The sequence below is a fragment of the Cyanistes caeruleus genome, chromosome 8, assembly GCF_971803275.1.
Source record: "Cyanistes caeruleus chromosome 8, bCyaCae1.hap1.1, whole genome shotgun sequence".
Classification (NCBI taxonomy): domain Eukaryota; kingdom Metazoa; phylum Chordata; class Aves; order Passeriformes; family Paridae; genus Cyanistes; species Cyanistes caeruleus.
Window position 1 is genome coordinate 921445 of NC_141708.1, and position 142685 is coordinate 1064129.

Genomic DNA, 142685 nt, shown 5'->3' on the forward strand with positions numbered 1-142685 from the left:
CCTCCTCCAAAATAAAAAGTCTAATAAACTGTGGAAAAAGCAATTTTAAGGGAAATGTTTATCGCAGTGAGATGATTTATTCCCTGGGAACCACTCTCAGCTTGACTTTTCTGAATCTCTCAGTACAAAACAATAAATTGCTGCTTCAAGCCATGAAAAATTTTGATGTAGACAAAGCCACAGTGACAGTGGCTGACTTTAATCTGCCATTTAAGGCAAATTAAAAGCTCTCCTCTTTGTAGGTGTAGGTTTGGGAGCTGCTGGCGTGTGTGGTTCTGGGAATGCCTCCAGGATTGCTGGGACTGTCCCCTTTGCTGGGTGGGGAAGGACAGAGTGTCCACGGGGGGAAGGAAATGCTCTGGGATTTGTTGATCCCGGGATGGAGAGAGGTTTTCCTCGGTGAGCACGGGGAGGAGGGTGCTGGGTCAGCACATCCCTCCTCTCCCAGCGCTGCCTGGGATTTCCAGGCAGTGTCAGAGCCTGGCTCTGCTCCCCTCACACCTGGAGAGTCGATACTGAGGAGGGCTCATCAAACCCAGCCTGCTGAACACCTCGCACTAATTAGGAGGCAGCTGTACAGTGGCCATAAATCCATTTCCTCTGGGAAACGAGGTGAGACACGAATCTCTCGGCTCCCAAACCGTGAGTGCTGAAGGAATTCAGTTATTTATAAAAATATGCAAGCTGTACGGAGGGAGATAAGCCTTGCTTATGAATAACATTACCCTGAAGTGCTCAGCTGAGCTCTCCTCCCTTTCCCAGCGCTGCTCCGCAGATTGGAGAGGAGATAATGGCCATTTGTGAGGGCTGCTAGAAGTTGTTCCAACATTTCAGCTTGGATTTTCTTTCCCCACTTTGTGTCAATTCGGATGTGACTCTTCCCATCGCTCTTGGGGAGTGCCCAGGAGCCCTGAGATGTCCAGTGGGCTCTGGGGAGGCACCCTGGAGAATTTGGGCATGAACAGCAGGTCTGGGGTCAATCCCCCTTTCCAGAGGAACTTTATCCTCGTTGTGCCTCCCTGGCAGGGTGGGCAGGGGCTGGGATGGAATTCCCAGAGCAGCTGGGGCTGCCCCTGGATCCCTGGCAGTGCCCAAGGCCAGGCTGGACATTGGGGCTGGAGCAGCTGGGACAGGGGAAGGTGTCCCTGCCATGGCAGGGTGGGATGGGGGGGATTTGGGGTCCCTTCCCCCAAAGCATTCCAAGATTGGCCTTGGATGATGCTGGTGCTGGGCCTGAAGAAAGAACAGGTCCCAGTTCCACAAACTCTGCACAAACTCAGCCCCTGGAGCCCAGCTCTGGCCGTCTGTCCTGTCCTGGGGTGTCTGTCCCTCCTCCCTGGCACAGCCATGATGATATTGGGAATCAGAAATCGCAGAGTTGCTTTGTGGAGGTGATTTTTCAACTTTGTTCTCTTGCAGAAAATTAATTAGGCCATTATCAGGGCTCAGCAGCAGCAGGTTGCCATGTGGCTCTCGGGTGTGTGGGTGTAGTCCTGGAGGTTTTCTGAGTCTTTTAATTACCAGTCATGAGTGTAGCAGAGCCTGGAGGAGATTTGTGCCCATGGAGGGAAATATTAACGCTGTCTGGATGGGGGGCTGTGGGAATGTCTCAGTGCCTGCAGCCAAAGCTGCTCCAAACAGGCTTGGGGAGAAATAAACCCAGAAAGAACAATTCCAGGGCTTTGAATCATCATTACAGAAGCAGTGGGGATATGTACATTCTGCTTTTAATTTTAACAACCCTATCAAATCTGCCTTCCACACAGGGGGGTTCACGGGGCCTTTAGCATTGCCAATATTTTTTCTCCACTAAAAGCAAACTTTTATGTGTTCCCTCCTGAAAAGAAAACAACAAATCCTTCCTCTTTTCACTTGGCTCATCTGATTTCTTATACAGACTTTAAGGGTTATTGCTTAAAAACAGACACCCCTCAGCCACACACAAGCTGGGTGTCATTCCTCAACTGTCCCTGGCAAAGGAAAACCTCTTCAATTCCTGTTTCCATGGGAAGATGCTGAACCCATCACCCAGGACAGGCTGGGAGAGTCCTCAGCAGCTGGGAGTGAGGTGCTGCTGGGGGCTGCTACAGGGTGAGAAATGACGGCTCTGGTCCACAATTTATTTATTTATTTATTTATTTATTTATTTATTTATTTAATATATATATAAATATTTATATGTAATTTATAACTATTTAATAGTATTTAAAACACAATGTTTCTATGTTAATATATTTAAATGAAAAATATAATATAGTATAATATAATATAATATAATATAATATAATGTAATGTAATATAACATAACATAATATAATATAATATAATATAATATAATATAATATAATATAATATAATATAATATAATATAATATAATATAATATAATATAATATAATATAATATAATATAAAATATCTATTTCATCTATATTATATATATTATATATAATACATGATATATTATCTATATTGTATATTTATATATTATAATATTATACAATTATTATATATAAATATATAATATATAAAATGATATAAAATATATCTAATTATCTCTATATTTCTATATTTCTATATACAATAAACCCCCCACACCCAAGCAGACCTCATGGGTGGCTTTCTGAGGCACAGATCCATTGGATGGGCAAATCTCCTGGAGCTTGGGACACCAAATTTCCTTAGAACAATAAAGCACATAAAGACTTGGTGTTTCCTTTTCCTGCTGCTCGCAGATCTGAGCTCTGGGATGCTGGAGGAGCCCCAGCCGGGATTTCAGGCTGAGCCTGCCCGAAAGCAGCAGGGCAAGGAGAGGGGAAATGGCACAGAGGGGTTCAGCCACTCCCCATGGGCTGTAAAAGGGGGATAATGGGAACCCCCCTGCACAGAAATGCATGGATTTGGGATTTTGGACCTTTCTTCAGCTGCAGAAAATTCCAGCACGTAATTCTGCCTGAGGTGGAGAAACACCAACGTGTTGAGTGTTTGGGCTGTAGCTTTGAAGAACAGCAAGGTTTCTGAGGGATTGTGGATTCCCCTGGATCCCTGGCAGTGCCCAAGGCCAGGCTGGAGCAGCTGGGACAGGGGAAGGTGTCCCTGTCAGGGCTGGGATTGATGGGATTTGGGGTCCCTCCATCCCAAACCCCTCTGGGATTCCATGATTATCCCCTGTGGTGGTGTGCAGTCTGGCAAATGTGAAACACCACAAAGATTGTTGGAGCTGGAGATTTGAGCAGCCCTGAAAATCCCACCAGCTCTTTTTGTTTCATGGCAATCCCTAGATCATCCCCCTGCAGTTGTGGGGAGATACTGCTGCATATAATTTTGATTCTGAGGACAGGCATTAGTTAACAAAAGAAACAAAAAAACCCCCATCTAATAGCCTGTAATAACTCATAATGTCAAGCCCTAAATTGTGTTTCTGTGGCATTGAGATTGGCATTGAGATTACACAAAGGTTTTCCTCCAACAGAGGCTCTGGGAGACCTTGAATATTGCATTGTGTTGATGAAGACAAATCCTCCCCGTGCTCAGTTGCGTTAGGTTAATGTCTGAGTGAGTTTCCTCTGGAATATGATGATAAATGAAATGGGCTGGTGCTGGGCAGGCGTGTGCAGCTGCTCAGGGCGAGGTTTGGGCTCTCACAGACCCATCCTCTGTAAATAAATGCTGTGGTTAACGTGCTGCTGCCACCACCTCTGCTGCTGCTCCTCCCTCTCCTTCAGCTGGGCTGTGCAGCTTTTCCAGACCTGCCTTTGCCCAGGAGCTGGGCTCCATCCTGTGGGTCCCTTCAAACCCAGCTATTCTGTGAGTCTGATTCGCCTCTCCTGTGCAGAGCTTCGGCTGGCACGGAAAATTCCTCTGGAACTTTCCACCTCTGTCCAGCCTGGCCTCCCTCATGTAAGAAATGTTCTTTTGTGAGATGGTTTAAAACGTGTTCTTCTTTTTACTGAGTTTCCTTGCTCTCTTTGTTTCATTATTTTCCTTCCATCACCTCTTCTCACATGTTCTGTACACCAATCTGTCTCCCCCTGTTTTATTTACCCTTTTTTGTTTCTCACCCCTCTTGATGACAGGACAGGACACAGGAGGAATTGCTGGAAGTGAAAGAGGCTGGGACAAGATTGGATTTTAGGAGGAAATCCATCCCTGGCAGGGTGGGCAGAGCCTGGCACAGGTGCCCAGAGCAGCTGGGGCTGCCCCTGGATCCCTGGCAGTGCCCAAGGCCAGGCTGGACATTGGGGCTGGAGCAGCTGGGACAGGGGAAGGTGTCCCTGCCATGGCTGGGGTGGGATGGGTGGGATTTTGGGTCCCTCCCCACCCAGACCAGTCTGGGATCTTCCATCAGCCTCTGCCTTTTCCCATCATTGCTCTCTTTGCATTTCCTTTTGACACCTTTCTCCAGCACTCCTCCCTGGACACAATTTGGGAAGCTGGGAGGGTGCCAGGGTGGAGGGAAGGCCTTGGAACGAGGTTTCATCCACTCCCTCTTTTCCATCCAAGCCAAAAGCTGATTTTGGCTGCCAGCCTTGGTCCAGCTGTGCCTCCCACAGCTGGGCTGGGATTCAGAGGTGAGCCCTGGTGGCACTGAGGTGACTTTCCTCCACCAGAGCCCTGTGGGGTTGGGAGCAGGGAAGGGTCCTGGTGCTGCTCCTCTGCACCAGTCGAGTGCAGGTCAGATGCCAATGGAATCATTTCTCCTAATGTCATCTCCTGCTTCTGTAGTGCCATCAAAAGGAGGGAGAGAGGGAGAAAAAAGTGATTCAGAATGGGTTTGACTCAAGAGAATGCTGCTCCTGCCTCAAACACAGCTTGACCATCTATGGAAGAATTATGATCTATTTAGTTTAATATTTCAGCCTTCTTCACTTCCAGCGAGTGCAGCAGTAATGAGTCACTGACCCTGGAAAAATATCACTGATTTGATTAATTAGCACTTAAAAAGGACTCCTCAGAAAGGCAACTTTCAAAGGTTGGCAATAATGCTGGTATTTTATTTGTCCTTTCATTAGCTGGAGCACTAAGAAATTCTGACAGGAGCTTTATGTGATTACTTTCCCATTGGTGCAGTGCAACCCCTGAAATTTCCTACACAGAGATCAGAAGGAAAATTCAAAGGGAAGAAGGTTGAATTTCTCTTTAGACTCAAGTTTTTAAATGAGGAAGCAGGGGGTTATTCAGAATTTTACGCTTTCCTGCTCTGCTGCCCCACCAGAGCTGGGGTTTGTGGGGTTGTGTGGGTTGGGGTGGGAAGGGACCTCAAAGCCCATCCAGTTGGAAGGGAAGGGACACCTTCCCCTGTGCCAGCTGCTCCCAGCCCCAAAGTGTCCCTGGGCACTGCCAGGACCCACACAGCCCCAGGTCCTGCCCAGGACACTTCCCTAGGAGCTCCTGGCCTCATCAGGGCATCCAGCTGATGAATGAGGTACCAGGAGCTCCCCTGGGGCAGCACAAGTGCTCCAGGAAAGCCCAGGAGTGGGAAAGAGCTGGAATGCTGGAGTGTGGCAGGAATGGTGGCCGGTGCTGGGATCTGGTCACTCTGTAGGACTCGGATCAGCTCCGGTCACTCGTGTGGGGTGGATGGGGCAGGGATGTAACCAGGCCTGGGGAGGATTCTCATGTCCCATCCCAAGCACTGGTATCAGCACTCAGTGATTCGAGAAGCCCACAGTTCTGGGATTAATCAACACCTCTGGATTTCACAAAATCCATGGATTCACCTGATGCATTCCGATTTCCCTGCTCGGAAGGAGAGGGAGCAGAGCAGCTTTCCCTGTGATTCCATCCCGGGGTGCCTGTGCTGGGCAGTGATTTGGGATTCAATCTGAAAGTGCGTGACAGCGTCCTCATGGCGTGATGTAATGCTATTGCCCGCTAATTAAATTAATTGGGCCGCTCTCCCCGCTGATTAGCCAGGCGCTCTAATGACACAGCCGGGGTGGGGGCACAGGGGCTGGGGGCTGCAGAGCCCACCCTGCCTGGCTGTGAGCAGGAGCAGCCCTGGCATTTGCTGCTCTGAACTTTACCCGAGCGCTGCCGTGCCTCTGGGGCCTCCTTTGATCCGTGCTGTTTGTGTTTGATTGGATTAAAAGCGCTTTAATCACTGCACAAAGCCGTGTTTGGATTAGGGAGCGGAGTTAATGCCGTGAGGAGGGAGATGAGGCCGCGTGTGGCCCTGCCTGGCAGAGCGCGCGGTGCCAGCCGGGCCTTGGAGGGCACCAGGCCTGTGCCGTGCCCTTGGAGGGCTCCTGGCTGCTGGGCACACACCAGCAGGGCACCAGGAGCTGCTTGGGGACTTTCCTGACCCCTTGTCTTCGGGGCAGGAGTCAGGGCACGGCCTCTGCCCGTCCTGGGCCCTCGGCCGGCCTCGCTCGGCGTTTGGGGACGCGTTTTCCACAGGGCCCAGCAGATCCAGCTCTGTCCTGCTGGAGAGTGGAGCTTGGTCTGCGGAGGAGAAACTCCAGGGAGAGCTCAGAGCCCTGCCAGGGCCTGGAGGGGCTCAAGGAGAGCTGGAGAGGGACTGGGGACAAGGGATGGAGGGACAGGACACAGGGAATGGCTCCCAGTGCCAGAGGGCAGGGCTGGATGGGATTTTTTGGAAGGAATTGTTCCTGGCAGGGTGGGCAGGCCCTGGCACAGGTGCCCAGAGCAGCTGGGGCTGCCCCTGGATCCCTGGCAGTGCCCAAGGCCAGGCTGGACATTGGGGCTGGAGCAGCTGGGCCAGGGGAAGGTGTCCCTGCCATGGCTGGGGTGGGATGGGGGGATTTGGGGTCCCTCCAACCCAAACCATTCCATACTGGAAGTCTGGAGGAACAGTGAACTGGTGTGGAGCCCAAGGCTGATCTGGGATGCTCCACCACAGGATCCAGGGACAGACTGGCCCCTGCAGGACCAGCAGTGGAGCACTGGGGGCTCAGGTGTGAAATCCTGCTGCTCATCCCCATTCCATGGGCAAGGAAAAATCCCCCATGTCCCTGTGTTGGCCCATCATGGCACATCTTCTGCTGCAGCAGGCAGTGACAAGTGGGTTTTTTAAAGCTTTTATTGGTATTCAACAAACAATAATAATGTAATCAGAGCGATCAAATCCTCAAGTACTGTCAAATTATTTCTGGGAGATGAAAGCATGAAATGTTCTGTGCTCCTGGCAGTTTGTGCTACACAACCTGAGCAAACTGGAGAGCTTGATAATGCACTAATGGCACTGGTTTTAAGAGGAGCTGCCTGAAATGCCACATTTCCCTGTCACAGGAGCACTGGAGGTGATTTTCTGTCGTTTGATGTGTTGGGAGTTTGTTCTCCTCTCTCAGCCTGGCACAAAGCCCTGCACGTTCCCAGTGGGGCAGCAGCACCTCCTGCTTGGGGCAGGGACAGAACTGCCCCTCAGGGTGACACCTGAGACACCTCAGGGACAGAACTGCCCCTCATGGTGACACCTGAGTCACCTCAGTGACAGAACTGCCCCTCAGGGTGACACCTGAGGGACCTCAGTGATGGAACTGCCCCTCAGGGTGACACCTGAGACACTTCAGGGACAGAACTGCTCCTCAGGGTGACATCTGAGTCACCTCAGTGATGGAACTGCCCCTCAGGGTGATGGAACTGCCCCTCAGGGTGACACCTGAGACACCTCAGTGACGGAACTGTCCCTCAGGGTGACACCTGAGAGATCTGAGGAGCCAAATCTCACTATGGTTAAATGTGTGGGTATTTTTTATATTGAGTTTTCTCTGAACAAACCCATGAAAAACCTGAAAGCAACCAAGAAAAAAGCCCACAAGAGCCCACAAAAGGCTGTGATACCTCAGGGACCTTCCCCCACTTTCTCGAGGGTCACAAGAAGAGACACAGAACTTCATTACCAAGGAGAATTCCTGTGGCAGATGGAATTGTCATCTGCCAGCAGGACCCACTGGAATTGATTCCCTTTTCCCTTCAGGACTTTGCCTGTTGATTGAGCTCTGCCTGCATTGAAACATTTCTTTTTTCTTTCAATTTTCATCTGCTCAAAAATATCCTAAAAAGAAACGGAGTTGTTCTTTTTTCCTCTCTAGTAGAACAGCACTACCAGCAGTTGCTGAGGGTATTTTTAAATTAAACAGAGCAGAGGAATTTTCTAATAGGAAGGGAGGATTTCAGTCATTATTAGTGTTCCTTCAAGCCCAGGTCCAAAGCAGGCAGCTTTCCCCATCCCCAGCTGCTGCCTTGGAGAGGGAAGGAACAAGTCTGCCCTGCCAGGTGTGGGGTTGGGTTGGGGTTTGTTTTTTGTTATAAAGCTTCTGTCTTAAATTTGCAGTGTTCAGGTCTGGAGAATCCAATGCTGGAGGTCAATCAGGAGCCTTTGCTGAGCAGTAACAGTGACTTTTTTAGTGGCTTTAAGGGTATTTGCTAAAAAAAACCCCAAAAAACCCCAAAATAAAACAAAAAACAACAACAAAAAATTGTTTGTTTTTTTTTAAATCACAGAATCAGAGAATGGTTTGGGGTTGGAAAGGACCTTAAGCATCATCTCATTCCTGCCCTGCCATGGGGCTTGGGCACTGCCAGGGATCCAGGGGCAGCCCCAGCTGCTCTGGGCACCTGTGCCAGGGCCTGCCCACCCTGCCAGGAACAATTCCTGCCCAAAATCCCATCCATCCCTGCCCTCTGGCACTGGCAGCCACTCCCTGTGTCCCTGTGTCCCTGTGTGTCCCCGTGTGTCCCTGTGGTGTCCCTGGATGTCCCTGGTGTGTCCCTGGTGTGTCCCTGGTGTGTCCCTGGTGTGTCCCTGTGTGTCCCTGGATGTCCCTGGATGTCCCCGTGGTGTCCCCGTGGTGTCCCTGGATGTCCCTGGTGTGTCCCTGTGTGTCCCTGTGTGTCCCTGGTGTGTCCCCGTGGTGTCCCTGGTGTGTCCCTGTGTGTCCCCGTGGTGTCCCTGGTGTGTCCCTGGATGTCCCTGGTGTGTCCCTGTGTGTCCCTGGATGTCCCTGGATGTCCCCGTGGTGTCCCCGTGGTGTCCCTGTGTGTCCCTGTTGTGTCCCTGTGTGTCCCCGTGTGTCCCCGTGGTGTCCCTGGTGTGTCCCTGGTGTGCCCCTGTGTGTCCCTGTGTGTCCCTGTGTGTCCCTGGTGTGCCCCTGTATGTCCCTGTGTGTCCCCGTGGTGTCCCTGGTGTGTCCCCGTGGTGTCCCTGGTGTGTCCCTGTGTGTCCCCGTGTGTCCCCGTGGTGTCCCTGGTGTGTCTCTGTATGTCCCTGGTGTGTCCCCGTGTGTCCCCGTGGTGTCCCATGTCCTGCAGCTCACCCTGGAGCTCCCCAGCCCCTGCAGGACCAGGCCAGCTCGGGATCCAGGCAGTCCAAAGGCAGATTCCTGCTGCAGGGCTGGAGAAATGGGCTAAGCCAGAGCCAAGTGCCAGGAACAGCATCCCTGCAGTGGGCAATTAGGCAGGAGGAAATGTGGCTGCAGTGAGGGAAGCTCCATCCCGGGAATTCTCCCAGGGGAAGGGAGCAGAGCCCATTTCAGCTGAGTGCCTGCACAGCCATTCCCGGTGTTTAGTGCCAGGGAAATGGAATGGGAAGGGCTCCAGATGGAATCGTTGGTTCTTGGTGCCTTTTTTTGTGCCACTGCCACTCTCGGTGCTGCCGTGGTTGTGGTGTGTGATTTGGGGCCTGTCTCCAGCCCTGAACCCGGAATAATGCTGATCTTACTTAAGAGCAATAATCTGGGAAGGGAAATAATTAGGAAACAAAAGTGTATTAAAGTTACTGCAAAGAGGATAAAGCCCATAAAACTGTAATTGCTCAGCTGATAAAGTGAAGTTTAAAACTTGCAATCAGCTTTGACATAATTGCGTTAATGTGGGGAGGTAAAAACACCTAATTAAGGAGCTAAAGCCTTGTGTTTTACCTTGGGATAATGGATGAAATGCAGAGCTGGGGACGATTTCCCCCTTGTGAGACACCAGTGAATCCTCTCCCTGCACTCATGGATTGAACTCCTGAGGCTGGGACTGGGGTCTGGAGAGCCCTGGAGGGGCTGGAGCGTGTCCAGAGCAGGGAATGGAGCTGGGAAAGAGCTGGAGAATTCCTGAGGGAGCTGGGAAGGGGCTGGAGAATTCCTGAGGAGCTGGGAAGGGGCTGGAGAATTCCTGAGGAGCTGGGAAGGGGCTGGAGAATTGCTGAGGAGCTGGGAAGGGGCTGGAGAATTGCTGAGGGAGCTGGGAAGGGGCTGGAGAATTCCTGAGGGAGCTGGGAAGGGGCTCAGGCTGGAGCAAAGGAGGCTCAGGGGGAATTTCTGGCTCTGCACAAGTCCCTGGCAGGAGGGGACAGCCGGGGGGATTTGGGATCTGCTGCCAGGAACAGGGACAGGAGGAGAGGGAACAGCTCAGGATGGCCAGGGCAGGCTCAGGGGGGACAGCAGCAGGAATTTCCCCATGGAAAGGGAGCTCAGGCCTTGGCAGTGCCCAGGGAGGGTTGCAGTGCCCATCCCTGGAGGGGTCCCAGGAATTGCTGGAGGTGGCACTCAGGGCTCGGGCTGGGGACACGGTGGGGATGGGGCAGGGCTGGCACTGCCTGGATGGGAGGGATTTTCCAGCCCCAGGGATTCCAGAATTGTGACATGACCATCCCTGGAGGACCAGCAGTCCCTGTCCATACTGGGAACAGCAGGATGTCTGGAGCTTCTCACACAAATATTCTGCTGAAATTCATGGAAGAGTTAATTTCCAGACGAGTTATTTGGAGTGAACTCATTGATCTGACTCCACAGAGAAGCTGCAATGCTCAGAATTTCTCCCTTAGCTCCCCGAGGTTCCTGGAATGCTTATGAGAGGAGTGGTGGTGCAGAGGACCAGCTCTCCAGGCTGCCAGCGATGGCTGAGGAATGAGAATGAGGGAAGCACCCCTGGGAACAGCCGGGGCTGCAGGACCTGCAGAGCATCTCCTCGGAGCCCTGATGCCACCCTCGTGTCCTGCTGGCTGGGAGGGCTGGAGGTCTGAGAACGCCGTGTTTCTGCAGTGTCTCCTTGGAGATCCACAGAGTCCTCCAGACAATCTGCTGGCTCTGGGAAGATGGGAGGGAAGGAGGAAATTTGTCTCTTGCTGTGGCCAGCAGCTCCTGCCAGGAGCGTCTCCCATGGGAAGGAGAAGTGTCCTGTCCTGGGAGCCCTTCTGGAGCACTGGAGCAGCCCCAGGGCAGCAGGTCCATGGAATGAGGGAGCCCCAGCCTGCTTTGGGTTGGGAGGGACCTCAAATCCCACCCATCCCACCCCATCCATGGCAGGGACACCTTCCCCTGTCCCAGCTGCTCCAGCCCCAATGTCCAGCCTGGCCTTGGGCACTGCCAGGGATGCAGGGGCAGCCCCAGCTGCTCTGGGCACCTGTGCCAGGGCTGCTGGCATCAGCAATGCCAGTGTCTGACAGGGCCCCACCTCCCTGAGGAGTATTTTGTGAATTCCAGGTGGGTTGGAATTCCACTGAAGGTGGCTTTAGCCATCCTCCCCCTTTTTCTGGACCTAGAGGGAGCTGAGTTTCTGCACCTACTGATTGCTCAGCCCCCAGTTGAGCATGGAAACTTTTCTGGAGTCTTTTAAATGGATGCCTGGATCCAAGAGAGCTGTGTGTGCTCTCAGGAGAGCTCTGGCACAAAGGGGGGCAAGGCAGATATCCTTATCCTGCTTTTCTTTCATCCTTCTGCTGCTGTGCAGTGGCAGTGGGGCTGACTCCCCAGAAGGGCTGGATCCCTGCACTGGAGGTGTATTCCAGGGAGTGGGTACAAAGGGATTACTGTGCTCTTTATTCTCCAATTCACAAAGAGAATGTTTCCAGCCTCTCTGTCTCTCTCTCATGCACACACAAAAGATGTATTTTTTTATTTTTTTATTTTTTTTGTATTTCTCTTGGTTTGAATGTTTTCTGTTTCTTCTCGCAGCTACCTGACGTGATCTTTCTGTGTGCAAACCCTGCCGAGCCCTACCCTGCATCTGGGCTGCTTTTAAAGAAGAAAAATGTCTTTGGCTTCTGCATCCAACGGGATTCTGAAGAAATTCAGGATCTGAGTGAATGAATTCCGATGTTACCCAAAGAGGCTGGGGCTGCCCTGGATCCCAGGCTGGACATTGGGGCTGGGAACAACCTGGGACAGGGGAAGGCGTCCCTGCCATGGCTGGGTGGGATGGGTGGGATTTGGGGTCCTTCCCAACCCATCCCAATCTGGGGTTCTGGATTTGCCTTGTTCTGCTTTCAGCCCAGGAACTGGAGGGCAGGAAGCCCTCGTTTGTTCTGCCTCCCTAAATTACCAGAGTTTGAAGTTTTGGTATCAATAACTCCAACTTTGGATAAAACCAGCTTGTGAATATTGCATAAATACCAGAAAACGAATCGATTGAGTCCAGGAGAAAGGAGAGTGATATTCTACAGAGGGAATTTTACAGGAGGAATGCGGCTCCCTCCTTTTCCCCACCCAGTCTGCCGGGGGTCATCTCCTGCCAGAGAGCTGGGAGAGCCTCCCGAGGAGCCCAAGGCAACTCCCGCCATCCCAGAGGTGAAAAAGGGTGAAATCCCACATCACACAGGGATTCCTGCCCGAGTTCTTATTGCACTGAAGCTTCTCTTCATTTATCTCCTCCTTTTTTGATATCTCTTAATGGGGTTGTAACAAGGCTCATGGAAATCAATGGAATTCAGCAGGAATCACATCAAAGACTGGGAATTTCAGATGGCAGGAGCCAAAACAAGGGGTCATTTTATGTCAGTCTTTGATTTGATGTGTTTGCCTGGGGCTCTGCTCGGTGGAGGCTTGACTTGTGCTTGGAGGAGCAGTGGGAGCTGCTCCAGCACCCACCACAGGCACCCTCAGCAGCCCCGGGATCCCAGGGGAGCCCCAAAATCCCAGGGGAGCCCCAAAATCCCAGGGGAAGCCCAAAATCCCAGGGGAGCCCCAAAATCCCAGGGGAAGCCCAAATTCCCAGGGGAGCCCCAAAATCCCAGGGGAGCCTGCTGTGGTTTGGGATTTGGGGGTTAATCCCAAAAGCAAAAAGAAGGGATTTATCAGGAATTGGAATAGCTACACAGGAGAATCAGAGCAGCTGCTGTGCTGGAGTGGAATTCCAGGGCATTCCCGGCTCCGGAGCCATCCCGGCAGGCTCAGAGCTCCTTTCCCTGGATACCAGCACACAGCCCAGGGCACTGAGGCTTCGTTTGATCCACTCTGGAATCTCGGTGCTGCTGGGAACAGCCAAGTGAGGCAGAGCTCAGGATTAGCCCAGGAGAGCCCCTCGGGATGGGATCCATGGGATGGGATGGGATGGGATCCATGGGATGGGATGGGATGGGATGGGATGGGATGGGATGGGATGGGATGGGATGGGATCCATGGGATGGGATGGGATGGGATCCATGGGATGGGATGGGATGGGATCCATGGGATGGGATCCATGGGATGGGATGGGATGGGATGGGATGGGATGGGATGGGATGGGATGGGATGGGATGGGATCCTTGGGATGGGATGGGATCCATGGGATGGGATGGGATGGGATGGGATGGGATGGGATGGGATGGGATGGGATGGGATGGGATCCATGGGATGGGATGGGATGGGATGGGATGGGATGGGATGGGATGGGATCCATGGGATGGGATCCATGGGATGGGATCCATGGGATGGGATGGGATGGGATGGGATGGGATGGGATGGGATGGGATGGGATGGGATGGGATCCATGGGATGGGATGGGATGGGATGGGATGGGATGGGATGGGATAGGATGGGATCCATGGGATGGGATGGGATGGGATGGGATCCATGGGATGGGATCCATGGGATGGGATCCATGGGATGGGATCCATGGGATGGGATGGAATGGGATGGGATGGGATGGGATGGGATGGGATGGGGTGGGGTGGGGTGGGATGGGATGCTGCCTCTGGGGGGAATCTGGATGTGGTCACCCTTCCTCTCCCCAGCAGCACCAGCAGAGGAGATTCCCAGTCCCTGCTGCTGCCCTGGGACTCTGAGCTCGGAGCACGCAGACACGGATTTATTCCCTGGGAATTGGCCGAGCATGGAGTTGTGCCGGGATTCTGGGCGGTGTTGGCACCTCCAGAGGCTCAAAGGTGCCAGCTGCACTCAGGGCATTGCCTGGGATGCCTTTGGAGCGAGCTGAGGGGTCTGGGCTCTCTGAGGTCACCGTCCCAAACCCAGTGATCCCTGTGGATGGCTGCAGCACCCCTGCCTTGAATCATTCCGTGCAGGAACACCAGAGAGTTTGGTCATTACCTGAGATTGTCTCACCAGACAGCCCTGGTGTGAGGAAAAGTGGTTAAGAATGTCCTCAGGGAGAGAAATCCATAATGTAGATATTAACAAAAGTGATGTCTCTTCGGTGTGCTCAGACTCATTTTTCAGACTTAAAAATGAAGATGATGGGTCTAAACCTTTTATTTCCGTGCTAAATTGGCTTTTTGGCTGCCCAAAGAGCTCTCTGCAGTATTCAAGGGCCAAGGTGTGCAGCAGAGGTGACGCTGATGAACTGCCTCAGGTGCCCTTTTCCCACCATTACTTTCAAACCCAGCTCCTCCAGCAGCCTGCATTTCATAGGAAACAGCCCTTTTCCTGATTGTTGCTTTTTTTGCCGTTGATTTTGTCATTGTGTTTCTGTTCCTCCGCTCAGCCCCAGTTACCAGGATGTGGTTTGGAGTTTTACAAACAGCCACACACTAAAACATTTAGCAGTGATCCTCTGTTCATCTGATTTCTGTCACTTCGTGCATTACTCCCATCCCCATTTCCCAGTGTCTCTCAGGGTAATTATAAACAATGTATTTCCCTGATCTCGTGTTTAGCCACAGATCATCACCATTTGATTCCAAAACTTCTTGGGTATTACCTTTACTAAGGTTATTGGCTGCCATGGGAATCGAACTCCTCTGCAACGATTTTAAACTGTGAAGCTGAAACATTTGTGTGCTCTGTGAATTCAGGCCTGGCCCATTTTGCTGTTATTCATTCCTTTAATTTTTTTGCTGGAGCTGCTGGAAGCTGTGATGCCGTCAGCAGAGGCTTGCTCAGCTCCTTCATTTCACAGTGGGGAGGAGACAGGAGGAGAAACAAACCCATGGGGCTGAGGGAAAAACCCATGGGATGTGAGGGACAAACCCATGGAATGTGAGGGACAAACCCATGGGATGTGAGGGACAAACCCATGGGGCTGAGGGACAAACCCATGGGATGTGAGGGACAAACCCATGGGGTGTGAGGGACAAACCCATGGGGTGTGAGGGACAAACCCATGGGGCTGAGGGACAAACCCACAAGGTGTGAGGGACAAACCCAGGGGATGTGAGGGAACTTTGATGGCCCTGCGTGCAGGTGGCTCAGCCCAGAATCACCTGGGCTGGGCTGGGCTGGGCTGGGCTGGGCTGGACACGGGAGCTGCTCTTGGGCAGCAGCAGCGACACCAGGCTCCTCTCCTCTTGTCTGCCAGGAAATTCACAGGATCCCGGACAGATTTGGGCTGGAAGGGACCCCAAATCCCACCCAGCCATGGCAGGGACACCTTCCCCTGTGCCAGCTGCTCCAGCCCCAATGTCCAGCCTGGCCTTGGGCACTGCCAGGGATCCAGGGGCTGCTCTGGGCGCCTGTGCCCCTGCTCGGAGGGAAGAATTTCCTGGCAATATCCCCCCTCAGCCCGTTTTTCTGGCAGTGGAAATCCCGTTTGTGTTCCCTGCTGGCGGAAGGGTCTCGGCCGAGGGCAGCCGTGGGGTACCTGAGCTCGCTGCTCCTCTGATCCGTGCCACGGCCCGGGAAGGGCGAGATTGGGGGGCTCGGGAAGGTTTGGGGGGCTGAGGCTTTCTGGGGATAGCGAGGAGGGTGGGAACCCCGGTGGGTCGGGGGTGTTGTGGGCTGTGGGGGATTTTAGAGGTGCGGGGGGCTCAAGGAACCCGGGGGTGCCGGCTCTGCCACCCCCCCCGGGCAGGGGCTGCCCCCCGCACCTGCGGCTCCGGGATGACGCCGAAAATCCCACCCGGTGATCCGAAAATCTCCCTCAGCGGAGCGGGGGCTGCACCGGGGGCTGCACCGGCTCCCCCTCCCTCCCTCTGTCCGTCCGTCCGTCCCTCCCGCATCCCTCCCGCATCCCTCCCGCATCCCTCCCCCTCCCGGGGCGGCCCCGCCGCGCCCCCGCCCCGCTCTCCCCGCGCCGGGCGGAGCCTGCCCGGGCTGCGGCGGGCTCGGAGTTGCGCCGGGCGGCGGAGGCGAGCGGAGCCGGGCGCTCCCGGGCCGGGCCATGCAGGATGCTCCCGGCCGCCGCCCCGCGCCCGCCGCCGCTGCTGTGGCCGCCGCCCGCCGAGCCCCCCGCTCCGCCCTGGGCCTGGGTGCTGCCCGCGGCCGCGGGGCTGCTCCGGGTGGGCGCTGCCGCCGCCGGGGCTCCCCATCCTCCTCCTCCTCCTCCTCCTCCTCCTCCTCCTCCGCCGCTGCTGCTGCCGCCCCCCGCGCTGGTGCGGCCCGGGCCGGGCTGGGCCGGCCCCGCCGAGCCCCCGCTGCTGCCGCTGCTGCCCGCGGCCGCCGAGCCGCTCCTGCACGGCCAGGTAAGGGCGGAGCCGCCGCGGGGACACAACTTTGCCGGAGCCGCTGCCCGGTGGCAGCCCCGGCAGCGAGACCCCCGCCCGCGGGATGGGGGCGGCCGAGGGACAGACCCCGCGGGGCGGCGGGGGCTCCCCGGGCTCTGCATCCTCCCTTTCCGAGCTCTGCATCCCCCTTCCCGGCTTCTACATCTGCCTTCCCTGGGCTCTGCACCACCCCCTTCCCAAGCTCTGCATCTCCTCTTCCCCGGGCTCTGCATCCCCCTTCCCCGGGCTCTCCATCTCCCCTTCCCCGGGCTCTCAATCCCCCCTTCCCCGGGCTCTCCATCTCCCCCGGGCTCTCCATCTCCCCTTCCCCGGTTTCTCCATCTCCCCTTCCCCGGTTTCTCCATCTCCCCTTCCCCGGTTTCTCCATCTCCCCTTCCCCGGTTTCTCCATCTCCCTTCCCCGGTTTCTCCATCTCCCCCGGTTTCTCCATCCCCCCCGGTTTCTCCATCTCCCTTCCCGATGCTCTGCGCCCCTCGGGCTCGGTTCCCGGTCGCGGCCCCGCGCGTGTGGGAGCGGCACTTCCAGCAGCTCTGGATTTCTCCGGGAGGAGAGGGGGAGAGGGGCTCCCAGAGGGTCTGGGGGTCCCTCCGGGGGGGCTGGGCTCCCCTCCGGCTGCGGGATGAGCTTTCCGCAGATGCAGCCGCAACGGGAGCGATGCTCCAGGCGCTCTCCGGCAGCCGGGGCAGCATCGCCGCTGAGCGTTCTGTGAATATTTATAAAGACCAAAGTTTTGAGCCGTGTCACTGGAACCAGCGTGTCGCGCCAGTGCTTTCCCTGATGAATATTTCAATTATTAATTGTGCCGCGGGGCTGCTCCAGCGGCGGCGCCTCCAGCCGGGCGCTCGCCCCTCAGCGCCGAGGGCTCGGAGCCCTGCGCGCAGTTTTGCCTCGGCTTTACGTGTTTTTGGGAGACAGAAGTAAAAATAAACGCGAGCCGTGAGCGCTGTGGCGCCCGCTCGGTTCCCTGGGATGATTTCCAGCCTTTTCGAGCTCGAGCGTCTCTTGCGGTTCGGGAGAAAACAGTCGGTGCTGCTCTAATGAAACGGGAACATCAATTATTCCCCAGCGGGAGACCTCTCCACGAACCCGCAGGGGTGGTTTGGCTGTGGGAACCCACTTGCCAGGGGAATTTACGTGGAGAAAAAATGCATTTCTGCCGCTCCTTTGGCTGTGCAGCCGCATCTGGAGCAGCTCCCGGTGCTGCGCTCGGGGCTCGCTGAGAGCCAGAAGCGCTCGCCAGGAGCCACAAGCGCTCGCCGGGAGCCACAAGCGCTCGCCAGGAGCCAGAAGCGCTCGCCAGGAGCCACAAGCGCTCGCCGGGAGCCACAAGCGCTCGCCAGGAGCCACAAGCGCTCGCCGGGAGCCACAAGCGCTCGCCAGGAGCCAGAAGCGCTCGCCGGGAGCCACAAGCGCTCGCCGGGAGCCAGAAGCGCTCGCCAGGAGCCACAAGCGCTCGCCGGGAGCCACAAGCGCTCGCCGGGAGCCACAAGCGCTCGCCGGGAGCCACAAGCGCTCGCCAGGAGCCACAAGCGCTCGCCAGGAGCCAGAAGCGCTCGCCGGGAGCCAGAAGCGCTCGCCAGGAGCCAGAAGCGCTCGCCAGGAGCCAGAAGCGCTCGCCGGGAGCCAGAAGCGCTCGCCAGGAGCCAGAAGCGCTCGCCAGGAGCCACAAGCGCTCGCCAGGAGCCAGAAGCGCTCGCTGAGAGCCACAAGCGCTCGCTGAGAGCCACAAGCGCTCGCCGGGAGCCAGAAGCGCTCGCCGGGAGCCACAAGCGCTCGCCAGGAGCCAGAAGCGCTCGCCGGGAGCCACAAGCGCTCGCCAGGAGCCACAAGCGCTCGCCAGGAGCCAGAAGCGCTCGCCGGGAGCCAGAAGCGCTCGCCAGGAGCCAGAAGCGCTCGCCGGGAGCCAGAAGCGCTCGCCGGGGATGCTCCCGGCCCTGAGGCTCTGCGTGCCCGAGCAAACACAAACCCTCGTCGGGCTGGAGGCTTCCTGCCATGTCCCGTGCTCATCTCTCACTCAATCAGGAAATTATCGGTTACTCAGGGTAAAATCCTTTCGTTAACTCCTCCTCTTGTGTTTGTTTGTTTGTTTTTTGGGTTTTCCTCCCCCCGAAGTGGATATTCGGAGCTCACTCGCCCGTGGTCGGGTTCTCCCCTTCTTCCAGCGTGGAGCTGGTGCCGGTGCTGCCGCCCGTGTTCGCAGCCTCGGTGCCACCGCACGGGAAGGGCTGGATGGACAAAAGGCTGCCCAGCTGCAAAGTGAGTGCCAGCCTGCCTGGGGGGTTGGAGGACGTGGAGAACATAAAGCTGAAGGCTGTTGTGGGTTTGGGGCTGTGGGAGGTCGGTGTTTGTCAGGAAAACCCTGCGGAGGGAGGGGCAGGTGACGGAGGAGCGGTTTCAGCTTCACTGTTCCCAAGTTTTAATAGGAATAAAATGTCTTTAATATTTATTGCTTTGAGTAGAACCGATTTTCCTATGAGATGTGATTATGGGGGTTCTCCCTCTCCCCCTTCTCCCCGGTTTTCCCACTGTTTGTCCCAAAGGAGTGCCAGAGTGACACACACAGAGCGGTGTCACCGTGGCTGCTGCCAGGGTGGCCCCTGGGGTCCCCATCCCACCTCTGTTCCCACATCTGGCCCTTTGCCAGCTGAGAGCTGAACACCTGGATTTGTGCTGCTGTCCCTCTGTCTGTCCCTGTGTCCGGCTGCTGTCCCCCTGTCCCTGTTTTGTCCCCCTGTCTGTCCATGTTTTGTCCCTGTGTCTGTCCCTGTTTTGTCCCTGTGTCTGTCCCTGTTTTGTCCCCCTGTCTGTCCCTGTTTTGTCCCTGTGTCTGTCCCTGTTGTGTCCCCGTCTGTCCCTGTTTTGTCCCCCTGTCTGTCCCTGTTGTGTCCCCATGTCTGTCCCTGTTTTGTCCCTGTGTCTGTCCCTGTTGTGTCCCCTGTCTGTCCCTGTTGTGTCCCCATGTCTGTCCCTGTTTTGTCCCTGTGTCTGTCCCTGTTGTGTCCCCTGTCTGTCCCTGTTTTGTCCCTGTGTCTGTCCCTGTTGTGTCCCCTGTCCGTCCCCGTGTCCGTCCCGGCGGTGGCCGCGGTGCCCTGGGGTGACAGGAGTGGCTGTGTCAGCGCTGCCCTCAGGGGTCCCTTGTCCCCTGTGCTGCCACAGCCACTCTGAGTCGTGTCACAGCCAATTCACTTTAAGTGGTCACTTCACTTCAGGCTCAGCGTGGAGGGAGCAGAAACCCTCCTGCTCCGGGAGGTTTGTCCCCAGCTCACATCCCGAGCTAAAGACGCTTTGTTCTCACCTGTGTTTCTGAATTCTGGATCTCAGACTGTGACATTCTGCTTTCTTTCTTTCTGTTGGACAGATCTACCTGAACAATGCCTTTGCCCTGGATCCGGCCTGGGTGCAGCCTGAGGAGTCCAGGCTGTTCCAGGGGGCTGAGAAGCCTCTGCTGCTGAGCAATCAAGTGGCCATGGCTGTGGCCAGGCCAGCTGCTGCCTCCAGACCGCTGCCCACGCTCGTCCTGGCCCCTCAGCTCATCCCAGGTCAGGAAATGAGTCCATCAATAATTAAGCACTTGCCTGTTTCTTGGTGGTTTTCCCTTAATGCATCCCCCAGAGAGGCAAAGCTGCTCTCTGAAGCGGAGGTTGGCTTCCATTCAGCTGCAGATCTCTGCTGGGGCAGAGCCTCGGTGGCCAAGTGCAGCTCAGTGACTCTGAGAGGAGGAGAAGGCCGTGTGTGATTGCAGCAGATGGTGCCAGGCTGTTCTGTAGCTGCTTGGTGGCCTCTGCAGGGAAGGGCCCGACCTCTCCCCACCCACTGGGTTTGTTTCCAAACGAGAAATCGCTGACATTGATCCTGTGATTCATTGATTCCATCCTTTCCACGCTGAGTGATTCCATGGCCCTGCCCGTGTAGGATTCTGCTGGCTGCTCATTTCCAGGCTTTGGTGGGGTGTGTGCAGACAGCCAGCAGCAGAGAGGAGCAGTGGATCCATCATCTCACGAAGGCTCAGTCATTTGTGAAATAAATGCCGTTAATCTGCATAACTCAACAGAAGAACTAAAAGCTATAAATATAAATATTAACTGTGTAAATATTCTGTGATGCTTTAGGTAACTTAGATTTATACCTGGAAAAGAACATTTATCCTTGGACAAGAGCAGACTGTGCTTTCCAGTAGGGCTGAATCTCTGTTTTGTCGCTGCAGGAGTAAATTAAAAGAGCAGCTCTATCCAGAACATTGAGGAGAAAAGTGCCACTGATACTTCAGCCCCTAAATACACCCTTAAAGTGGGAATGAGAATTCCTGGTTTGCTGCCAGCTGTTCCTGCTCTCCTCAGAGCAGAAGGTGCTGTCCCGGGGTGGGAGCAGAGCTGCCCTGTGCGTGGGCTGTCCCCAGGAGCAGCTGCAGCTGCAGAGCCCAGCACGCTGTGCTTGCCACCAGCGCTGAGGTTTGGCTGCTGCAGGAGATGCTGGCTCCTGGGCCAGCCTGATCCATCAGCAGGGAATGCCCTGGCACACGCTGGCTCTCCAGGCTGGGGCTGTGTTTGGGGCTGTGGCTCTGCCGTCCTCTCCTCCTGCCAGCCCTGCCCGGGCTCAGCTGGAGCAGTCACTGCTGTGGGGAAGCCCTGGGGTTAATTCATTTCTGTTTGTTAGAGGATTTATTGGTATTTCTTACACATAAAAGCAGCTGTGTGCCAGGGGAATGGCAGGATGGGTGTGCTGCAGGAGGGGTCTGGGCAGGGCAGCCACAGCCCCTCCTGTTTCTGCACCTTTAAAAGACTTCAATATTTTAAAATATTTCAGTATTTTAAACGTGCAGAAGCGTATTTTATCACATGCAGGATGGTAGAGACAAGGCAAGAGCGCTCCTGGGAGCAGCTGAGGGGCAGTGCCAGGCAGAGCAGGGACACTGCCAGCCTGGTGCCACCTCTGTGGGCTGCAGGGAGCCCGGGAGGGGAAGGGAAGGGATTTCCTCCCCCTGGACAGTGCCCGTGTCCATGGCTGCTTGCTCAGGAGCCCTGCAGCTGGACCCTGCTCCTCCTCCAGCAGCAGCTCCAGAGCTGGCTCCAGCTGAGCTCCCTCGGGCGGGAGAAGTGCAGGGAGGAGCTCAAATCCCCCCAGACACCTCTGGAAATGATGGGATCACAGAATCCCAGCCTGGTTTGGGTGGGAAGGACCCCAAATCCCACCCATCCCACCCCAGCCTGGCCTTGGGCACTGCCAGGGACCCAGGGGCTGCTCTGGGCACCTGTGCCAGGGCCAGTCACCAATTCCTTCCCATCCTTCTTGAGATGTTGCTGTGGTTGGTGCTGGTCCATCACATCCCAGGCTGCTTCTCCAGGTGTTCTGGCTGCACTGGAAGGATTTCCTATGGAATATCTGCACTTAATGTGAAGAGTAATAAAAATCCTGGGAGCAAATTGCTCAGTTAAGTGGGATAAAGGGGAAGTTAATCAGGTTTCTGCGCGGGATTCATTTCGGGAGCTGCTCCAACGGCAGCTCTGCCTTCCCCAGTTATCAGTAATGATATAATTGTTTTCTCAATGGAGCTGCAGCGTTCCTCAGATAAAGGAGTGAGCACGGAGCCTGGCGAAGGGTAATGTGCATAATTTAACAGCTGCAGCTCCAGCTACTCCGAGGTGTTATTTGCTGTGAGGAGCAGCAGTTCTTATTCTCTCACAGAGTGCAAACCAAGGATTGATGTGCTCTGTGCCGTGTGTTTGGAAGGAGCAGGGTGGCCTCTGTCCCCAGCAGTGACTCCTGGCTCATTCAGAGCTTTGGGGAGGAGGGCAGCATTTGGATGTTTCTGCAAAGAGAGCTCTGGTAATTCTGGAGGGGAAATCAGCTGGAATTTCTGGAGGGGAAATCAGCTGGAATTTCTGGAGTGGAAATCAGCTGGAATTTCTGGAGAGGAAATCAGCTGGAATTTCTGGAGTGGAAATCAGCTGGAATTTCTGGAGTGGAAATCAGCTGTAATTTCTGGAGAGGGAATCAGCTGGAATTTCTGGAGGGGAAATCAGCTGGAATTTCTGGAGGGGAAATCAGCTGGAATTTCTGGAGGGGAAATCAGCTGGAATTTCTGGAGGGGAAATCAGCTGGAATTTCTGGAGAGGGAATCAGCTGGAATTTCTGGAGGGGAAATCAGCTGGAATTTCTGGAGAGGGAATCAGCTGGAATTTCTGGAGAAGAAATCAATCAGCTGGAATTTCTGGAGAGGGAATCAGCTGGCATTTCTGGAGTGGAGGGCTCCTGTTGCCGTGCTCTGGGCTGCCTGGCAGGAGCCCTGTGCCAGCTGGGTGTGCTGCACACCCCTGGGAGCTCAGAGCCTGCTGGACGGGCCCTGCTGGCACCCCTGGGGTGGAAGCTGAGCCCTTGGCACAGGACACTGCTGGTGTCATTTGGAGCTGTGGAGGGGTGGTCTGGCACTCCTGGATCCCAGGAGCATCACCAGCAGCGCTGCCTGGCCAAGGGGGTGTTGTTATGCCTCTGTTAGGGAAGGTTTTCATGGAATTCTGCAGTGCTCGGGGTTGGAATGGACCCTAAAGCTCACCTGGTTCTGTGTGGCTCCTGCTTAGGGACAAGGGTGTGGTGTGGGACATCCCAAGGAGATTTTGGTCCTTCTCATTCATGTCTTTTCTTTCTCCTAATGCCAAATGAACCCTCCTAGTGCAGTGTCGCTGTTGGACACCACGTATCAGTGTCAGTTCACAGCACACACCACGAGTTGTTAGGAAAAGGGGTTTTTATTCTTTGAACTTGTCAGCTTTTATAGAATCCTACACTACAGGGTTAACAGGATTGGGTAAGGGAACATCACCTCTTGTCCCATTGGTGGCACAAGAGAAAGACACTCTACAGTTACACAGAACTGTTTTGAGAAAGAAAGATGATTTACAAATGTTCTCTTTGAGTTTGAGATTCCCCAAGAAACTTTCCCTTGGGAAGAGATCTGCTCCTGACAGCCTGCAATTCCCTCAGGCTCACAGAAAATCAGGTCCACAGTGTAGGGTTGATGTCCTGACCCTTTACAGAACGGAGTCAGTGCCATTGGCACCCCCAGACACGGAGGGTAACTCTGCCAGGTAACTCCAGATTACAGGTTAGGAGATAAATAGGGCTGCTCTCTGTGAAGTCTGGGTTCTATTTTCTCATGAAATACTCTGACCAGGGCCTCTGACCCTCTGTATTTCCTAAACACGTCTTTGAAGCACATCTCCATTTACAAGCACTCGGGTTTTGGCTTCCCAAATTGGATTATGTTGTACTGGAGTTGGTGCTGGGGCTCCCTGTTTGGGGCCAGAGAATGGCACAGCAGGACCCCACTGCTGTCCCTGAAAAGCCATCAAACCTCTCTTTATTCCTGGAGCATTCAAGCACTGCCAAGCCCAGTCTGGGAACGATTGCCTTTAACCACAGCCCTCACAAAGTTTTTGTTTTGCTCATTGAGTTTATGGTTTTTTGGCGCTTTTCCTTTTACCTCCCCAACTCAAGAGAAACTTTGAGTGAAGTTTGTTTTCTCACTTAAATTACAGAAATTAACCCAGGAGCAATCTCTTTATTGGTGAGGCTGGTGGTCCTGAGAGCTCCTGGTGAACACATCCAGCTCTCCCGGCACTCCCAGGGCAGGGGGGATCTGTGAGGAGCCAGGGATTTGGATTTATTGCACACGAGCAGGAAAATGTTCCTGGCAATCACAGCCAGGGGTTCCAGTGGCAGTGCCAGCAGCTGCTTTCACCCTTGGAAAGCAGGGATACCAGGAAAGCAGGCACATCCCTGTGTTTGTTTCCTTTTCCAGGGCTGTTGGTGTGTTGGCTTCCCTTTGCAGGGATGGATATTCCTGTATTTCCTTTTACACTGAGATATCCCTGTGTTTCCTTTTACACTGAGATATTCCTGTGTTTCCTTTTACACTGAGATATCCCTGTGTTTCCTTTTACACTGAGATATCCCTGTGTTTCCCTCTGAGGGATGGATATCCCTGTGTTTTCCTCTGCAGGGATGGATATCCCTGTGTTTTCCTCTGCAGGGATGGATATCCCTGTGTTTTCCTCTGCAGGGATGGATATCCCTGTTTCCCTTTGAGGGATGGATACCCCTGTGTTTGCAGGGATGGATATCCCTGTGTTTCCCTTTGAGGGATGGATATCCCTGTGTTTCCTTTTACACTGAGATATCCCTGTGTTTCCCTCTACAGGGAAGGATATCCCTGTGTTTGCTGGGATGGATATCCCTGTTTCCCTTTGAGGGATGGATATCCCTGTGTTTCCCTCTGCAGGGATGGATATCCCTGTGTTTCCCTCTGCAGGGATGGATACCCCTGTGTTTCCCTCTGCAGGGATGGATATCCCTGTGTTTCCCTCTGCAGGGATGGATATCCCTGTGTTTCCCTTTGAGGGATGGATATCCCTGTGTTTCCCTCTGCAGGGATGGATACCCCTGTGTTTCCCTCTGCAGGGGTTTTGGGGTGTTTAGGGTTTTTTAGGAACTCCAAACACAGGCAAAGGCTCAGGTTGAGAAAGGAGACTTTCATTCCCCTTTGTGAAAGTTCTGCACAAATCCAAATTTACCCACTGACATCTCCACACACCCTCCTGGCTCATCCACATTATCCCATCACCTCCTCCTGCAGAATTCTTTCACCTGGCACTGTCCCTGTGCCTCTCTGTGCCCCCGGGGGTCTCTGGTGCCCTCTGGGGAGGTGCCCCCACCCAGCTTTGGGCCAGGTTCAGCTCGGGCTGGCAGAAGCCCAGGAGGAGATGCCACATCCCCTCAGGCCACTGCTGTAAGGCAGGAAACCTTGAGCAGCAGCTGCCTGGCACAGCTGGGAACATCTGTCTGCATTCAGAAGGGGGTTGAGGGTCACAATGGCACCATCAGGCTCCATCTGCAGCTGAGGTCAAAGAGACAGAAAATTCTGCTTGAAGTCCTGGAGCTTAAAGATGCAGAGGATCCTACTTAAAAATAGTGAAAATCCTGCCTAAGGACTCTGAGCTTAAAGACAGAGTGAATCCGACTTAAAAATACTGAAAATTCTACTTAAAGGCATCAGAGCTTAAAGATGCAGAGATTCCTTCTTAAAAATAGAGAAAATTCTGCTTAAAGCCATCAGCAGGGCTGGGGGGCTGTGGGGCTGTGAGGGGCTGTGAGGGCAGGCACAGAGCTCCTTCCAAGAGAATTTGGGAGCTCCTGTTACAGCAGGACTGGTGCTGGGTGATGAGGATGGTTTTTGGAACAGGAACACTGGCAGTGCCCAGGGAGGGTTGCAGTGCCCATCCCTGGAGGGGTCCCAGGGATTCCTGGAGGTGGCACTCAGGGCTCTGGGCTGGGGACACGGTGGGGATGGGGCAGGGCTGGCACTGGAGGGATTTTCCAGCCTCAATAATCCTGGGATTCAGGGAAGTTTTCACCTCACTGCCAGGGTGTACCATGACCTGGCAAAACCAGATCTGGGGGAAGCACCACGGCCAGGAAAAACCCCTCATTTCCCCCTCACTGGAATGGCAGTGATGGCATTTCGCTCCTCTTTCCATGGCATTTGACTGTTGAAATTCCAGGTAACTCTAAAACCCTTCCAAGGCCTTTTTGCAAACACTTGGAGCAGACCTGGTTGGTTTGTGAGGAGATGGAAGCCCCCAGGTGTCTGGGCCAGGCTCCAGGGTGGGTGAGCAGTGGGTGATGCTGGGCTGGGGCAGAGCAGCTCCCGCTGCCCGCGCTCCCTCCAGCACCCAAAGCACAGCCTGGCCCTTCCTCCACGGAGATCTTCAGCAGGAGAGGAGAGAGAGCTCCATCAAAGGAGGGGAAACCACCCAAACTCCTCTTTCAACTGAGTGATGAAACTTTGATAAGGGGCCTGATGAAAGTTTAATAAGGAAGGCAGCTCCAGGAGCGCTGCTCAGCGCGGGCTCGGCTGGCCCCGGCTCGCATTATTTTCCTGTTCTCCTGCCCTCTTTGGGGAAATCACATCCTCCTCTCCAGAAGAAAGGAATCAAACGAGAAGTAAACAACCTTTCTGCTCATGTGCCCTGCAGGAAGGCACAGGAAGGCCGTGATTGCAGACAGCATTAGCTTTCACAGGAGCTGCAGGAGGTGTTTTGTGGGTTTTTCCCAGCAGCAGACAGCTGGAATTGGGAATGAGCACAGGCTCTGGGAGGGCAGGTGCTTCACCCCGCTGAAGGATTGTTCCACTCCCCACTCAATGAACAATGAGCTTGTATTTAACCCTTGGATTGGCTGGACACTGATGGTTTTATATTTTGTTTTTTAATTTCCACTGTCGGTCTGGCAGAAAAAACTGTTTTCATTTATCCATTGCTGAATGATCAAAACTTCAATATTTGTGGGTTTTTCTTGGCCTGTGTGCCGGTTGCTCAGTGCATCTGCAGGTGTTCCTTGGCACAGAGGAGTAATGACTGTAGAAATAATTGACATTTTGTGGTGACACTGAAAATATTAAACTTCTGTTTTGTTAATTCAGGGTTTATCTTGTTGGGAAATAATTGTTTGTAAAGGGCTGTGACAAAGCTGGGGGTGTTCACATGGAGAAGGCTCCAGGGAGAGCTCAGAGCCTGGAGGGGCTCCAGGAGAGCTGGAGAGGGACTGGGGACAAGGGATGGAGGGACAGGACACAGGGAATGGTTCCCAGTGGCAGAGGGCAGGGCTGGATGGGATTTTGGGCAGGAATTGTTCCTGGCAAGGTGGGCAGGGGCTGGGATGGAATTCCCAGAGCAGCTGGGGCTGCCCCTGGATCCCTGGCAGTGCCCAAGGCCAGGCTGGACATTGGGGCTGGAGCAGCTGGGACAGGGGAAGGTGTCCCTGCCATGGCTGGGGGACACTGGATGATTTTCCCTCCCAGCCCAAACCATTCCCTGATCCTGTGACCTTATCCCAGGTCCCTGCTGTGCTCTCCTACCTGCATCCCCCAGCCCAGCCGCCCTTCCCTGTTCTCCTTGCTGGGATGCAGAGGGAAGGAGAAGCCTGGGAGTGAGGAGTGGGATCAGATGGGATTTGTGGAGCCACAGCTGGCTCCTGCTGCCTGCAGGATTTGCACCGGGCTGAGAGCTTTGCTGGATGCCAAAATAAGCTGATGATTGCTTAATTTTTGAATCCCGAGCTCGGTGTGGAGGGAGGAACAGCTGCTGTTTGTCAGATTTGCTTTGCTCCTCAAGAGTTTTACGACTCCTGCTCTTGTTTATTTAACGTAATCAGCCACAATTGAGCTCTGAAGGTCTTCCCTGTCACTGCCAGGCTGGGGAGTGAATGGTGCAGGGGCCAAAGGGTGTTTGAGCTTGGATTTGGGACATTCCTGGGTTCCCTTGGCAGTGCCCAGGGAGGGTTGCAGTGCCCATCCCTGGAGGGGTCCCAGGAATTGCTGGAGGTGGCACTCAGGGCTCTGGGCTGGGGCAGGACTGGGACTCCCTGGGCTGGGAGGGATTTTCCAGCCCCAGAGGTTCCATGAAGTGTCCTGTTGAGTTTTTGGGATGAGGGAGATAAGGTGCAGAGCTTGTCAAACTCAGGGATTTGTGTGCAGGACACAGGAGAGCAGCCAGGCAGGTGAGGGAGCAGTGGGTGCCTAATGTAGCAATAAATTCAGATTTGACATCAGACTGTTACACTTAGGAAAGCTGAGAATAATTGTGTTCCGTGCTTTCAAATATTTGACTTTTTTATTAAGTTTTTTCATTTAAATTCAATAACTCTGTGCAGTTTGTGTGAGTCACTGCTGCCTTGTGCCTCTGGGTGATGGTGATGTGTTCACATCTGTGGGGTTTAATGGCTAAAAATGCTCCAGCCACAGGCTGGGGATGTGCAATCACCACTAGCAAAGGGGCTCTGGGAGTCCTGCAGGAATGTCTCAGTCAACAGCTGGGCTTGGAGGGGACTCTGGAGATCATTTCCAGGCTCCTGCCCAGGCGGTGTCACCTGCAGCAGGTGACACGGGAACGTGTCCAGGAGGGTTTGGAATGGCTCTGGAGAGGGAGACCCCAGCCCCTCCCTGGGCAGCTGTTCCTGGCTCTGGCCCCTCCACGCAAAGAAGTTTTCTCATGTTGGGCTGGAACTTGCTGTGCTTTAGCTTCTGGCCACTGCTCCTTGTCCTGTCTCTGGCACCGCTGAGCAGAGTCTGGCACCGTCCTCTGACAGCCCTTGGGGAGATTTGTATGGATTGATGGGATCCCCTCTCAGCCTTCCCTTCTCCAGACTGACCAGGCCCAGCTCCCGCAGTCTCTCCTCATCTCAGAGATGCTCCAGTCCCAAAATGAGCTCTGTGGCCTCCGCTGGACCCTCTCCAGCAGCTCCTTGGCATTCTTCCTTTGTCTCTGCTGCCAGGAACAGGGACAGGAGGAGAGGGAACGGCTCAGGATGGCCAGGGCAGGCTCAGGGGGGACAGCAGCAGGAATTTCCCCATGGAAAGGGAGCTCAGGCCTTGGCAGTGCCCAGGGAGGGTTGCAGTGCCCATCCCTGGAGGGGTCCCAGGAATTGCTGGAGGTGGCACTCAGGGCTCGGGGTGGGGACACGGTGGGGATGGTCAAGATTCAGACTTGATGACCCTGCAGATCTTTTCCCATGGAAGTGATTCTGTGGTTCAGCGATTCCTGAGCTCTGGAGACCAGAGCTGGGCACAATAAACAGATTTATTCCATAAACACCTGCTCAGGCTCTGGAGTCTCTCTCGCAGGGCTGGGTGGGGCGTGCTGCATCTTGTTCCACCTTGTGCCAAAACTCAGGGTGCTGAGCACCCACTTTCCCCGGTCCCACTGCTCTCCCCTCCAGCTCACACCCATTCTCTCTCTCTCTGTCCCACAGGTGGTTGCCAGAACAGCCTTAAAGCCGTGGGTGGCTCTCAGAGCCTGGCGCTGCTGGCCCTGGAGCCCGAGGCCCCCGCGGGGCCGAGCCTGCAGCCCTGCCAGCTCCTCACCCTCTCCCCCATCAAGGTCCCGCTCCTGGCCTCGCCCTTCCCAGGTAAGGTCCTGCTGTGGCCCCAGGAGCTGCTCTGGGCAGCACAGGGCTGGTGTGTGGCTGCTGGCGAGCGCTGGGGTCAATTTGGGTTAAATCCCCGGTTTCTGGAGCAGTTGGAGGCGTTCTCTGGGACTGTGTCAGGAGTGAGCCCAGAGCTCTGCGTGCCCACAGCCCTGGGACGTTCAGGGACAGCTGAGCTGGTTCCTCCCTCATCTCAGGAGGGTCTGTGGGGAAGGTGGGACAGCAGCCCTGGGGTCCTGAGCACATTCAGGAGCTCAGAGCTGGGACAGCACAGCCTGCACCTTCTCCCCGAGGGAGCCCGAGGTGTGCTCACTGCTGGAAGCTCACTCTCTTTTCTGCCTGTGGGCTGAGAACTGTCTGCAGGTGAAGCTGAGGAGGCACCGGGGCATCCCTGCCTGGCTGGCAGCTTCAGGGCAGGTTTGTACCTGGGCTTGGCGTGCTTGGGGCTATTTGCAGAACAGTTATCTGCCAATTAAGTTAAAAATGTAAATGAGGGTGCGTTTTTCCATCGTTTTGGTAATTGGAGTGTAGCACAGCAAGGCACAAGGAGATTGAATTCTGCAGAAGGTGCAGTTCTGGTTTGGCGTTGGTGGGAGAGCTTTAATGAGAAATGGATCCCAGGGATTCTGGTTCCTGGAGAACCTCAGTGCTGTGAGCTGTGGGACCAGGGCTGGGATGACAAAATGGACCCAGAGCAGGGAAGTGCAGGAAAAGGAGGCTCAGGGGGAATTTCTGGCTCTGCACAAGTCCCTGGCAGGAGGGGACAGCCGGGGGGATTTGGGATCTGCTGCCAGGAACAGGGACAGGAGGAGAGGGAACAGCTCAGGATGGCCAGGGCAGGCTCAGGGGGGACAGCAGCAGGAATTTCCCCATGGAAAGGGAGCTCAGGCCTTGGCAGTGCCCAGGGAGGGTTGCAGTGCCCATCCCTGGAGGGGTCCCAGGAATTGCTGGAGGTGGCACTCAGGGCTCGGGGTGGGGACACGGTGGGGATGGGGCAGGGCTGGCACTGCCTGGGCTGGGAGGGATTTTCCAGCCCCAGGGATTCTGTGGAATGACTGAAAATGTTTTTCCTGATCCTCCAGTGACCTACAAAGTCACTTTGGGGTTAACGACCTGCCCACGTTCCCCTGGTCTGGAGTTCATGAAAGGCACGCAGTAGCAATGAACTTAAAAACCCCCAAAATAAATTATTTCCAGCTTCAGTCTCGGTGTTTATTGGTGCCTGGAAGGCTGACCATTGTGTGTGATTACCCCAGTTAATTGATTGTTCCCTGTTAATTGATTCCATCAGAGATCAGTGGCCTATTCCTTCCTTGTGCAGTCCGGTGTCTCCAACCACAGGGATTTGCTCCATCAATGTTCTTAGGAGTGAATATTTATTTTTTTTAGACCTTTGACTATGGTTAGTTTTGCAGTCTTACAGGGAATTCCTGGCAGCCTAATCAGCACCTTTGGGAAGAGCAGGGTGGTAACACAAGGTGGGAGGTGTGGGGAGGGCACGGGGCAGGTGAGCATCCAGGCTCTGCTGCTTTTCCATCCTCACAGAGGAAATTCCTGGCAATTCCCTTGAAGCAAAGCACCAGGAGTTATGGGGAGCTGAGAGTGTGCACAGTGCAGCTGCCATTTTTTAAACTTCATTTTTAAAACTGATTTTAAAACTGATCCCAGCTGGATCCCTGGGAGTGGGGCTGAGCAGCCAGGCCTGGGAGCTTGCTGTGCCCTGGCTCTGCTCTCAGTGCTGCTCCTGGGGATTATTTTGTCACTGTGCTGAGCTTAGAAAAACTTGTAATGATGAAATAAACGCACGGGAGAGAAGCTGCATAAAAGCCCTGGGTTTAATAGCAACATAAAATAGTGTTTTATATGGAATAAAAGATAGAAGCTTGAGGAACCTGTCCATGCAGTGATGTGTGGCTGGAAAGGCTCCAGCTCAGGCTCTGAGCAGTGAGAGGAGCCTTGTCCCACATTTCTGTGCTCTCTGCTCCTGTGAGGTGAAGGGAGAAGGTTCCAGCAAGGCAATTTCAGCCCCATTTTGGGTTACTATTGCTTTTATTTCCTTTCCTCGTTTTGCATCCACTGGTGGTGCTGCTCGTGCATCTCCCAGGCAAATGTTCCCTTAAATATTTCATGGCAGCCACGCTGTGAGTGTGGATTTTGTGCCAGGTTTAACATAAAGACTAAACAGGAGCTTGTGGAGATGCAGCTCCTCACTGAGCTGCATCTTCCTGTGCTCTGCTGGGAGAGGAACCTGCATTTCTGAAATCTGTCCCAAGGAAACCCTAAATACATTAAACTTTGCAAACACCAGCACTTACCTGCAGTAATTAAGGAATGGGGTGTCTGCTAATCTCACATACCCCTCTGCAGCTACTGCAGAAAGAAGTGGGCATTTGTTTTCCTCACATGCAGGTTTTTAATGTTGGGAGTGAAGAAGGTAAGAGATGAGTTTGTGGTTATGGACTCTGTAAATTAGCAGCCAGCACAAATATTAAAAAAGGCACCATCTGCCATAATATCCATTTGCCACCTGTTCCCTGGCTCTCAGCATTATTTAAGGGTTTAAATGTGGTGGTTGAGGCTGCCACAGAACAGCTGGGAAGTGACTGAGCCTTTTTCCTCTCAGCACCTCAGTGCTGTGTGTCCAGCCCAGCTCTCGGTGCCAGGTTTGTGTCCGAGCTCTGTCCGGTGTCCGTCGGTCCCTCCTTGGCAGGGGCAGCTGACTGAGCCAGGCTTCAGAGCACAGTTACTGATGGTTTGGGGTGGGCTGGGGAGGAAACAGCTCCTCCTGCCAGCAGAGGGGCACAGACTGTCCAGAGTGAGCACAGACTGTCCAGAGTGGGCACAGACTGTCCAGAGTGGGCACAGACTGTCCAGAGTGGGCACAGACTGTCCAGAGTGGGCACAGACTGTCCCAGAGTGACCAGAGACTGTCCCAGAGTGGGCACAGACTGTCCAGAGTGGGCACAGACTGTCCCAGAGTGGGCACAGACTGTCCAGAGTGGGCACAGACTGTCCCAGAGTGACCAGAGACTGTCCCAGAGTGGGCACAGACTGTCCAGAGTGGGCACAGACTGTCCCAGAGTGGGCACAGACTGTCCAGAGTGGGCACAGACTGTCCAGAGTGACCAGAGACTGTCCAGAGTGAGCACAGACTGTCCAGAGTGAGCACAGACTGTCCAGAGTGGGCACAGACTGTCCCAGGGAGGGCACAGACTGTCCAGAGTGAGCACAGACTGTCCAGAGTGAGCACAGACTGTCCAGAGTGACCAGAGACTGTCCAGAGTGGGCACAGACTGTCCCAGAATGGGCACAGACTGCCCAGAGTGGGCACAGACTGTCCCAGAGTGGGCACAGACTGTCCAGAGTGGGCACAGACTGTCCAGAGTGGGCACAGACTGTCCCTGAGTGGGCACAGACTGTCCCTGAGTGGGCACAGACTGTCCAGAGTGACCAGAGACTGTCCAGAGTGGGCACAGACTGTCCCAGAGTGGGCACAGACTGTCCCAGGGAGGGCACAGACTATCCAGAGTGACCACAGACTGTCCCAGAGTGAGCACAGACTGTCCAGAGTGACCAGAGACTGTCCAGAGTGAGCACAGACTGTCCAGAGTGGGCACAGAACAGGGGAAGGGTCCCGTGCTGGGGAAGGGTCCCGTGCTGGGGGTGGGTAATGGGGCTCTGGAGTTACTCCCATTGAACCCTTGAGCTCAGCCTAAGGTCCCCAGGGAACCCCAGAACCCCAGGATGGGTTGGTTTGGAGGGACCCCAAACCCCCCATCCCACCCCAGCCATGGCAGGGACAGCTCCCCCTGTCCCAGTGTCCAGCCTGGCCTTGGTGTTCCAGCATTTTCCCAGAGGTTTCCCAGCTGCTTACTGGGAGAGCTGGGCTGAGACATTTGTCCAACCTCTGTGCAAACTCCAAACTCTCTTTCCTTCTCTTGATGAGATTAATTAACAGCTGCAGCCCAGTGAGTGAAAGCTTGGGAAGCTCTGGGCACTGGGGTGGCTCCTGCAGGCTCTGCCAGGCTGGGTGTCCCTGCTGGGCTCACTCCCATCCTTTAGGGATCCATCCCTGGGAATTCTTGGGCAGTTCTCACTTCAGATTAGTCCAGCCCTTCTCTGCACAGAGTTCCAAGGTCTGGGGTGAGCAGAAATGAACGTTCTGGGGAGGAATGTGATATTCCTGTCCCGAGGAGGCTTTGCCTGGCTGGGTGTGCCTCGAGTCTGGATGACACAGGCTCCCTGGGAATGCTGAGGAGCTCGAAGGAGCCCCTTGTAAATGATGTGCCCAGCTCTAATGCTGGGTAACGAAGCAAGGAAATGAATGTTTATAGTTATTAAAGTGATAACTTCCTACCCCTGCTAACATTCAGCACAGAATCACCCTCTGGCTCCCTGTGTGTGTCGGCACACGAGAGGGAAGGTGAGCTCACACAGGGGCTCAGAGAATGCCCAGAACCCACAGGAATGGCACCAATTCCCTTCTCCCTGCACAGGGAATTCCCTCACACAGGGAATCCCTGCTGGGAGCTGGAACTGGCCCCCTGAGACCCTGTAAGAAATGGGGTGATGGCTCTCAGAGCAGAGAAATTCAGCTTTTTTTGGAGGAGGAGGGCAGGGTGAGGTCAGGCCCAGCTCTGAGATCTTGCAGAGCTCTGCACCAGCCGTGCTGAAAGCCAGGGCAGCCCTGGGGGTTCATTGGTGCCAGCACTGGAGGGACCAGAGTGGATTTATGGATCACAGAGCACTTTGTGATGTACAAACAGGCCATGCCAAGGCTGTGGGGTGTCTGGGGAGCAGGGACAGGACCTGAGGACATCAGGACCTGAGGACATCAGGGCAGGGTCACAGTCCAGGCTCCCACGGTGAGCAGGAGAGGCTCTCAGTGCAATAGCAAGGTATTGACAAAAGGACAAATATCAATGCTCCAGTGGCAGCTCCAGAAGACAAACAGCCCAAATCCTCTCAGTCGTGCCCAGCTCTTGGTAAATGTCACGGAAGCCAGGGTTAATTTACTGTATCTGTAAGTGCTTGTTAAAACCCTGAGTGGGGTTTGGCTGCGAAGCTGGCGCTGAGCAGTGTTTAAATCAGCTCTCACCCTCAGGAGCAGCATCCTGTCCCTGCCAGGTGCCTTTCCCTGGCCAGGTGTGCAGGTGCTGCCCCTCCCAGGGGTCACACCAGGAGTTTGGCATTTCCCTGTGTCCCTGGGCTGCGCTGGCCAGGCTGGGCTCTTCTTTCTGCAGCACACTCACATTAATTGAGATTTGTGTAGCTTGGAAAGTCCTCACCAAACTGGATATATTTCTTATAAATGGAGCAGAAGTCCTAGAAGGAAAACCCAAATGGAGTGACACAAAGGAATAAGGCTTGGAAGGATGATGGGATCGTTCCAAGAGGAGTCCTCGCTTGTCCCTCTCCAGAAGATGGATGAGAATTCCTGTGGGAATTCTGTGAGTTTTACATCAGAGCTGAGGGAACACCTTGTTTCAGTGTCTGCTGCTGTGTCCTTAAATGTATTTATAATTAACCCATTAGGAGCTGTGCAATGTGGCCAAGGCTTAGTGGGATGTGCTGGGATGTAAAATAATTCTCAGTGGATGTTCAGCTCCTGTGAGCTGCTCCAGCACTGGGGGACCTGGAGAGGGGAACAAGGGAGCAAATCTTGCCGAGGTCCCTGTACAAGATGGGAGTGATGTTGCTTTGTGTGCTTTTGTCTTGCTTATTAGTGAGGAAAAAAGCACTTTTTAAAGATTATTTTCTGTGTGTTCAGCCAGGTTCATTATTCAGCTGTTGATGCTGGCAAATGAAGCCACAGAGGGGATTTCAACTGATAAATTCCCAATGTTTGCCCTGAATCTGGGCTGGATGTGGGGGAAACTCAGTGCAAAACTGAAGCTGATGGAGGAAGAAATTCCACAATCTCAGTGCATTAATCTCCACTTTTAGGATTTGCATCTGCAGGGTCCTGTAGCTGCTGGTGGAATTCTCAGCACGGTGTGTGAGGCACAGGGACAGCTCAGCATTCCCTGGGGTAAAGGGAACCCTGGAAGGACGAGGGGATTGAGAGCTGAGCAAACCCTGTGCCACAAAACATCCTTTGAATCATTCAAAAATACATTTATCTTGGAAACTCAAATTAATATCGAAATACCTGATTGGTTTATTATAAATATAATATAAAATACCTGGGGTTTATTATGGAGGAATAGAAATTCCAGGGCACCATGGCATGATGTGGGGGAGATCTGCAAGGCTGAGAGCTCACGGTTTGTGGTGGTGCTGTTGTTATTATTATTATTATTATTATTATTATTATTATTATTATTATTATTATCACTATTATCATTATTATCATTATTATCATTATTATTACTATTAATATTAATAGTAATAGTAATAGTAATAGTAATAGTAATATTATTAATATCAATAATATTAATATTAATGTTATTGGTATTGTTATTGTATTGTTATTATTATTTACTATTACTATTATTATTACTATTACTATTATTATAATTATCATTATTATCATTATTATTATTATTACTACTACTACTACTACTATTACTACTTACTATTACTATTATTATTACTATTACTATTTACTATTACTAGTATTATTATTATTAACATTATTATTCTCCCCCTGTTCTTCAGTCAGGCCCCACTAAAGTGCAGAGAAATGTAAGGAGGTAAAATGAATCTTCCTTCTTGGCCAGAATATAAATAAGTGGAATTAATTACATTTCCCCATTTTGAGTGTGCCATGGGAGCTTCCCCAGGGTAGCAAATGGAATTTCATGGATTTCACTGCACTTGCAGCTCTGTGGGCACGTGCAGGACGTGGTGATGGTGACAAGGGGAAAGGATTTGGGGTGGTGGTGGCTGCTCTGGATCCCTGGGGGTGCCCAGGGCCAGCTGGGAGCAGCCTGGGATATTTGGGGTAGTGGGATATTCCCTGCCCTGGAATGGGCTCCAAGGTCCTTCCAGCACAAAGCAGGCTGGGATTCTGTCATTCCCAGAAAACCCCTCCTGCCAGCCCCTGCTGCACACTGAGCTCCCTCTGGAGTGTCCAAACCCAGGCACCTTAACCTGGCTCAGAAACCTCCATAAAAATGGAGCCCAGGATTCACATTCCTGGTTTCTGGCTGGCTGGGTTCAAAACTCCAAACCCAATTTCTGACTCAGATCCTCCCAGAAATGAGAGTTTGAAGATCCCTCCCAGAAATGAGAGTTTGAAGATCCCTCCCAGAAATGAGAGTTTGAAGATCCCTCCCATAAATGAGTGTTTGAAGACCTCACTCCGAAACACAAAGCACTGCTTGGTGCAGGAATAATTTCTGTGCTAGGACGGGGAGAGAGGGGAGGTTCTGAGGGTTTGGTGTAGTAATTCGTAATTCAGTGTGTTCCCTCAGAACTGCCTCCCCTCCAGTGAGGAGATGGAGATTTGCTGCTGGAGTTTGTGTGGGGCTGGAAAAGGATCATGGAAGTTTGGGAAATGGGACTGGAGGGAGCAGTGAGAAGGGCTGTGAGGTGAGGGGTGTGGGGTGATCATCCTCATCCTCACCACCATGCCCTTTTCTCTCTCAGGTGCTCCCACCTCCCCTCCCTGGGCTCAGGAAAGCTCTGCTGGAGCCCAGCACAAACCCCTGCCCTGGCAGGGGGCACCTCCAGCCTTGTTTTCCAATCTGCTGTGATGGCCCCATGAATAATTCAAGAGGAGTCTTTTATCAGCTTCCCTGCTCAGGAGGTCCCCGGGGCAGGGAGGTCACCCGGGTCAGAGCTGCTGCTCTCAGAACCTGGCCACAATTCCAACTGGAGCTTGATTTCCCCTGCTTTGGCTGCAGAGAGGTGTTGATGCAGCAGGAGCCAGGGGCTGGGGGATCTGGGGGATCTCAGGGGGGTTTTACACACCCAGGCTGGAAAGGTCTGTGTCCTGCTTGGCATTTACTGGAGAGGGAATGGGATTTATCATTTAACTCCCTGCCTGGGATAATGGGAACTGAGAGGGATCCTCTCAGTGGGGTGCCAGAAAAATTCAGATTGTTGAGGCTTTAATGCCACTATTAATAATGATTTATATTGCTCTGCTCCCTGGGGCAGGGACCCAGGGAACACCTGGAGCTGTGCCAGGGGGTTCAGGTTGGATTTAGGGAAAGGTTCATCCCCAGGGGTGCTGGCACTGCCCAGGATCCCCAGGAAATGGGCACTGCCAGAGCTCCAGGAGTTTGGAGAACACTCCCAGGGATGCCCAGGGGGGGTTTTGGGGTGTCTGGGCAGGGCCAGGGGCTGGAATGGACAATCCTGAGGGTCCCAGGTGAGGATATTGCACGATCCCACAGCAATTAAAACAAAGCCCAGAGCAGGATCAGAGTTTTAGGCAGCAGGATAAACAATCCTGGGGATGTTTTCCCTTGGCTTGGCTCCAGCTGCTGCTCGTGGGGGTGGTAAATGCAGAGGCTGGTGGGGTTCCATGGGCTCTCTGAGCCCCACACTCACACTCCCCTGGCTCCAGGGAAGGCTCTCCCTGTCCCTGCAGGGTCCCAGATCCTGCTCTGTGTGTCCCTGCAGGGTCCCAGATCCTGCTCTGTGTGTCCCTGCAGGGTCCCAGATCCTGCTCTGTGTGTCCCTGCAGGGTCCCAGATCCTGCTCTGTGTGTCCCTGCAGGGTCCCAGATCCTGCTCTGTGTGTCCCTGCAGGGTCCCAGATCCTGCTCTGTGTGTCCCTGCAGGGTCCCAGATCCTGCTCTGTGTGTCCCTGCAGGGTCCCAGATCCTGCTCTGTGTGTCCCTGCAGGGTCCCAGATCCTGCTCTGTGTGTCCCTGCAGGGTCCCAAATCCAGCTCTGTGTGTCCCTGCAGGGTCCCAGATCCAGCTCTGTGTGTCCCTGCAGGGTCCCAAATCCTGCTCTGTGTGTCCCTGCAGGGTCCCAGATCCTGCTCTGTGTGTCCCTGCAGAGTCCCAAATCCTGCTCTGTGTGTCCCTGCCCAGCAGGAGCCTCTGTCTGTACAGGCAAAGGCTGGATCAGCAGATTTGGGTTATTTTCTCTGAATTCCCTCAGTGTTTGCTGCCCAGGGGATCAGCTCTGCTGGCCTTGGGGGGATCATGGTGAGTGTTTCCTCTGCAGGGGTCCCAGGGAGTTAATGAATTGTTTAATCAATTATTGCCTGGTGGTGATCTCATCCCGTTTGTGGAGAGAACTCGGGGAGTGAGGCAGAGCCCTCGGTTTGACCTGCAGATCCAGGAGATGTCCGGGCTCCTCCACTCCTGGTGCCACCTCGGGGACATGGTGGGCTGGCTTCTCCCTGCTGGAGACTTCCCATCATTTTCCCTCTCCCTTTCTGTCTTTTCTCGTGCCTCTGCCCTCTCCAGCCCAGCTCAGCCAGGGAAGGTTTCAGTGTTTTTTGTTCCAGTGCTGGTTCAGAGTGTGTGAAATGTCACTGTCATTGTCATTTGGGAACAGGACCCCCCCAGGTGCAGAGATTTGTCCCATTTTTGGGCACAGCTCTGCCAAGATTCCTTTTTAATGAGTAAAGGCAGCTTGATGCCTCATTCTCAGTGCAGAGTTTTGGGAAGCAGGGTTTGGCTGGATTCACTGGAGGGGTGTTGATGCCAGGGGAGCAGCAGCCCTGGGATGGGGGCTGTGCTGAGATGAGTGGCTGGTCTGTCCTGGGAAGCGATGGATCCCATGGAAGGAGTGCCAGAACAGCTCAGAAACTCAGAGGAATCATTCCAAATAATCCCACAAGTGTCCCTAAAGGAATGGTTTAAATCCTGGTGCCTTGTGCTGTCCAGTGTTTGTGCTCTGGCTCAAGGAGAACCCCCTGGGCTCTGCTTTCCCTGGCGCCCAGGAAGGGTCTCACAGCCTCACATGGTGATAAAGTGAGTTTATCTGGGATCTCAGAGCAGCCTGAGCTGGCAGGGACCCACAGGGCTCCTGGCCTGGCACAGGCAGCTCAGCAATGCCCCGAGAGCCTGGGCTGGCACCCCTGAGTGTCCATCCTCCAAAACAGCGGCAGGAGCTGCATTTCCAGCCTGGAGCTGGGGGAGCTGAGCCCAGCAGAGCCTGCAGCAGCCACCCAGGGACACGAGGGCCTGTGAGGATTTGCATCATTTGCTTTTCTAAGCAAGGCTTGAATGGGGTTTAATAATCCTGCTATTTCTGTTATTAAATGTGTCGGGTTCAATTCCGTCACGGTGGGTCCTGCTCTCGTGGCTCTTGTGATGAGAAATCTCATTAAAAGTTGGGAAATGCTTTCTGTTAGCTTCTGCTGCTCACAGGGTTCTTCCTTCAGCTTGAACTCTTCTTTTTTCCCATAAAGCCAAAGTTGGGATTTGGCACAAAGGGGGGAACTCCTGCCTGGGACCACAAGGGCAGCACCAGAGGAGGTCAGGGCTGGGCAAGGGGTTTGTTGGGGTGGCCACAGGGCCTTGAACAACCATTCCCCCAAAAGGGAAGAAATGGGGATGCTAAACCTCAGCTAAAATCACTCCTCTGAGGCTCCTTTTAAACTGGGGCTCTGCAAATGCTCCCAAAGCAGGGTTTTGAAGGGCACTCAGGGCTTCCCAGGATTGTCCCTGTCTGGTGGCAGAGAGCAGCAGCACCCAGCACAGGCTTTGGGGGGATATTTTATGTGCCAAATATATTTATTTGGGGTGTGGGGCTCTGCTGGTGCTGTCACTCTCATGGAATCACTGGATAATTTGCTTTTGAGGGGATTCTGCAGCGTCCCTGGCTCGTTTTAGCAGGTGAGCATCAGCAGCTCAGGACAGGGCTGTAAACCACGGCTTTTACAGGTGGCACTCCAGCTTTTCGAGGGGTTCATTACCTTTGATTTCACTTTGCTGTGGAAGCCGCTGTGCCTTCCCTCCTTTCCCTGCTCATTTGGTGGGAATTGCAGAACAGCAGCTCGTTAAAAGAGGAGAAAGCGGAGAGGGAAATTTTCCCCCTGCACAGCTCATTGCAGAAGGTGCTCATTGTCACTGAGCCCTGACTCTGCAGATTTTCAGGAATTCTTGCTGACTTCCCATCTCCCGTCTTCCCTCCCCGCTCCAATAAGCAATTTACTCCAGCATTCACCAGTTCCTGGAGTGGTTATGGCAATGCATATTGAAATGAAAGCTCCAAATGATCCTGCAGAAACAAAAGTGCAGCTCCTGCTGGTGCTGGGAGGGTGCGGGGTCGGGCTGGGAGCCAGCAGGAGCTGGGATCTGCTGGAGATCCCGAGCCATGGGATGGGTTGGGATGACCTTAAATCCCATCTCCCGCTGGCCCAGGCTGCTCCAGCCCTGCCCAGCCTGGCCTGGGGCACCAGAGGTGTCTTATGGAAGAGACTGGTGATGCCTCTCCGTGTTTCTGTTCTGCTGTACACTGATTTGTCTCTGCATAAATCTCTCTCCAGCTGGAGCTCTGTGCCTCGTGCTTTTATTTTTCATTTCGCCAAAGACACAAGACCCTTCACTAATTTCCTGACCTCCTTCCAGGGCAATTTATTCATCTGATGGGATCCAGTGGGGTGACTTGGCTTCTACACCATCAATTTTAAAGTGAAAAAACACAAAACATTTCTGTGCCAAAATCCAGAAGCAGCTCCTGCCTCTTCTGTGATGTCCTCGAGTCCCCCGTGGCAGGCAGTGCCATCCCTGAGATGAGATATCACCTCACCTGCTGAGAGCTCTGCCTTGCCAGGGACAAATCCTGCTGCTGTCACCCCTCCCCTCCCAGCTCCTCCTCACCCTCCTGTGCTCCAGCCTGGCTCATGGATGGTCTCTGTCGCTTCCCAGAGCAGCAGAAAAGGAGCTCTTCAGCAGAGATTTCAGTTTAGGAAAGGGAACACCCAAACAAACACAAAGCACAGCAGAGGCTGATGAAGGAGTGCAAAGCAGTTGGGGTAATTCTGCCAAAAGCTGCCGATGTTTCCAGGGCTGTGTCTCTTTGGGTAGGAGGCTAAAAAATGGTGATTTATAAATTTCTCCTCCTTTTTGCTCCACGTTGCCAGCAGTGTCCCGTGGGCTGTGTGGGGACTGGCAGTGCCCCAGGCCAGGCTGGGAACACCTGGGACAGGGGCAGGTGTCCCTGCCATGGCTGGGGTGGGATTTGAGGTCCCTCCCAGCCACACCAGTCTGGGACTCTGGGGTTCCCTGGTGTAAATGCTGTTTGTGTCTGCTCTGGCCTTGTCCCCAGGCATCCCAAGCCAAGCCTGTTCCCTTTGTTGGGGTGCAGTTCCCAGCTGGATTGAGGGGCTGGTGGCAGCTCCAGGTGGGACGGAGCTGTGCCCATCCATCCCCACTGCCCCTGAGCCCCTGGGCTGCATCCCAGAGGGAAGGGCAAGCAGGGATTGCCATTCCCAGCCCCTGGGGGTGGCTTTGGGAGCATCCCAAAGTGCTGCAGGGGGCTCAGCTGAGCTCCAGCCCACCCTGGGCTGAGCTTGGGCAGGCTGAGCCCTGTGCCAGCTGTGCCAGCTGTGCCAGCTGTGCCAGCTGTGCCCCTGCACAGCAGCCAAGGGCAGCTGCTGCTCAGGAAACACCACACGTTCCCAGCTCTGAGGCAGAGGGAAGGGCATCATCGCATTCAGAAAGTGCTGAATGTTTTTAATGAACGTGTCTGGGCCTTACCAAGGAACAGAGGAAGGAAGGGAAATTTCTCAGAGGTGGCCCCTGGGCAGCCTCGTGTTTACCCAGCAAGAATTGCCTTGAGGAGGAGCACGGTGTGTCCTTGAGGGAAGGGGGAGCAGAGCTGAGGGGCTGCCTGCTTGGTAAAAAGTCGATTTTTTCTTTTATTACAGCTCAATTCTTCCTTTTTTTTCAAGCAAAGAGGCTTCTCTCGTCCTTTGCAGATAGGCAGGACTGCCCCAAATTATCTCATCAGGATGGAGTGTGCTTCTAAATGAAGCAAGCCCCTGGGCCCTGATCTCCAGAACCTTCTGGGCTCAGGAGGTGACGGCAGCAATAAGAAAATGACTGGGTGCATTTCTGGGCTGCAATTACTGATTCCACACTCTCTGCCATGAGACTGCCTGTCTGTGTGCCAGAATGTCCCAAACTCCTCCTCCCCGTGCCTGGGCACACTCTGCCTGTACCAGGGTGAGCACCAGGAGCTCCTCTCAAGGGCAGGACACGACAGCAGGGCGGGTTTAGATCAGTTTTTGGGGAAGTTTGCTCCGTGGAAGGGGTTGTAAAGCATTGGAGCAGGGGATGGTGGAATCACCATCTCTGCAGGGATTTCAGAGTGGCACTTGGGGACGTGGTTTAATGGTGACCATGGTGGTGCTGCTGGTTGGGCTCCATGGTCTTAAAGGTCTTTTCCAACTTTTCCAACTCTGATTTCCTGCTCCCAGCTGGTGTCACCCACCTTGGGGCTGGGAATGGGCAAATTCCCCCAAAGTGCCGTTCCAGTAGTGAGAGGATGGGATGAGAAATGGGATTACTCTGGTTCCTCCTCCCCACAGCACCCTGCAGCCCGCTCTGCTCGGCCTGCAGCGTCCCTCAGCAGCACAAGGCTGGGTTTGGGTTCCTCTGCTGGCTTCCCTCGGGCAGCAGCTCTGTGCTGATGCTGCCCCAGCTGCCTCACCCTCATCACACAGCGCTCCAGGTTATTGTCTTCTCTGGCAACAGCTCTGAACTCCAGCCCTGCTTCTCTCTCTCTCTCAAGCCCGAGTCCCGCGGGAGCCGTGCAGGGGCAGCGGGAATGAGTTCAGTGGAAATGCTGGCACTGGCTTTTAGCAGAAGCTGAGGTTTCCCCGCAGCACCAGGCAGGGGATTCTCACTTCTGGTGCTGGCTCCAGCATTCCTCACATCCCTCAGGGCCTGGGGGAAGTGCCCAGGGCCAAACCTCAGACATTTTAATGCCTTGAACTCAGTGCCAGCGATGGCCAGGGAAAGCAGGGCAGACACCAGAGTGGTGAGGATAAATCTGTGTCTGATCCCCTCCTTCCTTCTCCTGGCTCTGCCCACCCCTGTCCCTCTCACCTTTCCCTGTCCCTGTCACCTTTCCCTGTCCCTCTCACCTTTCCCTGTCCCTCTCACCTTTCCTTGTCCCTCTCACCTTTCCCTGTCCCTGTCACCTTTCCCTGTTCCTGTCACCATGCAGCCATTCCCAGTTCAGCCATCCCCAGTTCCCAGTTCCCAGTTCAGCCATTCCCAGTTCAGCCATTCCCAGTTCAGCCATTCCCAGTTCAGCCGTTCCCAGTTCCCAGTTCAGCCATTCCCAGTTCCCAGTTCCCAGTTCAGCCATTCCCAGTTCAGCCATTCCCAGTTCCCAGTTCAGCCGTTCCCAGTTCCCAGTTCCCAGTTCCCAGTTCCCAGTTCCCAGTTCCCAGTTCAGCCATTCCCAGTTCCCAGTTCCCAGTTCCCAGTTCCCAGTTCAGCCATTCCCAGTTCCCAGTTCCCAGTTCCCAGTTCCCAGTTCCCAGTTCAGCCATTCCCAGTTCCCAGTTCAGCCATTCCCAGTTCCCAGTTCCCAGTTCAGCCATTCCCAGTTCCCAGTTCCCAGTTCCCAGTTCCCAGTTCCCAGTTCCCAGTTCCCAGTTCAGCCATTCCCAGTTCCCAGTTCCCAGTTCCCAGTTCCCAGTTCCCAGTTCAGCCATTCCCAGTTCCCAGTTCCCAGTTCCCAGTTCCCAGTTCCCAGTTCCCAGTTCCCAGTTCAGCCATTCCCAGTTCCCAGTTCCCAGTTCCCAGTTCCCAGTTCCCAGTTCCCAGTTCCCAGTTCAGCCATTCCCAGTTCCCAGTTCCCAGTTCCCAGTTCCCAGTTCCCAGTTCCCAGTTCAGCCATTCCCAGTTCCCAGTTCCCAGTTCCCAGTTCCCAGTTCCCAGTTCCCAGTTCAGCCATTCCCAGTTCCCAGTTCCCAGTTCCCAGTTCCCAGTTCCCAGTTCCCAGTTCCCAGTTCAGCCATTCCCAGTTCCCAGTTCCCAGTTCCCAGTTCCCAGTTCCCAGTTCAGCCTCAGCCCCCCCAGCCCCTCAGGTCTCCCCTCGGAGCTGTCACAGTCACTCAGGTTGGGGCTGTGGATTCTCTGCCCGAGGATTCTCAGGTTTCTCTCCCTTCCCCTCCCTCCCCTGGCCCCTCTGTCCCTGCTGCAGGTAAGGGCAGGGTGGGTGGATGTGTTTGGAAAACACTGGAAATGCTGAAATAATCTCAGAACGTGTTCTCCAAAGGCACCTTTGGCTCACCAGGCCTCCCTGGCTCTGCAATCACCCCAAACTTCACGGGGAAGAACGCTTTCCTCCTCCCTCCCCCTCCTCAGGGCTGTTTTGGAGTGAAATTGGCCTAAATGCAATGACGGGGTTCACATCCAGCTGTAATTCCAGCCCAGGTTATGCTCAGTTCACACCAGAGCTGATATTGCATCGTGACATTCAACCCCATCCAGGCTTTATTTGTATTCCAAAGCCATCCATTGCAAGGACTGCTCTTCATAAGCACAAAGAGCTCCAAAGCATAAATATTTATTTCTTAAAGGTTAAGATTGCCTTAAATCATTCCAGCTTATTTGGTGAGCAGCAGTTATAATTAAAGTAAGCAGTTGAACTCGATCTGCATGTATGAAATGCATAGATATGTGTATATAAATATATATTTATATATACTTGACTCTGGTGCGGATGGAAGCCGTGGGATAATTGCTCCCATCACATCAAAAGATGCACTGATATTGTTCCTGGATTGGATAATAAATCAGCAGAAAGAAGCAGCTGAAATTATATAATGGCAAGTCACGTTTGAGCAGGCGGCAGAAGCCGAGGTGGGGAATGAGCAGAGCTCGTCTCGAGTGCTGGCTGGAATTGCAGGGGATAATTATGCAAGTTATGGAAATCATTCCAGTTTTGGCTGTAGAGAATTGACAGAACCCGAGGATGGGGCTGGGAGCAGCCTGGGACAGGGGAAGTGTCTCTGCCATGGCAGGGGGGCACTGGGTGGGCTCTGAGACCCCTCCAGCCCAGCCCAGGCTGGGTTCTGTGCTCTGTGTTGGGATGTGGTGGGGACACGGGTCCCTGAGAGCGCTCAGGGTGTGTGCGTGGGCTTTTAGAACAGCTTGGAGCTTTCACACGAGTTATTCCGGAATGTGGAGAGGTTGGGGTGGGAACCACGAGTAGCTGGTGGAAGGAAGGGGCAGGAAATCCTGGAGTGTGCTTGGGAATTGTGTGGTTGCCAGTCTGCCCTGAGGCAGGGCTGTGTCTGTGCAGTTTGACATGGGGGCTGCTGCTGGCACAGCTGGATCCAGCCTGGCACAGCTGGATTCAGCCTGGCACAGCTGGATTTAGCTTGGCACAGCTGGATGCAGCCTGGCACACCTGGATTTAGCCTGGCACGGCTGGATTCAGCCTGGCACACCTGGATTTAGCCTGGCACACCTGGATTCAGTCTGGCACACCTGGATCCAGCCTGGCATAGCTGGATCCAGCCTGGCACACCTGGATTCAGCCTGGCACACCTGGATCCAGCCTGGCACAGCTGGATCCAGCCTGGCACAGCTGGATTCAGCCTGGCACAGCTGGATCCAGCCTGGCACACCTGGATCCAGCCTGGCACACCTGGATTCAGCCTGGCACAGCTGGATCCAGCCTGGCACAGCTGGATCCAGCCTGGCACAGCTGGATCCAGCCTGGCATGAGATGGGGCTGTGCCCTTTGGAAAATCCCGGGCCCAGTTAGTCGGGATCAGCGCTGCAGGTGTGAGCTCAGCTCTGGCAGCAGGCAGGAGCTGTGAGGGGCTGGGGAGCCTGGTGTGACAGACCTGCCCTAGCACCAGGCCTGCCTTACTGACTGCTCATGAATAATGCACGTCAGCAAGGCACAGAGATCTGCTTTGGGCCTGGGCCCAGCAGACTAATCCTGGACAAAGCTGCACTTTTAAAGAATTGGCAAAATTATTCCCCGTGGATAGAGTGGGACACAAAGAAGTTGTGATGAGTAACAGAGTAAAACAGAGGAGTGTCATTTAAAATGAGAACACTGGTCCTGCTGTGACCTGCTGGGAGGCCGTTGATCTATCCTGGAAAATTCTTACTTTGAGGGCCACATTTTCATTAATTTGAAATTTCTGGCGCTGTTTATTGGCTGAGAATCCGTGGGCATCGTGGCCAGGACATGAGCTGAGCACAAACCTCGTTTAACCCCGCAGTGGGGGCAGGAGATGGGTTCAGCAGATGAATTCACTGGATCACTGAGGCTGGAAAAGCTGCCCGAGACCCCCAGCTGCAGCTGCAGGTGCAGCACCGTGCTCACCACCGGCCTCGAGGGTGGGGAAAACAGCCAAGGCTTCTAAAGGGGGTAGGAGAGGCTTTCTGGGGACGGTCTGAGACACAGCAGAGACCTCTATAATCGAGTCAGGGGTCAGGAGTTTATTTCAGGGCTTGGGGGAGAGACAGAGCCTGCTCTGAGCCAGCAGATAGAGCTCAAAGCGGGCTCGGAGAGAACAATACAAAAGGGGGTAAAATATGAATACGTGAGCTCAAGACTGAAGATTGCTACGAAAGAGAGTGACAGAACAGAAGTGAGAGAGTCAGGGAAAAAGAGAGAGAGAGAGAGAGTAGCAAGAGAGCAGCAAGAGAGACCAAGAGTTAAGAGCTAAGAGAGACCAAGAAAACTAAGAGAGCCAAGAGAGACTAAAAGTGCTAAGAGGGCTAAGAGTTAAGAGTTAAGAGAGAGAGTTCTCTTTTACAATTACTTATATAATCTATACATTTGAATATTCTATTCCTTCACTAACTAATCTTTCTAAGTGTACTAATACAGTAACATTTGAGTGTGACCTATAGAAATCGCTGCTTTTGCATATTTTTAGTTATCTCAGGGTCCTTCAGACCTTTCCTTATGAGGCTGGGGAGAGGGGTCTCAGTTTTATTGGGGGACAGAATGTGTTCTGGCACACCAGCCTGGTTTCTTTGAATTATTCAAACCCTGCTTTCATTTGTATTTCTTCCTTAGCCTTTCTGGCTAAAGAGTCATATTTATAATTTCTTTCTAATTCTACCTTCCCAACAAAAGGGAATTTTTATTTCCTAGGGACAAATTCCATTCTTCCCTTATGGTTTGCTCGCAGGTTCTGCCTCCAGGCTGGACACGGCCGTGGGCCCCTTGGTGCCAGCACAGGTCACCCGTGTCACCGCCGTGGCCGCGCCCGCCGTCACCCTCATGGCCACCAACCTGATGGACCCTGCTCGGGCAGGTGGGTGCTGCTCCATGTGCCCATCCCAGGGCTGGATTGTGGCTGACACTCCTGCAGGGATGGGCTCCCTGAGGACCCCCAGGTTTTCCTTTGCCTGGCCTGGGGCCACTCAGGTGCTGCTCTCGTCACCTTGGAGGCACCACGGGGCCCTGAGGGCACATGCCCAGCGCTGTTCTGGGGGAAAAAAGGTGCTTTCCAGGAATTCCTAGGGATCAGCTCAGACATAACCTGGCTGACCTCCTCCCTGGGGGTTGCACTGTGTTACCAGGGGAGCTGGGGCTGCCCCAGCCCTGGAAGGGTCCGAGGCCGGGTTGGGTGGGACTCGGAGCAGCCTGGGACAGTGGAAGGGCTTTAAGGTCCCTCCCAACCCAAACCAGGCTGTGGTTCCAGCAGGGCAGTGGCAAACAGCACCTCTTGGGCAGTGCTGGCTGTGTGCCTGGAACAGCCAGCCATGGAATGGGTTTGTCCCTGAACTCCAAATTCCAACAGGGAATTTGTCCGTGTCATTCTCCTGTTCCCATTGCAAATCCCCTGCAGAATACCAGGGAGGATTGTGGCAGGAAGAAGAAAAGCTCAGCTCAAGGAGATCTGTTCTGAGAGGGGAAAGGAGCACGTGGAAGGCACAGCAAGAATGGTCAGAGCAGAAAACAACAGCACCCATGGGGAAACCAGGGTGGGAGGGCAGGAGCAGGAGTGGAGCTGTGTCCCTGGAGCAGTGCTGAGGGCAAGGTGGGATCCAGTGCCTGGAGCAGGGACCTGGCTGTGGAGCCAGAACTGAGATCCCAGTGCCTGGATTGGAGCAGGAACCTGGCTGTGGAGCCAGAACTGAGATCCCAGTGCCTGGAGAAGGAACCTGGCTGGTGGGACCAGAACTGAGATCCCAGTGCCTGGAGCAGGAACCTGGCTGTGGAGCCAGAACTGGGATCCCAGTGCCTGGAGAAGGAACCTGGCTGGTGGGACCAGAACTGAGATCCCAGTGCCTGGAGAAGGGACCTGGCTGGTGGGACCAGAACTGGGATCCCACACTTGGATTGAGTTAGACCCAGCAGAGGAGGAGCTGGGATCTGCCAGGGGAGGTTTCAGGCTGATCTCAAACACCAAAGCAGTGAGGTTGTAGGAAGAGGCAGAACTGACCTGTGGAGATTCTGGGGGAGGATAAACACCACAGTGTGGGATGTGTGTACTTAATAAATCCAGTTCTTGGGAGCTTTTAGGAGACAAAATGTTAAACTTTTTTGATATTAATGGAGGTTTGGCCTCTGCATATTTTTACAAAACAAATTTTTATGATGCCTTGTCCACAGCTCCTCATGGCATGAATCCATCTTCCCTCTTCCCCTCCCTCTCTAATTCTGCTTTTAATGAGATGTTTGTGATCACACCCAACATCCTCTGTGCTATACCCAAGGAGTTTTGCTGCTTCACCTTTCCTTGCCATGCTGTGAATTATTCATGTCCCTGTACCTGCCGTGGAGCCCTGGAGAAGCCTCTTTAATCAGGAGCATTTATCTCCATCTCCTGCTCATCCTCAGCAGCCGAGCTCACCAGTGCTGCTTGTGCTGCTGAGCTGGGGGTGAAAAGGAGGTGGATGTGCCACACAGAACCTCAGGATCCAGAGTGCTTTGGGCTGGGAGCTCATCCCCCCCTGCCATGGCAGGGACACCTGGGGACACCCCGAGGAGTCACACACACCTTGTCCTGCTGCAGGAGGGATGGGCCAGCTCAGCTCACACCCCAGATGAGGAGCACAAACACACAAAAACCCCCAAAACAAGAAAATCCTGTGTTCACTGACATCGTGCTGTGCTCGCTCCTGTGCTGGGCTGGCTCGGTCTCTGTCTCACCCCTGCTGTCCCCAGAGGCCTCGCTGCTGTCACACCTCTGCAGGCAGCAGACACTTCAGCATTTCAGGATGGAGACAGCTGTCTGTAAAGGAGAGGGAAATGTTCTTTCCCTGCTTCCCCTGGAAATCAATCCCTCATTCCCTGGGGATTCCTGCAGGGCTTAGCTGAGCACAGCAGGGTCTGCGGGCTGGGAGCAGGGGGTGCCCAGGGGGAAGGGGAGCAGAGGATCAGGGAATTAATTATGCTAAATTAATGCTTTGGGTTGGGAAAACCCTCTGAGATGGTGGAGGTCAGCCAGGAGCCCAGGCCTGCCCTGCCCGTGTCCCCAGGGTGTCCCCAGGGTGTCCCCAGGGTGTCCCCAGGGTGTCCCCAGGGAAGGCAGGACCCCACACTCGGTGCAATAAAGAGGTTCCATGTGTTCCACTGAAATGTGGTGTTTGGAGAGATGAATCCTGGGCACAAGGGGGGTGTGTGGATAACGGAGGAAGGGGTGGCAGGAGGAGGCTCAGAGCCACGGGGCAGCACTTTGGGTTTTCTTCAGCACTTTGGGCTCCTTGTGAGTTTATTTCAGGTTAAAAGAGCTCCTTTCCCCCCACAGATCGTGGCAAGGAATCGAGCAGAGCCTCCCGCCCGCCCACGCTGATCCTGCACACGGAGAGGAAGAGTGGCCCCACGGGCAGTGACAGTGACAAGGTCAGTCCTGGAGCCTCCTCCCGAGCCTTTGGGACCGCTGAGCTGCACAAACCCGGCCCAGGGGCAGGATGGGCCAGCCTGGAGCTGTGCAGGATCCTTCCCTGCAGTGCATTTAAAGAGCCTTGGGCTGAATTTATCTCAGGGCTGTGCAGGAGCTCTGGCATTGTCAGGGATGCTTTGGTCCCCATGGAATCCCAAAATGGTTTGGGTTGGAAAGAATCCCAAATCCCACCCATCCCACCCCAGCCATGGCAGGGACACCTTCCCCTGTCCCAGCTGCTCCAGCCCCAATGTCCAGCCTGGCCTTGGGCACTGCCAGGGATCCAGGGGCAGCCCCAGCTGCTCTGGGCACCTGTGCCAGGGCCTGCCCACCCTGCCAGGAACAATTCCTGCCCAAGATCCCACCCAGCCCTGCCCTCTGGCACTGGCAGCCATTCCCTGTGTCCTGTCCCTCCATCCCTTGTCCCCAGTCCCTCTCCAGCTCTCCTGGAGCCCCTCCAGGCCCTGGCAGGGCTCTGAGCTCTCCTGGAGCCTTTTCCAGGTGAACATTCCCAGCCTGGCTCCAGGGCAGAGGGGCTCCAGGGATCGTTTGGGTCCTCTGGGCTCTCTCCAGCAGCTCCAAACACTTTATTGCAGTGTGGTGGGCCCAGAGGGGCAGCAGGGGGACAGGACAGTCAGCCTGTCCCTGGGGCAGTGCTGCTGTCCCTGAGCAGCCCAGGGAGCTGCTGGAGGGAGCAGAGCTTTCCTGTCCTGCTCCATGCCACGCTCCGAGTTCTCCCTCATCCCTCCCTCCCCTGGGAGCTGCTGGCATGGACAGGACCTGCTGGCTGCCTTTGCATTGCTGCTGCTCTGAGTGGGGAGCCATTTCTGTAATTCCCATTTATCTGAGCTGTGGGGAGGCATTCCTGTAATTCCCATTTATTTGTGCTGTTCCAGAGACAGCTGGCTGGAATTGAAAAAAAATTTAAAAAACAAACATATAGATAGATAGATTAGATAGATAGATAGATATAGATATAGATATATAGATATATATATAGATATAAATATAGATATAGATATAGATATAGATATAGATATAGATATAAATATAAATATAAATATAGATATAAATATAGATATAAATATAAATATAGATATAGATATAAATATAGATATATATAGATATAGATATAGATATAGATATATAGATATAGATATAGATATAGATATAGATATAGATATAGATATAGATATAGATATAGATATAGATACAGATATAGATAGATACATAGGTATAGATAGATATAGATACAGATATAGATATATATATAGATATATAGATATAGATAGATATAGATAGATATAGATATATAGATAGATATAGATAGATTAATAAATAAAATAAATAAAATAATTAAAGCAAATAAAAAATAAAATAAAATAAAATAAAATAAAATAAAATAAAATAAAATAAAATAAAATAAAATAAAATAAAATAAAATAAAATAAAATAAAATAAAATAAAATAAAATAAAATAAAATAAAATAAAATAAAATAAATAAAGCCTCTCCTGGGGTTCTGGCCATGGGGTGACCCCCTCCAGGCTGAGGGGGGATCTGCAGCTGCTGGTTGTTAACCACCCCTCTGTGTCTCTCCAGGACCACTCCTTCAAGCTCGTGGCTGAGGCTGACAGCGCTTCCAACGGGAACAAGCCCGTGGCATCCACACCAGTGCCAGGATCCCCGTGGTGAGAGCCCTTTCCTGGGCTGGGAGCTGGGAAACGCTGCCAGGGGTCCCTCTGGCAGAGCTTTCCTGGGGAATGGCCCGAGGGAGGGTGCGGGAGGGAGCCCAGGGGGCTGGCAGGGAAGGGCAGGTCCTGGGGTGTCCCCGGGGTGTCCCTGGAGTGTCCCTGGGGTGTCCCTGGGGTGTCCCTGGAGTGTCCCTGGAGTGTCCCCGGGATGTCCCCAGGCTGTCCTGGGCTGTCCCAGGGTGTCCCAGGCTGTCCCAGGCTGTCCCCAGGCTGTCCCCAGGCTGTCCTGGGCTGCCCCAGGGGTGTCCCCAGGCTGTCCCAGGCTGTCCCCAGGCTGTCCCCAGGCTGTCCCCAGGCTGTCCCCAGGCTGTCTCAGGCTGTCCCCAGGCTGTCCTGGGCTGTCCCAGGGTGTCCCAGGCTGTCCCCAGGCTGTCCCCAGGCTGTCCTGGGCTGCCCCAGGGGTGTCCCCAGGCTGTCCCAGGCTGTCCCCAGGCTGTCCCAGGCTGTCCCAGGGTGTCCCAGGGTGTCCCAGGGTGTCCCAGGGTGTCCCAGGGTGTCCCAGGCTGTCTCAGGCTGTCCCCAGGCTGTCCTGGGCTGTCCCAGGGTGTCCCCAGGCTGTCCTGGGCTGTCCCCAGGGCTGCAGTGCCCCGCTGCGGGTGATTCCTGGTGCTGGCCAGGCTCTAAGGCTGCTTTATCCCTTGGAGCAGGTGTGTGGTGTGGACTGGAGATGACCGGGTGTTCTTCTTCAACCCCAGCATGCAGCTGTCGGTGTGGGAGCGGCCGCTGGACCTGAGGCACCGCGGGGACATCAAGCGGCTGCTCGAGGACCCCCCGCACAAGCGCAAGCTGGAGCCTGCAGCAAGTAACCCAACCCTGGCACTGCTGCCCTGTCCCTGGGATCCCCTGGAACCCCTGGGATCCCTTGGGATTCCCTGGGATCCTCTGGAATCCCCTGGAACCCCTGGGATCCTCTGGGATCCTCTGGAACCCCTGGGATACCCTGGGATTCCCTGGGATCCCCTGGAACCCCTGGGATACCCTGGGATCCCCTGGAACCCCTGGGATACCCTGGGATACCCTGGGATCCTCTGGAATCCTCTGGGATACCCTGGGATTCTCTGGAATCCCCTGGAATCCTCTGGGAACCCCTGGAATCCCCTGGGATCCCCTGGGATCCCCTGGAACCCCTGGGATCCCCTGGAATCCTCTGGGATCCCTTGGAACCCCTGGAATCCCCTGGGATCCCCTGGAACCCCTGGGATCCCTTGGGATTCCCTGGGATCCCCTGGAACCCCTGGGATCCTCTGGAATCCTCTGGGATCCTCTGGGATCCCCTGGGATCCCTTGGAACCCCTGGAATCCCCTGGAATCCCCTGGGAACCCCTAGGATCTCCTGGAACCCCTGGGATCCCTTGGAACCCCTGGGATCCTCTGGAACCCCTGGGATCCCTTGGAACCCCTGGAATCCTCTGGAACCCCTGGGATCCCCTGGGATACCCTGGAATCCTCTGGAATCCTCTGGAACCCCTGGGATACCCTGGGATCCCCTGGAATCCCCTGGGATCCCTTGGAACCACTGGGATCCCCTGGAATCCCCTGGGATCCCCTGGAATCCTCTGGAACCCCCTGGAAGCCCTGGGATCCCCTGGAATCCCCTGGAACCCCTGGAATGCCCTGGAACCCCCTGGAAGCCCTGGGATCCCCTGGGATCCGGAGCTGGCTGTGCTGAGGGCTGGAATTAGAGGGCCGCAGGGAGATTCCCGGTGCAGGGAAAGCTGAGGGTGATGCAGAACGTTGTTTTCAGCAGAACTGGGAGCCGGGGGCTGAGGCTGCTCCTGGCTGGCAGGAGGAAGCAGGAGATGGCTCTGAGATGGACACTGTCCCTCTCAGGAGGCTCAGGGTGTTTGATTGCCCGAGCTGGAGCTGGGCATTGGCAGCATCACTCAGCTGCTCCCGAGGCACACGCAGCTCCCTGCTGCTCCTCCAGCCTGGGCAGGAGGGAAAATCCCAGCAGGAATCTCTCCTGCCCGCTCAGAGGATTGCTCCAAAGGCTGCCCTGCTCCTGCCACAGCTCCTGAGGCTTCCTGCTGGCTTTACTGGGACGTGGGAACTGCTCCTGGCCCTGGCTGGCTGCTGCGAGTTCCAGAATATTCTGGTTTTGGTGGGGAAAGAGCAGCCACCACCCTGCAGCTGCTGCTCGTTCCTCAGTGGGAGGGGGAGGAAATGAGGCTCGTGGTTGTTTTATCACAGCTCGGGGTGGTGGCACTGCCAGGCTGCTGTGGGACCTGTCCTGTCCCCCCGGGCCAGCAGGGATGGGCACTGCCTCTGGTGCAGGGGGACAGCTGCCAGTGAACCCCTGCAAACCCCAAATGATCACTGCAAACCCCAAACAACCCCTGCAAACCCCAAATAAACCCTGAAAACCCCAAATGATCACTGCAAACCCCAAATGATCACTGCAAACCCCAAACAACCCCTGAAAACCCCAAATGATCACTGCAAACCCCAAATAAACCCTGAAAACACCAAATAAACCCTGAAAACCCCAAATAAACCCTGAAAACCCCAAATAATCACTGCAAACCCCAAATAAACCCTGAAAACACCAAATAACCCCTGAAAACACCAAATAAACCCTGAAAACCCCAAATAAACCCTGAAAACCCCAAATGATCACTGCAAACCCCAAATGATCACTGCAAACCCCAAACAACCCCTGCAAACCCCAAATGATCACTGCAAACCCCAAATGATCACTGCAAACCCCAAATGATCACTGCAAACCCCAAATAACCCCTGAAAACACCAAACAACCCCTGAAAACCCCAAATGATCACTGAAAACCCCAAATAACTCCTGCAAACCCCAAATGATCACTGCAAACCCCAAATGATCACTGCAAACCCCAAATAACTCCTGCAAACCCCAAATGATCACTGCAAACACCAAATAACCCCTGAAAACCCCAAATAATCACTGCAAACCCCAAACAACCCCTGAAAATCCCAAATAACCCCACAAACCCCCATCACCCAACAGCCCATGCCTGCAGGGACACAGGGGTGAGCCATTATCAGCTTTTCTCCCTCCCTGTCCTGTTGCCACAGCTGTAATTGCATTTTTCTCTGGGAGTTTCCTCAGCAGGAGCTTGTGTTCCGTGTTTCTGTGTGGTTGGAGGGATTGTAGCTGTGGATCTAATTCCTCCAAAGCCAATCTGCTGCAATTCATTCTTCAGGAGAGAAAAAGAGCTTTTAATTGCGGGATGTATGGAAAGCTCAGTGAATTCCTGCCAAGGGATGGCCAGGGACAAAGCTGAGGGTCATTGTTCATGGTCTCTACCATTGTTCCTGCTCTCTAATTAATTAACAGAAGAGTCTAAACTCAGGGCTGATAGGTGCCACTTCAAAAATCTATTTTTTGCTGTGTTCCATCCCTTTCATTTATTATCTCTACCACAAAGATTTGATTCATGCTCCTGTTTTTTTGGTTTTTTTTTAAGGCCATGACTTTCATTGTTGTTAAACAGTCTTAATCTTCCCTGCTGTAATTGGGCCTTGTGGTTGCTCAGTGTTGGAGCACTTTGTAATTAGTGTAGATTAGCTCTGAGGTGAGGGGGAATTATTTGTTACCTCTTCTCTTGGCTCGTAATCTCCAGTAAATAAATAACACAAACGAGCTGAGTGTTCCCAACCATGCTCCCCACATTTATTTTGCTGAGTGGCTGCTGCTGAGCTTTAATTAGAATTTTTAAATCAAACATCTTAAAAAAATAAAAGAAAAGTCAAGTGAAGTTATCCACGGGATGCTCTGGCTTGTCTCTGCTGAAGGATCAAGTGGGTTTTAAATTTGGGCATAAATGAAAAATTGCTCATTTCCCAATTACTCCTCCTCCACCAAGTGTTGGTTGCAGGAGATTGATGTGGCTCTTCCCTCCTGGGTTCCCAGCAGGGCTGGAGAGGAGGGGCAGCAATCCATCTGCTGGGATCTCCTCCTGCAGCTCAGGCTCAGGCTGAGGAGCTTCTCCTGGTCATCAACAGAGAATGGACATCATGGAGCCAGCAGATCCTGGAATGGCTGGGCTGGGAGAGCTCCGAGCCCTCAGTGCCGTGGCAGGGACACCTTCCCCTGTCCCAGGCTGCTCCAGCCCTGTCCAGCCTGGTCCAGCTGGGAGAATTCCTCCTGAAAACCTGGGGTTATGTAATTTACAGAATTCCCACAGAGATTTTGGGTCCTTTGGCACTCAGAGAAGAGAAACAGCCCCTGAGCATTTCCCAGTGCTGTGCTGGGGCCCTGCAGTGCAGGATGTGACCTCTGTGTCCTTTGGGGCTTGGTGACAACTGCAGCTGGCAGGGAGAAGGGAAAACACTGCAGAATTCAGGATTTGTTCCCCTTGTCTGTGACTGGAAACCCAAGCTCCGAGTGCCCAGGGAGCCGTGTCCAGGGCAGGGGCTGGCCGGGCCCTGGGGCTGCTCTGAGGCCTCAGGGCTGTGTGGAGATTGCTGGATCTCCCCAGCCCTGCCAGGAAATCCTGGAATTTCTGCTGGAATTCCTGGGAAAGCACCCTGAGGCTGGCTGGTCCCAGGAGGAGGGATGGGGAAGGAGGGAAGCTCTGCTGGGAGTCACCTCCCCTGAATCCTCCAGGCTGTCAGCACAGAAATGATTTTGCAGGAATGTCTTTGGCTGCGTTTTGAAGGGAAGGGAGGATCAGGTGAAACAATAATAAGATTTAAAGCAATCATGTCATGAATGAAAAATGAGGAATTTTGTTGACTGGAAGTGGTCACTTTGTTGCTGTTGCTCCCATTTGGATGAAGGCAGTTCTGAGGATTTTATAAAATACTTTTATTTTTAAAACCCTCTGTGGAGGGTGAAAGACAGGAAATACCTGAGCAGCAGAGACGAGGGAAGAGAAGTCAATTTGAGGAATTTGTATTCCCATTTCTCTCATTCAAATCTGATAATGACTTCTTTCTTTTCAGCAGACAAGTGCGTTAGCTCTTGTCCAGGGGATGAAAACGATGATCTGAGCATCAAAACTAAGAGAAATAAGTAAGTTCTGAAGTTTCCTTCTCTGTATTTGGTGGTGGGAAGGGCTGCTACAAAGCAGGGCGAGCTGAGTGCAGTTTTGTTCCCTGTGGGGAAATGATGGGAGCTGTTCTCCAGGTGTCCAGTCCTCACCAGAGCCAGGATTCTCTGCAGCTCTTCCCGTGGGCATCACCAGATTCCGTCTGGGGAACTCTTCCTTTAGGAAATGCTTACAAGCAAGGCTGTAATTTTGTAATTTATTTTGGGTTACTCCAAAGATTGGCTCAGAGCTTTCCCTGGCTGGAGTGCAGCAGTTTCTGCCCTGCTCTCAGAGCCAGCCCCGCTGCTCCTGCTGCTGACCTCAATTAATTACCACGTGTGCTTCACATCCTCCTGCATCACCCCTGACACAGCAGTTCTGAGGCTTCCCACACCCATCCCAGCTGTCCTGAGCGTGGGCAGGCACGGAGTTTGTGGTGGGTTATCACAGACCTGCTGAACTGAGCCCTTGATTGTAGCTTTTGGCATGACAAGGCCCCTTTAGGGTCACCCCTCCTTGGGGAGGGCTGCATGGAGCTGTCACTGTGCTGCACCCATGGAGCTGTCACTGTGCTGCACCCATGGAGCTGTCACTGTGCTGCACCCATGGAGCTGTCACTGTGCTGCACCCATGAAGCTGTCACTGTGCTGCACCCATGGAGCTGTCACTGTGCTGCACCCATGAAGCTGTCACTGTGCTGCACCCATGAAGCTGTCACTGTGCTGCACCCATGAAGCTGTCACTGTGCTGCACCCATGGAGCTGTCACTGTGCTGCACCCATGAAGCTGTCACTGTGCTGCACCCATGAAGCTGTCACTGTGCTGCACCCATGGAGCTGTCACTGTGCTGCACCCATGAAGCTGTCACTGTGCTGCACCCATGGAGCTGTCACTGTGCTGCACCCATGAAGCTGTCACTGTGCTGCACCTTGAATTTGGGTGTCAGAGTGACCATCCTGCCTCAGCAGCCCTGGGTTGGTACCCAGCTGCAGCTTTGGGTCAATTCCCCATCCCTGAGCGCCCAGGGCTCCAGGCGTGGCAGCTCCCAGCACCTCTGGGATGGATTCAAGGGATTAAAGGGATTAAAAGGATTAAAAGGATGGAATGGCCTGGCAGGGGAGCACTGCTGACCTCTTGTCTGTCTCGCCCTGTAAAGAACAGAGGAGTGCCAGGCTGCGGGGGCTGAGGAGGAGCAGGGAGGGGAGGAAGGCTCGGCCAGCCGGATCTCACCGCCCCTGGAGGAGAGGATCACCCACTTCAGGGACATGCTGCTGGAGAGGGGGGTAAGGAGCAGCCCTTCCCGGGACACAGCACGCTCCTGCAGCCTGGGCAGGGACCAGCGCTGGGCTCTCTGTCCCTCAGCCCGTGCCACTGGGGGCTTTCTGCCACGGGAGCCCTTTCCAGACAAACTCCCAGTTTGTATCCCAGGGATATCCAGAGGCTGCAGCTCTTCCAGCACGGTCAGTGGCTCAGCAGGACGTGGGGCTGTGGGCACAGCTGTCCTGGGCTGTCCTGGCCAGCACCTCACACCTCAGGAGCTGTCCTGTGAGCTCCTGAGTGCCCATCACCCCAAACTCCAGCACTGGGGAGCCAATTTCACTTACTGACCATCCAAAACCATGGAATTAAGAATGGTTTGGGTTGGGAGGGACCCCAAATCCCCCCCATCCCACCCCAGCCATGGCAGGGACACCTTCCCCTGTCCCAGCTGCTCCAGCCCCAATGTCCAGCCTGGCCTTGGGCACTGCCAGGGATCCAGGGGCAGCCCCAGCTGCTCTGGGAATTCCATCCCAGACCTTCCTCACCCTGCCAGGAACAATTCCTGCCCAAAATCCCATCCAAATCTCCCCTCTGGCACTGGGAGCCATTAATGCCCATCCAGACCCTTGGGAAGGGATGCTCTGGAGATGTTTGGAGCTGTGCTGAGCCCCAGGAGCAGGGAATGCTCCAGGGCTGGGCTCTGTGGGGACAGGGAGGTGTAAAATGAGCAGTGGGTGCAGATCTTCTGCCTCCCCCCACACTGCCACGTGCATCCCATAAAGGGAATGTCATTCCCACAGGAAATACAGCCCAAGGTGGCTGTTGTCAGGCACTAAAGCCTATAAAATTTATCCCAGTAATCAGCAGGCTTTAAAGGGGGATAATTAGAGCTTCAGCAGCTCAGCAGTGAATTATCCCCACGCCAGAGCTGCTTTATTAATACAGCTTGTTATTTATGCTGCAGAAATGCAGAAGGGCCATAAATGAGCTCTGCATGAAGACTTTGCTGGCAGATTGCAACTCAGGGGGCAATAAGTCAATGTTTGGAAGGTTTAGGGCTGTTCTAGAACAGGATTCTCAGGTGTTTCTATGTAAGATTTGCTCCTAAAATTAAGGAATTTGGGGAATTCACTGTTTGGATTTGCTAATGTTTAAAAATGGGGAGAGAAGAGGTTACTTTGCTTTTACTCTGAACGTTTTTTGAGCTGTCCAGCTCAGCAGCAGCTGCTTGGCATGGCTGAAGCACAGGGATGCCATTAATGCCATCAAAATCTAATTATTTAATGACCATCCCCTGCCCTCCTCAAGGAGTTGCTGGAAGGAATCACAAAGAGCTCGAAGCAGATGGAGTTTGCCAGAGGAGTTCTGCAGCTTCCTACAGAAATTATGTCAACAGAAGAATATTTATTGTAACATTTTAAAAATAGAGGGGGTTTGGGGCAGTTCCAAGACACGAGCACTCTTTATTCTGAAGTCTGGGGTGAGTTTTCCTGTGTCAGAAATCTGGATATTCCTCTGGAAGTTTCAAAGTTTCCACAAGAGGAAAAGGGAAACTGAAGGTTCTTCCTGGCTCCCTCTCCCACCCAGCATCAGAAAATCCACCTTCTGAGCCAGCATTTCCAGGAAAGTCTTCTCCCTGCTGGGCTGCTCTCCAGGCTTCTGAAAGGATTCCAGGGGTGTTTTGTCTCAAGGTTTTGCCTTCTTAATCCTGGGGAGAGAGGGGGATTTGTGTGTGAAGTGTAACTGGGATGAAATCAGAAATACCAGGTTGTTTTAGGAGACGTTTGCCTAATGTGCAAGGGAATGATTGCTGAGCACAAAATCCTCAGCTGGAATGATTACCTGATGAATTAGTCTGGGCTTAATTAGCCTCAGCTCAGAGCTGGCTTGGTGCTGGGAATGAAGCTGATGTCCAGGAGAATGTGAAAGACACCAGGAAAAGATTCCTGGTGCTGGAAACCCCCGAGCTCAGGACAAAGGGGACACGGGGAGAGGAGCTCAGGCTGTGGCAAGGGGATGTTGGGGAGACTTGGCCTCAGATCCCAAGGACAGCCTGAGCTTTGGGTTTCCCCATGGCCTCAGATCCCCAAAGCCTGAGTTTTGGGTTTCCCAATGGCCTCAGATCCCAAGGGCAGCCTGAGTTTTGGGTTTCCCAATGGCCTCAGATCCCCAAAGCCTGAGCTTTGGGTTTCCCCATGGCCTCAGATCCCCAAAGCCTGAGCTTTGGGTTTCCCCATGGCCTCAGATCCCCAAAGCCTGAGCTTTGGGTTTCCCAATGGCCTCAGATCCCCAAAGCCTGAGCTTTGGGTTTCCCCATGGCCTCAGATCCCCAAAGCCTGAGCTTTGGGTTTCCCAATGGCCTCAGATCCCCAAAGCCTGACCTTGGGTTTCCCCATGGCCTCAGATCCCCAAAGCCTGAGTTTTGGGTTTCCCCATGGCCTCAGATCCCGAGGGCAGCCTGAGCTTTGGGTTTCCCCATCTCAAACCACTCTGAGAGGAAAACGAGCCCACTTAAAGCCACTTTGCTTCATCAGAGCTTTCCTGCTGGAATGTTAATTACTGTTTAACTGCACTTCACATCCAAGGGTTTTTTTTAGCAAATTCACTCTTTTGTTGGAGTGATTAGAGTATTTTATCTCCTTCAGATTTTCCTGTAGCCAACAAATGACTGGGGATGTTCAGAAGGTTGTGAAATACTGGCAATTCCTGCTGCCCAGGCAGGGGATGGATCTGGGTGGTCTTTGAGGTCCCTTCCAACCCAAAGTGCTCCGTGGGGCTGGATGCAGCCCTGCAGGATGTGACATTCCCATCCCGTGCCGTGGGAACGTGGTGCTCTGAAGATGTTCAGTGCCAGCTTCCCCCGAGTGCCTCGGCTGGGTCACAGCCCCAGCTCTGCAGTTAGAATTGTCCCTTTTGTGGCAATTGGAACTGCACAAACAGTGCCACAATCCAGCATTTCCTGCCTGCTGCATCCCCTTCCACCACGGATGGGGAGCCAGCATCTCCCCCAGCCTCGCTGAGGAGCAGATCAGTCCTGGTGGTGTGGAGGCCACCAGAGCTCTGCCAGAGATCAGAATTCCCCTTCAGCCACCCCAGGAATCCTGCCCAGGGGTTCCTCAGCTCCCTGAGCTCCTGGGAACATCTGCTCCTTCCCCATGCTCATTAAATGCCGTGCCCCCAGGTGTCGGCGTTCTCCACGTGGGAGAAGGAGCTGCACAAGATGGTGTTTGACCCGCGCTACCTGCTGCTGAACCCCGAGGAGAGGAGGCAGGTGAGTGACTCTGCCCCCAGCCCGGGCCTGGCTGCAGCAAACACCTCCCAAAACCCAGCGTGTTACCGCTGAACAGATCACACGGACACAGATCAAGGTGTGGTGAAAGGGAGAGAAAGTTTATTTTTCCTCCCAGGATTTATAGGTTTGTGACCACAGCCAGGGTCAGGATAACACTTTCCCCCTGCACTGGCCATGAGAGATGCCCATCACAAGACGTGGAACAGAAAGAATGTTCACATATCTATGTTTACAGTTACTGTCCTGGAAAAGTCCTTAGAAAACCATGTCAGCAAGCTCAGAAGCTGAGTTTTCAGGGCGACACCAGCGGGATCCTGGAGCAGTTCCTTGGGCAGTGCCTGCAGATCAGGATTCCCCTCTGGAGGCCCACGGGGTGGTGCTCACCAGGGTTTGGGGGGCTGGCAGCTGGTCTCTTCCCACTCAGGGTATTCTGTGATTCCCAGTGCTGTCTCCTTGGAAAAGCAAGGTCTGATCACAGGACCAGCTCCCGTCCCTTGGGATGCAGGAACAGCTCCTGGGAAGGCTGGCTGCAGGGAGGGAAATGTGATGCTTCTACCCTGAATTGTTGGAATATTGTGGAGAAACTGCCGGATTTCCACTGTTGAGGAATTCCCCAGGAGTCTGGCAGGATCTGGACACAGCACTGGGGCTCTCTGCAAGGGTTGGGCTTTTCTGGGCAGCTCCAAAGGCATGTGGAGTTTTGCTGCCTTGATAATTTGGGCATTAATTATCACCAGGGGCCCCAAAGTCTGCAGATGAATCTGCAAAATGCAGGGGAGATGCAGGGATCCTGCAGAGAAGGTGGACGCTGCTGTTCTGTGGTTATTCCTCTCCCTTAAAAGCCTTTTGTCATCCTGCAGAAGGAATAATTTTGAATATGGAATTGTCCATTTTTTAAATAAACAGGATGAAAAATGAACTTATTCCATATTGGCCCATGGTTGTCCAGAGAGCTTCCTGTAGGTGTTTACCAGAGCACTGGGCACATACATCTTCATTTACTCCCTTTCCAATATTTCCTTTCCTAAGGAAAAGAAAAATGAAACAAAATAATAAGGAAATACAGGAATGAAAATGTATGAGGAGCTGCCAGGATGGAAAGTGCTGCTGGAGAGCCTGAGCAGGGAGTTTGGGATTTATTGCAGGGAAAGGGCAAGGACAACACCTGGACCATGATGAGTCAGTCAAGAGACATTCCTTGGAAGGAATCCTGAAATCATTTCACCAGCCTTGGAGCAACCTGGGCCATGGCAGGGCTGGGGCTGGGTGGGATTTAAGGTCCTTCCAGCCCAAACCAGTCTGGGGTTCTGGGATTAATGTAAACTCTTCCAGCCTTCGATGAAATGGCCAGCTAGAGCCAGGACAGGGGGCCAGTCCTTGGAGGTGATGGAATAAAAACTCCTGGGCACGTGGGGAGGGCAGATGAGGACTGCAGCCCCTACAAAGGCTCTGTCAATAACTCCTTGTCCTGTGCCCCCTCCTTGGCCAGATTTTCGAGCAGTTTGTCAAGACCCGGGTCAGGGAGGAGTACAAAGAGAGGAAGAACAAGTTGCTGTTGGCCAAGGAAGAGTTCAAGAAGCTTCTGGAAGAATCCAAGTTATCCCCAAGGTGAGCATTGCCTTAGGAAGGGTTGGGAAGCTCGGCTTTGTCATTTAGGCTGAGCTTTTTCAGCCCAGAATTCTTCACAGCAAGTGGAAGATCCCAATTCCAATGCTGGCATTTCTTCCCTGATATTTTCCAGTATTTTGTTGCATTCCTGGGAGAGGAAATATTCCATCCATCTCTCCCTCTCTCCATCCCTTCCCCTCTCCCTCTCCCTCTCCCTCTCTCAGAATGTGCAATCCTTTGCACAGCACATTTATTTCATATTCCTGTATGTGATTATAGAACACCCATTACTTATGTAAAATCAGTACCACAATGTTCAGTCTCATCCATATTGCACATGTAAGTGTAATTACTCAGAAATTGTATTTAGTCTCGGCGTTTGGTGGAAGGGAAATGTAATTTCACAAAGTTCCTGTTAATGCCACGCCATTAAATTAATGGAATGCATCCCTTGCCGTGGCAGGGGGTTGGAACAGGATGATCTGTGAGGTGTCTCCCAAACCAAACCCTCCTGTGACTCTACAGTTCTGTGATTAAATTAAAATACAGCGTGCAAGGCACAATTGATGCTTCACTTTGTTTTTCAAGTGATGGACCCAGACTCAACACGGTAGCAGTGCTTAGGGCAGTGGTTTCTCATTTGTAAATTACATGAAAACAAAGGGGTTTACATTATAAACATTGTTAAATTGCTGGAACAAAGAAATTACTGCTTTCTCTGATAAAATACGCAGATAATTATTCAGCACGACCTGTGTGGGCACACGGATACAAACAGCACGGGGGGCTGTAATAATAATTGTAATTACAAGAAACATTCTACAACAACATTAGGAATATTCTGGGCTGATGTCCCACCCAGACTCTGCATCCAGCACTGACATTCCCAGTCTCCGAGGGAAAAGCTGTGCTGGCCCAGAGGCCAGGAGCATTTCACCCCTGAAGGGCTCTGGGAGCTGACTGAGGAAGCTCCTTTCCCTGCCTTGATTTAGGCACACAGAGAGGGAAATAAATCCCGAATATTTCCAATAAAAAGCAAAGAGTCGCCTTGGGGAAAGGAGCTGGGCATGCAGCCTGGAAGGCAATGTAGGCAGCAAACCCTGCAAGGTGTGCTCGCCTTGGAAGCACAAAATATGCAGGAGTTGAAATAAAAACTCGGTGCCACTGGTCTGTGAGTGCTGTGTTAATGGCTCAGCAGGCTCCTGCCAGCCATTAATCCAGTTTCAAATCCCAGAGTTAATCCTTGCTCCTTGCAGGCTGCTCCAGGTGTCCAAAGCCCTAGGGTGGTCTCACCTTCCTTCATCCCGCATTTTCCATCCTGTTGGTGCCATCCATTCCCACTCCTCGTGTTTGGGGTGGGTGCAGGTCTGGGGGTGCCCTGGCACAGCCCCAGATTCATTCCCAAGCTCTCCTTTCCCACAGGACAACCTTCAAGGAATTCGCCGAGAAGTACGGCCGGGACCAGCGCTTCCGCCTCGTCCAGAAGAAGAAGGACCAGGAGCACTTTTTCAATCAGTTCATTCTTATTCTCAAGAAGAGGGACAAAGAAAACAGGATAAGGCTACGGAAAATGAGATAAAAGCAGCTGAAACTGGCAATAAAGACACGCCCAGGCCGCGGCTGCGGGAGGGGATTCCAAGGAAGGATGGGAAACGCTCGGGGTCCAAGAGCACCACCAGGAGTGGGAGATCCCGAGGGAAAACCGCCTCTGGACGGAGCCTGGGGAGCCTCCAGCGGATTTGGGAAGGCTGTTCGGCAGGAACGGGAAGGATGTTTTGTTCTCAAAGAATTAATGTTTCATATTGAAGCTCTCTTTTGTACAACATCCCGAGTTTGATGCATTTCTAATTGCCATGATATGTCGATCCCTTAATTGTTTTAATTATGCAAATTACTTGTAATATACACAAGTTATGACTCCGATGCAGATTTATAATTAAGCAGAAGCAGATGCCATCCAGAGCAATCTCAAGGCATTGCCATCATTTAGGGGAATTATCTCCAACAATCTTTTGGCCACTCGGCATTTCCACCAAGTGTGTGGGGTCTGGTGGTCTGCAGGATCCGCTCCCGCTGCTCATCCGTCTCTGTCCAGTCCTCTGAGTAGTAGTGATCAGCTATTAATTGTTAATCTTGGTGAAGAGTGTGAAAATCTTGGCACATGTTCCATAGGAGAGCTCTCCGACCCAGAACTTCCCGCGGGCGCCACGTCCCCCTCAGCCTTCCAACCCCAGTTCTGTGGTGAAGCCATCCCAGTCGGATTTGGGTTCTGTTCCTGTGTGTGAAGAGTCTGCATGAGATTTTTCTCATCATATTTGTATAAATAAATATTTAACTTTTGTAATTAAGAAGCATTTCAAGCCTGTTTTCAGGGGGATTTCAGGGGAGGAAGTATCTGAAGAGTTGATTTTTTTTTGCCAGAACTCAAGTGGAAAATGCTGTCAGGGATGGGGGGGTTGTTGGGGTGTCTGGACTGGATCCCCGTGGGTCCCTCCCAGCTCAGGATACTCTGAGATTCCATGAAATAATGGGGAATTCCATGATTCCATGGGGAAAATAACACAGGGCTGGTGGTTTTTACTGGAGAGATGGAAAACCAGAGGGGGTTTGTGTGCAGATTCCAGTGAGATCCATTGGAAATCTGAGGATATTGGGAACAAAAGAGTCACTCTGGCTACACAGGTAGGATGTTTTGCCTGGAGGAACATCAGGACATCTCTGCCTTCCTGCTGCTCCAAAAATGCTCGTATGATTATAATTTTTGTAATGATTGTAATTTTTTTTTTTCCTCAGGAGACCTAAATTTTTAAGTTCTTGCTCCTTAAATCCATAGATTTCTGTTTGCTTGGAGTGAAGGGGATACTTTAACTCCCAGTAATTTTTATTCAGGTGTGTGCTGGATATTTTTATAATCGGGAGATAAAGTAACTTTCTGCTCCTTGGGAAAATGAGCATTTCAGAGTGCCAGAACAAGGGAGAACGGCTTCCCAGTGCCAGAGGGCAGGGTCAGTGGGATATTGGGAAGGAATTCCTGGCTGTGGGGATGGGGAGGGAGAAGGGAAAGGCTGATCCAGGCCTTGCCACCTGTCTCAGGCCACATTCAGGTGCTGCTTTCCCTGTTCCCTGCTGGAATCTCCAGCTGCTCTGTGTTTCCCATCAGTTGCTCCATGATTTCACCTCTGGGGGAGCTCCTGGATGTGCTCCTGCTCAGGTGAGTGCCCTGGGGCTTCTGCATATCTGCATTTTCTTCAGTTTTCAGGGCAGAAAAACATTTCAAGGAGTGGAATGGTCTTAATGGTTTCTAATGGGTTTTAATGTTTCTTAATGTTTTTTAATGGTTTTCAATGGTTTTCAATGGTTTTCAGTTCAACCAAGAGCTCTGAGAGATGACCCTGGAACCTCCCCAGACCCAGGCCAGGACATGGAGAGCATTTGGATCACTGGGGAGGAGAAGGAAGCCAGGGTTTCTCCAGATGGAGCTCGGGGTTTGCCTCCCCGAGGACAAGACACTGAAAATTAGGCAAATTGTAATTAAAAGCTAAATCGAGGTGGAACAGGCTGCCAAGGACTCGAGCTCATTCATTTTGGCTTCATGTGCCAATAAAATGCTAATAATGGCATTGCTTGGATAATGTGAGGAGCAGTTTGTGTGCTCACATCCTTGGCTGGATTATGTTGGTCTGAACCCAAGATAAACAGGAGTCAAAAATCAAAGGTGATAATGTTATGTGGCTTTTCTGTATTTAGATAAAATGCAAAATCCTTAGGGAACAAATTGTGCACAGTGTGGGCAATGTGAAGAAGTGCAAAAGAGGATTTTGGGAGGTTCTGGTGAGTTTGGAGATTTTTTTTTTTCTCTGCTTTTCAGCCTCCCAGCAAGGCTACAGAGTTTTTAGTGGTTGAGCAAGAGTTAAAGGCATTTTGGTTCTCTTTTTTAAGTACTTTGTGACTGGCTTTTTTTAAACTTAATTCTTCATATTTTGATTTCTTCGCTCGGGTTTACTTTGGTAAATGTTGCTTTCATCCCATTCCCCTGGGAGCAGGTTTCCCTCTTGCTGTGCTCATTGTTGGGAGAGCTAATCCCGAGCAGAAATGAGGAGAAGTCAGAGAAATGAAAACAAATGATGGCAAAGTTCCCGAGAGACTCCGAATTTACTCTTCTGGATTCACAGCGAGATGCTTTGGGTCTGCTTCTGTGAGCAATTCCGCCTGATTTATGCTCCAAGTGTCAATGGAATATCCATGCATTGTGTTTCCCTGGCAGTGCTGGTGACACTGGGAACTGTTGTCTCTCCACTGAATGCACTGCTCCCCGAGCTCTCCTGCATCCAGGAGCTTCTCCACGGCTTTCTGCTGTTTGCTTGTCTTCAGCTGCTCGTGTTTAAAGCCTCCACACTGGGAGGGGAAACTGGGAGGAACTGGGAACGCAGGAATGATGGTTTTCCTTGGAAAGGGGATGGAGTTTTCCCTTTTCTGCAGGGAGAGACCTGGGGCTCGTCAGGAGTTTGTGAGAAGCTCCTCTCAGACAGTGAACTGGGCTCAGCCCTGCCTGGGTGCTCATATTTGTCCAAATTGCTCGAAATTGAGCTTTTCTTTCCCTCCTCCCCCGAGGGAGGAGCCTACAGCTGCTTTTTGACCCGTTGTGTTTCTTGTCCAGGTGCCCAGCAGGGTTTGGCTTTGGCGGAGAATCAAGGATTGGTTTTTTTGTTCTTTTTTCGGAGAGCTGATCCCGTCCTCTCCAGGTGGAGCTGATCCACCCCTCATCTTCCCTGCAGCCCTTTTCCTTCTCCTTCTTTAACACAGGTGAATAATTTGCCCATGTTTGACTCTGAGGATAATTTTCAGGGTAATTCATTGAGTGGTCTGGCTTGGAAGGGAGCTGACAGATCATCTCCTTCCCCACCAGTGCCTTCTGTAGCCGGTCATTTTGGAGTTAGCTGCTGATAAAAATGAAGGGTTTGATAAAAAAAAAAGGCAAAGAAATCTTTGCCAATTCACTGAACATTCTCTGAGCACTCCTTTCTCAGCTTGTTATTTATTTAGAGAGAGAAAAAAGACCTGTCCTTGTAAATTCTCCTGCTTGTTTGAGTGCACATCTCAGGCAGCTCTTCAAGGACACGGGAGCCTCCGCTTCTTCTGGGAAGTGTCTGAGCTGGAAGGACTCACTGAAATCCTTCCAAATGAGTTTTTCCACGTTTACCTGTTGGAATCAATTTGGCCATCATTGATTTTGAGCCGATGACATCAGGTGGGGATTAACCATCAAAATTCCCAGAGCAGCTGGGGCTGCCCTGCATCCCTGAGGTGTCCAAGGCCAGGTTGGAGCAGCTGGGACAGGGGAAGGTGTCCCTGCCATGGCTGGGGTGACACTGGATGGGCTTTGAGGTCCCTCCAAAGCAGTCACTTCTTAGATCTTAGATTCTTTACCCTGTGAAACAAAATATCTCTTTTTATGTATTTCTCCTTTTTCTCCTTTGAAGAGAAAAGCCTTTCCCTGGAATCACAGCAAAGATGTGTTTCTGCTTGGAACAGGCACTGCCTGCAAAACAAGAATATATTTAACTTTAAAGAGCATTTTTAATAAAGACCTTCTCCATCTGAGGGGCTGTGATTGTAGGCACGGTAGGCTGAGACTTTCGAGGCCCATCTTTTGTTTGTATTAAAAATAATTTTCCCCTCAGATGTGATGTTTTTCCTCCTAAAAGAATAAAACATTGATTTAATAATTCAGCTGCAGTCAGCTGGCGGTTGATGTGTCTGGATCCTCCACACAGATCCCCTCACAGATTGCAGCCGCGTGTTTTTACGGGTCCATCGTGAAACCAGAGCTGCTCCTGGGCTCTCCAAACCGGAGCTGAGGATTTACAGAGCTGCTCCTGGGCTCTCCAAACCAGAGCTGAGATGTTACAGAGCTGCTCCTGGGCTCTCCAAAGTGGAGCTGAGGTGTTACAGAGCTGCTCCTGAGCTCTCCAAAGTGGAGCTGAGGTGAATCCAGAGCTGCTCCTGGGCTCTCTAAAGTGGAGCTGAGCTGTTACAAACAGGGAAAATCCCGTTCCCGCGGAGCTGCGGGTGGTTCCCAGCGGGAGGAGAGCCGGGGCCCAGGCTGTGCCCAGGCTGTGCCCAGGTTGTGCCCTGGCTGTGCCCTGGCTGTGCCCAGGTTGTGCCCTGGCTGTGCCCAGGCTGTGCCCAGGTTGTGCCCAGGCTGTGCCCAGGCTGTGCCCAGGATGTTCCCACGCTGTGCCCGGGCTGTGCCCTGGCTGTGCCCAGGTTGTGCCCAGGTTGTGCCCAGGCTGTGCCCAGGATGTGCTCTGGCTGTCCCCAGGCTGTGCCCAGGCTGTGCCCAGGCTGTGCCCTGGCTGTGCCCAGGCTGTGCCCAGGCTGTGCCCAGGCTGTGCCCTGGCTGTCCCCAGGCTGTCCCCAGGCTGTCCCCAGGCTGTGCCCAGGCTGTGCCCAGGCTGAGCCCAGGCTGTGCCCAGGCTGCCCGCAGGGTGTGCCAGCGCCAGGGAGGGGGTGTTGGAGTCTGAGACACAGAGCGTGTGCCCTTGTCTCTGATTCCCGGCTCTGAGATCCAGGAGAACACTGAACTTTGGATAACATTCAATTCATGAGCGTGTTTTCATGGTGATACGTGAAAACAACTGTTAAAGTTGGATAGAAAAGCTCAAAGTGTGAGTGTGCAGATTAGAAAGTTTTCTCAAGTCATTGGGTGAAAAAGTTAGTTTAGAATTTAAACTAATTTAGAAAGCAAAAGCCAAAATGGAGGATTCAGAGATTTGTCTCTTCTTCCTTCATTTTCTTCTTCCAGAGGTTTGGGTAGTAATGAGTGATTGGTTAAAAAATGTCACAGTGCAGCACACAGGTGATGGGTCATTGGGTCATTGAGATAAATAATCTACGTGTCTCTTGTTAATTGGATAAGAATAAATATAAAGATAAAAAGGCTGCACAGTTCAGGGCCATTTTGTGCCATCAAACCCTGGAGCCTCTGGAGTGGGATCTGGGGCCAGGAGCAATCCCCATGGCCCAGGCTGGAGAACCCCACCTGCTGAAGGGGAGGTGACACTTGGAGTGCTGGCCCTGGGCTGCTGGGCTCTCACTGACCCTCGGGGCTGCTGCCCCGGGAATAAAGGGAATTTCTGGGAATAAAGGGAATTTCTGGGAATAAAGGGAATTTCTGGGTGCTGCAGCCCCTGGGTCTCAGTCAGTGATGAGTGTCTGTGGATGAAGAGCCAGGAAAGGTCTCAGCACAGCAGAATTGATGGGATCTCTTCTCTGGCACTGAGGAGAGAAGTCCAGGTGAGGCACTGCTGGATTTTTGCCTTCTCACTAATTAAAAATGAGTAAATCTTTCAGATCACTGCTTTTCTGTTGCTGAGGTCTCAGCAGTGAACAGAGAGAGTTTGCTCCATGTCAGCTTCTGAAACTGCTACACCAAGATCTCCATTGCCCTGGGATGCTTTGGGGAAAGCAGAGCAGCAAACTGCTTAAAAATTAAAACCTTTGCTTTGGGCAGATTTTGAAAAAAAAAAAAAAAAAAATCCATTTTGACTTTTAATTTTTAAAAAAACTAAAGGAAACCACAAATTGCAATGCAGAAATGAAGAGTGGGACTGTCCTGCTCAGTGTTTCTGTGAGCTGCATGGGCCAGGTTGTTCTGTCAGTTATCCTGTTTATTGGGAATGGTGACTCCAGAACTGGGGCCCAGCATCAGAAGGACGTGGAGCTGCTTGGAGAGAGAAAAACAACACTTTCCTCTCAGCTTTGCTGCGTCTTTAAGTATTCCACACTTGTCCTGTGCTTGGAGAAGTTTTGCCCGAGGGGCGATGCCGGGCAGAAGGGAACCACAAAAAGCTGTGAGGTTTGCTGGGAACAGGAGATGACAGAGAGAGAAGGGATGCTCCTTCCCATGGCAGCCACAAACCCGGACCTGCTGCTCCCCCCGAGCCAGCCCCACATCCCCAGCGCTTCCAGGGGGATTCTCAGCCTCTCCCGGGCCTCTCCCTGCCTTTATCCCGCTTGTGAGGCTCGAAGGATTTCCTTTCCCAGCTGCTGTTGGAGGAATGTGATTATCTGTGCCTGATAAACCTTTGCTGATAAAGCCTTTGTGCTTTCCACCTGGAGCTTGCTGGGGCTGGGCAGGATAAGGGTTTTTCTCTAATGTGTTTATTTTGAAGCAGCAGACAAGGTGAGGAGTGTTCCTCCACTCCAGAACGCTCAGCAACACGAGGCTTTACATTTCTAATCTCACCTCTTTCCTCCCAGCAGCTCCTTGATGGGTATTTAGCAGACTTCTCCTGAGCTGGGTCTTAAGGAAGAGCAAAAATCAGAGTATTCCTTGAGCGGGAGGTGTTGTGGGATCAGCCCTGGGTGGGGACGGAGCACCGCGGTTCCGTGTGAGCATCCCGAGGGTTGCCAGGGAAACCTGCAGCTCCTGGCTGCTCCCAGCGCTGGGATCAGCAAGGTTCCCCTCTGGGGCTCCCCTCTGGCTCCCCTCTGGGGCTCCCCTCTGGCTCCCCTTTGGGGCTCCCCTCTGGCTCCCCTTTGGGGCTCCCCTCTGGCTCCCAGCGCTGGGGCTCCCCTCTAATTCCCCTTTGGGGCTCCCCTCTAATTCCCCTTTGGGGCTCCCCTCTGATTCCCCTTTGGGGCTCCCCTTTGGCTCCCCTTTGGGGCTCCCCTCTGGCTCCCCATTAAATAAAGGGCAGCCAAGGAGAGCAAAGCAGGCTGGGGAGCCCGTGGTGGCTCCACAGTTCCCGTGCCAGCCCCGAGTCACTCGGCCCCTGTGACAGCAGTGACACAGCACAGGCTTTGGCACACGCCTTTTATTATTTCTATAAACAAACTCTTGTTCTGACCCTGCTAAATAAAATTTTATGGGATGGCCTGAGCTGCTGGAGGGATGGGAATTACCCCAGCCCCGTGCTGGGTTTGTTCCCAGGGTGATCCCTGCTCCCAGCACACGAGTGTGGGATCCAGAAACGCCAGGAATGAGTGCAGTGACATCAGCCCAGGGTTTAAGAGGGAGCCGTGGGCAGAGGCACCCTGGGCTGGCACCCACAGCACTGCCCTGCTCCGTGTCCCACAGCAGAGCGGGGACATGCACCAGCACCGAGCACAGATCCTGCCGGGCTGGGATTATCCTTCACTCGACCTTCCTTTCTTTGTATTCTGCTCCGTGGATGTCCTTCTAAACCTCAGCTCCTGCTTTTTCACTCTAATTCCTCAACTCCATTATCCACTCTCCCCAGTGTTTAAGCCAGTTTTGGTTCGTTTGCTTCACACTTACCTTTTTCAAAATCTGTTTGTGTTTAGAGTTTAACTCATTTAACTTTTGTTTTCCTGCCCCTCTTCACCATTTCTCTCTCTCCCCACAATTATGTGTTATAGCTGATAATTTATGCTCAGGGGATAAACAAAGGCAGATTTTGTTCCAAAGCTGCCTGGCTGTTCAGCAAAGCCATCTCCCTCCAGCACTGCTGGTGCAGCTCCTGGAGAACCAGCTGCAATTCTGCCTCCAGCCCTGGGATTTCCAGCACAGGAGGGACCTGGAGGCACCAAATGATCCGAGGATGGAGCAGCTCTGCTGGGAGGAAAGGCTGGGAGAGCTGGGATTGTTCACCTGGAGAGGAGAAGGTTGGGGTCACCTCACTGTGGCCTCACAGAGCCTGGAGGAGCCAACAAGAAACTGGAGAGGGATTTGGGACAAGGGCTGGGAATGGCTGCCAGTGCCAGAGGGCAGGGCTGGGTGGGATTTTGGGCAGGAATTGTTCCTGGCAGGGTGGGCAGGCCCTGGCACAGGTGCCCAGAGCAGCTGGGGCTGCCCCTGGATCCCTGGCAGTGCCCAAGGCCAGGCTGGACATTGGGGCTGGAGCAGCTGGGACAGGGGAAGGTGTCCCTGCCATGGCAGGGTGGGATGGGTGGGATTTGGGGTCCCTCCAACCCAAACCATTCCAGGATTGTGCCCCACGTTTGTCCAGAGGGGCTGGGGGTTTGAGGAGCCCCTTCCCCACATCCCAGCCCCGCAGGAGCGGTGGGAGCTGTCCCCAAACTGGGAGAGCAGAGCCCTGATGTGGGGCAGACACCAATTCCTCATTTCCCAGGTTCATTAACAGCCCGGTGTCCTCATCCCTGAGAACAATCAACACTTCCACCAGCTCCTGCTGCCCTGTCTCCTGATGGAAGGGGAAGCTTTCAATTAGCAAACACAGCCTCGAAAAGGTGATTAACCAGAGCTCGGGAATAACAAACCCGTGTAACGAGCAGGGCTTCCTCCAGCTGCCCTTCCTGCTTCTGCTCTGGGCGAGCAGGAGAGCTCCGGGCAGAACGGGAGCGAGCGGGGCAGCTTATCCCGGCCCGGGCTGGGAACGATGGGATCCGGGAATGATGGGATCCGGGAATGATGGGATCCGGGAGTGATGGGATCCGGGAATGATGGGATCTGGGAGTGATGGGATCCGGGAATGATGGGATCCGGGAATGATGGGATCCGGGAACGATGGGATCCGGGAACGATGGGATCCGGGAATGATGGGATCTGGGAGTGATGGGATCCGGGAATGATGGGATCCGGGAATGATGGGATCCGGGAATGATGGGATCCGGGAACGATGGGATCCGGGAATGATGGGATCTGGGAGTGATGGGATCCGGGAATGATGGGATCCGGGAATGATGGGATCCGGGAATGATGGGATCTGGGAATAGCGGGATCCGGGAATAGCGGGATCCGGGAACGATGGGATCCGGGAACGATGGGATCCGGGAACGATGGGATCCGGGAATGATGGGATCCGGGAATGATGGGATCCGGGAGTGATGGGATCCGGGAATGATGGGATCCAGGAATGATGGGATCCGGGAATGCTGCGGGGCTCTGGGAATATCGAGCTCTGGGAATATCGAGCTCTGGGAATGCCGGTCCGTGGGAATGCCGGGCTCAGGGAATGCCGGGCTCAGGGAATGCCGGGCCCTGGGAATGCCAGGCTCTGGGAATGCCGGGCTCAGGGAATATTGAGCTCTGGGAATACCGGTCACTGGGAATGCTGGTCAGTGGGAATGCCGGGCTCTGGGAATGCCAGGCTCAGGGAATATCGAGCTCTGGGAATGCCAGTCCGTGGGAATGCTGGTCACTGGGAATGCCGGGCTCAGGGAATATCGAGCTCTGGGAATATCGAGCTCTGGGAATACCGGTCTGTGGGAATGCTGGTCCATGGGAATGCTGGTCAGTGGAAATACCGGGCTCTGGGAATGCCAGGCTCTGGGAATATCGAGCTCTGGGAATGCCGGTCCGTGGTCACTCCTCTCACCGGCAGTGCCCAGGGCTGGGACAGAGCTGGCTGATCCTGGCAGCCTCTGGAGCAGATTCCCAGAGCATGGGGCTGAGAGTGGAAATCACCTTCTGGGATGCCGGGAATGGTTTCAGTGGGAAGGGATCCGAAGGGTCACCAATTCCACGCCCTGGACTGTCCCAGGGATGGACCTGCCTGGAATCGTCAGCTCCAGGTGGATTTCTTGTTCTTTCCCACAGACCACAATGGAGTTTGTTCCGTTCCAGAAATGCAGCTTTCCTCTGGAGCTGTGGAGTTTGGGATGCAGGGCAGAGCAGCTGGAATGAGCAGGGTGCTGATGTCCAGATCCTGCAGAGGGACTGAGCTGAGCCAGGGCAGGCTTGGGAAGAGGTTCACAGCCTGCAGTCGCTGCTCTGCAGGGCCACATCAAAGAAAATTGGATTTTGTTATCGCTAAAAAGCCTCATTTTTGCGAGGAAGTGTCTGTAAAAGTTTCTTTTTAGCAGGAGGAACTGTTCTTCCCTGATTGACTGCGTGGCTGAGCCAAGTCCAGGAAGGGAGCAGATTGTGCTTTATGGAAGTAATTTCTTTAATCTTGTGGCTGCTTGAAGGCTTCGGTGTCTGTTGTGAGGATCACAGGGAGCTGCTTTATTACTGCTGGGATTGCTGATCTGCCCGGGCTTAGGCACTGCTTAATGGAAATCCCTTCGCCTTTTCCTGGAGATCTCATCCCCCTCATCCACCTTTTAATGTGTCTCAGAGAGAAAAGAGAACCAGGCTGGGCTGTCTCCTTTAGAGCAGTTTGGGGTTTGTGTCCTGCCCTGGCAGCAGGGTCTGCCCGCCTTCCTCTGCTCATCCAGAGCTCCAGCAGCTCCCCAGGGCATCCCGGCAGGAAAAATCCCCCAGGTCAGTGCCAGGGCTCTGTCCCTGCTCCTGGGCCGGGAACTCAGCATTCCCAGGCATTCCCAGGGCTGGGAACTCAGCATTCCCAGGCATTCCCAGGGCTGGGAACTCAGCATTCCCAGACATTCCCAGGGCTGGGAACTCAGCATTCCCGGGGCTGGGAACTCAGCATTCCCAGGGCTGGGAACTCAGCATTCCCAGGCATTCCCAGGGCTGGGAACTCAGCATTCCCAGGCATTCCCAGGGCTGGGAACTCAGCATTCCCGGGGCTGGGAACTCAGCATTCCCAAGGCTGGGAACTCAGCACTCCCGGGGCTGGGAACTCATCATTCCCAGGGCTGGGAACTCATCATTCCCAGGGCTGGGAACTCAGCATTCCCAGGGCTGGGAACTCAGCACTCCCAGGGCTGGGAACTCAGCATTCCCAGGGCTGGGAACTCAGCATTCCCAGACATTCCCAGGGCTGGGAACTCAGCATTCCCAGGGCTGGGAACTCAGCATTCCCAGGCATTCCCAGGGCTGGGAACTCAGCACTCCCAGGGCTGGGAACTCAGCATTCCCAGACATTCCCAGGGCTGGGAGGCAGCAGAGAGGAGCAGCCTCACCTGGCTCAGGGTGTCCTGCTCAGTCTGAGGCTGCTCCAAACACATCCTTGGGCATTCCCAGGGATCCAGGGGGAGCTGAGCTTCCCTGGGTACCTGTGCCATAGCCTATAAATGAAATATAGAAGTGAATGAATGAATATATAAATAAATGAAATATATCTATTATATTACATTATATTTTATTATGACTTTATATTATGACTTGATATTATTTCATATTGTATATATTCTATATTTTCTATACTTATATATATTATAATTTATGTTATATTATATATATTATATAATTATAATAATATTATTAATATAATACTATTATATTAATATATTATATCTTTTATATTATATTAGACATATTATATTTTATATTATTTTATATTTTATTATTATATATTATTTTGTATTTATATTATCTATATTACTGTATATATATTTATATATACATAATAGAAATTATAAATATTAAATATATATAATATATTTATATTATCTGTATTATTATTATATTTTATTATAAATATATTGTTCTATTACTATATATTATGATATATTATATATCATAATATACATTGTATATTATATTATATATACTATATAATATTATATATTATATTATATATAATATATAATATTATATATATATTATTTTATAGTCTATATTTATTATATTACTGTAAATAAGCAAATGGGAAATAGGTTTAATGCTCTGGGCACCTGTGCCAGTGTTTAGATCAATATTTAAATGAATTAGGTGTCAATATTTAACCCTTGTCTTTGGGGAGCAGGAGAGGCTCTGCTGCATCCCTGGCTCCGGAGGAAGGAGCCTCTCCTCCCCTTGGAATTCAGGAGCTGGGAATGATGGAGAAGCAGCAGCTCAGGAAAATCCAGCTGCAGGAGGGGATCGATCCCCGCCGGTCGATTGATCCGCGGAGCCACAGTCCCTGATCAATCAGGGGAAATCATTATGGAGGGAGTTCTGCCCTGAGGGAGAGCTGTCCTGCAGTGTGCTGAGCTGTCCTGCAGTGTGCTGAGCTCCCATGCAGTGTGCTGGGCTCTCATGCAGTGTGCTGGGCTGTCCTGCAGTGTGCTGGGCTGTCCTGCAGTGTGCTGAGCTGTCCTGCAGTGTGCTGGGCTGTCCTGCAGTGTGCTGGGCTGTCCTGCAGTGTGCTGAGCTGTCCTGCAGTGTGCTGGGCTGTCCTGCAGTGTGCTGGGCTGTCCTGCAGTGTGCTGAGCTGTCCTGCAGTGTGCTGGGCTCTCATGCAGTGTGCTGGGCTCTCATGCAGTGTGCTGGGCTGTCCTGCAGTGTGCTGGGCTCTCATGCAGTGTGCTGAGCTGTCCTGCAGTGTGCTGGGCTGTCCTGCAGTGTGCTGGGCTCTCATGCAGTGTGCTGAGCTGTCCTGCAGTGTGCTGAGCTCTCATGCAGTGTGCTGGGCTCTCATGCAGTGTGCTGAGCTCTCATGCAGTGTGCTGGGCTGTCCTGCAGTGTGCTGAGCTCTCATGCAGTGTGCTGGGCTCTCATGCAGTGTGCTGAGCTGTCCTGCAGTGTGCTGGGCTGTCCTGCAGTGTGCTGAGCTGTCCTGCAGTGTGCTGAGCTGTCCTGCAGTGTGCTGAGCTGTCCTGCAGTGTGCTGGGCTGTCCTGCAGTGTGCTGAGCTGTCCTGCAGTGTGCTGGGCTGTCCTGCAGTGTGCTGAGCTCTCATGCAGTGTGCTGGGCTGTCCTGCAGTGTGCTGAGCTGTCCTGCAGTGTGCTGGGCTGTCCTGCAGTGTGCTGAGCTGTCCTGCAGTGTGCTGAGCTCTCATGCAGTGTGCTGAGCTGTCCTGCAGTGTGCTGAGCTGTCCTGCAGTGTGCTGAGCTGTCCTGCAGTGTGCTGAGCTGTCCTGCAGTGTGCTGAGCTCTCATGCAGTGTGCTGAGCTCTCATGCAGTGTGCTGAGCTGTCCTGCAGTGTGCTGAGCTCCCATGCAGTGTGCTGGGCTCTCATGCAGTGTGCTGAGCTCTCATGCAGTGTGCTGGGCTGTCCTGCAGTGTGCTGAGCTCTCATGCAGTGTGCTGGGCTCTCATGCAGTGTGCTGGGCTGTCCTGCAGTGTGCTGGGCTCTCATGCAGTGTGCTGAGCTCTCATGCAGTGTGCTGAGCTGTCCTGCAGTGTGCTGAGCTGTCCTGCAGTGTGCTGAGCTGTCCTGCAGTGTGCTGAGCTCTCATGCAGTGTGCTGAGCTGTCCTGCAGTGTGCTGAGCTGTCCTGCAGTGTGCTGAGCTGTCCTGCAGTGTGCTGAGCTCTCATGCAGTGTGCTGAGCTGTCCTGCAGTGTGCTGAGCTCTCATGCAGTGTGCTGGGCTGTCCTGCAGTGTGCTGAGCTCTCATGCAGTGTGCTGGGCTGTCCTGCAGTGTGCTGAGCTCCTGCTGCTCCTGTGGGTGTGTGGGATGGAGGGAACCGCCGGCAGCCTCTGGGGATGGAGCGTGGGAACCCCCAAATGTGCTAAACCCGCAGATCTGAAATGTTTGGAAAAGCCCAGGACGGTGGGAGGGGTCCCTGCCACGGCAGGGCGGCACTGGCTGGGTTCAGGGTCCCTGCCAGCTCAAAACAGGACCCTGCACCCTTCCCCAGGGTGCCAGAGCACCTGGAGCTGCGGGAAACGGGCAGGGGGGATGCTGGAGGTGTGGGGGGGATGCAGGAAGGGATGCAGGAAGGGATGCAGGAAGGGATGCAGGAAGGGATGCAGGAAGGGATGCAGGAGCAGGAGGGGATGCAGGAGGAGGGGATGTAAGAGGAGCGGGGGATGCAGGAGAGGATGCAGGAGGAGGTGATGCAGAAGGGGATGCAGGAGGAGGGGGGGAATGCAGGGGGGATGCAGGAGGGGATGCAGGAGGGTCAGGATCCCACCTGCTCTACCCTGCCCTCATTCCAGCACGGGCCATTCCCTGGAGCTGCTGGAGCTGGGATCTCTGTTTTACACTGGAGCAGGGAATATTTTGTGCTTTTGCATCCCCTGGAGCTCCCCTGGAGGGCAGGAGGTTCCATCCCCCGTGGGCTCCCAGGATGATCAGGGCAGCTTCTTTTCCATGGATATCTCACTGCTGCTTTACTTCGTGGAAGGCTTTGTTGTCAGTGAAACAACATTTCTTCTGACAAAGTAAGTCAGAAGGAAAATTAGTTTTGTGTTAGAAATCAGTGGTTTATACCCAGTGAGAGAGATCAAGTGTCAGGTTTGATGCCTCTTGCTCTTGTCTTTGTAACTCCATGAATCTCTGCAGGATCCCCTCTGATTTATTTCCTCTGGAGCCAGGCTGGGAGAGCTGGGGGGGGCTCACCTGGAGAGGAGAAGCTCCAGGGAGAGCTCAGAGCCCCTTGCAGGGCTAAAGGGGCTCCAGGAGAGCTGGAGAGGGACTGGGGACAAGGCCTGGAGGGACAGGACACAGGGAATGGCTCCCATTCCCCAGCATCATCCCCAGAGCACCAATTTAATGGGAGACATGAGGGGGAAAAACTCTTTAATTAATCCTGGGATGCTTCTGAGCCCGTCTGATTCCCCATTCCTGTTCTGTGGGATATTCCTCTTCTCTTGCCATGCACTGGCATTCCATTCAAGGATAACACAGGATTAATCATGCAGCCATTGGGGCTCATCTGGAGATTTATCTTGTTTCCCAAAGAGCAGAGCTCAGCCTTGTGCAGCCACATCAGTGAATCACATCAGTGTCACTGCCCAGACAGCGCAGGATTAATGGGTGTTTTCCTTTAAAATCTGATCTTTGGGAAAGGAAATTCTTCATGCATTTTATTTTTATTACCCTTGCCAGCATTCAGCTGCAAAGGAGAGCTCTGAGGAGGAGGAATCTGGAGCTGGAGCCAGAGCTGTGGGATGCAGGTGGGGTTATGGGGTCGCACCAGGTGTTGGTTCCATCCACAGGGCCAGGAGAGAGGCTGGAAAGATGGAATTGTCAAGAAAATTCTAGAAGATAATCACAGACTAACAGACTTTGCAGTATGAGGGTAGCAAAATGCTCAGGCACTGAGCTTTGTGCTTTGCCAGGTTCCCAAACTCATAAACTTCAGGATTCAATAATGTCTTCATTCAGGAAAACTAATTTCCCAAGCCATTAAATGGCGTTTAGCAAAATTAGCTCAAATGTATTTTTCCAAACCTGGAATTAAAGTTGCCTTCCATTTCCATCATGGTCTGGTTTCCCTTCCCTCCATAACCAAATTTTAGCTGTGCTGCCTCTGTCCCCGTGCTGGGATTCAGCAGAGCCCTGCTCCTCCCTGGGGACTCCCCAGAGCTCCTGGGGTGTCCTGGGAATGGTTCCAGCTCCATGGAGAGCACAACTCTGCATTTCAGAGCTGCTGGGGAGCACAACTCTGCATTTCAGAGTTCCTGGGGAGCACAACTCTGCATTTCAGAGCTCCATGAGGAGCACAACTCTGCATTTCAGAGTTCCTGGGGAGCACAACTCTGCATTTCAGAGCTCCATGGGGATCACAACTCTGTATTTCAGAGCTGCTGGGGAGCACAACTCTGCATTTCAGAATTCCTGGGGAGCACAACTCTGCATTTCAGAGCTCCATGGGGAGCACAACTCTGCATTTCAGAGCTCCATGGGGAGCACAACTCTGCATTTCAGAGCTCCATGGGGAGCAAAACTCTGCATTTCAGAGTTCCTGGGGATCACAACTCTGCATTTCAGAGCTGCTGGGGAGCACAACTCTGCATTTCAGAGCTGCTGGGGAGCACAACTCTGCATTTCAGAGTTCCATGGGGAGCACAACTCTGCATTTCAGAGCTGCTGCCTGGGCACAGCTCACATTCTGGCCAGGCTCCACGATCCTGTGTTTTCACCGTGCTGCAGATGAGGGGAGTTATTGCTGCTCAGCTGCTGCTGCAGGAGCTCTGTGCTGCCCTGGGCACACCCTGAGCACCAATTCAGCTGCTCTGTGAAGAAACACCAGAGCCTCACCAGAAGAACAAGAATAATGGCTTGAACTTTAAAGTTTCCGAGATTAGTCCGTGTTGCTCATAAATTCTCCGGGTTCCTCCATACCTCAGGCAGAGGGATAAACGCTGCTTTTCCCTTTTCCATCCCTCCTGCTCCCAGGGTTTGTTTTGTTGCCTGCCCAGGCCGAGTTTCCCGTCTGCCTTTGGAAGGCAGAGTTTGTTCCAGCTGATGGAATTCCCACTGCTGGCCTGGGGCATTGGGATGGGGATGGGGGAGATGGAAAATGAGCTGTGCAGAGGCAGAGGCTGCTCTGCTGCTCTTCTGCTGCTCCCTGGGACGGGGGATGTGTCAGCAGGCACAGGCTGTGGCTGATGCTCCCTGCTTGCTGCCCAGCTCCTCCTGGAGCACCACAGGGACACTGAGAGCTGGGCTTGCTTTGGGGTGTTCATTCCTGAGGGCAAATATCCTGTTTTCTGTGGGGAAAGCACGGAATTCCCATCCCTTGTCCTCATCTCGTGTCCCAGGGTTTGAGGAGAGGTTGGAGAGCAGAGGCAGAGCAGAGCCCCTGGCCAGCAGCAGCTGCTTTGGGAGCACATCCCCAGAGCAGATCTGCCTCTTTGCCCCTCCAGGCTCCCTGGAGCTGTCTGTGTGGTGGGAATTTGGAGAAACCTGGCTGAGATTCCTGGATTTCCCGTGCCTGGGCAGGACTTTGCAGGAATCCTCCCTCAGACGCCACCACACAGCTCAGGGCTCCATCCCACCACGGGAGCTGGGCAGGGTCAGACCAGGGAATCAGGGATGGAGAAGGGTTTGTCCATGGAAGCTGCTCCTTGTCACCAGCTCAGGGCCCTGGGGTCCCTCCCCAGCCCAGCCCCAGAGCGATTCCACGATCCCGTCCCACTTACACTGATTTCCATTAGGCTGTCACTGGGCTGTATAAATGACTCCAAATAAAAACTCGATACAAATTCTCAATGCCCTCAAAGCTCAGGAAATAAATCCATCACATGGAGCAGATGGAAATACAGGCAGATCTTGACGGGCTGTGTAGCAGCACAAGATATATTGGCTTATTGCAATTTTCTCCTTCTTATCAGAGGCCACTTTGGAAAACTCCTGACCCTCTGAGCAGAAACTCCTCTGCCAGCAATCAGAAATGGAACAGGATTTTCTTATCAGCACCTCCTGGGATGGAGGGGGGGTGGCAGTGCCCCTCTCCCAGCTGGCACTGGCAGATAGGCTCCTATCCCTGCTGGAGCCAGAGGGGAAAACGCAGGCTCCTGTGGAGAAATCAGAAATCCTCTCTGGAGCCTCCTCTCCTGGGCTCTGCTCTCCAGCACTGCCTGTCTCATGCAGAACCTTTAGCACCACGTCCTGCCTGGCTGCTGAGTCCTTTCCAGGATGCACTCTACAGGAAAAATCCAGCTGGGAATTGTCTCTGAGCGCTTTTCCAGTCAGACAGCGCTCAGGATGGACAGAGCTGACAGATCCCATCTCCTCTCCATCGCGAGGAATGCAGAGGAATGGAGAGGAGTGGGAGTGCTTTGGAGAGGGACACGGGATGGAGACAGGAGCCACCAAGCACCTTTATCTGTCACCAGGAGAGTGCTGTGGATTATCCTGCTGCTGGTGCCACTAATTACACACTAATTACACATTAACTGTGACTATTAACCTGCTCCTGCCCACCACTGATTGCACCCCCACCGTGTCACGGAGCGTTTTGTGGAGCAGAATCTCACCAGGGTGGCCTTGTGCCCTGAAGGAGGAGGATGGGCCTTGGAGAAGGCAACTGGAGAGGAATCTCGGAATATTTTCTTCAGAACAAGGCCCTGAGATTCCCTGTACGGGTTTCCCTGGAAAAGGGGACCTGCAGGAGCAGAAGGAGAGGCAGGAAGCTGCATTTTTATAGATCATACAACTCCCCCCTTTCAGTGCCTGAAAAGGCCTAATGGGTTTCCCTGGAAGAGAAAAGAGCTCAGGCTGCTTACAGCACAAACAACAATAATTTGCTTTTCCCCTTTTATCCAGGAGAACTCGATCCAAACGTGGCAAGAGAACTTTCAGTTCCTGTTTATTCTCCTGATAAACAAGCCCTGTGCTGCTGTTTTCTCAGGCTCACAGAGCACAGCCCCCTGCTAAATGGGGAATTAATCACTGAGTATCTCACAGGGGTTTCCAGCGGGGAGGGGAGGCTGGGCAGGGGATTTGCTGCTCAGACCATTGGTACCAGCTGAGGAAATCACAGAGCTCCTGCTGGACACCAGCTGGGAACAGCCCTGAGGGCTGGGCTGGCTCTGAGCTCTGGGCTGGCGGGAGCAGGATGGGCTTTTGGGATGGCTGCCAGAACCCCAGAACCCCATAATCCCAGAACCCCAGAACCTCAAGAACCCCAGAACCTCAGAACCCCAGAACCCCAGAACCCCAGAATCCCAGAACCCCAGAACCCCAGAATCCCAGAACCCCAGAATCCCAGAACCTCAGAATCCCAGAAACTCAGAACCCCAGAACCCCAGAATCCCAGAACCTCAGAATCCCAGAACCCCAGAACCCCAGGATCCCAGACTGGGCTGGAAATGCCTCAAAGCCCATCCCAATCCACAGCTCCTCGGGCAGGGACACCTTCCTTGGAGCAGGGAAAGGAGCAAGCACACGGCCAGAGGAGAGCCCTGGAGGTTCAGGAGATCCCAGAGCCCTGGAGGTTCAGGAGATCCCTGAGCTCTGGAGGTTCAGGAGATCCCAGAGCCCTGGAGGTTCAGGAGATCCTGGAGCCCTGGAGGTTCAGGAGATCTCAGAGCCCTGGAGGTTCAGGAGATGCCAGAGCTCTGGAGGTTCAGGAGATCCCAGAGCTCTGGAGGTTCAGGAGATCCCAGAGCTCTGGAGGTTCAGGAGATCCTGGAGCCCTGGAGGTTGTTTCCATCCTTTGGAGGTTCAGGGGATCCTGGAGCCCTGGGCTTCCCAGAGCCTGCCACACAGCAGGATTCATTCCCAGAGCCTGTCACACAGCAGGATTCGTTCCCAGAGCCTGCCACACAGCAGGATTCATTCCCAGAGCCTGTCACACAGCAGGATTCGTTCCCAGAGCCTGTCACACAGCAGGATTCATTTCTCTTCCCAGATCCCAGCAGCCCCAGGAGGCAGCTGCAGCCCCACATCCAGGGGCAGCCCAGGGAGCTGGGGATGAGTGGGAAAGCCCTGGTGGAGCAGGAACAAAGCCACCAGGTAAGGGGGAAAGAGCAGGGGAGGTGTGGAAATAGAAATCCCTTCATGAACATCTCATTCCAGGCCGGGCTCAGACGCTTCATCCACTCTTTGTGATGCCTGCAGCTCCCAAAATTCACATCACATAAAGCCAGATCTCTGTTTCCCCAGCTGTTGCTGTACTCAGGCTCCTCAGAACTCTGGGTTTCCACCATTTCTGAGGAAGGATTTGAAAGGAATGTCGACACACACCACAAGGTTCTCTGAGGTTCTTGCAGGGTGATGAGATCTGTTCCAAGGCAGGGATTCCTCCCCTCATCCCTGCAGTGTTTCCCCAGCTGAGTTGGGAAACCCTCCTGGGTTTGTTTCCAGCCCTAAAACAGGAGAGCTGCACGTGGTGTTTTCCTTTCTGGAGATTAAAACCAGGAGGTTCATCCCTCTGAGTTTCCAGGCCCGGTGAAAATCCGTCTGCTCGGATCTGTGGCACCCCCAAGGAGCCCAGAGGAAATTGTGGAAATCCTGGTGGCTGTGAGGTGCTTTTGGGAAATATCCATGTGCACAGCCAGCTGCAAAACGTTCAGACAAACAGGATTTAAAATAGGATTTTATAATTTATTCCTGTGTTATTGGCTTGTGATAACTAATGAGAAATAGCTTTTATGGGAGTAATGTGCAATTTATGGTGAATGCAGGGGTCAGTCCCTGCTCAGCTGCTCTTTCTGAGGCATCCAGAGGGGAGGGATAGGTGGGATTTTGGGAAGGAATTGTTCCCTGGATCCCTGGGAGTGTCCAAGGCCAGGCTGGATGATGCTTGGAGCAGCCTGGAACAGTGGAAAGTGTCCCAGATTCGAAGGCACTTTTCCTGGAAGAGCTGAGATTAGAAAATGAAAGTTTCATTAAATGAATGTTGGGATAAAGCAATGCATATTTTTATTTCTGTGTATTTTAGTATATAGAATTGTAATTTTTATATTGAAATTGACATAAAATCTTTTTTATTCCACTCCAAGTCCCTTAAAAGAGCTGATCCTGCCTTGTCTCTGGGCACATCCTTACAGGAGGAAAATGATTAATCTGACACACAGGAGACCAGAAGAAAACTGGTAAATCATTTTGCAAAAAGAACATCTCACATTTTCTGTATCTGGTTTTTATGCATTTCATATAAAATAACAGGTCTAAACACCCCAGTTTGCTGTGGAATTTACTGAACATCACTGATCCTTTTTTCTAAACCACATTTTAAATAGATTTTATCACTTCCTGAAGCTTTAACTTCAGTCTTAGTTAAGTCTCGCTCTGAAATGTCAATTAGCCTTATCAAATATGACATAATTGTCTCACAGCCTGAATTTCCCCGTGACTTCCAGGGAATTATGGCCCCATTATCCCATTTCAGAGCCTCAGAACTGGGTTGTGAGCTGAGGGATGAACCCACGCAGTCAGAGCTGCTCTGTAATGTCACCAGAACTGTCAGGGATGTCAGGGAGCTCTTCCCAGGCATTTCTGGTTTTTCCTGGGAATGGGAATATTCCCCTCATCCCTCCCTCTGCTGCTGCTTTACACTGATCACAAAAACCTGGGATTTATTGCTGAGGCTCTGCTGAGCCTCATTTATTGATATATAAATATAATTATTATATAAATATATAATATATATAAAAATAATTATTATATAAATATATAAATAAATATATAAATATAATATAAAATATAAATATAAATATAAATATAAATATAAATATAAATATAAATATAAATATATAAATTTTAGATTATAAATATATAAATATAATCTATATATAAATATAGAATAAATATATTAAATATAATAAGTATAATGTATTATTATATAAATTATAATATTATAATTTATATAATGTTATTATATAATTTATAAAAATATGTAATATATTTATATTAATATATAAATATATTTATAAATGTTATATATTTATATATTTATATATAATATAAAAATATATAAGTAATATTATAATATTTATAATATTAATATTATATATTAATATAATATAATATAATATATTAAATATAATAAATGTAATTTATAATATAATATATAAATTTTATAATATAAATCTAATATATAAATATAAAATATAAATATAATATATTATATAATATATATTATATTATATTATATTATATTATATTATATTATATTATATTATATTATATTATATATAATAATATTATTATAATATTATAGTATATATTATAATATTATATATATTATAATATATATTATATATTATATATTATATATAATATATAAAAATATATTTATATAATATAAATTTTATATTATATAAATATAATATAAAAATATATATAAATATATATATTATATATATATTAAAATATATATTATATATTCTAATCCCATTTATTTATTCAGGCTGGAAGCACAGGTCATTCCCAACCAAAAGAGTCTCAGCCTGGGTGGGAAGAAACCCCACAAAGCTCAAAAACATGAAACAATCTTTGGGAAAAGCCCCAAAGCTGACACGTGGAAACCCCAGACATCCTCATTACTGCTCAGACTTTCTCGTTAAGCCTAATTCGGGGAGTTTCCTTGGCATTTATCTCAGAATGTCTTTATTAATCTGCTGGAACAAGGATTGTTCAGGCTGAGGAAACCCACCCAGAGCAGCTGGGCTGCAGACAAGGAGAGGATCCTGGTTGCACAGATTACACAGGTTTCACAGATTGATTTCACAGATTGCACAGGTTTCACAGATTGTACAGATTGTACAGATTGTACAGATTGTACAGATTGCACAGATTGCACAGATTGTACAGATTGCACAGATTACACAGGTTTCACAGATTGATTTCACAGATTGCACAGGTTTCACAGATTGTACAGATTGTACAGATTGCACAGGTTTCACAGATTGTACAATTTCACAGATTGTACAGATTGTACAGATTACACAGGTTTCACAGATTGTACAGATTGTACAGATTACACAGGTTTCACAGATTGTACAGATTGTACAGATTGCACAGGTTTCACAGATTGTACAATTTCACAGATTGTACAGATTGTACAGATTACACAGGTTTCACAGATTGTACAGATTGTACAGATTACACAGGTTTCACAGATTGTACAATTTCACAGATTTCACAGATTGTACAGATTGTACAGACTGCACAGGTTTCACAGATTGTACAATTTCACAGATTTCACAGATTTCACAGGTTTCACAGATTGATTTCACAGATTTCACAGATTGTACAGATTTCACAGATTGTACAGATTGCACAGGTTTCACAGGTTTCACAGGTTTCACAGATTGTACAGATTTCACAGGTTTCACAGGTTTCACAGATTGCACAGGTTTCACAGATTGATTTCACAGATGTCACAGAAGTCACAGATGTCACAGAAGTCACAGATGTCACAGAAGTCACAGATGTCACAGATGTCACAGATTTCACAGATTGCACAGATTTCACAAATTGTACAGATTGCACAGATTTCAGAGATTTCACAGCTCCTGATTTCCTCTGGTTGGAGAAACTCTCCAAGGCTTTGGTTCCCAATGTCCCTGGCAGTGCTGAGGCCACCAGTGCCTCGTGTCCCCAAGTGCCACACCCAGGTGTCACCCCCAGGGATGGGGATTCCAGAGCTCCTGCCGAGGCCTGAGTGTCCTCTCCAAGGGGAAATGAGTGAATGCTGTTTAACTGGAAGAGCCCTCCTCCAGGAGGGAACCCCAGGAGATGTGAGCAGTGCATTTCTCTCTCTGGAGTCTCTCCCCGCTCCGGATGGGGTTCAGGGGTGTCGTTCCCAGGGTCCCCGAGGATGTTGGATTGTTTGGGGCAGCCAAGGTCCCGTTTGGGTCCCTGCACTGGGGCAGCTCTGGATGTCACCAGCTGATGAGGGGAGCCTGGTGAGCCGTGCCAGCCGGGCTGTTCCCCCGGGAATGTTCCCCTGGATACCCCATGGAGCCGTCCCGAGCTCCTGCCCTGCCCAGCCTGCTGGGCTCTGGCTCCTGTTGAGACTCGAGCTCTGCCCCAGGAATGAGCTGGATTTAAGGGGAATTCCCAAGGAAGATGGCAGCTTGGAAGGAAAAGGGGTTTGGATCCAGAGGGTTGGGATGGGCTCAGTCCCAAGGGGGAACAGCTCCTTCGAGGCAGATGGAAATGGGGCTCTGGAGGAGCCCAGGGCTCCAGGGAGTCACAGGAGGAGCCCAGGGCTCCAGGGAGTCACTGGAGGAGCCCAGGGTTCCAGGGAGTCACAGGAGGAACACTCAGGGGTGCTGCTGGAAGCCACTGGGATTCCAGGGTGGCTTGGGATGAGCTGCTGGGTGAGGTGTGGGGAGGGAGAGGTGTGTCAGCAGCCTGGGAGGGGAAAACAAACTGTTCTGCTTCGAAAGTGTGATGAGGTTCCCTAACAGGCTTTGAGGTACCACAGGGCAGGGGGGACCCTCCTGGGAATTCCTGCCCTGTTCTCATCAGTGGGTGTGGGCAGAAATCAGAGTTATTTCAGCCCAAGCAAATAACAGCTCCTGAGCTCTTCTTAGAGCACAAAATCTCCCTCAGAAGCCACATAAACTTCAGCCAGAAGCAGGGAAAGCCAAGGGGCTTGGTGCTTCCAGATTCCCACAGACCAAATCATCCATCCTGTCTAACAGGCAGGAGAAACAGCCTTGGACCTCTAAAACACCTGGATTTATTGAGTGACAACCTCCTGAGCGGCCCAAAGTTTAATTTGGAAGCTGTCAGGGAGCAGGGCTGAGCTCCTCAGCATTCATCAGACACAAACTGGCAGCTTGGCACCAGGGCCAGGCTCCTTTTCAACCTCCCTTTTTGGCTGCAGGGTCACAAACTCTGTCCCAAATGTCCCTGGGTGTGGGCAGACACCTTCCCTGATGTGTGTTCACACACAGCTCTGGGCTGGGGTGCCTGGGAAGGGTCTGGTCCTGGGAAGGGTCTGGTGGAATGGGGAGCCCAAACCCAGCCCATCTCCAGCCCTGATGCCCCCTGTGACAAGGGGGGAGGTGGCTGTGGTGGCCCTTCTGTGGCACCTTGTGGCTCAAAGCCAGCGCAGGGACATCAAAGGACTCCCTGCAAAACAAGCAATCCTATTTACAGTTCAGCTTTGGCTCTTTCCCATCCCTTTTCCCAGATCTTTTGGGCTTGATAAGAAGGCCTGGGAGGATTTTTTGGCTTTCTTTTGTCAGGCAAGGACATTTTGATGGATACCAGAACACTCCAGCTGCAGCAAAAATCAGGAGTGTTAATGAGCAAAGAGCTCCAGGACCATGGAGCCCACTCCAGCACTGGGATTTTGGGAATGGGAGGAGGTGCCTGTCCCAAGCTCTGCTTGCCTTTGCCCAAGCTCTGGAGCAGCTGACCTCAGGAAAAAGAGGAGATTCCTCCTCAGAAAGCTGCGGGGACTGTTTGCATAGAGCAGCTTTTACCTGCTACCAGCAATCCCATAAATCCTCTCTTGAAAATAATAAGACCCAGTAGAATTGCAGTGCGAGGCTTACAGCTCCTGCCCAGGAGCTGTTTTCCATGAGAAAATACACAAAGCCCATCAAAGGCTCTGTTCCAGCTTTTATGGGAAGGTTCAGTGTCGTTTAACAAAGGATAACAACAGCAAATCCATCGGGGGGGGGCAGGGGGAGTGCAGCAAGTTTGCTGTGTAATATAAATTACCTCGTTGTTGAGGTAATTACCTAAATTACCTGTGCAATATAAATTACCTGGCAGGAATGATGCCTTTTAGCCTAATGATTCCCATTAGTTTACAAAAAAAAGTGGGATCTTGATTGAGTTGTCTGCCATCAGTCCCTGTCAGTGGGGCTGTGCTGGGTGGGACTGGGAGCCCCTTCCCCTGCAGGAACCTCTCCTTGCTCTGTCCCAGGGCAGCCTTCCCTCTTGCTGGGGGCTGTGTGGGGTGGCTGAGTGCCAGGAGGGAATCAGAGAGGTGTTTCTGTGCTGTCCCCAGCCCTCCAGCAGCAATTAACCCTCTCCTGGCATCGTGTCCCCTGAGCTCGGTGCCTGTGCTGGGGCTGCAGACGGAGCCTCCCTGACCCTCCTGTCCATGCAGGGCCCAGGAGGGAGCCCAGGACCCCAGGAGGGAGCCCAGGACCCCAGGAGGGAGCCCAGGACCCCAGGAGGGAGCCCAGGGGAGCCCTGCCCTGCTCCTGCAGTGCTTTCTCCGGATTTAGGGCAGCAGTTTGGATCCAGGCAGGGCTGCAGGTCCACTCATGCGATCCCAGCATCACCAGGGCTGGAAAAGCCCTGCAGGACCTCAGAGTCCCCAGCCTGTCCCAGCCCAGTTTTCCCTGGACACAATAAATGTTCTGTGTCCGTGTTTTCCATGGAAGCTGCTGTCTGGTGGAGCAGAGGGAAGAATCCTCTGCTGGAGGAAAAGCCCCCAGTAAATCCTTCCCTCGTGCTTCAGATTGTCTCTGCTGGCTGTGCTCAGCGTGGAACAAACACTCCAAATGTGTTAATATTTAAAGGTGCTGTAAAATTATGTTTGCTTTAAAGGCAGAGCATATTAGCAAAGGAGAAAAAAACTGCTGCTCCTTGAGTCGTTTCATCTTTATTGACTTTGGTTTTTCAAGTGAGCTGACAGCACGGGGAGTGGCAGGGACAATTTGGGAATTGCTGGGGCCCCAGTGTGCCTGGGTTCTGAACGATTTGGGTAAAACAGCTGCTTTTTTTTGAATTTTTCAGGAGCTGTGGCAGTCAATATTGTGAGCAGGGCTGTTGAGAGCTGCAGTGGGCTGAGGTCTGTGTCAGGGTAACACACGGGGCTGGCAGGCAGGTACAGAGCCCTTGGGCATTCTCAGATTATTCTCCTGAGGTGACAAAAATATTGCTTGATTTGGCATAAAGAGCCTGTAAGAGCTGTGGGAGGTGGGAGTGATATTCCTGCAGGCAGGGCTGGAAAGCCTGAGGCACTTCCCCATTGTCCATTTACCTTCCCCTGTAAAACACTATTTATTTATTCTCATTTCCATTCATTCCAACTGCTGCTTCCCCAGCTTGTGGGTGTAGATGTCAAACTGCATCCTCGATGGCCACGGATAAATCACTTTTACTGCTCCTTCCCCGCTGCTGTTGGAATTCTGATCACATTCCACCAAATTTTGTGCTGCTCTGGCAGCAGGGTGGAGTTCCAGCTCCTGCTTCCCTTCACAACAAATTCATCCTCAGCCAGGACAGCTGGGGCTGGAATGGAAACCCTGTAATTATCAATGAGGCACTTTCAGAGGAGCCCAAAGCCTCTTGTTTTTTTCTGTCTCATTTTAAGGCATTTATTTGGGGGAGCAGACAAAGCAGTGCACGAAGGAAAGGGATTTCTCAGATGGAATAAGTGAGATAACTTCTTGGGCCTGATGTTTTTCTATTATTTCTGCCTCCTTGGATGATTTCTTGGAGTGTTAAAGGGAATAAAAGCTGGCATCAGTCATGAGAGTCAAGTGAAGTGGGGCAAGGCTTCTCTGCACTTACATACACCCATACATTCAGGAGAGTGTGCCTATTTCGAGATTTATATTTCCAGAGAATGTCCTGGTGGAAATGTGTGTTGAAAAGACAAATCAGAGCTTCTATCACCTCTGTTTATTCCTAGAGCAAGGTGTCATTTTGCAGATAAACCTTCATTCCTCCAGCTCCTGGAGCTGCTCCTCTAAAACTTCCCAGCACTGCAGCCTCCAGCTGACACAGGGTAAAAAAAACCCAAGCAGGGAATAACTGGGGGTTTTTACCTCCTCCCTCCAGGAAAATGTGTTTGGATGCACAGCCCTGAGCTGGTTGCAGGGGCTGCTGTTGAAGTGCATTTAAGAATTCTGGTGTGTCCCAAGGGAAGAACTCACCCTTGGTTTTGTGTAATGTTAGTCCCTACCTAAAACCTCCCTTTCTTTTACCCTGTCCCACTGTCTGTAACCCCCTGTACCCCTCAGCACCCCATTCCCCTGGTTTAGAGACAGCACCTGAGGAATCCCAGCCTCTTTCTTACCCTGGTGATCCACACACAATAAATAACAATAAACCCGGGACCAAGTCTCACAAATCTGAGCCTGCTGTGTCTAAAACACCTTAAAATTCATGTTGTATATATTGTATATATTGTATATATTGTATATATTCTGAGAGCCCTTCCTGCCCGTGTTTGGTGAAGGGTGGGCACCTCTCTGGGCTCTCAGAATAATTACAGCACTGCCCAGGCTGGGGCTGCAGGAGCCAGCAGGGATCAGCCCCAGCCCCTTCCCCATCCCAGGAGCGTGGGATGGTTTGGGTTGGGAAGGATCTGAAACCCCGGCAGTGCCCCAGTGCCAGTGCCCCAATCCCAGTGCCCAAATCCCAGTGCCCAAATCCCAGTGCCCAAATCTCAGTGCCCAAATCTCAGTGCCCCAATCCCAGTGCCCCAATCCCAGTGCCCCAGTGCCAGTGCCCCAGTCCCAGTGCCCCAATCCCAGTGCCCCAATCCCAGTGCCAGTGCCCCAGTGCCAGTGCCCCAGTGCCAGTGCCCCAGTGCCAGTGCCCCAATCCCAGTGCCCAAATCCCAGTGCCCAAATCTCAGTGCCCAAATCTCAGTGCCCTAATCCCAGTGCCCCAATCCCAGTGCCCCAGTGCCAGTGCCCCAGTCCCAGTGCCCCAATCCCAGTGCCCCAATCCCAGTGCCCCAGTGCCAGTGCCCCAGTGCCAGTGCCCCAATCCCAGTGCCCCAATCCCAGTGCCCCAATCCCAGTGCCCCAGTCCCAATCCCAGTTCCCCAATCCCAGTTCCCCAATCCCAGTCCCATCCTGCTGGCAGAGCAGTGCCCTGGGCAGAGGAGCTGCTGTGCTCCCCCCCATGCCCACTCTGCCCTTCCATGCACAATAACGAGTGTTTTAGGGATGCTGAGTGTTTTAGGGATGCTGAGTGTTTTAGGGATGCTGCCTGTGGAACACGAGCTGGTTTTTCTCCCTTCCCGAGCTGCTGACAGACATTAATGGGGCTTTGAGCTGCTCCTCTGTCTCTGTTTTAAAGAACAGCTGGGGTTTAACAGCGGGAATTAAGAGGTAAGGAACACCCAATTGTGTTCATTGATCACGGCCTCCTTCATTAACTGAGAGTGGCTTTCGTGGCCCCGGTCCCTGAGGCTTTGAGGGCAGGAGAGAGCCAAACCTGGCTGGAAACAGCTCCAGTGCAATCCCAGACTGGGATCCCTGGGCTGGGAATGGGGGATGGATGCTGGCAAGGACAGGGGAGAGCTCAGGGTGATGGATCTGTCCCTCCCTGTTCTGCCTCTGCTGCTGCTCATGGATTATATTTAATTTTATTTATTTATTGTATAGAACATATTTTATTCTCGTGTATAATATTAAGATATATTTGATTGTATTTAATGGGAATATTTGGGGGTAAGCTGGAGCTCTCCTGAACACGCTGTCACTGCTCTGCCCTTCCCAAGGGAATCTTAAGGATGATAAAACTCAGGACAATAAAACCTAAAACATTATAAAGATGACAAATGTTCCCGCTGATTATGGTGAAACTTTAAGGGATTTTTATCAGAAAATCCTGGTGGTGTAATTTTAATTTTTCATAAACTCTACCCTGGGTGCAGCCTCCTAAACCGGAGCATGTGAACCCCGCTGAGGTCTCTTTGTATTCTGCAAGCTGTTGTGGGCAACAAATAATATTAAAATTAATATTACACTTCTTTTGTTTCCCTTCTCCTGAGGGAGAGAACACATTTCTTGTTTCCTCCTGTATCAACAGCTGTAATGTGAAATCCTTGGGGGTGTGTGATGAATGGATTCCAGCTCCCAGCCCAGGATCTGCCCTGGCACCATCTGTGCACTCATTGCTTTGCAGTTTGGGGTTCCCATTGCAGCAGGATCCCAGGGAATGATCCTCCATCCCTGCGAGGGATCAGACCCTGGGGATGAGGGACCTGAGGCCAGGGTTTAGTGCTGGCTGATGTTGGGCTTGGGGAGCTTTTCCAGCTTTAATGATCCTGGGATTGCATTGACAGGGACAGGAGGAGAGGGAACAGCTCAGGATGGCCAGGGCAGGCTCAGGGGGGACAGCAGCAGGAATTTCCCCATGGAAAGGGAGCTCAGGCCTTGGCAGTGCCCAGGGAGGGTTGCAGTGCCCATCCCTGGAGGGGTCCCAGGAATTGCTGGAGGTGGCACTCAGGGCTCGGGGTGGGGACACGGTGGGGATGGGGCAGGGCTGGCACTGCCTGGATGGGAGGGATTTTCCAGCCCCAGGGATTCCATAAAACAATGCAAACAATGCCCTGGGATAGAAATCCAACCTTTTCCAAGTCATGGGGAGGAATTCAGGGTGTGTGACCTTGCCCAGGTGAAGCCAATCCCCAGCTCAGCCCTAACTGGGTGTGCTGGTAATGAATGTCTGGCTCTAATGGCTGGCAGTCGTTAATTAGCTGTGGTTAATTACCCTGTGTAAGGAGACAGCCTGGCCTGGGGCTCCTGCCAGCACCATCTGCACATCTGGAAATGCCCTGCTCACATCTGGCAGCTCCTGTGGGACAGCCCCAGGTTCCCAAAGGCTGCTCTGGAGCCCCCAGCTCTGCCTGCCCAGGGGGAAACGCTCGGGAATCTCCTCTGGAGCTGTTCAGGAGCCTGGAGGAGCAGAGAGGAGGCAGAGCTCACCCAGGGTTCACTGTAGGAACTCCTCAGAGCTCAGGATGTGTTACTTCACCTAAAAAGTTTTGTTGCCATTATGTTTTTGGCCTTTGGAACGTTTTGAACAATTTATGCTTCCAGCACAGCTGATCTTTCTTTCCTGTGAGTTTATTCCGTGGAATTCTGGTTGGCATTTGCTGTGAAGCAGCGAATAACGAAGTTCTATTCCCTTTAAATTGCCTTTGTGGGCGCAGAGATGATTTGTTCAGAGGAATGTCACTGGGGGAGATCCATCCTCAGCCCCTCACACAACCATTGTGGGAGATAACGCTCTGTAGCAGCCAGGCACCCCAATCCCCAGCCCAGCAATAGCTGGAAGTTATGGCTCTGTGTGTGTTTACCAGGTGCAAGCAGAGCTGCAAAACCGAGAGGAAAATCCATCAAAGCCATCAAGCCTTCTGCTTTGTGAAGATGCTAAACGGAAGTCACTTTATCAAATAAAAACAAACGGCATTTTCATAAGGGAGAATAATAGGGAATTATTTTATTTGCTGCAGGAAATGATTGCCTGTCTCCTGCAGGAGCTGGGGAGGGATCTGGAGTCGTAGAGCACCGAGCAGCCAGAGATACAATCACATTACGGGGCTTGTTGGAGCATTTGTTCCAATAAAGCGGCGCGGGGCTGCCATCCATCACGGCCCAGCCGGGTGACACGGGCTCCTCTGTCACCTCTGGGCACAGCACGTGGCTCTGAGCACTGCCTGCTGCCCCCTGCTCACCTGCCCTCTGCTCCTCGTGGGGCACAGAGCCTGGGGCTGCGGCACATCTGCACCTCCACGCTTGGGAATGAACCCTGAGCTTCAGCCACCTCCTGGGGCTCTGCTGGGACAGCTGGGACCTGCTGCTCCTTCCACGGCACTCCGGGGATTCTGTCCCTGTGTCCCTGAGCCCAGGTGAGCCCCCACCTGCAGAGCTGGCCCAGCACAGGAGGGACCTGGAGGCACCAAATGATCCGAGGATGGAGCAGCTCTGCTGGGAGGAAAGGCTGGGAGAGCTGGGATTGTTCACCTGGAGAGGAGAAGGTTGGGGTCACCTCACTGTGGCCTCACAGAGCCTGGGGGAGCCAAGAGGAAACTGGAGAGGGATTTGGGACAAGGGCTGGGAATGGCTCCCAGTGCCAGAGGGCAGGGCTGGATGGGATACTGGGCAGGAATTGTTCCTGGCAGGGTGGGCAGAGCCTGGCACAGGTGCCCAGAGCAGCTGGGGCTGCCCCTGGATCCCTGGCAGTGCCCAAGGCCAGGCTGGACATTGGGGCTGGAGCAGCTGGCACAGGGGAAGGTGTCCCTGCCTGTCCCTGCCTGTCCCTGTGAGAGCTGGCACTTGGGGAAGTGGAATCACTGCCTTCATTCACCATTTTTGGGGCTGGAATAGGGAAAAAACCTGAAATCATCTCTGCTCTAGATGAGACTCCTGTAAACACGGGAATGTTCTTTAGGGCAAGGTGGGGTTTGTGTTGTTTGGTACCCAGGGGGGGCTGTGAAATCTGATTTCACAGGATGTGCTGGGCTGGAAGGGACCCCAGGGATCCCCCAGTGCCAGCCCAGACACCCCAGCAATGCCCCAGGTGTTGGACAAACCCGTCTGGAGCAGTTCCAGGAGCTTCTGCTGGGGCTTGGGAAGGCTCAGCCAGAGCTGGGGAGCAGCAGAGCTCCCGGCTGGAACAGAAACAGCCCCCAGGCAGCTCTGCCCTGCTCCTCCTGCCCCAGCTCCCCTCTGCTCCAGCAGCACGGGGAGCTGCAGGGAGGGAGGTGCTGGCACAATGGGATGGAGCCAGGATGATCCACGGTGACAGAGGGGACAGCGGGGACCTGGCCTCACTCCCCCTGTGCCCCACAGCGAGGGTGGGCTGGGAACCCCTCCTGGGGCCAGGATTGTGACCTCACCCCCCAGCTGGGCTTTTCCAAGGGCAAACTGGCTCTGCACAGCCCTCCCTGAGCATTTTCACAGCAGCATTTGCTCTCTCAGGTTTGCTGACAGCCACACCTGACAGAGATCCCCACACTGAAACTCCTTGGTTCAATTTTTAATTGTGCTTTATGGATAAAAGGAGTCTCCACATCGGTGCAGTCTAATAGCATTGATTTCAGCATGGAGTTATCAATTATTATTCAGAATTCTCTGTTATCTCGCTGCAGTTCTGCAGCCTGAGCTGATAATTCAATGTTTCATGTGATAGCCTTTAACAACCATCACTGTCAGGAGCCAATTCCTGGGTGAAATCCCAGTTTTTCCCAGTGTGCTCCCTGGGTAAGCAAGGCATCTGTGGCTTTGACAGGGAGGTGATGCACTGAGAGCTCTCTCTCTTGTGGTGCCGTTTGCAGAATCAGCTGATCCAGAAACACCAACTTGGAGCTGTTCCTGGGGGAGGGATGGCTGCAGTCATCCCATGGAGAAGGGAAAAGCAGGAAAACTGCACCAAACCTGAGGATTGGAGACATGCTGAACGTGCAGAGTTTATTCTGTGGAACTGGAAACCCCCTGGATCCCTGGCAGTGCCCAAGGCCAGGCTGGACATTGGGGCTGGACACTGGGACAGGGGAAGGTGTCCCTGCCATGGCTGGGGTGGGATGGGGGGGATTTGGGGTCCCTTCCACCAAACCATTCCAGGATTCTGGGATCAATGAACCTCCCTTCTGAGGGACGTGCTCAGTGACAGCCAGGTGACAATGGCACAGGGGTGTTGGTGACAGCCAGGTGACAATGGTGCTGGTGACAACAGTCTGGGGGGTCTCTGTGCCAGGTGACCCCTAAAGTCATTCAGGGCAGGAGGAACTGACAGTGAGTGACAGCACACAGTGACAGCAGTGACATCACACAATGACAGTGATATCACACAGTGACAGTGACACCACACAGTGACAGCAGTGACATCACACAATGACAGTGACACCACACAGTGCCAGTGACACCGCAGTGACAGTGACATCACACAGTGCCAGTGACATCACACAGTGACAGTGATATCACACAGTGACAGTGACACCACACAGTGCCAGCAGTGACATCACACAGTGACAGTGACACGACACAGTGACACCACACAGTGCCAGCAGTGACATCACACAGTGACAGTGATATCACACAGTGACAGTGACACCACACAGTGACAGCAGTGACATCACACAGTAACAGTGACATCACACAGTGACAGTGACACCGCAGTGACAGTGACAGCGCAGTGCCAGTGACACCACACAGTGACAGTGACACCACAGTGACAGTGACACCGCAGTGCCAGTGACACCACACAGTGACAGTGACACCGCAGTGCCAGTGACACCACACAGTGACAGTGACACCGCAGTGACAGTGACACCACAGTGACAGTGACACCGCAGTGACAGTGACACTGCAATGACAGTGACACCACAGTGCCAGTGACACCACACAGTGCCAGTGACACCGCAGTGACAGTGACACCACAGTGACAGTGACATCACACAGTGCCAGTGACACCGCAGTGCCAGTGACACCGCAGTGCCAGTGACACCGCAGTGACAGTGACACCACAGTGACAGTGACATCACACAGTGCCAGTGACACCACACAGTGACAGTGACATCACACAGTGCCAGTGACACCACACAGTGCCAGCAGTGACATCACACAGTGACAGTGACACCACAGTGACAGTGACACCACACAGTGCCAGTGACACCACACAGTGCCAGTGACACCACAGTGACAGTGACACCGCAGTGACAGTGACACCGCAGTGACAGTGACACCACACAGTGACAGTGACACCACACAGTGCCAGTGACACCACAGTGACAGTGACACCACACAGTGCCAGTGACACCACACAGTGCCAGTGACACCGCAGTGACAGTGACATCACACAGTGCCAGTGACACCGCAGTGCCAGTGACACCACACATTGCCAGTGACACCGCAGTGACAGTGACACTGCAGTGACAGTGACACCAGTGACAGTGACACCACAGTGACAGTGACACCGCAGTGCCAGCATCCCAGCAGTCCTGGCAGCAGCCCCAGTGTCTCCAGCAGCTCCTCCGTGTCCTTCCCGCAGCTCCTGCCCCTCTGCAGTGGGTGCAGCCCAAACCCGGTGCTGGCAGGGCCCTGGCTCTGTGCTGGGTGCTGGGAGCAGGGACAGTGACAGGGGCAGGGACAGGTGACAGGGACAGGTGATAGGGGCAAGGACAGGTGACAGGGGCAGGGACAGGTGACAGGGACAGGGACAGGTGACAGGGGCAGTGACAGTGACAGGGGCAGGGACAGGTGACAGAGCCCCAGATGGGCTGGAAGTGACCCCAAATGCCCCCCAGTGCCACCCCTGCCACCCCAGGGACACCTTCCCCTGTCCCAGCTGCTCCAGCCCCAGTGCCAGCCTGGCCTGGGACGCTCCCAAGAGAAAATGCAGTTTGTTCCTGCATGAGGGGATGAAGGAGGGGCAGTTCCCAGATGAGCTGTGTGAATATTTCCTCTTTCCAGCATGAATTATTCCTTTCATTTCCCCCTCCTTTCAGCCTGTCGTAACCATAACTTTATTTAAACGCCGCTTTTCTTTCCAGTGTGACTGCAATAATTTCTTAAAGAACATATTTTAATAGCTTGCCTATATGCTCAGGATTTCTGTTTGCTCCCATAATTGCTCCTTAATTATTTTCCAATTGCTGAAACAACAGTTTTCACAGTTTATTAAAAAGCCTCTTTGAAAGCGCTCCCCCAAGGCATTGTCAGGTTTTATGACTGTCACTAACAGCCAGAGCAGTGAATAATCAGCACACAGGAATGGTGAGGCACACAGCACCAGGACCTGGCAGGTCCTGGCAGCCTGGATCCCAAATGTCCCAAGTGCTGCATCCCACGGGGACAGTGACAGCTCTCCCTGCCCCTTTGGGACTGCCTGAAACAGAAGAGAGTGACAATGAAAATGAAAATGAAAATGAAAATGAAAATGAAAATGAAAATGAAAATGAAAATGAAGAGAATATAAAGGGGTCATTTATTGAAGGGCCTTCAGGTACATTTAGGACAGACAAAACCCCCAGAAATGGACCACAGGTCGTGGCTTTTCCCACTGGTATAAGTTTGGTCTATTTGCATATTGGGGGTTAATCTTCTAATTGCAGCTGCAGCTAATGAAGTGATTTAGGCCAGGTTTGCTGCCCCCAGCTCCCTTTTGGTTTGCATTTCCCAGGGCCTGAGGCAGGGAGGGGTCCTGGACTGGAGAGGAATTGTTGTGTCTGCCCAAAAGGGAGAGCAGCAGCTCCCAGGGTGTGGAGTTTGGAGCTGTGTCCTGAAGAACTGCAGGGTCACAGAGGGGGAAAACCCAGCAGAGCTGAGCCCTGAGCATCATTTAACATCCCCAAACTGCAGGGTCACAGAGGGGGAAAACCCATCAGACCTGAACCCTGAGCATCATTTAACATCCCCAAACTGCAGGGTCACAGAGGGGGAAAACCCAGCAGAACTGAACCCTGAGCATCATTTAACATCCCCAAACTGCAGGGTCACAGAGGGGTAAAACCCAGCAGAGCTGAACCCTGAGCATCATTTAACATCCCCAAACTGCAGGGTCACAGAGGGGTAAAACCCAGCAGAGCTGAGCCCTGAGCACCAGGGGCAGGGTGGAATGGGATGGGCTCCATCCAGGGATCCAGGGGCAGCCCCAGCTGCTCTGGGAATTCCATCCCATCCCCTCCCCACCCTGCCATGGAACAATTCCTGCCCAAAATCCCATCCAGCCCTGCCCTCTGCCCCTGGGAGCCATCCCCCCTGTGCTCAGACAGAACTTTCTTGTCCTCTTACGACTTTGCAAAGTTACAAACCTAACGAGGGTCTCTAATGAGATTAATTTCCTCCCTCCTCCAGCCCCATGCAGGTTTAAACAAATTACCTCAGAAGAGTGAAAGCAAACTCCCTCTCCCCAGGTCCCAGGGATTGAGCAGCACTTCCACTGCCTGCTCTTCATTTCTCCTCTTGGGAAGAGTTATGTGTCTCTTTATTAGCTGGAGATGCTTTACAGCCTCTTATCCCAGGCACTGACACAGAAATGGGCTCATGCTGTCCTTAAGGAGGGGTTTTTAGGGAAAGAGGTGCTGTCGGTGTGTCTGGAATTGTTGGTGTTAAAGGCTCAAATCCTGGGAATCCTCAGCAGCCTCTGCTTTCCCCCCAGGCTGGGGAGTTCCACTCACCCCATGTCCCTTTCTGTTGCCTCTAAACCATCTGATCCTCTCTGACAGAAACCCTGAATGGCCTGAATTCCTCTTTCCAGGGGAAGTTTGGGAACCTGGGGGCCCCTGCACTGCCTTTAGAAATTAAGAAATTAACTCTGTTTGGGAGTTAACAGAGTTTGGGAACTCTGGGGTGGGATTTACCAGGGGGAAATTTGCACAAGTCAAGAGATGGGGGGAGAATCCATCTCTGAAGAGGGAAAGTAAATTTTGGCAGCTTGGATGTTAGTCCAGCCCCCAACAAGTCCTGCCCTGCCCCAGGGATGGTGAAAACAGAGAGAAAACTGCTCTGCTTGGCAGCAGATACCCCAAATATTCCAATTTACAGCCCTGGTCCTGCTGCTGGCCTGGCCAGGCTCAGGAAATGCTGGATTTGGGGCCAGCAGAAGGCTCTGAAGGTGCCCTGGAGCCTCAGATCTGCTCTAATGCACTACAGATAAAAGCTTCTCCCCTCTCTTTGCCAGCTCTGCCATTAAATTCTGCTCAGGAGAGGAGTTCGTTTGTTAATGCTCCGGCTGCTGACTCAGCACCTGGGTTATCTCTGGGGCATTTCAGAACCAGCCTTTTTTGTTTCCCCTGCTGAATAAATTACAAATGCTAATTTCTGCTCTCTACAAGGGAAGATTAAGGCAGCAGAACAGACAGGGATGCCAAAACATTTATTGAATGAGTTGCAAAAGTGAAACAGAGCCTGTGGATTTCCCACTGAGCTCAGAGCAGGATTCCAGCCCTGAATTGGAGATCAAGTCCTTTATTTACCCACAATCCAATTTAGTGCAAATACATCATATCCAACATCTGTATTCTGCAATCCACTGCTGAATAACCCTTGAAAATGTTATTTTCTCTCCTTGCTGTGTGTACTTGCAGAAGGCTCTTGCTAAATCCCAGTAATGACCCTAATTCCATGTGAAGGACCTAAAGCAGCGTCCCTGAACTGATCTCCACTCCCTGCAGGGCTGCCCCACGAGGTTTTCATTCATTTCCCCCCATTTCCAGCCAGCCTCTTGGCAAACGAGCAGGGAAACAGCCACCTTCGAGCTGTGACACAAATACTGGCACCACTGTCTCATTAAGGACTTTTGGGTTTGGGTTCTTTTTCCCTTTGAACTGAAGATTGATGAGAGGGAGGCAGTTTTCTCTTGTTCGGTCTCAGTTGTTTATTCTTTTTCTTATCAGCATTACAAGGTACAAGGAGCTATGTGCACTATGATAGAAAAGGGTAAAATGGCCAACAAAGATCCTCTTCAAGGTCTTTTATATGTCCATTTACCCAATTAACAGATGCCAACTAAGTTATTTTTCTTAGTGACCCAATGACCCAACACCTGTGTGCTGCACTACGATATTTTCTGTCCAATCACTCACTACCACCCAAAAACCCCCAGGAGAAGAACAAGAAGAAGAAAGAAGAAGGACAAGAGACAAAACCCTAAATCCTCATCCTGTCTCTTGTTCTCTAAACTACTTTTTCACCCAGTGATTTAAGAAACTTTCTAATCTACACCCTTACACTTTTCCTATCTAACTTTAGCATTTGTTTTCATGTATCACCATGAAAACATGCTCATGAATTCCATGTCATATGAAATTCAGTGTTTCTTTGAATCCTAGAACAAAGTATTAGAAACAAGGGCACACACTCTGGATCTCAGACTCCAACACACCACAACTCCTGCATTTACAGTGGGAGTTTCCAGGGCAGAGGGATGTTTGCTCCTGGTGAAGCTGCTGAGGTCTCTGGGTAGGGCAGGAACAGCTTCAGCATCGCTCAGCAGCCCTGGGCAGCCTGGCCTGGGTCTGACAGCCCTGCTGGGGAGGGAATTTCCACAAATATTCCATCTAAAACTTGAAACACCACGGGGAACTTCAGTAACATCACTTGATACCACGGTCTATACAACTTCCCTGTAATTCCTATTTTGAATTGTGTTTAGAGTGGTTTGTGAAATCACCTGTCTTTAACATATAGAAATATAAATGCTGTATTTTATTCTACTTTTGGAAAGTAACTTCTGTAGAGTCACATTCAGTTCTGCAGCCATTGGAGAGGCGATTTTACTGCCTGAAGCAACCAGTTATTCTGTATTAGAGAGCAAATGTTTGCATTAGGCAGGTGATGATCACCTGAGATGATCAGAGAGGATGGAGCAGCTCTGCTGGGAGGAAAGGCTGGGACAGGATTGTTCACCTGGAGAGGAGAAGGTTGGGGTCACCTCACTGTGGCCTCACAGAGCCTGAAGGAGCCACTGGAAAGATGGAGAGGGATTTGGGACAAGGAATGGAGGGACAGGACAGAGGGAATGTGGCACTGGATGGGCTTGAAGGTCCCTTCCAACCAAAGCGGATTTTTTCTCAAAGGTAAAAAACCGAGTTTATTCCTTTCCTGTCCTCGGTTTTCCTTCCAGCTTGGATCAGGGATGTTCTCCTGGGACACCAACCCTGCCTTGTCCCACCCCTTGTGTCACTCCTGGAAACCTCGTTTGGATCTCCAGATGGAAAGATTTCCAGCCTGATAATTTTAACCATTTCCAGCGGATTTCTATTTTGGTTCTCAGGTGGAAGAGTCTCTGTTTTACCCAGGCTTCAAAGGCTGAGTGTCCCTGCTCTGCCTTTCCCGGAGAACGAGGCAGATGATGCTTAATGGGCACATTTAGGGCGTGCTGAAATCACAGCGCTCCGCAGGGCTTTTCTCACGGAAAGGAAAAGTTGTCATGGAAACAGAGCAGCCGGAGCTTTAATTCCACTTAAGCACCCGCAGAGGATGAGGAGAGCGAGGGGCTCTGCCGGGTCAGGGAGACCTGGCCCTGCTGCCCCCTGCGCCTCTCGGAACCTCGGGATAACATCCCTCCTGGAACCGAGGGGATTCCGTGGGAGCAGAGAAAAGCAGGCATTGTCCACTCGGGACTCCATCGTTATCCACTGGTTCCATCATTATCCACTGGTTCCATCATCCACCCATGATCCCTGCATTGTCCACTCGGGACTCCATCGTTATCCACTGGTTCCATCATTATCCACTGATTCCATCATTATCCACCCATGATCCCTGCATTGTCCACTCGGGATCCCTGCATTGTCCACTGGTTACATCATTATCCACTCGTGATTCCATCATTATCCACTGGTTCCATCATTATCCACTGATTCCATCATTATCCACCCATGATCCCTGCATTGTCCACTCGGGACTCCATCGTTATCCACTGGTTCCATCATTATCCACTGGTTACATCATTATCTACTTGTGATTCCATCATTATCCACTTGTGATTCCATCATTATCCACTGATTCCATCATCCACCCATGATCCCTGCATTGTCCACTCGGGATCCCTGCATTGTCCACTGGTTACATCATTATCCACTCGTGATTCCATCATTATCCACTGGTTACATCATTATCCATTCGTGATTCCATCATCATCCACTGATTCCATCATTATCCATTCGTGATCCCTGCACTGTCCACTCATGATTCCATCATTATCCACTGGTTACATCATTATCCACTCATGACTCCATCATTATCCACTGGTTACATCATTATCCACTCGTGATTCCATCATTATCCACTGATTCCATCATTATCCACCCATGATCCCTGCATTATCCACTGGTTACATCATTATCCACTGGTTACATCATTATCCACTCGTGATTCCATCATTATCCACTGGTTCCATCATTATCCACTGGTTACATCATTGTCCGCTTGTGATTCCATCATTATCCACTCGTGATTCTCACATTATCTACCCAAGATTCCCACATTCTCCAGCCAAGATTCCATCGTTATCTACTCATGATTCCTGCATTATCCACACGTGATTCCATCATTATCCACTGGTTACATCATTATCCACTGATTACATCATTATCTACTGATTACATCATTATCCACCCAAGATTCCATCATTATCTACTCGTGATCCCTGCATTGTCCACTGGTTACATCATTATTCTCTCATGATTCCTGCATTATCCACCCAAGATTCCTGCATTATCCACATGTGATTCCTGCATTATCCACTCATGATTCCCGCATTCTCCACCCAAGATTCCATCCTTATCCACCCAAGATTCCCACATTATCCACCCAAGATTCCATCATTAACCACTGAAGATTCCCGCATTCTCCACCCAAGATTCCATCCTTATCCACCCAAGATTCCATCATTATCCACTCAAGATTCCATCATTATCCACTGAAGATTCCCACATTATCCACCCAAGATTCCCACATTATTCACTCATGATTCCATCATTATCCTCTTGTGATTCCCACATTCTCCAGCCAGGATTCCACCCTTCTGCAGCCAGCCTTGCTCCCGAGCAGAGGGAGCTGTCCCTGGGGCTGTCTGTGTGTGACTGGCATGAGCAGCAGAGCCCTGACATTCTCCTGACAAGTCCCATCAACATTAATTGGCTTCATTTCTCCTCCAGTGTCTGGGTCGTTAATGAGATTTGTGATCTAATTTCTCATCTCTTTGTCACATCAGCTGGGAATAATCTTCCTAACAAACATTTATGGACATAATATTCACACATCCATCCGAGATGTCCTTTACAACCCAGACTTCTCCAGAAAGGATTTCTATTTTGACAGATGACTTTAATAAAAAAAAAATCTTGGAGCTGAGCATTCCAAACCCCGAGAATTCAATAATAATAAAAACTTCCCCCAAAGCAGAGTTCTCCTTCTAAAGTGACAGAGAGAGAGGGAACATCTTCATATTTAGCTCCCATCAGCCCATTCCAGTCCATGGATGGGAAAGGGTCTCACAAACGTAATTCCCGTTTTACCGTGAGGCTGCAAACCTACCCAGGAGCAAAGGGACTTGGCAAGTGTAGCTCGCAGTTCTCTTCCTAAATCTGCTTGGAAAATTTCAAAACTGGAGTTGAAGGCCAGGCTGGAGCAGGCTGGGGCAGGGGAAGGTGATCTTGAATCTCCTTCCAACCCAAACCATGCCAGGACTCTACAATTGATCCCAGCCCCGTGCTGCAGCCCTGGGCACTGACCTCACCAAGCACTGAAGAATTTCCTGCAGCTCAGAGGGAAAACCCACAGGGGGAATATGAGGGGGTTTTGTTTTGAGGTTTCCCCACTTGTCTGGGTCACAGCAAAGCTCTGGGTGCAGACATTGCCCCAAGGCCAGAGCTGTTTGATTCCAGGGAGCTCCTTACAGAAACCCCTCCTGGGCCACAGGAATGGCTCTTGAGGGATTGCTCTCCTTCTCATTGATCTTTTTTCTTAAGGCAAAACAAACCTTACAATTCATGAGCAACGTTTTCCCCTCTCTCCCCCTCCAATTTTCAGGTCTGAACGTGGCACCAGCAGCATCCCTTGATTAATTTCCAGATTTTAATTCCCCAGAGCTCTGGGGGAATTAAAATCTGGAAATCTTCTGGAACTTTTGGGCTTCCCCTTTAGCTCCAGCTGGGAGATCTCACAGTGCAAGGGCAGAGAGGGATTTGAGGGGTGTCCTGTGTCCTGTCCATGCCCTGGATGTTCTCCCCAGCTCCCTCCAACACCTCCCAGCAGCTCCAGGTGCTCTGTGATATTTTCTGAGCCCCCTCGTGCCATCCTGGCCCAGGTTCCTTCAGCCCTTCTGTGTGAGGAGAACATCAACCAACAGGGGAGGTGAAAATTGTTGTTTGAACGTGAGGCCCAAGTGCCTGGAGCTGCCTGGAGCTGCCTGGGATGTTCCTTGAGGCGTGGGGCAGAGGGAAGAGGCTCCCTGGCACCAGCACAGCCTGTCACCCACATCAGCCAGAGCTGCTCCTCCCTCTGAGCCACTTACAGTAATCAAAAACCCTCTCTGCCTCCCAAATCGCCACTAACGAGATGGATTCGCATTTGCATGGCTGAGGTAATTCCCCAAACGCACTGGGTTTAAAATAATTTCTTATTTTAGGATGCCAAGCTACTGTTAACCTTATAATGGTTTTCTCTAGGAAGTCACTGCAGAATTTACATCCTCCTCTGTCTGTGTGCTGCGGCACCCCTGGTATAAATCACACATAATTACTGGGAGAAGCAGATCTGACCTGTCTGTTTAGTCTTTCTTCTCAATTACCCCTGCAATTACAGCAAATGGAGTCGAGCAGCTCTTCCCAGAGCCACGCTGTGCTGGGGGCTGGGGGCTGGCAACATTCCCAGCTCCAGAGACCCCCTGGGACAGCTCCCAGCCCTCGGCTCAGAACCAGCACCGGCTCTGCTGGGGCTGTTGGGAAGTGCTCAGAGTTATTGTGCTCCACAATAACGCAGGAAGGACTTGGGAAAAGTCACTTTGGTTCTTAGGGACCCAAATTCCTGGCTGGAGGTGACGCTCTGGGGTGTCTGTCCTGCTGATGGAGCTCAGGCAGGACTGCAGGAGCACAGGGATCCGTGGTGGGGTTTCCAGTCACAATCCAGAACCTTCCCCTGCCCCACCCCAATGTCCAGCCTGGCCTTGGGCACTGCCAGGGATCCAGGGGCAGCCCCAGCTGCTCTGGGAATTCCATCCCAGCCCTTCCCAGGGAACAATTCCTGCCCAAAATCCCATCCCAGTCCTTCCCAGGGAACAATTCCTGCCCAAAATCCCATCCCAGCTCTTCCCAGGGAACAATTCCTGCCCAAAATCCCATCCCAGCCCTTCCCAGGGAACAATTCCTGCCCAAAATCCCATCCCAGCCCTTCCCAGGGAACAATTCCTGCCCAAAATCCATCCCAGCCCTACCCTCCTTCAGCTGAAGGCCATAAATGAATGTTTCTCTCCTGAACCCCCCAGAACTGTGTGTTCTGGTCTCTGTGTGTCACCTGCCTGCTCTGAATTCCCTTTTCCAGCACACCCAGTTAGCTGAGGCTGCTGATTAACTGCTGACAAGAAAATGAGAACTTTATGTCTGTCATCAAGGAAATGACAGGCATGGTTTGAGAGCTGCAGTCATATTTTCCAGAACATATTTCCAGTATATATTTCACAGATCTATAGAAGGTACGTGGGAATTGTTCCTCCTTCAATCCCATTTCAATATTAGTACAACTGTCAGGTCTCATTAGCTGCAGGTTAATTCAGCCTTTCACAGGTGATTAAAATACAGACACTGTGGAGCAGATGTCACCTTTTCTTTGGGTTCTAAGAGGGGAGAAAGAGCAGCAGCACTGAAATGTGAATTCCAGAGAATTCTGACTCTTTCAGACACCTGGGGAAGCACCAGGGACAAGGAGAGCTCCAGTTGAAAGGTGACATTCAGGGACAGCCACACTCTAGGGCAGGACACAGTGACAGAATCATTTTAGTTGGAAAAGACCTTCAGGATGATGGAGCCCAACGTTCCAGGCCTGCCCTGTGTCCCCAAATGCCACATCCACAGGGCTGGGGATCCCCCAGGGATGGACAGCCCTTTCCAGGAAGGAATTTTCCTTGATGTCCACCTGAACTTCCCCTGGCACAGCCCGAGGCTGTTTCCTCCTGTGTTGTCCCTTGTCACCTTGGACAGGACACCCTGGCCACAGCCTCACCAGGCCAGGAGTGCCCAGGCTGGACAGCAAAGGGGGACAGTTCTGGGTGTCTTCAGGGATTTTTCTAGAGTTACCCAAGTATTTTGAAGTAAAGCTGGAAATGCTGTGGAGCAGGACCACAACCCTCAAAAAATTCTGGATCTTCTCTGGAGCCAAGAGCTGTGAGGACATTTCTTGTCTGCAGCCTCACCTCCTGCAGGGTTTGCTGTCAGTGCCCTGAAGGGAACATTTCCATCTCCACTGCCTGGGGAGATTTCAGACTGGTGTAGGGGATTTCAGACTGGTGCAGGGGATTTCAGACTGGTGCAGGGGATTTCAGACTGGAATTGGGGATTTCAGACTGGTGCAGGGGATTTCAGACTGGAATTGGGGATTTCAGACTGGAATTGGGGATTTCAGACTGGTGCAGGGGATTTCAGACTGGTGCAGGGGATTTCAGACTGGAATTGGGGATTTCAGACTGGAATTGGGGATTTCAGACTGGTGATGGGGATTTCAGACTGGTGCAGGGGATTTCAGACTGGAATTGGGGATTTCAGACTGGTGTAGGGGATTTCAGACTGGTGTAGGGGATGTCAGACTGGTGTAGGGGATTTCAGACTGGTGCAGGGGATTTCAGACTGGTATTGGGGATTTCAGACTGGAATTGGGGATTTCAGACTGGTGTAGGGGATTTCAGACTGGTGCAGGGGATTTCAGACTGGAATTGGGGATTTCAGACTGGTGCAGGGGATTTCAGACTGGTATTGGGGATTTCAGACTGGAATTGGGGATTTCAGACTGGTGTAGGGGATTCCAGACTGGAATTGGGGATTTCAGACTGGTGTAGGGGATTTCAGACTGGTGTTGGGGATTTCAGACTGGTGTAGGGGATTTCAGACTGGTGTTGGGGATTTCAGACTGGTGCAGGGGATTTCAGACTGGTGTAGGGGATTTCAGACTGGTGTTGGGGATTTCAGACTGGTGTAGGGGATTTCAGACTGGTGCAGGGGATTTCAGACTGGAATTGGGGATTTCAGACTGGTGCAGGGGATTTCAGACTGGTATTGGGGATTTCAGACTGGAATTGGGGATGTCAGACTGGTGTAGGGGATTTCAGACTGGAATTGGGGATTTCAGACTGGAATTGGGGATTTCAGCACCCCAGGACCCCTCTCCAGCTGGGCTGGGTGCTCTCCTCTGAGCTGACCTTTCTTTTATATCCTGTAACATTCCACAAACCCACCAGGGACAGGGCAGGGCCAGGCTCTGCCCCCTGAGTTTTACAAGCGACCATCCAGCCCCTGAAGCTGGCAGGAATTTGGGCTCTTGGAGTGGGATTTGTTGGATATCTGTGGAAAACCCTTCCTGCTCCCAAGAGCAGCCAGAGGTGACCCTGCCCTGAGGAAAAGGCTCTCCTGCAAACAACCTGGATTTTTAATGTGAGAATTTAAGAATCTTTTCACAGATTACTGAATTGCATCGATAATAATAAATTAGAAATTATATTAAAACCCTTAAAGATTTTATTCTCCTGATTCTGGGTGAAATAAAGAAGACTCAAGCACTTAAGTACCTTTAAACCCCGTATTTTTCCCTAAGACAGGATGTGACCCAAACAAAGGAGAACACTCATGTCTCTGCAGCATTGGCTCTGGATTGCAGCTAATTTAAATTCAATTTAAACTTGTATCTTATAATTAAAATTTAAATATTTCCAGCATGTTTTTCAAGGCACTGAGCTCCAGAGCAGTTACTGGTGATTGGCAATAACAGTTTCCAGTGAGGATCTTACCAAAAAAATGCCCAAGTCTTGTTGCACTGACTACAGAACATGGTTTATTTATGAGTCAAAACCCAGCATTTATTTTTTGTTTCTTGCATGCATTGCTGGAAGTGTAAATATCAGCCCTGCTTTGCTCTGGTAATAAAGACAAATTAGGTACATGGGAAGAGCAGAAGTGAGAGAGCAGCACAGGCAGAGATGACAGAATGAGGACTTGGTGTTTCCCTGGTTTTAGGGTTGTGTCCAAAGAGCTCAGAGCCCGTTTCTGCTGGATCACAGGGAAGGAGCTGCAGCTCTGCTGGGATTTCCCTCTGGAGGGGAGGGGATGCTCCTGTCCTGCTCCTGGGGCGTGGTGGAGACCTGGAGAGGAGAGGGATCCAGGAGAGCTCAGAGCCTGGAGGGGCTCCAGGAGAGCTGGAGAGGGGCTGGGGACAAGGGATGGAGGGACAGGACACAGGGAATGGCTTTAAAATGACAATGGGTGGGTTTAGATGGGATTTTGGGCAGGAATTGTTCCTGGCAGGGTGGGCAGAGCCTGGCACAGGTGCCCAGAGCAGCTGGGGCTGCCCCTGGATCCCTGGCAGTGCCCAAGGCCAGGCTGGACATTGGGGCTGGAGCAGCTGGGACAGGGGAAGGTGTCCCTGCCATGGCTGGGATGATCTTTAAGGTCCTTTCCAACCCAGATCGTTCTGTGATTATTTTGAAACTCTGTTTCTCTTCCATCCATAATCTCCCAGAGTCCGGGTGTGATGTTTTCTGGTTGTATTTCATGTCAGGCAGGGCTGGGAATGAAGCAGAGCTGTGCAGAGTGGGGCTGGGCTGTGATGGGCAGGGCTGTGGGGCTGGGCAGGACGGCACAGTTCCCACCCTGGGCTCAGGGGTGATGACCCTGCCTGAGCTTTCTGCAAATTTGTGCACAGACACGCTGAAAAGACCGAAATAGCAGAAACAGAATAAAATGTGGATGACCTGAGGGCAAAGGCCTGGGCTGGACAGGGGTGAGATCAGGCTGAATGCCAAGCCCAGGCTGCTGGAGGAGGAAAAGGGCTCAGAAGGGTCACACAAGGGGAACGCTGGTGATGAGAACCAGCCGGGGGTGCCCAGGCTCTGGGGGAGCATTTCTGGGGGATAAAGGGGGTTCCAGTCCTGCAGCTGGAAAATCCTGAAGGTTTCCAGAGAGGAGGAGCTGAGCATGGCACAGGCTGAGGGGTCTGGAGCACGGTGAAGGCTGAGGTGGTTCATAAACAGCAGCACCAGCTCCTGCAGGAGGTGCAAACCGAGCGTAAATAATTCACAGGTCAGCAGAGATTAAAAGAGACCAGAGCTGGGATCTCACATCCAAACCTCCTTTTGCTTTTTGCTCCTTCTCAGTGACACAGGGCAGGTGAGATGTTGAGGAAGATGTCACAGTGCTTGTGGCAGAGCCAGGGCCCTGGTGAGGCCACTGCCATGAGCCAGGCTGGGACAGGGACAGCACCCCAGCACAGCTGGAGGAACATCCTCATCTCCTGCCCCTTCCCCAAACATCAGCAGGTCAAACTCACTCTGTCCCCTGAGCTGGGGATGGAGGAGGGGGCCACAAAGGTGAGCACCTCACCCTGTGGTGATGGGGTCCCCTGTACCCCTGTACCCCCTGTACCCCCCCTGTTCCCCTGTACCCCCCTGTACCCCCCTGTTCCCCTGTTCCCCTGTACCCCTGTACCCCCCTGTACCCCCCTGTACCCCCCTGTACCCCCTGTACCCCCCTGTACTCCCCTGTACCCCTGTACCCCCTGTACCCCCCTGTACCCCCCTGTACCCCTGTACCCCCCGTACCCCTGTACCCCCTGTACCCCTGTACCCCCCCTGTACCCCCCTGTTCCCCTGTACCCCTGTACCCCTCTGCACCCCTGTACCCCCCTCCTCTCCCAGCAGCAGTGCAGAGCTGCAGCAGAGCAGGGACTCGGTTTCTCCAGGCAGGAAAAGCCGATTCTCCATCCCCAGAACTCATTTTTACACATTTTCCCAGCCCTGCTGTTCAGCTCCCATTGGCCAGTAGTTCTCCTGCCACTCAACCCATGGCTTAGGAGCTGTTCTGTGTGTATGTGTTAAGACTTCTTCTGTTCACAGCTGTTTACATTTTCCCTTTGTGGATCCTCCAGGGACAGATCTTTTGTCATTGCAGGTGCAGTTTATTTTTCCCTACAAGAACAGGTTGTTACTCAAAGGGATTCTCACACTCAGGATCCTTTTACACGGGAACTGAGCCAGCTGCACTTAGAAAAGGTATCAGCCTTAAAGCCTGGCTTTCCAAAGCTTTTCTTTTATAATATTCTGGAGTCCCTCCTGGCAGCAGAGCACAGGAGGTGTCTCTGCCAGAGCATCCTCTGCCTTTGGGATGAGGTTCCTCTCCTCTCCTGCTCCCCTTCCTCCCCCAGACCACGCTCAGGCTGCAGGAGAGCCAGAATTAAAGCTGGCAGATGTCAAATTGCTGTGGCAGTGAGAGGAGCATTTCTCAGCTCATAAATTGGTTTATGACTTTTCATGTAGCAGTCGGAGTAAAATAAATTTATGGACTCAAGAACAGCTTTTTAATGGAAGAGCAATGGAGCTGAGGCAGGAGTTCTTGGCACAGAGTGTGTGGAGGATAATCAGGACCTGGCTCTAGCACTGGCCAGGCACTGAGCAGGACTTGGGGCTAAACATCAAATCTGTGACTTTTTAATGCATTTTGATTGGTTTTATTGATTGTCATAATGTTATTTGAGTAATTATCAAAACACACCTGCCTGTAAGAAACATGAGAATTCAAGTGGGAAAAGCTTCCAGGTAAATGTTAGCGAGACAAGGACGGGGTTGTTTTGGGTCTGCAGGAGCCTTGTGACATTTAATGGAGCCTTTGGCATGGCAGGGTCAGGCCCTGGAGGTGACACAGCACAGGGGAAGAGAGGGGCCTGAAACTGGGACCAGCATGGGACTGGAACTGGGACCAGGATGGGAATGGAACTGGGACCAGCATGGGACTGAAACTGGGACCAGGATAGGAATTAAACTGGGACCAGGATGGGAATGGAACTGGGACCAGCATGGGAATTAAACTGGGACCAGGATGGGGCTGGAACTGGAACCAGGATAGGAATTAAACTGGGACCAGGATGGGAATGGAACTGGGACCAGGATGGGAATTAAGCTGGGACCGGGATGGGGCTGGAACTGGCCCCACCACAGGGACTCCCTGCTTTTCACAGCATTTTCAGAGGAAGCTTTGGCTGCTCCAAAGGCTTTTCCTCCCTTGCCCAGCAGAGCTGGATCCCTGTACCTGAGCAGGGCCAGGCTGTGAGCAGCAGCTCCCAGCTCTGAGACACAGCAGACCCAACACAGGGCCAAGAGGCCGTGCTCAGGTGTTAATTGGATATTAATATAATTAACAATTAGTCACCCAGAGTGGCTGGGGCTGCCCTGGGTCCCTGGAGGTGTCCAAGGCCAGGTTGGATGGGCCTGGAGCAGCCTGGGCTGGTGGAAGCTGTCCCTGCCCATGGAACTGGATGGGTTTAAGGTCCCAAACCATTCCATGACTGTGAGAATGAAGATTCACAACCCACAGGCCTGGCTGGGGCAGGGTTCTGCTGACATTCCAGGAGCTGGGAATCAAAGCTGGAGGGAATATCTTCCCAACACACTGCCCTGAGTGCAAAGGCAGCTCGGGATCAGCATCTGCCACTGCAGGTGTGCTTTGGGTGCTCACTTACTCAAAGTGAGGAAAAATGGCATTTCTGCAATTCCAAACCCCTAAGACTTATGCTTTGGTGATGAAAGATCTGTCCACACAAATGTGGCTCCTGATAATTAAATATGCCCCTCCATCAAGCTGGGAAAGACACGGAGCCAAGATTTAGGGGCAGCAGAGGGAATCTAAAATTAGATCTGCACCATAAGCTGCATTACTTAGGGAAAGCAGAATTTATTTGCTCCAGTTGTGGAGTCACTAATATTCCCAGAGAGAGACTTTCTCCTGCAATACATTGAGAAGATGGATCGTGTTTTAAGCCTTCCAGGGTGTTTGGTGCAAGGTGCTTTGTTAGGGAATGGCAAACATCTCAAAACAGGGAAATGACCCCATCCTGGAGTTATCCATGTTGAATACAGAATCACTGAGGCTGGAAAAGCCAAGCACCAGCACTGTTTTCTCCCGGGATATCTGTGTTCCCTTGCCTGAAACGTGGATTTCCCCCTTCCCCTGTGTCACCTGAGCACTCTGGGTGAATCCCAGAGAGCTTCCCTGGCTGTGAGTCCCTGGGGTGACAGATGGGGACCAGAGCTGAAATGAGGATTGACTGCTCAGCTGGAGGTGCAGATGCTGCCCAGGGATCAGTGATCACACCAGGGATGGGGTGCCCTGCACAGGGCAGGAAAACTCTGCTCCCCATCAGCTCCAGCAGGGTTTGATCCCCCTGTGCCCAGAGCTGTTCCTGCCTGGAAATCAGGAGATATCAGAGCACTGTGAGCAGGGACAGCCCCAGCAAGGGCTGTTTCACACTCCTGCCTGGAAATCAGGAGATATCAGGGCACTGAGAACAGGGACAGCCCCAGCAAGGGCTGTTTCACACATCTGCCTGGAAATCAGGAGATGCTGGCGCTCAGCAAAGGCTGTTTCACACTCCTGCCTGTTAATCAGGAGATGCTGGAGCGCTCAGCAAAGGCTGTTTCACACTCCTGCCTGCCCACTGCCCTGTTCCCTGCCTGCCAGCTCTGAAAAACCAGCTTCACTTTTTATAGAACATTTAAAAGTTCAATAGGAAGACAATTAGGAGATAGAAATAAATAAAATGTACAAATAGAGCCAGGTGTCGCCACATTCAGCCAAGAGAGCACCCCTTACCAGCAAAGGGTTGTCCCTTAAAAACACAAACCTGTTAAATATTCAGGGATTCTCTCTGTCATTCAAACATTCCTGTTCAGTTTTAGAGGTTCCTTTGTTCAGCTCCAGCTCCCCCTCCCCAGCAGATCGATCTTGGCTCTGTTCAGTCCCACACTCCCAAAAACAGAGGTTCAATAAATTCCCCCCTTGGAGCTCTGCTCACTCCTGTCTTCATCTGGATAAAATACTCTGAGAATGCAGGGGGGTTCTGACTCTCTTTTCATTCTCTGGGTGATGTGAAATGAAGCAGTTTTGATTTTAATAGCACGCTACAGCCTAAAGTATAGTATGAAATATATATCTATATTTTATATATATTTTTATATATATATATATATTATATATATTTATATAAAATATAAAACCTATAAGTATTACACCATTATTTCTAAGTTCTATGAATAACAGAAATGAAAGAAACTATATTGATACAGCAGTTTCTCAACATTATGCATATAATGTTCATTTTAATATGTGAATATAATATAATATAATATAATATAATATAATATAATATAATATAATATAATATAATATAATATAATATAATATAATATAATATATACAAATTGTGATGATATAATATATAATGTAACAAAACATAACGTAACATATATTATGTGTAATATATATTATATATGCTACATTTATATATAATTATATATATATTTATAATATTATATATTATGTTTATAATATAATATATTATATTTATAATATAATATGTATTATATATAATATATTATGTATTTATATTTATATATATATCTATTATATATATATAATAATATATATAATTATATATAAATATATATTATATATAATAATAGATATATAATTACATATTATATTTATTATTATATTACATATTTAATTTTACATATTATTACATACATTGTATGTAATACATGTAATATTATTATATTACATATTTAATTACATTATTATATTACATATATTTATATATATATCTATTATATATATAATAATATATATATAATTATATAGAAATATATATTATATATAATAATAGATATATAATTACATATAAATATAAATACATAATATATTATATATAATACATATTATATTATAAATATAATATATTATATTATAAACATAATACAAAATATAATATAATATAATATAATATAATATAATATAATATAATATAATATAATATAATATAATATAATATAATATAATATAATATAATATAATATAATATAATATAATATAATATAATATAATATAATATAATATAATATAATATAATATAATATAATGTGTGGGGTTATTTACAGATCCCAGCACATCGACCTTTCCCCCCACAAGGATTTCCCTCAGCATCTCCCATTTTACCAGGGGATTTTAAGCAAAGAGTGAAGCTGAGCTTGTCTGAGCCTCCCTGGACCTGCTGAGAGAACAAGGCTTTGAGAACAAGAGAAATCCCTGGAAATTAATTGTTTTTGCCCCTAAAGTGACTGGGATCAATCCAGCTTTTCCAGCTGCTTGGCAGTTCGTAGGAAGGGACACAAATCCCTGCTCTGCAGCTGGGCTTTCATGCAGCTTTCCCCTCCCATCCTGGAGATTCTCTCCCTCTCACTCGCTCCCCCCTCATGTTCTAACACATGTAATATATTCCAAATTAATTCATTAATTCCAATTTCCTCCCAGGCTTCCCCTGAATCAGGCAAAATTTAACTGCTGGGACAAACTGACAGATCCCAGGAGCCAACACACAAAATTATTGTAAGAAATAATAAACTTGGGGGATTTCTTTAAAAGTTATTTTGTCGTATCAGTGGATGCCAGGACTTGACTAACTTAAATAGTTTGCCTACTTTTTTTTTTTCTTTTTAATTTAAATGTGTCTCCAAGACTTTAAAATGCACACAAACATTTAATTTAATCCCTGGAAGGTATTTCCCCCTTGCAGGATTTTGTTTCCCTGTCCAAAGCAGGAGTTAAAATATTTACTGGCCGAGTCTGAACAAACAGAAACATTGCACCTCATCCTGAAAATAAAACATGTTCAGTAATCAAACAATTAATTGCCTCAGACAGAATGGAAGAAAAAAAATCCAATTCTCTATATTTCAACCAGCAGCAATTTTTGGAAGCATTTCCCCATGAAGAATGAAATAAAGTTCAAACCCTTCCCTGAATTTCCCCCTTAGGAATTGCTGGTTTGAGCTCAGCCCTGGGAGCAAACAGAGGGAATCCTGCAGGGATTAAACCTCAGTTTAACCATAAATCCAGAGCAAGAGAGCTTTTGGCCACAGGTACAAGCCAGGCTTTGCTTTACACAATAAATTTGGTGTTCTCTGCTCTGCTGGGGCTTTGCCAGGGAGAAGGGAAGGAGGAAAACACAGAAAGAATGGAAACAAAAACAAGCAGGAGAAAGGCACAGGGGAAATTGTTCACATTTCCCATATTTCACACTCAGCTCAGTAACTTCTGTAAAAAAATATCAATATGTACATGGAGAAAAACTATTTTATCTGCCTCCTTCCTGCTGCTCTCCCTGCACAAGGCAGAAATTACCTATTCCTGGGAAAATCCCTTTTAATTGTCTCTTTTATCTGAATCCTGCTCCAATTCCTGCGAGCTCTGCTATGTCCAAACATTAAATAACAATAATGGGGAGCACATTTGGAGAGCCCATGTAAAGCTGCTCATGCAGAAATTCTACATTTCCCATCCTGCCAATGGATGGCAGGAAAAAAGAGCTGCCAAATTTCACACCACTGGCACAGGGACTAAAGCCCAGCTCATTGAGAAAATCCCTGAGCTGTTTGGAGGCAATTTGTGAACAGCAGAATCAAAAATAGCTAATTTAGGAATTTCCATGGAATGATTCACTCAGCTCCTGCATCACTTCAGCCTGTAGATTGTTCAGCTGACTTCAAAACGCTCCAAGATCAGCCAATTTTCGTAGGAAATGTTATTTTCCCACCTATTTTCCTGTTTTGCCCACGCTGTGCTGTGGATTTCAAAGTGCCAATGGCCCAGCACAGGGAATTCAGGGTTATTCTGTTAAATCCCTTTCACCAACGGGATCAGGGACTCTCCTGGGGCTGCTTTTCCTAAAGAAAACAAAAACATTCTCAAATCACAGAATCCTTCAGAGACCAACAATTCCAACCTTTGACTGAATTCCTCTGTGTCCAATGAACTTTATCCCAAAGTGCCAAAATCAACGGATCAGAAAAAAAAATCCTAACAGGTTTCATTGCAAACTGTGCAGAACTACAGGTGGGGGATGTCAATATTCCTATTTCTGGGGTAATTTCCTTTTAAACATTTCATTTTAAACACTATTCAAAAGCAAAGGCTGTTCCATGAAGATGCTTCTTAGGGGGCTCTCCTTAAATTTGCAATAAATTAATTAAAAATTGATCCAGGAAATGCTCTAATCCAATATAAAAATGGTGTCCTAAAGACCTGAGGGGTTTCTTATCATGGGCTCGTTGTCTTTACCCGTTCAGGTGTTGTAACCAAAGCTCCCAAGGCCTCGTTTAATAAAATCCAGAGCTGTGTCACCCATGATGAGCTGGAAACCTGGGATGTGCTGAGCAGGGAACATCAGGAGAGGCACCAGGAGAAACCAGGGCACATCCCAAACCCTGGAACCCCAAATCCCAACCCCATGGACACCTCCCACCCTCCCAGGCTGCTCCCAGCCCCATCCAGCCTGGCCCTGGGTAATGCCAGCCCCAGCCCCAAGTTTATTATTTCTTACAATAATTTTGTGTGTTGGCTCCTGGGATCTGTCAGTTTGTCCCAGCAGTTAAATTTTGCCTGATTCAGGGGAAGCTTGGGAGGAAATTGGAATTAATGAATTAGTTTGGAATATATTACATGTGTTAGAACATGAGGGGGGAGCGAGTGAGAGGGAGAGAATCTCCAGGATGGGAGGGGAAAGCTGCATGAAAGCCCAGCTGCAGAGCAGGGATTTGTGTCCCTTCCTACGAACTGCCAAGCAGCTGGAAAAGCTGGATTGATCCCAGTCACTTTAGGGGCAAAACAATTAATTTCCAGGGATTTCTCTTGTTCTCAAAGCCTTGTTCTCTCAGCAGGTCCAGGGAGGCTCAGACAAGCTCAGCTTCACTCTTTGCTTAAAATCCCCTGGTAAAATGGGAGATGCTGAGGGAAATCCTTGTGGGGGGAAAGGTCGATGTGCTGGGATCTGTAAATAACCCCACAGATTATATTATAATATTATATTATATTATATTATATTATATTATATTATATTATATTATATTATATTATATTATATTATATTATATTATATTATATTATATTATATTATATTATATTATATTATATTATATTATATTATATTTTGTATTATGTTTATAATATAATATATTATATTTATAATATAATATATATTATATATAATATATTATGTATTTATATTTATAAATAATTATATATCTATTATATATAATTATATATAAATGTAGTATATATAATATATATTATACATAATATATGTTATGTTATGTTTTGTTACATTATATATTATACCATCATAATTTGTATATATTATATTATATTATATTATATTATATTATATTATATTATATTATATTATATTATATTATATTATATTATATTATATTATATTATATTATATTATATTATATTATATTATATTATATTATATTATATTATATTATATTATATTATATTATATTATATTATATTATATTATATTATATTATATTATATTATATTATCTCCCAAGCAGCTGTAAAAGCTGGATTGATCCAAGTCACTTTAGGGGATAAACCAATTAATTTCCAGGGATTTCTCTTGTTCTCTCAGCAGGTCCCAGCTCCAGGAGGATTCCCAGCACATCCAGGGAATTCTGCTGCAGCAGGGACAGCCAAGCCCAGCTGGAGAGGGAAGGGAAGCAGTGGGGCAGACCCTGGGGATGGGCTGGAGCTGCTCCTGATGGAGGGAGGGGATGGATGGAGAGATCCAGCACCGGGAGGGAGCTTGGGGCGTCCAAATCCATCTCCTCCTGTTTGGACTTTGCTTTCCAAGCTGCCCCGAGTGAGGCAGACAATGGAGCTGGGAGCTCCTCTGCTCCATCTCTAATGGCATCATGAATATGCAGCCTTGGAATGTGATTATTTCAATTGTACTCGGTTATCAATGCAATTATCAGCCAGACAAAACAAGGGGATTGTTATTCTGGGTGATCATCTTGGAAATGAAAGGGGGGAAACAAAAGGAAAGGGGAAATCATCATAACCTTCAAAAAGGAGCTCCCAACCCATCTCCTCCTCTCCTTCAAAATTCATCTCTCTGCAAGGTGAAGGCTGCTGTCCCCCAGCTCCCTGAGCTTTGTTTCTCTCACAAAGATCTCTCTTTTCTCTCATTTCTACACTGAGGGTGTTCATGGGCTGCTGGGATCAGTTTTTAACCTCTAACACCTCTGTGCATCGGCACCCAGGAGCTGGGATGTGCCCACAAGGACCATGGTGTCACCTCCAGCGCTCCCCTGCTCTGCTGAGGCAGAGATGTCACCAAACAGCTGCTGAGACAGATTCCTCCCAGGAGAACCGGGTTTTCAACCTGATCCTGCACCCCAAAAACACAGCACCTGATCCTGCACCCCAAAATGAGCCAGGACAGGGTCACAGAGCACCTGATCCTGCACCCCAAAATGAGCCAGGACAGGGTCACAGAGCACCTGATCCTGCACCCCAAAAACACAGCACCTGATCCTGCACCCCAAAATGAGCCAGGACAGGATCACAGCACCTGATCCTGCACCCCAAAAACACAGCACCTGATCCTGAACCCCAAAATAAGCATGGACAGGGAGCCAGGAATCGGAGCCAGGAATCGGAGCCAGGAATCGGAGCCAGGAATCAGAGCCAGGAATCAGGAGAGCTGTGAGGGGAACGTGAGAAGCCCGTGGGGATTTGTGCCATTCCTGGGGGCACCACGTGAAGGTTTCCAGGCTCTCCCAGCCCATGGCACTTCCAGACACAGCTGTGGAATCACAGAATCATTTGGGCTGGAGAAACCTCTCAGCCTGAGTCCAGCTCTGACCCATTCCAGGACCCAGGCACCAGTTTGGGCCCGGAGACTCCCCAGACTTGGGAAGACTTGAATGATCCGAAATGAACAATTCCTTGGGAATTGTTGCCAAAGTCCCGTGCCAGTGCCGTGGCTGGGTCAGCCCAAATCCTCCTCAGCTTCTGCTGCCATTCCCATTAACTCCTCTTCCCATCAAAGGGAATTGCAGCTGAATTTATTCCCACGATTTGCCTGAAGCAAAGGACCAGGCTGCCATCAGCTGCAGCAACTTTTTAATGTATTTATTTAGTTCTTTGATATGGAAGAAACAATAACCAAAAGAAAAAGGGAGATAAAACCCTCCCTACATTAGCTATGGCAAGCTTATCAGGCAGTTCATTAACAAATTCATTTCACTGATTAAAGCTAATAATGGGCCTTCAATAGAAACACTGAGATAACAGGAGAAAGGAATTGGTGCCAGCACATGCCTGGGAGAGAGGAGTTATGGAAAATGAGGGATGCAGGGCTGGGATGTTCCCCTGCTGGCCAGGATAGGGGTTCAGGACAGATCAGAATTTGGCTGCAGTTGCTCAGAGCAGCCTTGGCTGCCCCTGGAAGTGTCCAGGGCAGCCTGGGATCCCTCCCAGCTCCGTTTATTCCACGGTTCTCATCAAGTGCAATTTGTGTTTAACGGAGAAGAAACGGAGGCACTGGCCAGGTAAAATGCTGGGGCTGTATCAGCTGTGCCTGGGGTGTGCCAGGAGGGAAAACCTGGCTGGGAAAGCCCTTAAAGCTCCCCCATTCCCACCCTGCCCTGGGCAGGGACATCTCCCCCTGCCCCAGGGAGCTCCAAGCCTCCTCCAGTAAAACCTGGGGGTTCCCAAAGAGAACGAAACCCCTTTGTCCTAAAGCTGGGGGTTTAGAGGGGGGAAAAGCAGGACACGGAGCTGGTTGGGATGTGTGGGATCCCTGGATGGTGTCCAGGGACTGGAAACACCCTGAGAAGGAGAGGGGAGGAGGCACCAACCCTAGAGACAGCTCAGAGCAGCAGAGTCAGACACCAAATAAAGCATTTTCCCTTCTTTGTCTCTCTTTAAGGGATTATTCCATCCCCCCTTGCAGATGAGCTCTGTGAGAGGGCAAAACACCTTAGTGAATTAAAGAGAGCAAAATTGTATTTTTAATTTAGAAGTTTTGATTTCTGCTCTCTCTCAAATAAAAAAAAAGCCAATTTTTGAGCCCATCCAACATTTCCTCAGGTAATCCCAGTGTCCATAACGAGCCCACAGCAGCTCCCAGGGCTTTGATGAGGAGCTGCTTTTCCATCAACAGATATTTCAGCTCACTGAGCGGAATATCGCAGTCTGTGGGGCTCTGATGGAAGGAGGAACCATAAAAGCGTACAAAAAATAGATGAAGGCTCTGCAAGTAAATGACAAAGCTGTAGAAAATTAAGAGTGCTGCTGTGGATTGTCACATTTGCAGCCTGCCTCTGTGCCCGTTTCCATTCATCAGGACACAAACACGCTTTGGGAAGCGCTGCAGTGTCTCATTTGGGTCTGGGAATGGTCATCCAAACACCTCCAAGGGTGATAGCCTGCCCATCAGAGCTGAGCAAGAGAAAATTGCTTTATTGTGTGTTATTGTTTGTTTTCTGAGCCTGGATTCTGTGACCTATAAATAATGCACGTTGTTGTTATCATTTCTGGCTGTAATTTCCATCAATCCCCAGCTCTGGAGAGCTGCAGGAACCGCGGGGACACCGATGGAACCGTCCCCTGAGCTGGGGAGAGATGGGAAAGGAAAGAGAGGAACTGGGAACAGATCTCCTGTGCTGGAGGGTGAGGGAGGCACAGAGAGACCCCAGAGGTGTCACCTGGGCTGGGACAGGAGCCAGGACGGGACAGGAGGACAGGACAGGATCCCAGGAGAGGATCCCAGAACAGGATCCCAGGACAGGACAGGATCCCAGCAGAGGATCCCAGGACAGGACAGGATCCCAGGGCAGGATCCCAGTTCAGGATCCCAGTTCAGGATCCCAGGACAGGATCCCAGGACAGGATCCCAGGACAGGACAGGTTCCCAGGACAGGATCCCAGGACAGGATCCCAGGACAGGATCCCAGGACAGGATCCCAGGACAGGATCCCAGGACAGGATCCCAGTTCAGGATCCCAGGACAGGATCCCAGTTCAGGATCCCAGTTCAGGATCCCAGTTCAGGATCCCAGTTCAGGATCCCAGAGCAGGATCCCAGTTCAGGATCCCAGTTCAGGATCCCAGAGCAGGATCCCAGAGCAGGATCCCAGGGCAGGATCCCAGTTCAGGATCCCAGAGCAGGATCCCAGAGCAGGATCCCAGGGCAGGATCCCAGTTCAGGATCCCAGTTCAGGATCCCAGTTCAGGATCCCAGAGCAGGATCCCAGAGCAGGATCCCAGAGCAGGATCCCAGAGCAGGATCCCAGGACAGGATCCCAGAGCAGGATCCCAGGACAGGATCCCAGTTCAGGATCCCAGAGCAGGATCCCAGAGCAGGATCCCAGTTCAGGATCCCAGTTCAGGATCCCAGTTCAGGATCCCAGAGCAGGATCCCAGCCTCGATGACCTCCCCAGCAGAGCCAAAGCTGCTCCCAGCTCCCCCCCAGCCCGGCCAGCAGCCGTGCCAGTGTCACAGCCTGGTGTGCCAGTGTCACAGCCTGCTGTGCCAGAGCCACAGGAAGGACATTTCCTCCTCTCCCTGCAGGACACCAACCCCAGAGTTAGCAAAGCCACGAGCCAAGAGAATTCCCTGGAGAAACTGCTCCAGCAATCCTCCAGCACCTCTCTGACGGTGACAGACGGACACTTGGAGCTGGCTCTGGAGCCCCTCAGCCAAAGTCTGAGCTCCACCACTTCATTCCTTCCCCTGCTTCTTCTTTTTTACTGTTTTTTTTCCCCAAATCACAAATCAATCGGTTATTTCTTTGTTATTTCATATTTATACAGGAAGGAAAGAAATATTTCCGCCCTAAAGCAAATCAGGGATAGAATAACAGCCTGGGAAAGGTCAGCAGCCCTCTGCTTTGTTAATTGAATCCGTCTCCAGCAGCACAATTCCAGCACTCCAAGGGCAGGAGAGGGCAGGGATATCAAAATAATGGGAACAAACTGGAATTGATACCGGGTAAGGACACGCCAAGAGCAGCCTCTGCTTCCAATCTCCTCTCAAGGAACATCAGCCCTGGGAAATTTTATCATTTTCTCAAGGTAAATGGCTCCAGGAGGTTTTAATCCCCCAGGCTCGGCCCCAGGGGTGTAAATTCTCCTTAATGCTCCAATTATTTCCAGCCTGGGCTGCTCCCAAGGCAGAGATGCTCTGGGAGTTTCAGAGGTTTGATTAAAATGGGTTTGTGCTACTTGACCATGTGTAAAATATCCAATATTCCTGAGTGTCCTGTGCTGCCAGAGGCTCCCTGAAGGGAAAAGGGGAGAAAATCCATCTGGGAGGAAGGGTTTAGTCAGCACTTGGTGTCCAAAGAGCTCCAGGAAAGATCTCTGCAAAAGAGTTCTTTAATTTGGAAATCAACTGAGCAATTCTTTCATTTGGAAATCAACTGAAAAATGATTTCATTTGGAAATCAATTGAACAATTCTTTCATTTGGAAATCAACTGAACAATTCTTTTATTCATAAATTAACTGAAAGATGATTTCATTTGGAAATCAACTGAGCAATTCTTTCACTCAGGAAAGTTATTTCATTTGGAAATCAGCTGAATAATTCTTTTATTCAGAAATTAACTGAAAGATGATTTCATTTGGAAATCAACTGAACAATTCTTTCATTTGGAAATCAACTGAACAATTCTCTCACTCAGAAATTAACTGAAAAATGATTTCATTTGGAAATTAACTGAACAATTCTCTCACTCAGGAAAATGATTTCATTTGGAAATCAACTGAGCAATTCTTTTATTCATAAATTAACTGAAAAATGATTTCATTTGGAAATCAGCTGAATAATTCTTTTATTCAGAAATTAACTGAAAGATGATTTCATTTGGAAATCAACTGAACAATTCTTTCATTTGAAAATTAACTGAAAGATGATTTCATTTGGAAATCAACTGAACAATTCTTTCATTTGAAAATTAACTGAAAAATTCTTTCATTTGGAAATCAACTGAACAATTCTTTCATTTGGAAATCAACTGAACAATGCTTTCATTTGGAAATCAACTGAAAAATTCTTTCATTTGGAAATTAACTGTTCCTCCAAGCAGGAGAGCTGTGCCTCCTGCAATTCTGACAAAAATAACCCAGAGTCAGTGTGAATTATTTGGGGATGTTGCTGACAGAAGGATGTGATGATTTGGGGGTTATCAAGGAAGTTTTCATCTTAATTTAATTGAGAACTTTCTTACTGTGAGGGGCTCAGAATTGCAACCAACTCACAAAAACATCTGAGCTGGTTAAATAAAATCCAAACAAAGCCTTTGCTCCCTCTGGTCCCTTGGTGAAGCACAGCCCCCAGGTCAGGATAATACTTGTACAGCAAATTAATCCCCAAAAAAAGGAAAAACCTAAATATTTTCCTTTGGTTTTATTCAGGAAAGGCCACGAATGGCTGATTTCTTGCATTACAATTAAATGTTTATTTTAGAGAAATGAGCAGAATTTTTTTAGATAAGAAATTGGACAAATAGATCCTGGCTCAGAAGGCTCAGAGACCAAATCCACCCCATCTCTGACTCCTCCAGTGTCCCCAGCCCTGCTCACCTCATCACCCAACCCCCAAACTTTTGTTCCAATTTCATTTCCATTTAATTGCAATTAGCACGTAAATGGTTTTTAAATATGATTCTTTTTTCTTTCTTTTTAACTAGAATATAGTCTATTTTAGATCTCACTTAATTTCAAACACTCGTTGGACTGCACGTACCCTGCTGTAAGATTAAATAAGAGTTAATTTCATTTATTCAATCCTGCTGCTGAGTAATAATGGAATTGCAGCTAGAAAAGAATAACACCTTTCCTCACCTGTGCTCTGCATCCCTATGGAAAATGACAAAGACTCATCTGGAATGTTCTTATTGCAGATTTAGGAAAATCTGGGCCTGGCTCTGCAATATACAATGATTAAAAATGTATTAAATGAGGAAAACCCCTTCTTTTGAGTTTTGATGAGACCAAAACAACTTCCCAGTAGATTTCCTTTCCTTGCTCGTTCTCCACCAGTTCATTCAGAGGTGTCTGGGACCTTTTCCTGCTTTGTCTGTGACATTTCCACCTGGGAGCATCCCTGAGGTTCAGTTTCCCATTGCTTTCCCTTTTAGGGATGGATTGGAAGGGCAACACTCCCAGCTGGCATTTACAGGAGCTGGAGATTGGTGAGAATCAGCCCCAAACTGCTCTGTAAAAGTGGATTTTGAGCAGGGCTGGGGCTGCTGGAGGGCAGAGCTGTGAGTTATTGCTCTCTCCCAGATTAGCTGAGCTCTCGCTGCTTTCTTGCACCGTGGCTGTGTTATTGTGACAGCTCTATCAGCCCTCATGGGTACTGTGACAGACAAACTTCACTCTCCTGATCAGTTTTAGCAGGTTTAATCTAAATAAAGAGACAATAAACAAAGGGTTAAACCAGCCTGGAGCTTGGCTCTCTGCCAGGAGCACACCGGGTGTTTTGGGAACTCCCTTTATATCCCATTTATTCACCATCCCTGCCCATGGGTTTAGTGCATGTTCAGCCTGTGCATGGCCACTCCTTGGATCTGCCCTTCAGAACATGCACATTTCCTGGCTGTGAGGTTTGAATTTCTCTCTTATCATCTTTTAATTTGGGCCTTGGCTCCTTCTGCAGGCAGTGAGAGTCGATGGTGGTGTGGAACAGCCTGGGCCCCATCCTCTGTTCACTGGGGTTATCCTGCCCTGACCTGAACCAAACATCCAAAACTCTTCTGGCCTGCCCCTAAATTCAGGCTAACAGCAGGAGAAATGGAAAAAGAGTGCATTCACACAGCAAAAGCTGTTCTGACATTGTACACACAACATTCATCTTAATCCCTGAGAAAAGCCAATATCACAGTAAGTGTTTATAAGGGCACGAGCAGCAGGGGAATGCAGGGAGGAGAAATGAAAATGAACAAGTGGGAAACACCAGGGAGGGTCCTGGACATCCTTCCCCATTTCCCTGGAGCAGCACAGAGCCAGCTGCTGTGGGACAGCGAGGCCAGGAGTGAAATCCCTGCTCCAGAGGCTCCCATCACCATCATCATCATCATCATCATCATCATCACCATCACCATCATCATCAATGGATGGAGCAGCCCCACAGGAGCACAGAGAGCTCTGCCAGCGGGGGAAAAACGAGTGTGCACCCTGTACTGACAGTGTCTGAGGGTAAATCTTGTGAAAACAGGGTTCACATATTTATACAGAATTTAAAATTTAATAGAAAGATAATTAGGAGATCAAAATAAAATCAAAAAGGCCGGGTGTCTCTGCATTCAGCCAAGAGATCACACTTTGCTAACAAAGAATTGTCCCTTAAAAACAGAACTCTACTGCATATCCATAAATTCTCACACATATTCAGACATTCTTCTTAAGTTTCTGATGTTCCCTTGTTTAGTTTTTACCTTGCCCTCTTCCCAGTAAATCAATTTTCTTGGCACCACTGGGTTTTATATCCTCCAATAAGGATGCAATAAATCCTTCTCTTGGAGGGCTTGGAGGACAAGATAATCTTAATAATTCCTGAGGGGGGATCTCTGTTTTTTCAGTCTCTGGGTTATATAAACAAAAAGTAGTTTGTGCTTTAATATCTATATATATATATATATATATATAATTATATATATATATATAAAAATAAGATTTTTGTATATAATATATATTATATATATAATATATGCTTTTTATATATAATATAAATGATATGTAATTATATATATATATTATATATGCTAACATATATATGCATTATACCACTATTTCTAAATTTCATCAATAACAGAAATAAAAGAAATTATATTAAGACAACAAAGTTTTCTAACCTTATAGACATAACATTCATTATAATATTTGGAAATGAGGCACACTCTGTGCTTTGGTGGGCGCTGCTGCCTCCTGCCATTCTCCAGTTTATTTCTGGAGATGATCCCAGGCTCTGCACAGCGTGGAGATAAAACATGGTGGTGTCTGCAAGGTGGGAAAAACCAGGCTCCTCCCAAGAAAATAGCTGGAATTAATTCCAGCCTGGGTCAGAGGAACCCCAAATCCCCCCCATCCCACCCAGCCATGGCAGGGACACCTTCCCCTGTCCCAGCTGCTCCAGCCCCAATGTCCAGCCTGGCCTTGGGCACTGCCAGGGATCCAGGGGCAGCCCCAGCTGCTCTGGCAATTCCATCTGGAGAGGCCACGGGAGGAGGGAGTTGAACAGCTGAGAGCTTCAGGGAACATTTCCTGAGTCCAGCCCAGGCAGGTGCAGATATCTGAGCCAGAAGCCAGGGTGTGATGTTTTCACAGAATCCTGGATCCCTGAGGCTGGAAAAGCTCTCCAGGATCATCCAGTGCCAGCCCTGCCCCATCCCCAGCCCAGAGCCCTGAGTGCCACCTCCAGCAATCCCTGGGACCCCTCCAGGGATGGGCACTGCAACCCTCCCTGGGCAGCTGGACAAACTTGTCCATTCAGGGATTCTCACAGCTGGAAAAGGACCCAGAACAGCTGGAAAGTTGTCACAGATTTTTCCAATTGAATGAGTCTCTGGGCCAGGCTGGACAGGAGCTGCTGGCCCTGACCCCGCTGGCCTCAGGTGTCCTGCAGAGCTCCCTGCCCTGGGGCAGAGCCACATCCCACCCTGAGATCACCAGGAGCCACCAGGGTGCCCTGGGCCCCAGATCATCCACAACAGCTCTGAACAGAACTGAAGGAATCAGACAGGACTGAAAGCAGAGGACTGGGAGAAATCCCAAACCATTCCCTGTCTCCAGGCTCTGTGTGAAGACTTGTGAGGCCCAGAGCTCTTCAGATGCAACTGATTAAGAAACCCAATTTTTCACTTTGTCCAAGAAAGAACAGAGCACGCAACAGACACTGATCCTCTCATTAAAGCTGTAGTGCTAATTAAACTAATTACACACATGAGGCTGGCAAATTGCTGGAGCCTCACAGTCAAAAGAGCCTCACATAATTCAAAAGGGCAATGATTTTTTAAGCATAAAATTGTTGGGAAAGGATATGTAAATGAAATGGAACAATCCATTAGTGAAAAGCAGGCTTGTTTTAATGTCAGGCTGATCATTTCTCCACTGTGTGCAAAGTGCTGCACTAGAAACACTCGAGTTCATAAAAATCCCCTTTCCCACCCATTATCCTTCCCTTACATTTGGGACCCTGAGAACTCTTCCTGTTTGCTGAGAGCAGCTCAGCATTTGGTGAGTGGGAGATTTCTCTGTGAGATGGGCCTGGGCAGCAGAAGGACAATTAAAATGTGATTTTATCCAAAAGAGAAATCCTGGAACGGGAGAATCAGAGAATTCCAGATGGTTTGGGCTGGGATGTGCCTCAAATCCACCCCCATCCCACCCAGCCATGGCAGGGACACCTTCCCCTGTCCCAGCTGCTCCAGCCCCAATGTCCAGCCTGGCCTTGGGCACTGCCAGGGATCCAGGGGCAGCCCCAGCTGCTCTGGCAATTCCATCCCAGCCCCTCCCCACCTTCCCAGACAGGAATTCCTTCCAAAAAATCCCATCCAGCCCTGCCCTCTGGCACTGGCAGCCATTCCCTGTGTCCTGTCCCTCCATCCCTTGTCCCAGTCCCTCTCCTTTGCTCTCTCAGGCAGAATTAGTTCCCCCCAGGTTTCCTTTCTCCAGGCTGAATCCCCAGCCCTTAAGGAATTACTGTAATTGCACGTGCAAACCATTGGGAAAAAGTGAGGAATGCCCTCATCCCAGTGCCCCCAGTGCCCCCAGTGCCCCCAGTGCACCCATCCCAGTGCCTGGGTGCCCCCAGCCAGCCCTGAGTGCTGCCCCTGCTGCTGTCACAGGCTAACAGAGCCATTTGTGCCCAGCTCCCACAGGAAATGTCCTCGTGGATGGAAGTTTTCCCCAATCCCCTTCTCTCCCCGAGCTGGTGATGGATTGCACGGCGTGCCCAGGAATTATTCTCCTCCAGAGCAGCTCCATCAACTGCAAAATCCCATTCACCTGTTTCCCCAGCTCCATTAACTCAGGCAAACCCTTCTTCCCCTGCAATTGATGCCAACGTTTTATATTCCTTAATGGAATGTGTGAGTTCCATGTAGAACACAGAGCCACATCTGCTTTTGCAAATAGTGGAGTTTTACACGGAATATTTCATATCCAGCCACTGTAGATCACTCCCATTTCTATTGCACTGAGGAAATTTCCATTTTTCCCCTGTTTACAAGCTGTTTTCTGTTCAGAACAACACCTGTAAAGGAACCCGAGTGAAAAATAATCAGAGAGTTTGGAAAAGCTGGAGAGATGTTTTCTAAACATTCCCATTTTGGGGTGTAGGTTTCAATTAGGAAGAAAATCTTTACTCAGAGGGTGCAGAACAGAATTCCCAGAGCAGCTGGGGCTGCCCCTGGATCCCTGGCAGTGCCCAAGGCCAGGCTGGACATTGGGGCTGGACATTGGGACAGGGGAAGGTGTCCCTGCCATGGCTGGGTGGGATGGGGGGGATTTGGGGTCCCTTCCAGCCCAATTCCATGTGCAACAGCTCCTGCACTCCAGGTGTGCCCTCCTTGCCCTGCTGTGGGAACATGGGATGGAATTCCAGCCATTTCCATGGAAGCAGGCAGCTCCTGACCCGGGTGTTTCCACGGGAATTCCCACCCTGGGCGAGCACAGGCAGCTTCTGGGAGCTGGGAACAGGAGGGGAAATGCTGGACAAGCTGATGGAGCCCTGGTTTCAGTGGCAGAGCCCCCCTGGGTGGCAGTGCAGTGATCCCTACGAGTCCCAGGCTGTTTTCCCCCTTTCCCAGGGATGCTGGAGCACAGCACAGCACTCACAGTGAGCAGGGAGAAAGGAACAGGAATTCTCAGTGGTTTTCCTTCTCCCAGTCAGAGGCAGCAAAGGCAGGGCAGGCAGCTGGGGATGGAATTTCCTGCTGCCTGTGTGTGACCGTGGTTAAAGAGTTTGGAGTTCTAACTGGAGCAGAAATTGCCCCCCTTTCTCTCTCTCTGTTTCTCCTTGACATCACCCAAAAGCACATCAACATTTCTGTTCAGACATCCCAGACCCCACTGCTGGGATGCCACCATCACTCTTCCCCCCCCTTTAATTATTTTCTCCTGCATATAACAATTTGTTTTCCCCCACTGATAAATATCATCAATTTAAGGAATGTTACTATAAGCCATGAATATATTTAGCACAAAGAAAGCGTCTCTCCCTTTGTCACTGGAACAGAAATACAGCTTGATTTATAATGTTATTCTGCCCCACATTCAATTCATTTTTCCAATGAAAAAGCTGCAGGTGTGGAACAGAGAGGAGAGAGGAGCTGCCAGCTGCTCCAGCCCCAATGTCCAGCCTGGCCTTGGGCACTGCCAGGGATCCAGGGGCAGCCCCAGCTGCTCTGGGAATTCCATCCCACCCTCCCAGGGAACAATTCCTGCCCAAAATCCCATCCAGCCCTGCCCTCTGGCACTGGCAGCCATTCCCTGGCTCCTGTCCCTCCATCCCTTGTCCCAGTCCCTCTCCAGCTCTCCTGGAGCCCCTCCAGGCCCTGGCAGGGCTCAGAGCTCTCCCTGGAGCTTCTCCTCCCCAGGTGAGCCCCCCCAGGTGTCCCAGCCTGGCTCCAGAGGGCTCCAGCCCTGCTGGCAGTGGCAGATCTGATTTACAGCCACAGTGTTGGGTGGAAATCCTCTGAAATCAGTGTCTTACAGCCCCTCCTCTTCCATCTCTATAAAACGAGCCGTGGCTGTAACACTCATTTTCTGCCCTCCTTCCTAATTAACACAACCAAACACTGCCTGCTTGGACCTTTCAATACCTGCTCCAGCCTCTCCCATCCCTGGATTTATGGCTGTGAGTAAGAAATCCTTCCCTTTGTGCCACAGCTGTTCCCTGTTTGTGCACAGTGAGCAGCAGGACAGGAGAGCAGAGCCTGTCCTTGGGTGATGGACAGAGCAGGAGCTGTGTCCAGGGGGATTATCCTCAGCATCGCCCTCCTTGTATCTAAGCATCAAAATGTCTTTTCTTCCCCTTTCCCAACAGCAGTACACAGATAAATTATCCAATGGATTTTCTGTTTGCCTGCCGCTTGGGCTGATCCAGCAGACAGAAATATAACAGCAATAAACAGCAATATCCACTCACTCTGAGAGCACCTGAGCAATCCCAGCGCTGCTGAGGGTCGGGCTGGGCTGTCTGGGACGATGGGAATTGCAGGAGGATCTGTTCCCTTTCCACTCCTTCCCTTGAGGACAAGGCTTGGGGTGGGGGTGACAAAGAGACACTGAAGCCATTGTTGCACAGGGGTTCCAACAGAGAGAATAAAGCTGGGCAGTTGGGGTGTCCCTGCCCCCTGTCCCCTGTCCCCTCCCTGTTCCCTGTCCCTTTTCCCCTGTCCCCTGTCCCTGTCCCCTGTCCCTTGTCCCTTGCCCCCTGTCCCTTGTCCCTTGTCCCCTATTCCCTGTTCCCTGTCCCTTGTCCCCTGTCCCCATCCCCTGTCCTTGTCCCTGTCCCCTATCCCTATCCCCTATTCCCTGTCCCCATCCCCTGTCTCCTGTCCCTTGTTCCCTGTCCCCTATCCCCTATTCCCTGTCCCCTGTCCCCTCCCAGCCCTGAGCCCTCAGCTGCCCCACCCTGCTGTGTTTTTCCTCTCCGAGGTTCTGTAGGAGCTGGGGGACAGTGGCAGGACAGGGCACATTTATTATTGTCTATTACTGTCTATTATTGTCTATTATTGTCTATTACTGTCTGTTATTGTCTATTACTGTCTGTTATTGTCTGTTATTGTCTATTATCACTATTATTAGTGTTACTGTTATTAATGCAGGGCTGTTCCCAGTCCCTGCTGCCTGGCCCGGTGGTGTCCATAGAGCTGGGAGCTGATCCTGCCCTGGGACAGAGGCAATTCCAGGATCCCTGGGGCTGGAAAATCCCTCCCATCCAGGCAGTGCCAGCCCTGCCCCATCCCCACCGTGTCCCCACCCCGAGCCCTGAGTGCCACCTCCAGCAATTCCTGGGACCCCTCCAGGGATGGGCACTGCAACCCTCCCTGGGCACTGCCAAGGCCTGAGCTCCCTTTCCATGGGGAAATTCCTGCTGCTGTCCCCCCTGAGCCTGCCCTGGCCAGCCTGAGCCCGTTCTCTGCTGTCCTGCCCCAATCCTCACAGTTTTAGTCTTGCCCAGTGTAAATTTGGCACATGGGGGATCCAAGCTCTGCCTCCAGCCCTGGCTGAGCTCAGTCCTGCTGAGCTCCAGGCTCAGCTCTAACCACAGAAATGTGATTTTCTGTCACCACTCTGGGAAACAACCTCCAAAGGTGCTGGAGTGTCCTTTCCCAGCAGGACAGTGGCCAGGCTGGAGTGGCAGAGAGGAGGATGCAGCAGTTTGTGCTCTCCATCCATCAGCAGCCAAGCCCCAGGGATCAGTGTCGGGGAGGCTGCTCCTGGCTCCCAGGCTGGCCCAGCTCCAGGCTGTGCTGGGATATTGCTTTGGGATGGATTAGCCCTGGGTTTGTCTGCAGCTGTCTTGCAGGGGAGTTATTGTGCCATAATCCTGGGTGATTACAGCTCTCAGGGCTCTTTCCACTCAGTGCCTGGGATGGGAATGGATGGACAGGGACAAACAGGAACCTGACCTTCAAGGCCTTCCCTTTACAATTCAAAGAATTCCTTCCAGCCCAGCCTTCCCAAGCAGGGATCAAACTCCTGAGCTCAGCCCCTCCCTGCACCAGAGGAACATTTCATTTTTCCACAAACCCTGGTTTCCTTTTTGCTCAGTCAGGAGCCTCCAGGTGAATCCCTTGGTATTGCATGGATAAAACCTGGGCACTGGAGTCTCCAGGTAGGGAAAAAATTCCCTGCAAATGGGTCCTGCTGCTGCTCAACACCTGCTGGGAAGGGGGTCAAACCCAGCCTCGTTATCTGCTGCTGATCCTGGGGCTCATTAAGAGTTTTCAGAGCGTGGTGGCTTCGTTCCTTCCTCCTTCAGCAAAAGAAATCCCATAAAGCCCAGCCTGGCCTCATTTGTGCCACGTTTGAAGGTTTGTGGCACATTTAAAGGTTTTTGGGAATCTGGGCTGTGATTTATGGACAGTGCAGAGGAGCCAGACCTGGCCAAGCCCATCCTTCCCAAGCCCTGCTGAACATTCCCTCCGTGCTTTTGTTCCCACGGTTTATTTTCTCGTGGCTGTTAAAATCCAGGACTGCTGCCCTCATCTTGGAGCTGTAAAACCAAAGACAAGGGCGTTTAAAATGGGATTTCAGCACCCTGAGCTCCAATAACAACATTCCCCGTTTTTCACTTGCATCCCTGAGCTGTGAGCAGGGATGGGATGGGGCAGCCTCACCCCACAGCAGAGCTCTGCTGCTGCTGCTGCCCCCAGAGCCCCAGAATTCCCAGTTCTCAGTTCAGGAAAGGCAGGAAAGGGCTGAGGGGCCATCCTGGAGCATCCCAGGGAGCCTGGAACATCCCAGGGTTTCTAGAACATCCCAGAGAACCTGGAACATCCCAGGGTTTCTGGAACATTCCAGGGTTTCTGGAACACCCCAGGGTTTCTGGAACATCCCAGAGAACCTGGAACACCCCAGGGTTTCTGGAGCATTCCAAGGTTTCTGGAACATCCCAGGGTTTCTGGAGCATTCCAGGGTTTCTGGAACATCCCAGGGAACCTGGAACATCCCAGGGAACCTGGAACATCCCAGGGTTTCTGGAACATCCCAGGGTTTCTGGAACATCCCAGGATGACTGGAACATTCCAGGGTTTCTGGAACATTCCAGGGTTTCTGGAACACCCCAGGGTTTCTGGAACATCCCAGGGTTTCTGGAACATCCCAGGGTTTCTGGAACACCCCAGGGTTTCTGGAACATCCCAGGGTTTCTGGAACATCCCAAGGTTTCTGGAACATTCCAGGGTTTCTGGAACATCCCAAGGTTTCTGGAACATTCCAGGGTTTCTGGAACATTCCAGAGTGCATCCCCAAGCAGCAGCTGTGCTCTCCAGCATCACTGGATGTGCGGGCAGAGCCTGGGGGAGGGAGGGAGGCTCAGGGATGCAGGACCTGGAATTAAACTTCTCTTTGTCCCCCATCCCATCCTGCTGCACCTCTCCAGGGGTTTGTGGCACAGGAATCCCGGCATTCCCACCCGGAGAGGATGGAGATTGGGAATAGAATTCATCTGGCACCGGGCTGAGGGAATGACCAGCGCCCTCCATGAGAGCTCCCGGGGATTCCTCAGCTCCCCAGGAAGTGTTGGCTCCCAAAGGCAAAGCTGCCCCTCATTAATTAACAGTAATTAACAGATGACAGCCAGGGAGCTGAGGGTGCAATTCCCTCCACTGACATCCCAAGCTCCCGTGGGAAATTAGGGACTATTCTTTGGGGTATCCCACTTTTCCCTCCTCTCTGTGTTCCCCTGGATGCTCCTGGAGCTGTGCAGAGCTGAACATCCCGAACATTCCTGAGGGTGAATATTCCAGTGAAGCCCCAACTCCCCTTTAACCCCCCAGCCCTGCTCAAATCCCCACAAAAGGCTCCAGGGAATGGTTTTTCCCCCAGTAAAAGCCTCCCAAAGAAGAACTCCCTGCCAGAGACCTTTAAGGATTGTTCCAGCAGTGGTAATAAGCATTATAAATGATTTCTAGATTTCTTCCCCTTTAGAATATATATCAGAGAAAAGAGTTTTAATGGCCTTTATTAAAACATTCTCATGGCCAGCAGTGCATTTTCAGTGGTGGGGACTCTATAAAAAAGCAAACGTTTATGATGTACACCAGCAGAGTTTTGCATAATAGCTGATCTTTTTCATTTTAATTTATCTGCCACGATTTATCCTCTTTATTCTTTCCCAGCCTTTTTTTTTTTTTTTTTTCCCTAACTTATTAAAAATCTTGCTCCTCCCAGAAATTCCCTTAAATCAGTGGGTTTGGTTCATTATGTTCCACGATGGAGCAGGGCAGTGGTGCTAATCACGTTTTCCAGTCTGGAGATAAACAGACTGCCCCAAAAAACAAAGGCATGTGGAAAGGACATGTGCAAGCTGCTGGGTTTGAAGCTGGAGACAGGCAAAAAAAAAACAAAGAGAAGGATCCTGGGATCACAGGAAAATCTCCACAAAAAGCTGTGAGCTGAGCCCTGACCCGGAGGAGGCTGCAGAAGTGGGAGATAAGACATTTTCTGGTTTGACTCTTCAAGAGGAATCAGACTTTTATGTTGTCTGTAATAAACTTCAATCAGCCATTTCCCAGCAGTCCTGGCTCAGCAGGGACTGGAGGGTGGCCAAGGGGACAAACCCTGCCAGGAGGGCTGGGAGGAGGATCCAGGGAATTACAGAGCTGCCCTCAGCACAGGAGGGTCAGAGAATCAGGGAATGATGGAATGGGTTGGGTGGGAGGGACCCCAAATCCCTTCCATGGCCCCCAGGCATGGCAGGGACACTTCCCACTGTCCCAGCCCCGTGTCCAACCTGGGCACTGCCAGGGATGCTCTGGGTACACAGACCCTTCTCCAGCCCTCATTCCCAGCTCCCAAATAAACCCTGGTGCCATTTTTGAGAGAACCTCGCACTGACCCCACACCCTCAGACCCCAGAGCTGTCTCCCTCCTGCTCCAACATTCCACCAGCTGGGAGAACACCCCTGCCAGGGAACTTTTGTTATTACTATATATAATATAACAAATTATAATATAATAATTATAATATAATATAATACAATACAATATAATATAATATGATATGACATGACATGACATGACATGACATGACATAACATAATATAATAAATATAATATAATAAATATAATATAATATAATAAATATAATATAATAAATATAATATAATATAATATAATATAATATAATATAATATAATATAATATAATATAATATAATATAATATAACATAATATAACATAATATAACATAACATAACATAACATAACATAACATAACATAACATAACATAACATAACATAATATAACATAACATAATATAACATAACATAATATAACCTAACATAATATAATATAATATAATATAATATAATATAATATAATATAATATAATATAATATAATATAATATAATTATTGTTATTGCCCCTGCCAGGGCACTTTTGTTGTTATTATATATAATATAACAAATTTTAATATAATTATTATATTATAATTATATTATTATTATTATTATTATTATTATTATTGTTATTATTATTATTATTATTATTATTATTATTAAATACAATAATTGTTATTGCCCCTGCCAGGGCACTTTTGTTGTTATTATATATAATATAACAAATTTTAATATAATTATTATATTATAATTATTATATTATTATAATTATTATAATATAATATAATAATTGTTATTGCCCCTGCCAGGGCACTTTTGTTATTACCTGAACTCTGCTTGCCTGGAGAAAGAAAAGCTCCCTAAAAGGAACCCCCACACAAATTGTCCTTGGTGCAGGGGGTGAGAGCCCAGCAGAGAGCTCAGGAATTTTGGGGTGTGTTAAACACAGCGGGGCAGCCTTTCCTTCCACACCTGCAGGGAACCAAAATCCCCCATTCTGCTCTTTCAGAGGGGGCATTGCTGTGTCTGAGCACACAAAAATGTCATTTCAGGGGGGCCATGGTCGGGGTGCTCGTGGAGAGACGCCTGCTAAAGGTCTCAAATCGAAAAAGATCATATCCAAAATGTGGGTATGATCTGCTCTCAGTGTCCAGCTGAGATGGACAAAAGCTCTTTGACCAATCAGGGTTAAAAATCAATGTTTATTAACAGCTCTGGGCCCATGTGCAGGGGCACCCCTAATTCACACAGCCCTGAATGCAGGCAATTATAAACTTTTTATTTACAGAAATATCAAATACAAACACATATTCATAACCCAGGTACCACCCACTCCCCGCTTCCTATGCTAATTAAGAAAAAGCAATTAAGCACGGGCAGTCTGTTCCTTGAAATGAGTCGGTGGTCTCGTTATGGGGAGGGGTCATTAAGGGAGGAAGGGATTTGGCTCTTCCTCACTGTGACCTTTTCAATCCCAAGTGACAAATGAAGCCCTGGCCATGTTCCAGTTTCATGTTCCCAGTTGGTTTCTGGTTTGCAATTCTCTTGTGTTCTTGAAGTTCCTCACAAGATTCCTGGTTTCTCATTACAAGCCCAGCTGAACAAACATAAGGTTGACAGACAATTAATTATTGGCTAATGATTAGCTCCTAATTCTAGTAGTGCCTCTCTATTAAATTTAACAAGGATTTTTTTTTTATTAAATTTAACAAAAATTAATTTTAATTAAGACTTTAGCTTTTCTAATATCTTAAATTCTTCCAAGTTTATGTTTCAAAGGCAGGTTCCAAATGGCCAATCCCAGCCCAAAGTCTCATCCTGGATGGAAACACAGCCCTGGCCGGGCAGGGCCGCAGGAATGAGCAGGAATAACCTCAGGATATCCGGGGGAAAGGCAGCCAGCATCATCCAGAGTCAGCTCAGAGCCTCGGGGGGACAAATGGCTGGGGCCAGGCCATAGATAATGGCATTTAATTTAATTAATTTAATTATTCACTTAATTTAATTGTCTGCTAAAATGTCTCCAGAACTGGGAGCTCATTGCTTGAGCTGTTTCTCAACACTGGATTGCACAGGTTCCATTTAAAATTCCCTGGATTGCACAGGTTCCATTTAAAATTCCCTGGATTACACAGGCTTGATTTAAAATTTCCCTGGTTTGCACAGGTTCCATTCACAATTCCCTGCATGGCACAGGCTCAATATAAAATATTCCGTGGATTGCACAGGTTCCATTTAAAATTCTCTGGATTGCACAGGTTCCATTAAAATTTCCCTGCTTTGCACAGGTTCCATTTCCAGTTCCTTGGAATGCACAAGTTCCATTTAAAATTCCCTGGATTGCACAGGTTCCATTTAAAATTTCCCTGGATTGAACAAGTTCCATTCACAATTCCCTGCATGGCACAGGCTCAATTTAAAATATTCCCTGGATTACACAAGTTCCATTCACAATTCCCTAGATTACACAGGTTCCATTTAAAATTCCTTGCTTTGCACAGGTTCCATTTCCAGTTTCTTGGATTGCACAGGTTCCATTTAAAATTCCCTGGATTGCACAGGTTCCATTCACAATTCCCTGCATGGCATAAGCTCAATATAAAATATTCCCTGGATTGCACAGGTTTAATTTAAATTTCCCTGCTTTGCACAGGTTCCATTTAAATTTCCTTGCTTTGCACAGGTTCCATTTCCAGTTTCTTGGATTGCACATTCCATTCATAATTCCCTGCATGGCATAGGCTCAATATAAAATATTCCCTGGATTGCACAGGTTCCATTTCCATTTCCCTGGATTACACAAGTTCCATTTAAATTTCCCTGCTTTGCACAGGTTCCATTTAAATTTCCTTGCTTTCCACAGGTTGCACTACCCATTTCTGTGGATTGCACAATTTCCATGGAGCAGTTGAACAGCCAGGAATGTGCAACTCCAGGAATTTGGAGCCAGGAGTTGTGGTCTCCTCAATAAAAACTCCACCTCCACCTCGCTGAACCTGGGCATGCAGAGAGCCAAATCCTTCTTTCTTTTGGCAGGGGGAATAGCTGGAATAACCTGGACATTTTAATCCCCTTTTATCCCTCCTAATAAAATAAATACTATCACAGTACACAGATATATTTAAATTATATTTTAAAAAATCCAGCAAAATCCCACGTTTAATTAAGCAAACTGGTTTGTTGTTGTTTTTTTTTTTTTTGTTGCTGACTGCTCTGTATTTCCTGGCAGAATTTTACCATATTTAACAATAATTATGAATCCCAGCAAAGGAGGATTGTTTGCTCATGGCAGCACAAGTGATGGGAGCAGAAGGATTCCTGTTAGGTGCAGAGATCCCAGCTCATCCCTCTGAGCCCTGCAAAAAGTGAAATTATAATCATGGAATCCTAGGGTTGGAAAAGACCATGAAAGGTCATCAGACCTGTGGTGGTTTGATCCTGATTTAAATGAAATTGGATCGATTTTCATTAGGAAGGAAATGGGCACCGGATGGAGGAGAGGTCAGCTTTGTGAATTGGCCAACAAAACCCAAATAATGCAATGGAAAGGGTATTAATGCAGGGATATAACAAAAGTAGGGGGTTTGTATTAAATTCCTGTCCTGCCCAAAGCTCAGGAGCCAGTGAATAAAAGCCTGGTGCCTGTTTTTCCTGAGCTGTCAGCACATCGTTATTTAATGACTGCAGGAGCAGATCAAGTGAAAAGAGCTTTCTTTCACACTTATCTGTCACCATCAAGCTTTTATTTCCTTTGTCAGCTGCGATTTCAAAGTAGCAGGAGCTGTGGACACGATATTTGATTTATTTATGGTTCAGAATTATTATTTTTTTATCAAAATGCAGCTGCTTTTCCGAAGTTATTCATTTCATGGCTGCAGTGTGTTATCTTACATCTCACACCCACAGAGAAGGGAAGGCCCTTCCTAATTGCAAAAGCTGAGTGTGTTGTTTGTCTTCCCAGCTTTGATTAAAAGCTCGTTTTATCTCACAGGATCAGAGAATCCTGGAGTGGTTTGGGGAGCAAAGGGACCCCAAATCCCACCCAGTGTCCCCAGCCATGGCAGGGACACCTTCCCCTGTCCCAGCTGCTCCAGCCCCAATGTCCAGCCTGGCCTTGCATCCCAAATGGAAGAACCTGCAGAAATCCTTGTATTTGCATGAGCAGCCTTTCCAGGGAAATGGCTGTTAGCCCAAAATTTATCCCAAAAGTTATCCCTAAAGTTATCCCAAAAGGGTTGTTGTGCCCACCGTGGGCTGGCACTGCTGCCATGGTGGGGGGACAGGCACAAGTCACACACACAGACACAAATAATCCAAGTGCACCCCAAAGGGACAGGGGTGGCTCAGATCCCTTCCAGCATCCTGGGGAAAATCGAATTCTGTCCCTTTTGTGATTTCTCCTTTGAATTTCAACAAACACGAGCGTTATCTGAGCTCAGCCACCACAGCCTGGCAACCCAGCACCCCCAGCTCTGCTTCTGCTCCACTCCTGGAGAGCCATCCTGGGGGAATGGCTGAGGGAGCTGGGATGGGCTGGAGAATTCCTGAGGAGCTGGGAAGGGGCTGGAGAATTCCTGAGGGAGCTGGGAAGGGGCTGGAGAATTGCTGAGGGAGCTGGGATGGGCTGGAGAATTCCTGAGGAGCTGGGAAGGGGCTGGAGAATTGCTGAGGGAGCTGGGAAGGGGCTGGAGAATTCCTGAGGGAGCTGGGAAGGGGCTGGAGAATTCCTGAGGGAGCTGGGAAGGGGCTCAGCCTGGAGCAAAGGAGGCTCAGGGGGAATTTCTGGCTCTGCACAAGTCCCTGGCAGGAGGGGACAGCCGGGGGGATTTGGGATCTGCTGCCAGGAACAGGGACAGGAGGAGAGGGAACAGCTCAGGATGGCCAGGGCAGGCTCAGGGGGGACAGCAGCAGGAATTTCCCCATGGAAAGGGAGCTCAGGCCTTGGCAGTGCCCAGGGAGGGTTGCAGTGCCCATCCCTGGAGGGGTCCCAGGAATTGCTGGAGGTGGCACTCAGGGCTCGGGCTGGGGACACGGTGGGGATGGGGCACAGGGTGGGATTTTCCAGCCTCAGGGATTCAGGGGTTCTGTCAAAGGCTCCAGCTCCTCCAGCAGCACAGCTCCTGTCACTGCTGCTTCCCAAAGGAACATCCAAACCCAGCTGGACACGGGCCCCACCGAGCCTGAGCTGCCATCAAGGCACACGGACAAATCTGAACTGAAATTCCACCTCAACATTAACAGCTCTGTATTTCCTGCTCAGGGTGGTGGCAGAGCTGGGATTGCTGTCTGCACTTGGAAAAGCAAAGGGCTGAATAATGCATGGAGGGCAGGAATTAAAGCTGTCTCTGCAGCAGGAGATGGAGCTGCTCTCCCACATCCCTCCCTTCCCTCTGCAGCAGATTTACACCCAGCTCACCAGTGCTGCACAAATATGGCAGTGAAATGCATTGGAATTGAAAGAATATTAATTACAGCTCCCTGGGACATCAGCTGGGCACAGCCCTTCTCCAAAGGCTCCTGCTCCATCCAGGCTGGAATTCTCCACCAGAAGGTGGGAGTCATTCATTTCCAGGGTTCCAGCACCTCCAGACCTGGATCCTCCACTGGTGCAGGCATTAAAAACCTGTCAGTCCCTTAAACCAGCAGGATTTCCTTCATCCCTTTGCTTTT

General features: G+C 50.9%; 1 protein-coding gene and 1 long non-coding RNA gene across 2 annotated transcripts; one reads left to right on the forward strand and one right to left on the reverse strand.

Annotated features, from left to right (window-relative positions):
* The first annotated feature begins 16265 nt into the window (after window positions 1-16265).
* On the forward strand, window positions 16266-65584 carry TCERG1L (transcription elongation regulator 1 like). The gene is made up of 13 exons (XM_086899520.1): window positions 16266-16559; window positions 18714-18857; window positions 19960-20140; window positions 29403-29558; window positions 47616-47741; window positions 50184-50278; window positions 51920-52008; window positions 52719-52873; window positions 56991-57060; window positions 58233-58359; window positions 61518-61607; window positions 63118-63236; window positions 64659-65584. The coding sequence occupies exons 1-13, from the start codon at window positions 16266-16268 to the stop codon at window positions 64813-64815; spliced, it is 1803 nt and encodes a 600-aa protein (XP_086755646.1). The 3' UTR covers window positions 64816-65584.
* Window positions 65585-80338: 14754 nt separating this feature from the next.
* On the reverse strand, window positions 80339-83096 carry LOC147651806 (uncharacterized). The gene is made up of 2 exons (XR_015290040.1): window positions 82950-83096; window positions 80339-82828 (listed from the first exon to the last, which is right to left on the reverse strand). It is a non-coding gene; the product is annotated as an uncharacterized LOC147651806 (long non-coding RNA).
* Window positions 83097-142685: the final 59589 nt, after the last annotated feature.

What these genes read in the sequence shown, in the direction of transcription:
- TCERG1L (XM_086899520.1), top strand. Translation starts at nt 16,266, where the DNA reads ATGCTCCCGGCCGCCGCCCCGCGCCCGCCGCCGCTGCTGTGGCCGCCG. An exon ending in AAAGGCTGCCCAGCTGCAAA is followed by an intron (nt 18,858 to 19,959) that starts GTGAGTGCCAGC and finishes TCTGTTGGACAG; the next exon opens with ATCTACCTGAACAATGCCTT. An exon ending in ACATGCTGCTGGAGAGGGGG is followed by an intron (nt 58,360 to 61,517) that starts GTAAGGAGCAGC and finishes CCGTGCCCCCAG; the next exon opens with GTGTCGGCGTTCTCCACGTG.